The sequence below is a fragment of the Amblyomma maculatum genome, chromosome 5, assembly GCF_055883805.1.
Source record: "Amblyomma maculatum isolate TAMU_Amacu chromosome 5, ASM5588380v1, whole genome shotgun sequence".
NCBI lineage: Eukaryota > Metazoa > Arthropoda > Arachnida > Ixodida > Ixodidae > Amblyomma > Amblyomma maculatum.
The window spans coordinates 97,215,014-97,357,569 of record NC_139348.1 but is presented as its reverse complement, the minus strand read 5'-3'; the positions used below and the strand labels follow the sequence as shown (position 1 = coordinate 97,357,569).

The 142,556-nt window shown below is 45.7% G+C and overlaps 3 protein-coding genes, 20 non-coding genes and 1 pseudogene across 25 annotated transcripts in view; 23 read left to right on the top strand and 1 right to left on the bottom strand.

Annotated features, from left to right (window-relative positions):
- LOC146188961 (uncharacterized) overlaps window positions 1-8,726 on the bottom strand; it is a 9,210-nt gene extending 484 nt beyond the window's left edge. Inside the window, exons 1-2 of the mRNA XM_084603189.1 lie at window positions 8,245-8,726; window positions 4,002-4,175 (exon numbers count right to left, since the gene is read on the bottom strand). Coding sequence (XP_084459315.1) covers window positions 4,002-4,175; window positions 8,245-8,652 — 582 coding nt within the window. The 5' untranslated portion in view covers window positions 8,653-8,726. The remainder of the gene's footprint in view (window positions 1-4,001; window positions 4,176-8,244) is intronic.
- Window positions 8,727-21,408: 12,682 nt separating this feature from the next.
- LOC146188960 (uncharacterized) lies at window positions 21,409-27,229 on the top strand. 2 transcript variants are annotated; one of them, XM_084603187.1, is made up of 4 exons: window positions 21,409-21,603; window positions 22,513-22,887; window positions 24,610-24,783; window positions 25,894-27,229. In XM_084603187.1, exons 2-4 carry the CDS (start codon window positions 22,618-22,620, stop codon window positions 25,987-25,989), a joined length of 540 nt encoding a protein of 179 aa, XP_084459313.1. In that variant the 5' UTR covers window positions 21,409-21,603; window positions 22,513-22,617; the 3' UTR covers window positions 25,990-27,229. The 2 variants fall into 2 exon arrangements, with proteins under 2 accessions (XP_084459313.1, XP_084459314.1); XM_084603188.1 differs by lacking the exon at window positions 21,409-21,603 and adding an exon at window positions 22,308-22,396.
- A 31,465-nt stretch (window positions 27,230-58,694) lies between these two features.
- LOC146188959 (neprilysin-1-like) lies at window positions 58,695-85,271 on the top strand. 2 transcript variants are annotated; one of them, XM_084603934.1, is made up of 7 exons: window positions 58,695-58,912; window positions 59,386-59,427; window positions 59,908-59,976; window positions 61,999-62,136; window positions 66,392-66,499; window positions 79,092-79,489; window positions 82,899-85,271. In XM_084603934.1, the coding sequence occupies exons 1-7, from the start codon at window positions 58,817-58,819 to the stop codon at window positions 84,595-84,597; spliced, it is 2,550 nt and encodes an 849-aa protein (XP_084460060.1). In that variant the 5' UTR covers window positions 58,695-58,816; the 3' UTR covers window positions 84,598-85,271. The 2 variants fall into 2 exon arrangements, with proteins under 2 accessions (XP_084460060.1, XP_084460058.1); XM_084603932.1 differs by having other exon boundaries at window positions 66,389-66,499.
- Window positions 85,272-98,366: 13,095 nt separating this feature from the next.
- On the top strand, window positions 98,367-98,440 carry TRNAI-AAU (transfer RNA isoleucine (anticodon AAU)). Its single transcript has one exon. It is a non-coding gene; the product is annotated as a tRNA-Ile (tRNA).
- A 627-nt stretch (window positions 98,441-99,067) lies between these two features.
- Window positions 99,068-99,141, top strand: TRNAI-AAU (transfer RNA isoleucine (anticodon AAU)). Its single transcript has one exon. It is a non-coding gene; the product is annotated as a tRNA-Ile (tRNA).
- Window positions 99,142-100,294: 1,153 nt separating this feature from the next.
- TRNAI-AAU (transfer RNA isoleucine (anticodon AAU)) lies at window positions 100,295-100,368 on the top strand. The gene has a single exon. It is a non-coding gene; the product is annotated as a tRNA-Ile (tRNA).
- A 152-nt stretch (window positions 100,369-100,520) lies between these two features.
- Window positions 100,521-100,594, top strand: TRNAI-AAU (transfer RNA isoleucine (anticodon AAU)). Its single transcript has one exon. It is a non-coding gene; the product is annotated as a tRNA-Ile (tRNA).
- Window positions 100,595-100,741: 147 nt separating this feature from the next.
- Window positions 100,742-100,815, top strand: TRNAI-AAU (transfer RNA isoleucine (anticodon AAU)). Its single transcript has one exon. It is a non-coding gene; the product is annotated as a tRNA-Ile (tRNA).
- Window positions 100,816-105,928: 5,113 nt separating this feature from the next.
- On the top strand, window positions 105,929-106,002 carry TRNAI-AAU (transfer RNA isoleucine (anticodon AAU)). Its single transcript has one exon. It is a non-coding gene; the product is annotated as a tRNA-Ile (tRNA).
- An 804-nt stretch (window positions 106,003-106,806) lies between these two features.
- Window positions 106,807-106,881, top strand: TRNAI-AAU (transfer RNA isoleucine (anticodon AAU)). Its single transcript has one exon. It is a non-coding gene; the product is annotated as a tRNA-Ile (tRNA).
- Window positions 106,882-107,608: 727 nt separating this feature from the next.
- Window positions 107,609-107,682, top strand: TRNAI-AAU (transfer RNA isoleucine (anticodon AAU)). Its single transcript has one exon. It is a non-coding gene; the product is annotated as a tRNA-Ile (tRNA).
- A 196-nt stretch (window positions 107,683-107,878) lies between these two features.
- LOC146188950 (uncharacterized) lies at window positions 107,879-109,061 on the top strand (annotated as a pseudogene).
- Window positions 109,062-112,806: 3,745 nt separating this feature from the next.
- TRNAI-AAU (transfer RNA isoleucine (anticodon AAU)) lies at window positions 112,807-112,880 on the top strand. The gene has a single exon. It is a non-coding gene; the product is annotated as a tRNA-Ile (tRNA).
- A 2,850-nt stretch (window positions 112,881-115,730) lies between these two features.
- On the top strand, window positions 115,731-115,804 carry TRNAI-AAU (transfer RNA isoleucine (anticodon AAU)). Its single transcript has one exon. It is a non-coding gene; the product is annotated as a tRNA-Ile (tRNA).
- An 8,482-nt stretch (window positions 115,805-124,286) lies between these two features.
- On the top strand, window positions 124,287-124,364 carry TRNAI-AAU (transfer RNA isoleucine (anticodon AAU)). Its single transcript has one exon. It is a non-coding gene; the product is annotated as a tRNA-Ile (tRNA).
- A 151-nt stretch (window positions 124,365-124,515) lies between these two features.
- TRNAI-AAU (transfer RNA isoleucine (anticodon AAU)) lies at window positions 124,516-124,589 on the top strand. The gene has a single exon. It is a non-coding gene; the product is annotated as a tRNA-Ile (tRNA).
- A 145-nt stretch (window positions 124,590-124,734) lies between these two features.
- TRNAI-AAU (transfer RNA isoleucine (anticodon AAU)) lies at window positions 124,735-124,808 on the top strand. The gene has a single exon. It is a non-coding gene; the product is annotated as a tRNA-Ile (tRNA).
- Window positions 124,809-124,950: 142 nt separating this feature from the next.
- On the top strand, window positions 124,951-125,024 carry TRNAI-AAU (transfer RNA isoleucine (anticodon AAU)). Its single transcript has one exon. It is a non-coding gene; the product is annotated as a tRNA-Ile (tRNA).
- Window positions 125,025-125,166: 142 nt separating this feature from the next.
- Window positions 125,167-125,240, top strand: TRNAI-AAU (transfer RNA isoleucine (anticodon AAU)). The gene has a single exon. It is a non-coding gene; the product is annotated as a tRNA-Ile (tRNA).
- Window positions 125,241-125,382: 142 nt separating this feature from the next.
- On the top strand, window positions 125,383-125,456 carry TRNAN-AUU (transfer RNA asparagine (anticodon AUU)). Its single transcript has one exon. It is a non-coding gene; the product is annotated as a tRNA-Asn (tRNA).
- Window positions 125,457-125,598: 142 nt separating this feature from the next.
- Window positions 125,599-125,672, top strand: TRNAI-AAU (transfer RNA isoleucine (anticodon AAU)). The gene has a single exon. It is a non-coding gene; the product is annotated as a tRNA-Ile (tRNA).
- A 145-nt stretch (window positions 125,673-125,817) lies between these two features.
- TRNAI-AAU (transfer RNA isoleucine (anticodon AAU)) lies at window positions 125,818-125,891 on the top strand. The gene has a single exon. It is a non-coding gene; the product is annotated as a tRNA-Ile (tRNA).
- A 145-nt stretch (window positions 125,892-126,036) lies between these two features.
- Window positions 126,037-126,110, top strand: TRNAI-AAU (transfer RNA isoleucine (anticodon AAU)). Its single transcript has one exon. It is a non-coding gene; the product is annotated as a tRNA-Ile (tRNA).
- A 147-nt stretch (window positions 126,111-126,257) lies between these two features.
- On the top strand, window positions 126,258-126,331 carry TRNAI-AAU (transfer RNA isoleucine (anticodon AAU)). Its single transcript has one exon. It is a non-coding gene; the product is annotated as a tRNA-Ile (tRNA).
- The last annotated feature ends 16,225 nt before the right edge of the window (window positions 126,332-142,556 follow it).

Below are 142,556 nucleotides of genomic sequence, written 5' to 3'. Positions count from 1 at the left end.
AAGATAGAAGCATTTTTAATATCACGTAGCGTGCAACCCTCCACAACTTGAGGCACCTAGCGGAACACAGCGAGAATACGGGCCACAAAGTCTTCTTTCCCTCCCGCACCTACGTGACTATGCCAAGAACACTGAGAAGCCGTAATCTCTCTCTAGAGAATACAAAACTCACATCGAATCCCTTAACTGGTAACATATTTTTCAGCTGAATGTATCTGTATTTATTGACCTCATTTGTTTTGTTTTATTTAAAGTTTTGAAAACTTGCGGAGGTAAATTTTTCTTTGTTGACTTTAGAGTTCTGTTTAAATGAAAAACTTTTAAAGCTACTTTTGAGCAGAATCGATATCAAAGCATGTAAAGTGTACAAAATGATGTTTAGCGCGGGAATAATTTGAGGGGCGGGAAAAGCAATTCAGACGTCTTTCTATTTTTTCCAGCTTCTGTCACTTTGTGACTCCTCCCCAGCATTTATTGCATGTTACAATGTTCCGCTGTTGTGGTAGATATACTTGCAGGTTGAAGGAGATCTTTCTGCATCACGATTTGACTGTAATGCTGCTCATTCTCACTTTTATGAATAGTCGTAAAGGTATTGAGGGAAATGCATGAAAAGCCAAGCCAGTGTGAATGTTTGGCAGAATTCTACATTTTTACGGCACATTGTATACAACTTTGTTTAGTAAACAGTCTATCAAATATACCGACACACAGTTTACAAAAAAAAAACGCTTCCACATTTTTAGAGACCACAATACACATTATTTGTTTACTGCAACTAAACATGACGCTTTAGGAATAAGTTTCACTGTTTGTGGAAATGCATAATATAATAATAATCACAATCTTTACCAATTCTTATTTGCTGTCATTGTTGCCAAATATTGCAAGTGTGAGCATGAATAGCCTATATGAGAAAGGATTAGCAGTTTGTACAACCTTTTGCCAGTGATAGTAGCACACTTGAATATTAGTCACCCTCACTGTATTCTTGACGTACTGGTGCAGCACAGTTTATGCATGGATTCTGTTGGTACACCTTCCCACGTGTATGCGTCCTAAAGAAAGAGGTGGCTGGAAATCTTACACACGAAGCACAGGTTTCTCTAGCATCATTAGCGTCGTCACACAAAACCATTTCTCAGGGAAGCAGAGCTAGATTATTTAAGATCTCTTTGTCAGCAGGCAACCCGACAACGCATGACCTATCGTTGTTAAGGCTGTAAGAAGGAGGAAAAGGAAATGCACGGTCCTGCTACTGGCTCTTTATCTGAGCCACCTCCGCTGCCTCGTGCGGGCAAAAGAACGAAAGTAGAGAAAAAAGAAAAAGAAGACGGAGAGAAAGACGCGCATCGCAACTTCCGTCGTCCACCACCAAAGCGGTGGCGGGTGCAATGCCGGCATACAACAGATACAAATTCGGTGGCAGGCCAGTCCCCGCTGCAAGCGGCGTTGACCTATCAGTTCCAGCCCCGTAGGGTCGGGAACAGTCACCATTCACCATCCTTGTGGTAGAGCCGTGCCCCTGTGGTTTGGTCGTTCGTCTCGGCTGCGGGAGGTGTGAGGCTCCGAGGTTCAATCCCCACCGCCAGCCACCCAGCCGGTAAAAATGGGTACATGCTTCCCCGACCTGGCGAGCGGTTTTATCAGGGGGAGCGCCTGGGAAGAAGCTCCTCATATACTCTGGCATACGGGCCACAGACCCGGTTTAAAAAGGGCCACATATTGGGCTTTAGCCGCGCCAGGCGGACGTATTGTTGTCCGATAGCGGTATGGATCACCGCCACATCGGCGCAACTATTTGGGCTTCGGTGGTAGAGCATCCGCCTCATATTCTGGAGGTACAGAGGGGGGGGGGGTCAAAAGTTCCCAGGCCACAGGAGGAGAAGGAGTAAAATACTTTATTAAAAAAAATGTAAACACTCCCAGGAGGACCTCTTAGTCCAGGAGCCCTCTGGCTGTTCCTTCTAGCTTAGCCCGCTCGACCAGCCGCAACTAATCTGCAGGTTGCGTGGCTAGAAGGGCAGCCTCCCAGGAGGAGGGGGTGGGGTGTTTGACGGGAGGAACGCGGATGGGATGTGGGCATTCCGATAAGTAATGGTAGAGGGTGGGTAGGGTGGCGTTGCATGTGGTGCAGTATGGTGGGAAGTCCGTGGGGTGAAATATGTGGGCAAATTGATGAGATGGAAACGAATGTGTTTGGAGTTGTCGCGAGTACGTGCTGTCGATGTGAGAAAGCGTGTGATGTGGTTGCCACAGGGGTTGCTTCTGAGTAGTATAGTCAGGAAGCTACGATGGCCCCAAATCTCAAAATACATGTTGAGGGTAAAATAAGCATTACTCTATCCTCTAAGATCATTTAGGGCTTTAATAAGATCTCACGTGTCACAATATGCTTATCTTAAGCAAAACCTGCGGCCTGGGAAGTTTTGACCCACCCGTAACCTGGTTCGATCCCTGGTGCCGGTGGGTACCCACCGGGTTTTCAATGGGTACGAGCTTTCCCCTGGCCCGGTGCTCGGCTATTTGGTGTGAAATGTTTGGGAAAGGGGTCATAGGTCCCAAATAGTTGCTCCGATGTAGCAGTGATCCGTTCCGCTATCGGGAAACGATTAGTCCTCCTCCCTTCCAGAGGAGGTCCGCTTGAGGAATCCGGCGTCTCGCGTAGCGGACAATCATCTACCCGCGATAACGCGTCGGGTTAGCGCGCGGCCGGCACTCGATACGCCCAGCAGTGAGGGCACATGCCGGACGCGCGGAGAGTCGAACCCATGGCCTCCCAATGCCGAGGCGGACGCTTAATCGTTCGGCCACGGCAACGGTAAAAAGGCCACATAAGGGCTTCTGCCGCGCGAGGCGGACTTATGGTTGTCCGACGGGGGAACGAATCATTGTCCCATTGGTGCAACAATTTGAGCCATGACCCCTTTAGCAAGCATTTCGCCCTATAAGAGCCGTGCGCCAGGCCGGGGAATAACTTGTGCCCATTGAAAAACTGGTGGATACCCGGCGGCACCAGGGATCCAACCTGGCACAAGGCCACGCTTCCGTTCACCACCCTTCACCTTCACCATGCCTAGACATCTCTAACATGCGTGGTCTACGCTGTTCTTGAGAGACGTGTGTTCTGGATCAGGTGAATTATCGCTAGTGCTGTCCTGGTCGCAACATAAAGAGGTAGGTCAATTAGCCGTTCGGGTCGATGCAGCACATTTGTAACCCCCGTCAGAACTGTTAATATAGAGACAGGCATCTCACCTTCAAAAATTCTTCCACGATATTGACCTGTAGTTCATAGGTAACAGTGGCTAGAAGACTATGCTTATCGCTTTGGTTCACAGTTGTGGGGTTGTGGGGGTTTTCAGATATGTGATATCATCAGATATCACATATCTGATCAATGGTGCATCATCGTATTCAGATATCTAAATACGATGATGCACCAACTAGCCTCTCAAGCCGTTATTGTGGGGGTTTGTTTACTGATAAAATTCTGCTTGAAAATCTTTGAATCCTAGTGCTGCAGTTCAGGAGCGTTGGGGTCTTGACTGATAGTTTCAGGGCGCATTACATTCTCGGTGGCGGTGGACGGTTTTTGGTGCAGCAGAAAAGTACGGTGCCAATGTAGTATACGGTTTCAGTCAATTTAATGAAGTTCAGTCGATCCAAATTTTTGAAAGTCTCTATTACGACGTTCCTCATAGGCTGAGTTTCTTTACGAATGTAAGCTTTATAAACCAACCACGAAACAAAACTTTGCGATTTAATTTTCATTCGAAAGGGGCAATGTCTTACGTGTTGTGACGCAACAATCGCAAGGCTAACTTATGCTATGGCTTGTAACTGCCTGACTTTGGTTCCTTTCAAAATTTCAGTACCGGACGCCATCTGCTGCATCTTCAGGAGAACATAACGATCCACGTACTCGCGTATAGTCACGTTGCGTGAGTGACTTATAGGGCGCATGATATGAAAACCCCTTTTCAGGCAGAAATACTTACCTGCTGTGCAAACGTTCGTAGCTCCTTTGGAATCGTGATCCCTACCTTCTCCAGTAAATTTACGACCCATGTCTGACAGTTATTGAGCACCGGGTGGTAGTCTGGGTCTGTATCCATGCTTAGGAAGGCTTCGTATATCGCTGAGTGTGGAATGTCAAACTCTCCAAGAGAGATCTGGAAAAAAACCGATTGTAGTCAGCAGGTCTCTGAGTCATACTGCTTGTGTGAAGAAAACTTCTTGGTTGTTTGTTCTTGTAACCTTTGTTCTAAGTCCGAAAATTAAGGTGAGCAGCCGGGTGCAGACTCTATGCAGCTTTATGACATTTGCGTTGAAAGTGGAATTTGGCCGAAAATTGTAGTCAGGAGAAGAGAGACAACGGAAACTGCGGCGACCAACTGCGCACCATGATACAACGCTAGATTTTATATGCAGTATTTTTACCTTACTGAAAGGTATTCTTTTGAGGACAAATTATGAGTATGCAGGAGTATTTTTATGCAGAAAAACAAATCAAGCTGTAGTTCGGCATTGCAGGTAAAGGTTAATCTGAGATACAAAAATAGAGTTTTAACGCAAAGAAATCAAGTAGAATGTGAGCAAACTTTTGCGTAGAGATGGAAGTTGATGAACGAGATGACGTGCAATGCACAGCGCGAGAGTATTTAACAGCTACGGGGCGATCGGCAGTGGCAATAGGCAATAGTATTCGCTTCCCATGAGTTCTTGAATTGGAATTCGTTTCGCTATACAGCTTCTAAGGCGAAAGCTTTTCTAGGTTTATGGTCAGAATCTCACCTTCGCGAGATGTGTTCGGTAAATTCCGTGAGACGTGTCGCCGAGATATACTCATGAGACGTCAAATAGGTTCTGACGTCGACAATTTCCCAGTTCGGTTAAACAGGCCTAGTCTAAATAAACAGCCCCGTATTGCCATGTGTAAATGAGTTCAGTCGCGCATGTCAATTGATTATGCGTAAGCGTTTGACTGCGTAGATCACAGCAGAATGTGGCAAGCTCTCCAAGGGATGGGAGTTCCAATTCACCTCATCTGTCTCCTCAGGAACTTGTACGAAGGACAAGAGGCCACAGTCAGAACTGGGCAAGGTCTTACTGATTGGTTTCCGATTCAGAAAGGAGTGAGGCAAGGCTGCATACTGTCGCCCTGCCTATTTAACCTATATGCAGAGTGCATCATGAGGAAGCCGGTCTGGACGAGTCTTCAGCTGGAGTGAAGATTGCTGGAAAACGTATCAACAACCTTAGATATGCGGATGATACCACTTTAATGGCAGAAAGTGAAGTGGAACTCAAGAGACTTCTGATGCGCGTACAAGAAGAGAGTGAGAAGTTTGGGCTTAAACTGAACATTAAAAAGACAAAGATCATGGCGTCTTGCCCTATCAAGTCCTGGAGCATCAAGCTACAAGAAGTGGAAGCTGTGACAGATTTTCTCTTCTTGGGCTCCAAGATTACCTCGGAAGGAGACTGCGGCCATGAAATTAGGAGACGCCTGCTTCTGGGAAAGCGAGCAATGGTTAGCCTTGACCGCCTAGTAAAGAGTAGAGACATTAGTCTGCCAACCAAGATCCGTATAACTCGTGCTATGGTCTTTCCAGTTGTGATGTATGGATGCGAGAGTTGGACTGTGAAGAAGGCTGACCGCCGAAGAATTGACGCGTTTGAATTGTGGTGCTGGCGAAGACTCTTGAGAGTTCCTTGGACTGTCAGAAGATCAAATCAGTCGATGTTGTCGACCATAAACCCTGACTGCTCATTGGAGGGTCAAATTCTAAAGTTAAAGCTCAGCTACTTTGGTCATCTGATGAGAAGAGAGGAGTCGCTGGAGAAAGATTTGATGTTGAGAAAGGTTGAGGGTCGCCGGAGAAGGGGTAGGCAGCGAACGCGATGGTTAGATGGCATCCTCGAGGCACTGCAGATGAAGTTATGTGATGTTGGGAAGATAGTGAGAGACCGGAAAGCGTGGCGTGACATGGTCCATAGGGTCACGAAGAGTCGAACACGACTGAACGACTGAACTGAACTGACATGCCGATAAAAAACGAGAACAAGAAAATGAATGTATAACAAGTACACAAACTCGCAAGATAGAGGTTGAAGACAGGAAAAAGGTAAGGCATTCGCCTCTTGGAAAATTAAAAATACCGCAGCACACGCCGCACAGAGGCCAACACAGGGCGGTCTCAATGTCTTAAGCGAACCTAAGAAATCCTGTAATTTGTTTCTTCTCGGCTCGGAATTTCCAAGCCACACTATTCGTGTTTGGGTCTGACTATGCGAAGACCTTTTGCACTGAAATCAGCCGTTTGTGTAACGCTGTGCGATCGATTATATCGCGGAAACGCAATGTTTGAATTTAATTACCAGTGCTGAATATGTTCACTTTAACGTCACGATTTGGCGAGGCAGTTAGGAGTCCGACACAACGTCAGCCGACGAGATTCTTGCTTGGCTGTGGACTCCGCTTGGGTGTGTCGCACTTATACGTAGATTTATCGGTAGTGCCTTTACCAAGAAGCTTGAATCAGCCTAGCTGTGCACTGCAGTTTAAGGTATACAGGTAACATATGTCTTCCTCATAGCGATGATGCCATTTAATTTTGGCCTGACTTTAATTTAGAGACCGAGCGTGTTCAAAGCACAAAAGTAAAAATGAATTGGCGGTCATTGGAAAGATAACTATAGTATCAGTGAAATCTTGCAAAGCAGTATGTCTAAAATGTGGCCATGTGTACTCAGGAAGGAAGTCCCTTCACCTGCAGTTTAAATGGACAGCTTGCTGGCATCTTCCGCCTCAGTTGTCATCTTTAAGATATATATCTTCCGTCGTACATGGTTGTCACCATATCTGTTAGTATTTAGGCCTACGTCTTTTTTTTACGGAATTGCATTAAAACTATTTGTTAAGGTCAGACTAAAAATCACAACTCACAACACTCAGGCTATAAACACAACTTTCGTTCACGCATGGAAATAATAATCTAAACCGAACCATAAATATCCTGTCAGTGCAAAACAGGGTATACCATAGAATCTACAAAAAAAAAAGAAAACAGCGTTATTTTCTTTGCTTGTGTGAAAATGTGTCTTGGTTCAAATTGTTGATCCCTTAAACCCAGTGATTGACAGGCATCAGGAACTACCTTGAAAAAGGTCGCCTTTATTCTTATTGTTTTAGAAGTTCTTATGCTAGCGTGGTAGCCTTGAGTTTTTAATTTTGCATGCTACGTTAGTGGTTACTGTGAACACTTTGAGCGCGATAAAAATAGAGGACACACAGTCTCTACCTTAACGACATGATCCGATAGCGGTCTGTGACCGCCTGGTGTGCTTCCAAAGTCACAAGTGCAACAAAGACGCACAGTTCGTACGGCAATTCCATGTTTAGACAGGAGAACGCTGGAGCAACATACTTTAACAGATCTCGCAAGCAGTCTCATCTGCGCGAAATGAATCGAGCAACGTGCAATTTATACTGCTCAGTATCCATCTGACAAGTTTGCTGCGTACATATTATCTTGCGGGCTAGGGTGGCCACCGCATGGTGGGGACACTATGCAGCGTCAAGCAATGAAGACATGAAACGGCAACACGCATCTTTCTACTAGGCTAATGGCTACTGTCATAATTGTAACTTTATAATTTCAGACACGGTAGAATATAGCCGTATGGTACCACTTTTCGCAAAATACCACACGATACAAATATTAACAACCCCTCTTCCTCTTGCAGTACATACCTATCTATCGTGGCTAGTCGGTCGCGTGTGTGGCTCGCAACATAAAGTTCGTGAATTTGAAATTCGCCTGCAATTCTCGGAATTCTCTCAGAGAAATAATGTATTTAACTTATATCAGGTGAAAAGTTTGTCTACATTTTGTGTTACAAACCATGTTTTAAACACCCGTTTCACGCAAAAAATTAGGTTTAACATGAATGTTTGGAGTACATGAAAATTCCGCGGTAAGTCTGCCCAAGCAGGGTTTTTCACTCACTACCTAATAGGCCAACTCCGCACTTACAGCGAAAGATTGGACTAGCAAATTCTTATTGTGATGGTAGTTCTGTTCAGATTGTATGTCCTTGTAAACAACTCTCCTATATTTTGGAAAGTACTGCATAATGAAAACACATTATTTTGCGTCGTTTCCTTAAAGGATATAGATAGTAAGGTGCAATAAATGATATGTGTTCATTATGAGGGTAAAAAACAACTAATCTTACCATTGTCACCTTATCTTCATCGGATGACGTTCCTTTGGACAACTCGCAACGACCTGTAAGCACGTTATTCTTTTGAACTGCTTCGTAAACGCACGACTGACCGCTGGAGAACATAATCAGTACTTTCCAGTGCATGAACGAACGTTGCATCGTCTCCGAACTCGAGGCTGCTGAGCAAGTCGCTGCTCGAGGCACTCCAATGACCTGACTGAATACCAGAAACACTTCGCAGAGGGGATTCACCACCGCTTCTTCGCAGGTTTCGCCACGCCCGCCCAGGCTTTTGGTCACCTCAGCCACAATCTGCTTAGCAGATTGCCAAAACGATGACCACTTTCTCTCCTCACTTGTGGATGTTTTGGTGCTACTTTCAGCGAATGCATTCTTCTCGTTTCCGCTACTATCCATCCTGGGTGTACTGAGGTGAGCTGCTTCGAAATGTGTATGTCACACACCATCGCCTCCTTCACCCTTTTGTCGAAGTTTAAGCCTGCAAACGTGAGATAGAGAAGTGTTAAAGTGGCAAACAATTGCATGCCCATTGTGTCTAAAATATTGTTAGGAATCGGTTCTACAAACGGTGAAAAAAATATGTGCCGCATTTGAAGATTTGTGTGCACAGTTTTATCGGTTACGAGTCCACTGAAATGTTTTGCAGTTTGAAAAACAAGATCAGATTTGATGTTTTCAGAACCGCAGTAGTTCCAGATCTATTCGGATTCTGTCCTATCTGGTCAATAATTCAACTTGCACAAGAAAATGAACAATGGCTAGTCGGGTCCACTTTTGCTTACAATTTCCAGGTTAGAGAATCCTTTGTTCTTTTAACTGTTTCAGCCGTTCAGCAGTGCGTTAAGTCTTGAATTGATTTCGCTGTTGCGTGCTGCACCGCCATGCATTCCAACCTATCGCCGATTTCTTACCCCATTTTTAAATCCCAAGCTATTTATCTCCATCGAGGCTGTAATACTACTGAATAGAGTACTGCACAAGTTCTTATCGAGACTTGAATTTTGAGCCTTCAAATATGCATTTTGTTTTTGCTATCAGGCTTTTTCTTAAAACACGATTCCGGGGCTGCAGAGAAATTAATCCATGACTGCGCATCAGGGGAACAATTTATTGTTAACCATGTCTGAGTTGGCAGCGCCTGCCAAATGTAATGTCGTGGCAGTGCTCGGCCATGCCAACTGCCAGCTGCCGACATCCACCGCCATGCTCGTCATTTTTCACCCACTACTCTAACGCCGCATTTTAACAGGCCTTTGACGCTATCATGTTAATAGTAAAATAACGGTTTTCTTGCTACAGTTGATTAAATATTGCATTTCTCGGTGCTGCAATATAAAGCAGTACTATGCCGTTCTAACTAGTGAAATATGCAAGGCGATTGCGTCGAAGTCAGCGGCCGATGCATCTGTACTCTGGCATGGTCTGCGGCCCACGCGATATTGAGATATTAAGAGTAAAACTTCCCGACATATACTTAAGGCCCTCTTTCATCGAGCTGTTCGCTCGTGCCTGAGAGGCGCGAGCGAACAGCTAAAATGAGAATCCCGTGTTAGAAGTTCCTGCGCCGCGAGCGAACAACTCAAAGGAGAAGCCCATGTTAGAAATTCCTGTTGATGTAGCGCCTTCCTCTGGCTGCCTCAGGAGCGATACCAACGCGTGGTTGCTGGAAGAAGAAAATAGACAGCGGCTGGCGGTGGCACGTGAAGCCGTGGCTGGCCGTTCTGTTCTGACCTGGATCCGTGCCAGCTGTCTCGTCCAAAGCTCCCCGAGGTCCTCAGCCTACAATGTCATATGTTCTCGTGACTACGCACAACCAGCCGACCAATCAGCTCCTGGCCACGGGGCCTGCCATATCCGTGCCCCCGATGTTTCTATCACAACATTGACAGTGTCGGCGCCTGCAAACATTACGTTGACAGCGTAGACAGGATGTTTTTAGAGAACGGGGTCTATTTAAAGGGGCACCGAAGTCATGGTAAAAACAGGCAACAAAATCTCTTGGAGGCACTTAGATACTTCTTAAGTGCGCTAAAGCAAAAACCCTTATGCGACTCTTTGTATTCATTTGGCGCGTTTGATTTCGTTAGTTTTCTTCTGCACTCATTTGCTTCCTTTCTGCTTATGTTGTTTTCATTTGTGCACGTTTTATGCACCAAACGTTTCCCCAATTAGAGGCCCTTCGATGATGTTAAGTATTAAATGCGCTTAATTAGACGTTTTTTGTTTAACTGTGCATATTTCCAGTACTTTTTAGTCATTTTGCGAGATATCACACTTCCTCGACGTCTTTCCGCCGGATGTGACGTCGGCATTGAGGTTTATTCGCTTTGTTTTAAGGCGAAAGCCTTTATGGCTCATGCTGCCGTGGACAAAATGTGTCCCGTTTTTGCGCCGTTGTGATTGGTCGAGGTGGAGGACGTCATAGATGTCTCGAACAATCACAGAGCACCATCACTGTATGCGCGAATGCATGTGCAAATCAATAATCAATTGCTATATAATTAATCAATTACCAATTATAGACTAATTATGCTAATCATTAAATTACTAATTATTGATTACTCATGACTGCTTAATTGCTAATTCCTTATTATGTCAGTTGCGTACCAGAATATGGTACAAAGGTTTTCGACTTTCACTACTTACGTCTAGCGCTGAAGTCCCTCGTCATTTTTGTCCAAATTGTAGGTTCTTCGGTGACCTTAACCATTAGTTACTCATATTAAATTTTTTAAAATCTGATTCGGCTCAAATCCGGCGTTTCTAACCCACTTTTAACATTTGTTTTACTGTTAAGACATCCGAGCTGTTTTCACGTCCCTTGAGTACATCGACGCTCGCCGCTATTTTGGTATTTGGCATCTGTAGCTTTAATTAATTACATAAATGTACTACAGTCTTCCAAGCTTTGCTTCTGCTTTCATTTTCTAAAAAACGCTACACATACCGAAAGACTGATCGCACACAATTCACTTTTACTGGAAGGATGTCCACCGAAGGAAAAGAAAACCGACAGCACTTACAGAATCTTCTACTACCCTGTCACAAAATATTTAATCTAGCATATGTAGCACCAGAGATACCGTTGATTAAAAACGGGTTTCATATGTTTACTCTACTCAAGCATAGAGTCAAGATAGAAACAAAGAAAAAGAACAGACCGCGATCGCATTCCGCCACGGCTGAACAGCTGAGGAATGAGGGGAAAGGGAGCCAGATGTGGGGCTCTCCACTTCCCGTCGAGCCACCCCGCCTTCTTGGCAACGATCTTTGGCAAGCCAATATCATTTCCTTCTCACTGACGCTACAGCTCCTTTGAAATGCCTAAAGGGAGAACTCACCTAAATGACCGCCGCACGTTGTTGTCGCGAGACTCGCGAATGATATTTTTAAATGTTAGGAGATAACTGGCTCACTTCGGAAGACTTACTTGGCATGCGCCCTTTTTGGTCAACAGTTAACACTTTTTTACGTAACCATTTTTCTTCAAGCTGCGTCGATCTTAATTGATCTCGAATTGGGTTAAACCGGTCAGGTATGTAGGCGCTTCTTTTGAATCTTCCGGAGCCCATCACTACAGGGTCTTTCATGACCTGAGTCGCTTTGGGATGTTAAACCCCATAAAACGAACCAAACCAAACTTAATCTGACATGCATTGGGAAATACACATCACTCATATTAGTTCGAACCTGGAATCCACGCACTTTATATTTTAAAGGCTCGCGAATGTTTCGAACATTCTATCCTATGGATTCTTTATTTTTGCATTATTCAAAGTCAACTTAAGTGCCGTATTGAGTCACGAAGAAGCACCTTTACGACTTACCTGCAACGTGCAGTCCGTCTACAAGTACGCGCAGTAACAATTATTCCCCATTCTTGCAGCTCTCAATGCAGCATATATGTCTATAATTCTCTTCTTGTTGTGCCCTTAAATTCTTGTACGGATTCAAATATGCGAGAACCTGCACGGAAAAAAGGGAAGTATAATTGAACGGCTCTCCTATTTCGGATTCATCATCATCATCATCATCAGCCTGACTATACCCACTGCAGGGCGAAGGCCTCTCCCATATTTCTCCAGTTAACCCGGTTCTGTGCTAGCTGCATCCACTTGACCGCAGCGAACTTAACCTCATCTGACCACCTAACTTTCTGCCGTCCCCTGCTACGCTTTCCTTCCGTTGAAATCCAGTTTGTTACCCTAAGCGACAATCGGTTATCCTCTCTTCGCACTACGTGTCCTGCCCATGCCCATTTCTTCTTCTTGATTTCCACTAGGATGTCAGTTACTTTAGGTTATTTCTCTGACCCACTCTGCACGCTTCCTATCTCTTAATATTACCCCTACCATTTTTCGTTCCATAGCCCTCTGCGTTGTCCTCAACTTAAGTAGAACCCTCTTGGTTAGCCTCCACGTTTCAGCCCATAGGCTGGAATTATTTGCTACTAAATATAAAGCAAGTGCCTACCTGCTTTATAGACGTTCCTTTTTTCGGGAATATTGTGACTGATAAGATAGTCAGTCACTATGTTCACCTTTTCTATAAACTATGCAAGCCATCCATCAGTATTGTTATGGATGATATTTGCTGTTGCATTTGTTCGCGTGCTGCTTTTTTTCTGTATCCTACGTTGACAATAGACCTTTGACTACCCAATGGTTATGGGTTCAACGTTTTTTTTTATTTCGCAGGATATGCAATAAATAAAAATTAATTAACGAGAAAGCTCTGCGGGTGGAAGCTGCCCCTGAGTTTTATTTTACGTTTTTTTTTTTAAATTTTTATTACAGGACAAATAGAAGGGTGAAAAAAGGGCATGAGCTTTCAGCGGCAGCTGCTCAACTGAGTGCAACCATTAAATATATATTTCTTAGCGTTCTCTATGTGTCTCCTTAACGTTATCGCGTTAATATGCGTCAGCATGCTCCCACGCTACACTGTGTGATGAATTATATGCGGGTCATAAACCGGGCGGTTTACTTCATGGGAACAATAGAAGTGGAAAGCACATCGCCACAAATGCAAGTTTCACGTTTAAAGAAAAGAGCCCAGGCACAGTGTACGCACGCGTTTAAGAAATGAGGCCAATGTTTCCTGCTCCCAGACCTAGTTATTTGGAAGAAACTGCCCATTTCATTTCATTCAGGGCGTTTATATCGCGTAAATGAAGCAGTACCAATGGTCCTCACATTCTGGTGCTAATATACCTAGACTCAAAAAAAAAAAATCACAATGGGCTTTATCTTAGCTCTGGGACTGCACTTGTCGCATGTATCGCGAGCGATGATAAGACGAATATCTTAGTGCAAGTGGCTGTGCCGAAGAAAAGAAAAATTGTCACTAATCGTCCTTTTGCGGTCAAATAAAGATCCCACAGCTTGCTATTCAGTTTCATGGTCTCGGAGAGTAGCAAAAAAAAAAAAAAAAAAAAAAACATTGGGGGTTTTCGCAATGTATAGAGAAAAGAAAGGGTAAACAAATGTTGAACTGAGCTGCGTCCGCTAGTTAATTGTACCATGACTTACTGACGCGCCCACTGAGTTACTTCAACAACGATAAAACATTCTCAAGAGAATGCCACCCGCAGGCTAGTGACACTAGCATTGGCTTTGCTTTGGAGATGATAGTAGTGTTCTGTTACGAAGTAATACGCAACGGCCGCGGCAGTCTGATACATATAACAGAATGAAGTGCAGAAAAGCTATTACGAGGCCTATGATTTCTCTTAAGTAAAAAACAAAACCGCGTCTAGATAAAATATTTTTGCGCTTACCACACACACGCACGCAAGCGCAACTCACACGCGGGCATATACACTTCAAGGCGGAAAAAAATACCAAAAAGAGCAATAATGTTCAAAAAATGAATCCTTACAGGTAGTTGGATAAGGGCCACCTTGAGACGCACTCAAACGCTCCGACAAGGTGCGTCCCGCCTATAGGCTTGTCAATAATCGAAGCATCCTTGGTGTCAAGAAGCACTCAAGCATCTCTCTCAGGACACTACCAGTAGACATTGAAGGAACAATTGTTGTGAGATCGATGTCAACCCGAGGAGTTTGTCGATGCAGAAAAAATAACAGTACAAGCAATGTGTATGGCCGAATGCACTGTTGCTAAGCAGTCACGGGTTTCGAAGCTTTTTTCTTAGTGTAGGCAGCATTGTTATTGTTTTAAAAAGAACTGTCTCGCCTCTTTCCTCGCTCTACGTACACAGCAACGGCCGCGTCCGCTGATAACTTGCTGATATGATGCTATTGAAGTGCTGCGACAAGTAGCATGACCTCAAACGTTGCTTTGTGTCCTTATCTATAAGCATCGGCGAATCCGCGTGCAAATGCTCTCAAAATGCCTCACGAATACCCAGTTATCTTATTGGCGACTCATTACCTCAGTCTTGCGCCCAACAGTTACCTCTATATTTCACGGCACCCTTTGTTTTGGAAAGAGGCGCAATATGCAGCTTGAATTGTTTAGGTTGAACGCAAATGTCTGGTTCAGTATGAGAATTTTTTTCCGCCATTCTTACAGCTGCAGCACTTAGAATACGTTCCCTGGTCTCTCTGGTCCACGTTCTACTGCAAACGATTTTAGGAGTTGCCCCACTTCGAGCAATCTATCATAAGGCACATGGATCAGGCAAGTGTGCTACATTCTGGTTATCACTTAATTTAATGTTGCGTACTGATGTGCGGCGCATTTTAGAATGTAGCCAGTGAGATAGGTTCTTTCCGCTGCAAGCTGAGTTTATATCAGTAAAGAACCGATGTTACTCACCGCTTTAGCACGTCGCGCCACCAAAGATAATTTCCCCTTGGCTGAATTAAAAGGCTGCGACATTTTGAAAGTGATTCAAAGGGTTTCATATTCTCATGGTACAGTTACAAGCCCGCATGGATATCTGATGTTAGGCGGGACAAGAACAATAACGGTGGACCTCAGTCAGTAATACGACCGGATTGTGTATGTCATAAATCGGCCTTTGTTTGTTTATGAAAACAATGCCCTCAGGATGTTATTAGCGCGTGGAAATAAAAGCCGCGTATGGCTTGTGAACTACATTTGACCACGCTTTTGCCCGTTAGACATTAAGAGTCACACAGTCCTGTCTTATCTAATTAAAATATTTGCTAATGTGTAACTATTCAATAACTGACTCACAATATAAAACATTCATTCATTCGGAAGGCGGTTAGTGGCGATTTTTCCAAGAAGATACGGTATGCATAGCTTTATATATTGGCCTTGAAAGAGAATTGCCTCGTGACCAGCTGCTTGCTCAGATATCCCTCCAAGTGTCCACAGAAGACGAGATCTAAGGCAGCACTGCATAGAAAAGCTGATTTTGTTCTATGAGACACGTGTGGGGCCACCGAAATGGCACCGCTGTCGCATCAGAAGCATTCGTGTCCCTGAATTTACATCATGAGATTAGACTATTGATTATAGGAAACTGACGTCACCAGAGTGGAAGTAAAAGCTATTCGTTTTGAAGAACTGTTCACACATTTGAGAAAAAAATCAAACCACCAGCTGCATCACTGGAAGAGACGCCAGTTGCGAAAAGACGAACGTGTGGGCGTCCGCAAACAATAGGAAGAAAGAATATCCCAAAACTGCTTGTAAAGGCATGAACACCTTCGAGTGTCAAACTTCCAGCATTTATTGTAGTGTAATGTTTTTGTAAACTTTCGTCTCGCATTGCTCGTTTGAGGTGTTTAAATCATGGAGAAGTCGTTATAGCGTCGATTCCGCGGCTTTATACGCCAGTATGGTAGGTAATGCAAATAGTGACTTTGAGTAGGTGGCCGATGTTTTGTTTTGCAAACGTCTCCACACAGCTGCTATTCTTGTACTCAATCGAGTTAAATGATTATTTGGTGCAAACTTTGCAGCAGATTTGGCTGTTCCCAAATGCAAAATACAGTGTTCCTACAAACACTTCAAATTCCTGAAAACAGTAAGTTCAAAATAATAAAACACTACATACAGGAACACTCCCTCAGCAGCGGCTTGCTAAATATGCTTCAGAAACCTCGTTTTTCAGCCAATTAACAAAAACCTAATAACTACAGTAAACAATTATGGCAGGTGGGTAGTTAGTCGCAATGCGGAGTTTGAAGCTGGGAACAAGACGATGCCATACCAGTTATCGAAGACAATAAGAACTCTTTTCGAAAATCACTGCATTATAAGAAATGTGACGCAATTTCCGCATGAAATCGAAACAGCAAGACGCGCAGGGTGATTTAGGGTCCGATAATGATGTGTATCCTAGCTGCGGCGCCCAGTTCGAACTGCAAGTGGTGTTGCACCACATCATATGCCCTCTGTTGCCTCGCAGATCGGTGCAAGGGAAAGGTCCGTCATTAGACACCTTTAGCAGACCGTGTTGCGTGTTGCTGTCTACGCTTTTGGAGAAGCTGGATCCCTCGCATCGATATTGTCCCCGCATTGTTAGGTCCGGATGCGATGGTCATGGGCTATATGGATGCATGGATTATCACAGTGTTTCTTATGAAACGGGGTAGTGATGGCCATCACCAAGCTGAACCTTTGTTGTTTATGCTTTTTAACTTAGAAAATACTTCAACTTTACTGACTTCTCGACACGAGTTATTTTTAATTACCTTGTTTAATTTCGAGTTATCTTCCATGCGTCTCAACTTATTTATTGACCAAATTTCCAAACGCCTCTTGCTAACCTCTACTGCCGATTTATTCACGCTTACTCTGTTAATTCTAAACCACAGGGCCTCGGCTAGAGAGACTATGTCCGCATCGACATCAGGATGGATACTGCCACACTGCAGTATAAGATGTCTGAACATCTACCGCACATAGCACAAGTTTTATCTTCTTGACCAAACGTCCTTTTGTAGCTTCGGCTTCTAAGACATCCTGATCTAGCTTCAAAGAGAAGCGATACCTCTAGAGTTGTCAAGGAAGGTTTCCTTCTTTATTAGAGTTTTCTATATATATATATATATATATATATATATATATATATATATATATATATATATATATATATATATATATATATATACAGAAATGGAAAACTCTGATAAAGAAGGAAACCTTCCATCTTTCCCTCCGCCGCCGCATCACCAGTCTCTGTCTTTACCACATGTTTTACTATTCTGCACTACATCAGGAACCCTACATCTGCGCACCTTTTTACACTTTTATTATCATACCGGCCATCCTCTTCAAATTTCACGCCCACGCGCCCGTACTACAACCTTTTAAAAGTCATTTTTTCCGACAACAGCAGCCGTAGGACAACCTTCCCGATCATATCGTTGGCATCACGTGTCCCTTGATGTTCCGACAAAGTGTTGCCGCGCTTCATGTATAAAGAAGTTTGTTGTATCTTTGTACCACCCCTTATGTAATACATCTAACGGGGTCTTTCAGGTAATGAATTGAAATGAAATACCTGTTGTCGGCTTCTTTTTCATTTGTTTATTACAGCTTTTAGCCTCTTACCTCTCGTCTAATATTCTTTATTTCTCTGCCACTCTGCCACTTTGAGTCAGTGCTTTTTCGGCATAAGTATTTAGATAATTTAGCAGCCCACCTTTTGTCGTCAATTGCCCTGAGGCGTTCGTCGTACAATGTTCTGCTCTGAGCGTCTCGTGCCTCAAAGGACGCCTAGCCTATGTCTCCCTGAAATCATTCCTTTGTAGTTTTGCCGTGTTCTCCAAGTGCTGGCCTTCCCACAGATCTTTGATTCCTAACCCCGACTGGATATCTGCCCTTAACAACAAAACCGCGTTCCCGAATGTAATGCCTGGTAACATTATTTCTTCCCAAATACATTTAAATACTTCATATCTGTTGTACTCCCATAAGGTCCTCTGCTTCATTGTCCGGCATCCCTTCGTCCCGTTGCCCTGCTGGTCTGTACATGCCTTTTCATGTATATTGCAATTTATTTATCTGCACACCCAGATATTTATATTCTGCAAGTCTTGATATTTCACGCCTTTATATTGTGAGCTTTTTATGAGTTAAATCACTGAGTACCATCAGACCCGACCTAATTGCGTTGAGGTAAAGTCGACTGCATCTCCCTCGTGTCCAGATATATTAATCAATGCTTGTAAACCTTTCTAGCTATTCGCTAACAGGACTACGTGGTCCAGCTGTATTAATCCTGGAAGTCTTTACTCTACGTTCGTTCCGCCTAACCTATACGAGATTAAAACCAAGGATGCTTTCTTGCAGACTCTTCTCACATTCTTCATATAAATAATGGACAACAGCGGTGGTAGCGGACACCCTCGCCTCAGTCCCTTTCCTACCGCGACAGTAGACTTACCACTAACCTCTTCCATGTAATCTCAACTGTATTATCTCAGTATATTTATTTTAGTAGTTCAATAACTTATTTACCGATGCCTTCAGATTCAAGTATGATCCATAGAAGTTCCCTGTTTACGCTGTCATATGTGCTGCTTATGTCCAGAAAGGCAAAATTTAGCAGTCCGTTTTCCGCACTGGCTATTTATACGCTTAGGATTATTACGAATAAGGTATCATCTAGGCGCCTATCCCTTCTGAGCCCGTTCTGTAGTTCGGCCAGCACATTATTACATGCTATCTATGCCTGCATTTTGGATTTCACTGCCTGCATTCCCAAACTGTAACTGACGTGCGACTAGCGCCATCTAGCGCCCTCAAAGCCAGCTGCCACGCGTCGGCACCAATCAAGCGCGTCCGGGTATTCTGTTAACGCAGAGACTTTCAACACGGTCTGGTGTCAATTGCCAGCTGCGTTCGGTTTTTAATGCGAAGGCATTAAAGTGACTATGTTCGCAATTTCGTGTCATCAAAAGCCAGCACGATTGTGTCATTCAAAAAAGAGTTAGGAGAACAAGAATGGTTGTATGAAGTGGAGGATGCGAAAGTCTTTCCAGATACAAATTTGCTCGATGTGGAGTGGTTAGCAATTAATAAAATTCAAAAGGTTAAATAGACGTCGAATTGGCGCGCACTTCTTTATAGCATGGGGACTCCAAATTTGTAGCGACGTCACACCAATGCGAAAGTCGTCGAAAATGTAGCACGAACAGGACAAATATAAGGTTGAGAACTATTCAGACAGTGATTAATTATTATTAATGAGGCAAAAAAAAAAACAATTTGCCGAGAAAATGTGAAAAAAGATCCGGTGCTGATGACGTCACAACGAGTGGGTTGCCATTGGGACCGCCGCCTGGGACGTCATGACGCATCCTAGCAACTTGTGATGTCATGGGAGTGGCCGGCGGCTCGATGGGAAAGAGTGGCGGCGCGTTAAAGGGCAACTCCGGTGGTTTTTTCACCAATTTGTGTTTTTAATTGAATTACATTCCTCGGCACGTCCTGACTCCAACACAAAAAACCGTTTTCCAAAATTCCGATTAGAAGTATTTTTAAAAAAGAAAAACAGCAAATCGAAACCGAAACTGCTTTCACGGCCAGAAACGACGTCCCATTTGACGAAATGGTGACGTCACACTCAGTATTAGAAAAACACTCGTACGTGCGTTGGATGGTGAAAATAAAGTATGGAAATCATGACGCACTGCATAAAATGTCTGAGGTAGTTCAATATAAGCCTCACAATTTCATAATCACGAGGGAAGTGGACATTAACGCCTGTATACTGTTTGTGACGTCAGAAACTCAGTGTTGCCCGCAGAAATACTCTCAACTTAAGCCATGAAAACGGCATATTTTAAAGCCGTATTGCGCGTGAAGGGATTATCGTACGGAGTCCAAATTTTGTAGAATGCGTCAGGACGGAGAGACGAACCTGTGGTAAAAGTTTCACTACAGTATTCGAATGTAGAAAAACCCCCGGAGTTGCCCTTTAAGAGAGCTTGACGCGCTGAAAAAAAAAAGCATCTCCGCCGTCGGCGCAATGGCCCACCTATAGTACAAAGTTGCGCTATGAGAGAGATGGCGGCGAGCGTGTTGCCTCCGCTTCCACTTGGATTACGTTAGTCGTCTTGCTAACGACGCGTATTGTGATGTGCGGTGTATTTCAGCGTACGTGATACATCAGTATAGATCTGCCGTCTGAGCCAAATTCCTCCGGGAAGTCCGGCAAGTCATCTGGCGAATGGCGAAAACATACTGTCGAAGCATAACGTTTCCAACGTTGGAGGAATTCTCAGTAAAGCGAAAGGAGGCGACGAGTGTAAAGGCGCGTCAATGATTTCGCATTAGTCCAATGCGGGACACCACAGTGATCTGCAGCGCTTTTTGACGCAAAGCAATAAAGTGCGTGACACGTCGTACTACCAGGCAGTTGGGATGTAGCGGCGTATTTAACACACACGCCCTCGGCGCCAGTAGCGTGTGCACAGGGCTTTGTGCAAGTCTCTTGCGTTCGGCTTCGAGTTCGTGCGAAAAAAACTGTCGTATTTCCTCTCATCGCAGACTTTTAGGAAATGAGTTTTTATTAGTTTAAAAAACGCGTATGGCATCGTTTTGAACGCGGCTTCAGACACCCCATTAGGACTAACCACCCAGCTGCAATAAACAAAGCTAAATAGCAGGTGTTTCGTAATTGGGATAGATAATTAGAATTACGAAGCAGATTACGTTCACCATGACGGAGAATTGGTTCACTCAAATACATTTTTCTATTTTGAACTAACGGTTTTCACGGATTTCGCTGGAACAACCGGTACAGCTGCAACGGAAAAAGAATGGCACAAGTGAATCATGACTGGAGCGAAAAAATTGCGACACGCGGCGCTATTGTTGCCGAACGCGCTGATAGCGAGATTGCCAGGCATATTCCATTTCCAAAGCTGGGGTGGCCGGCAGAAAGCAGCCCATGTGCCCCATCGGATATTCAACATCTTAAAAACACGCTTGTGCATTTCTTATCGGCCGAACCATGCGCCGATGTAGCTGCGATAAGCAGCGCATAAGCTATCATTTAAAATGCAGGCTTTCGGATGGGCAGCTTTTTGACGACCACCCCCGCTTTGGAAATGGAATATGCCTGGCAATCTCGCTATCAGCGCGTTTGGCAACAATAGCGCCGCGTGTCGCAATTTTTTCGCTCCGGTCTTGATTCACTTGTGCCATTCTTTTTCCGTTGCAGCTGTACATGCGCGAGCACATCGCGTTTTATTCCGCTTCGGTTCGAGGCTAGAATGTAAAGGGTCGACTTCAGGGGATGATTGGCGTAATCGGTGTTTGAGAATCTTAGCGAAAGCGCAACGTAAATTTTTAGGACAGCTTGAGGCTCCTAATGCGGTCAATGCGATAGCTGTGTCTTCTGGACCCAGCGCGCTCGGATCGAAGATGATGAAGCCGACATGCTGTGCATAGTGTGAGTGTATCGCAGTTAACTCCGTTCATAGCATATTGCTGTAATGCATTATGCTGTAATGTAAGGTAAGGCCTACAGTGCCTTTGTGGGTCCAAAACCCAGTCTTGTAGAGTTTAGTTATGTTTATTTTAATTCTTCGGACTAGCTGGACTTCAGAAAAATTCACGAATGGTGGTCTATCGTCGGAACTTCCGTAGCCGTAGTGTGAACGCACGAATTGTGCTTGTTACCACAGCGGATAGAGGGGCTTTGTGGGAGGAGTGCAGATGCCAGGCTTGAATGTCAGTAGCGGACTCATTTGCTTCTTCAACGGGCAGAGCTGTAGACAAGCTTTCTTTATTGATAATATTAAGCGCAAGATCATGTGGGCATTATTCAATATTTACGAATTTGAATGAAATTATTCCACCTTTCAATGCTATCCACTGATAGTGAGTATGTACACGTTATACAACCTTGATCGGCAAATTGTGATTTTTAACTTTCGCTTTACTGTTTTCAATCCGTGACGCCAGTGGCATTGCTCATCTTGGCCTATTATAGAGGAATAAGCACAATGTGCGGCGGTGCTTAATTCATTGCCAAGAAATGACACACAGCATAGGTTTAATTTTACCTTTTTTTATATACCAGCCACATTTTGAAAAGGAAACAGTGGCCGCATTGGGTTTTATATGACATCAACAAATTTCTGTCATTTAATTTCAGAGTGATTTGTGAAGAAATAAGATAGTGACGTCTTCAAAAGCAGCCTCCTTTGCTGCTAGAAATATTTCTGATTTTCCTTGTCATGGTATGTGAGCTTGAGCATTCGTTGCTCGCTATTCCTGCAACTATTACATAAGCTGAGCCAGAGGCTTCGCGACTTAAACGGGATGCTAAGTGGTTTGTTCATGTGCCTATTTACAGGTGCCTCTTTCGCAAAGAGAAGTGGTGAATTTTATGCGAGCGCTACATTAATGTGACAAAGCCGATATGTTCTCCCTGTGAACCTGAAGAAGGAACGAAACTGCAATGCCGAGGCTGAATGAAGAGCGGTGCTGGGTCTACCTTCTGGTGACCAATGAGGGCGATACTGAGACGGTCAGCCTGAAGGGCAGCTTGAGTTCATTCTCCGTGATGCCCAGACGTAAGAAAGCCGGTGTCCATTGGGCCGCATTGTTCGACTTCAAGAGCGGCACCATGCTGAGGTGCGAAGCCTTCGTAAAGCAGGGAGTCGTCCGCGGATGCCTCTCTTCCGTATCGAGGCGTCAATGGAGTGCATGGAGCACTCAAGCAGCTGCGGTACGCCTGCCTTGACTTCCATTTTCTAACATAAATTGAAGTTTGTTATCGGTGTGATAGTGAAATGCACAAAATCAGCTGTGCTCAAGACTTGTGCGAGATACAGTAATAGACGACAGATCGTAGCATTGGTTCTAACATTGTAACCAAAATAAGACGATAGGCAAATACTGGCGAGGGCTCTTATCCCTTAGTCTACTTCTCTTGCGCGGTTATGTATATTACATACACTGTTACCAAATTACCAGCAATTAATGTGTTACTTATTATTGAGAAGGCAATACTGCTAGCACTTCGAGCCTTTGGCATGTCATGGCGCCTCCATACATGACCTTTCACGTGAACGTGTGACGTCACGCCAAACCGAGAGACGGGGCCCCATCTCGCGTCATCGAATGGTGGCAGCGAGTCCATACACGGCGCAGTGTCGCAGCCGAGAGAGGGCGCTCGCTGTTTTTTTACGTCACGCTGGGTGGATAAATGAGGCTGTGGCTCGTCTCCTCGCAGTAGTCAGGGCGCAGCCGCCGAACAAGGCGCAGCCGAGGGTATTGCTTTCGCAATCTTCCAGGCTTAACCAAGCTAAGCTTTCAGTCAACGTTTTTTAAGTTCATACACCTTTTTGTGCAAGATAAAAACAAGGTCGCAAAGCATTTACACTATTAATAAAATTTGGAAGGCCCTTAAGCTTCACTCAAAGAGTAGGCGTGACGAATAGGCACATAAAGCAGCAAAACGCAAAACAACACCAAAACAAAGTAACTAAAGTCAGGCGCATCTATATCTGTGAAATTATTTCCGTGAGCGATATCTGTCAATAAGGAACTTCCCATGCTCCTTTAAATAATAGGGTTCATTTTCGGGAGATATCAGGTCCTGGCATGCCAGGACGTGCCGAACTCTGCTTTATGATCATATTCTCAATACAATGTTTAGAACAGTATATACCGTCCATCTCACAAGTCACCAAGAAACATTGCTGGCCTTTCGCTCACATATCTGAGCCCAATGGCGTTCGTAACAGACGATAGGTCTTGAATGAAATAATAAGTGTTCTTATCTTGCAGTTATAAATGAGCTTGGAGGGCTCCAATATGTGACCAATAACGACATCGTGTCCCTGGCCGCTTTTGGCAACGGTTGTAGTCATGTTGCATCTCCCAATTAACCCTGATTTTTTAGTTAGGGCTTATGTGTTCGTTTTTTGCTTCGTCTTCTGTCCGCTTCTGTTTTCTACTCGCAGTGTCATTATCTCGACTACCAGTAACACGCAGGAAACTTTGAATGCGGTTGCGTACATTATAAGGCTGAAAATGCCGATGTTTCAGTTAGATGTCTGTGTGAAATTTAACTGCGCCTTCCACATGCTTCTTTGTTCCATGCAACGCGATGTATTGAGAGTCTTCGACAGCAAGGTAATTTGCGAACCCCACGGTTCTTTTGAAATGCGAAATGTGATCTGTTCAGTGCCGCTTCTATTGACTGAGTACAATGAAAAGGACCCAGTGTTTCGCAGTACTGCAGTACTTTGTTCGGAAAAGTATGTATTTTCCTTTTGCAGGCGCATTTAACGCCGTGCCATTTCGTTGAAAACGGCAAACTAGACTGAGTCTTTGCAATGTGTGCAAAAGAAGGGCTTTGAAGGATTACAAAAGGAGGATTATTTAATCGAAGTAATTACTCGAGGCAGAAAAAAATTTAACTTCCCTGATGGCGTAATTGCAGGTCATCCTTTACGACGGCACCCTTAGTTCCGGCGCCATTTACGAAGCTTTCATAGAAACTACAGCGGATAGCACTCTCCGTGGTTCTGGTGCCGAGTGCAACTCATGGCTGTTAAAATTCTTGGTGAAAATGGGCATTCCAGTGCTTGATGAATCTTGGAAACTGGCTAAGCAGGTGAGCTCATGTATTTTTTTCTCGCACTTATATGCGCATAATGGCTTTCCGACCGCAAGCCTGGCGTACGTTGTGTTCAAAATAACCTCGTGCGTTGAAAGTCTTGATTGTATGTCTAGAGGAAGTACCCAAAGTGCAGTACTACAGTTTATATGCTCGCCTGAAGGTTGGAGCAACATCATTCCCACTTTGAGAACTGGATCAATTGTCTCGCGCCCAGTCATCTGCAAGCCTTCCAGGTTACAATTCATACACTGACAACTCCGATGCAGCGCCTAAATGTTTCTTCATCTGTGAAGTTTCTGTCACGGTTGTATAACATTCCTCGGTTGCTGAATGCCTGCACTCGGGCAGTCATAAGGCACGAAACACTTAGTGTACACGACTGAGAAAAGTGCAATGTGCACCGCTTTTTAGACGCACCATTACCAACTAGCCCAGCTTTCTACTTCATCTTACTTAATGTAACGAAATGTCTTGAAATCTATGGACGGCTGCTCTCGTTACCACACGAGTTCCCGCTTATGGAATGCTATAAGTTTGTCCATCACGGCTGACAATGCAAGCATGCCGCCCCATTACTCTCGGCTATGAGTATGCATTCCCAAGGCTTCGTTACAGCGCTGGACTGATGCGCTGTAGAAGAAGATATGGCGCGGACCTGCTTCTTTAAGGGCAAAGTTCTCGCTGCTGGCTGGCTAATCACACAATGACACGTGTGGGACAAGGCAGCACAACATGCTACCGTACTATCTAAAGTTGAGCGAAACGAACTAAACAGAACTGCGATTTACAGCATGGAAAGGACAACCAGTAGTTGAAAATACGGATAAGGGTAAGTATATAGACAAGGTGTTTAAGTATTACGGCGATGAAGAAAAAGTAAGAATGCGGTGATTTCTTAACCTCCATTCCGGACTCCTTGTGTGCACAATGTCTTTTGAGAATCCGGTCAATTTTTGTTTTGTCGTGTAAGTAGAATAACGGGTTTCATTTTTTGCTTTAGTGCCGTAAATGTAGCCGTAAATATTTTCCAGCACCAATAAAATTCATCTTTTAATGGTGCTGAATATATCGTTTATTTTCGATGTTTTCTTCTATCCTTAACAGACAAAAGACGGAGCCGACGTCTGTGTCGTGGACAAGCTTGCGCATGATGTCATCCGTGCTCTGCGTATCTGCTACATGGAAAAATGGCACTCTTAAAAAAAAAAACTGCTTCGAGAGCGAATATAAATTGTGGGTCATATTCGGCTCTTATTTCTCGCAGGCAAGCTCACATTTTAATTGCACGTGTTCGGCCTAAATAAAAGTGTCACATTTTTTCAGGATACAGCGTTTGTAAAACCAGATGCTGCACATGTTTAAGGTCGCTTACTTCTCACGTTACTCTATCGTCCTTATAACTGGATTCAAACGTTTCATGCAGTTTCCAGACGAAAAGGGGAGGCACCTCAGCGAGAAAGACAGACCATTTATGATAGCAAGTAAGAAATGTACGGTTTGGCCGAGTAAGGCCCACTATATAAGCTTGTTATGAAAGGCTCCATAAGGAGCATAACGTATATACACCTTTACCGAACGTCTGTTGTAGTTTGTAGGTCTCGATAGTCTCGTGAATTCAATGACTGCAGAGCACTATAAAAAGCCTCTTGAATTCCTATGCGCCTTTTCTGTAATTCGAGGTTACTTCGCTTCCACACGTCCACCACTTCACTGGCAGCGTAAGTGCTAGGCAGCTGAGTCGTTTTCTCCTTCGCCTTTCCTTAATTCGGCTTACCGTTGATAACCTGAGCTTCCCGTCCGCAGTCTACGTAAAGGTTCTTGACAGGAGAAGGCCAAAGTAGAAACATTTTTTCGCCAAGTATATTTATGCCCCTGGGCTCATTTTCCAGGCAGCTTGTATAATGCTTGAATTGGAGCCCACTGGCAAAAAGCGATCATTAATTGCACCTCGCCCGCCAGTCCATATGCCCGCTCGTTGCCTGGGTAACCGGCGGCCTGTTGTCTGACATACACTTGATAGTTATTTGAATTCCTGTTTCATGCAGTGCTTTCCTCCATGCCTCTTTTATGTAGTGCGTGGTGGTGTCCTGCCTCGGCAGTGCCTTTAAGTGGGGGAGCAATGATGTGTTTTCTGTACATGCATTCATGTATTTGAAATGTACTTGCGCCTGACCATCATCTACGGTGTTATATAATTCCGGCTAGTGCACTAAGACCAGCCCGATGCTCTAGTTTTGTCGTCGCTGATTTTTGTCCTATGGGTGACATATGCGTTCGGAACGTCTGATTGTTCTCATTCTAATAATAGAATTGAGAAACAACTTCACCGGTTCTCTTTTGTTTCACTGTTGACAATGTGCCGGCGCAAGCTTTCACTGTACATTGTGCAGTAACGTACCTAGCTCGTATAATGCACGCTCGTTTATTATTGAGACATCTATGCCACTGAGAAACTTCTTTGCTTGGAAATAGAGTTCTTAAGTATCAAAAATATAATGCGGCCTAACTGACTGCGGCCAGGAGGCGTTTTCTGCAGCCACACTGCAAAGCGTCGTCGTAAATCTTTTTACCCCACTCGGCGAGAATAACCGAAAATATTGCAGGGCTTGGACAATAAGCAAACCATTGACAGCATGGTTAGAATGCAGGATAATACAAAAACTCCAGAGAGCAGCAGATATATTTGCGTCACTTCCGGTCGCACAGGAGACATGTAGCCTCGAGCGCCAGTGTTCTGGAACAGCAGCAGACCTGCGGACAGAGAGCGTGCTATGTTAGACCCGTTCCGTCCAACGCTTCGGCGTGGCCGTTGAAGAGTCTTATCGACTAGTCCAAGGTGGTAGCGCCACTTCATGAGGCTCGCAGGTAACTAGCTGCTTTTCAGCAAGAAGGTGCTCGAATTGCAATATTTCGCACTCCAGGCGCTGCGCTTCATTCAGAATGGTTGTCTGCGCTTACTTAATTACCATGGAGGAAAATAATATGGAGGGCGCATAATCAGTAACTTCGAAGCTTTGTCATAAGAAGTTAGGAGGAGCAATCTGCCCCACATGATCACACGTACGTCGTGATAGCACGTGGTGATACCCGTCATGGCGACATGGGTGCAGATGCGGGAAAGCACTACGAAACAAAAGACGGCTTTGCTCGCCACTGGAGACTCCCGCTCCTTGGAAATGCATCTAACATGTAGCGACACCAAAACGTTAGCAACAGACAAAGTGAAAACAAAATCGGAGGAGGGAGAGACCGACCTCGTGTGCACTTGGTTTGCAAGTGGCAGCCGCTTTACGTTACGCTCTTTCCGGAGTTAAGTTGCGAACGCTACCCTAGGCTAGTAGAAGCGCATTTCACAGAGACGGGCAGAGACTATTACTGCGCATGCGCCGTTACTATGGAAACGAGCTGCGGAGCTTTGCAGGTATTCCGCCACTGCGCTCGCTACAGACATAAGGAGGGTATCGGCGTCTCAACAGAAGCGCGCTGCCGCGCGGAAAGGAGGATAAGGGTAGTTTCTGCACCACGCATATGCGTGGCGCCGCGGAGTGCTGACAGAGTGGCGCAGTAAAGCGTCTGCCGGTATCATATATGCAGGATATGAAAGTGGTTTCTGCCTAAAACACCTATGAACTATGATGCGTACAATGAAACGCCGTTTGTGCTCGATGCAACGCTCTGTCGTCTGCAGCCAAAGCTTTCGCTCCACATTCGGTTCAGCAGCATTGAACCTCTATATTGTTTTCCTCCATGGCGCTTGCAATTCTTAACATGATCGAGCCTACTTGTTGCAAAAAGCCTGACTTATGTATTGATCGCAAGAATCACCAAGTTTCGTCGCTCGACGCGAAGCGGCATCAATACTCACACCTCTCACCGGTCCACTCGAGCTGCCTGAAGCTCGGCTGTAGAGGTGGTGCTGTTGTTGTTGTGGCTGTAGGAAGAAGGAAAAGAAAATGCACGAGCCTGCTACTGGCTCTGTAGCTGAGCCACCTCCGCTGCCTCGTGCAGACAGAAGAGAAAATAGAGAAGAAAGAAAAGGAAGAGGGAGAGAAAGACGCGCCGCAACAACCGCCGTCGTCCACCATCGAAACGTTGGCAGACGCAATGACGGCCAACAACAGATAACAATTCTGTGGCAGGCTAGCCCCCGCCGTAAGCTGCGGTGACCTACCTGTCCCAGCCCCAACACGGGAGTGATGCGGCGGCAGCGCACCGGGCATGCTCTTAGTGTTACTTCTACGCACGTAGCTATCGCCGGAAAGATCAGAACATGTACTGGAAGAGGGAGCAGGCTGGCCTTTAATGCGACAGCGTTGAATGCCTCGCTCTGCTGTGAACAATGCATCGGCTTTACGGGCACAACTTTACTAGCACGGCTCTTCAAACTATGCAGCTGACTCGAGCAAGCCTCTTGGCGAAACCAAAGAGGGCGCTCTGTGTGTGCCTCTGGTGTCCACCGCAGGTTGTTGCGTTTGAAGCGAAAAATCGTTACAAGTGACCAAAGACCAAATATGGCGCTGGTCGTAACATGTCTCTGCTAGCAAGAGGGAACGTACATGTCTTCACCAAACCAGAAGTGCATATCACGTTTTCATCTGCCTCCACTGCATCCGTGTCGTGGTGACGCAATTCAATAAACAACTTCCAGCTAGGTTACCTGCAGTGAGGTTATGATATTAGAATGAGGCATCTAGAGCTCCGCATGCTCAACCTTAATTTAATTCTCAAAAGCTCATGTAAAGCCACAGCGATCTTTTAATGCTATCAAGTAGCTGGCGCAGTATAATTCGGAGTCCCTGGAATGTTTTTGCATTTTATATGCACGATCCACAAAACACTGGGTGGTCATTCATGTGAATTTGCATCGGACTCTGATTATTGCCGGTCGATGTAACCGTAGCAGAGGCGGAGCAGACCTATATATACTAAGCGACCTACGATCAATATGCTGAATTCGACGTGGCGAACACTGGCGCTTTTCTCCGGAGTGAGGAAATGAAATTTGTTGTCTCCGCAAAATGCATTACCTTTCGACGGCTTGTGATATATATACTTTAGATGAAGCTTCTTTCGAAGCTTACGCATGTTGTGATCATTGTAGAGCTACGGTTTCCCGCTGTTTTATCAGCGGTCGTCGAAGGATATCCATGTTGACAGAACAAAATGCAAGGTAAGGTATGATTAAGCCACGCTTGTTTTCAAATAAACACATTCGGCTTAGGACACGGCCAGCTACAAAAAATGGCATCGAAGAAAAGAAATTCCCATGTGTCATTGTATTTATTGTCACATAGTAAAGGTACAAGCCCCTGGCATTGAATTTTGCGCGTTATTAGTATCACCCTTCCCAAAACGAAAGTTCGTTAAATTTAACATAGTGCTCATATACGCAACATAAAAAAAGCAAATACAGCTAGGCTGCAAATCTGCATACACCACACATAACTAGCTAACGGCCCACTTGTGTAGAGGTCATTCCCCCGCATTTGAAGCCGATACTATGAGTAATTGCCAGTTGAGAGTGGTTAAGCCAAGCGTTAATTACGCACGCTAACACTTTGGTTTTCACTTCGTTTTTAGATTCGGGTAGCACGTATTCATTAGATGTTTCATTGACTGAGTAATTGGAATCCACTTTACGCGACTTGCATAGTTGAAGGCGTGTTCCAGCAGAGCCAGATTTCCGCTGGGCGAGTACAGTGCCGAGGCAAACACCACTAGCATCCGTGTGCACTCTGATTTGGGTTATAAGTTTAACGTCCCAAAGTGACTCATGCAATGAGGGACGCCGTAGTGGAGGGCTCCGGAAATGTCTACCAACTGGAAACGTGCCCTGACATCGTACAGCACACGGGCGCTTAGCTTTTCGTTTTCATCGAAATGCGGCCACCATGGTCGGGAGTGACGTATAGGGCGGGCGGTTAAGGATGCGGCGCAATGCATTTAAGGCGTCCTCGCATGTGAGAGACCAGAGCGAAACCTCGGTACAATCCGATAAACCTTATGTCAACCGGGCCGCAATCGAAGTAAAATTTCAGTTAAAGCGCGGAGAACGCAACTAGCACCCTTATTATTTCTTGCCTTACCAAAACGAAGGCAGATCAGGAACGAACTGTCACTTTTTGGCTTTGTCCCGGCCACTGACGGCCACAGGCTTCATCGCTTGGTATCACGGGCCTGGCCATGATAATGTTTTAATGCGGGCGTTAGGTCTACAAATCCATTTTCGGAATTCTGAATTACAGAAGCAATCCGGACAAGGTTCACGTAATGTTGAGGGGCAAGCTTTCAATTGAAACGTCCACTGGTCAGTGGTGGCACGTTGGCTAACAGGCTCGACGAGTAAGCCGAGAGAGCGGGTTCAATTCCAGCTGCACCAGCTCTTTTTTTCGAAGGCGGAACTCAAGGCAGCCCGATCTGACGCGTGGCATGCCGATTATCCGGCTTCGGCTACTTCCAATGAACAATGCGCGATAGAACAACGTCAAGTTTTACTTTTTTGGTGTCGCAGCGTTGAAGAATCAGCGGCTCAACCTCATTGCTCGTGAACTGAACAGACCCCGTCAAAAAGCGAAACGAGAAAGATGTCGCTGCAAAGCGAAACTATGCTATAAGTATAAATCTTAACTTTAAATAATTGCGGCAATTAATATCCTTGCGAAGACTTGCACGTCTATTTTCTACCTACCTTTCTCTGCGGGTATGTGGTATTGTTTCGTGTTTTCATACGCGAATAGAATTCTCGATTACACTGTCAAACTGGGCACAATCTGCTATTTTCTATACAATTATTGTTATCCATACATCGTCATTACCGCTGCCGACACCGGCAAGAAAAGTGATCTTCACTGAACACTGAGCTTTTATCACGGCGCTTAATTCACCATATTAAGATCGTCGCTTCGCAAGTAAGCAACCTTGCGAACGTCTACAAAATTATTCACTGCTTTTTTAGATGCCATGATTCATTCAAAACATGCAATGGACCTGAATACAGGCCAAACAGTTGGGGCTAAAAATATGACCGAGCCGATAAAAAGAACGGGCTTCTGTTGTCTTTAAAGCATGCTAGTTGGACTCCAGAATTTTAAATAAACGCCGCGTGGACATTAGTCACATAGACATGTGAAACACAGGCGAATCCACATACAGTATGTGGGTCGCAATACAAGATTAATGATAAAATAGGAATCTCTGGCCAGCCTCAGAGTCGCTATCATTGCGCCGCGTTGACGTCAGTCCAGCCTATGCAACTTATCCAAATCGTCCTCCGCGCTTCATATTCTTGGCAATTGTATAATGTAACAAGCATTAGTAAGAAAGAAACACATCAACGAATTAGTGGTGATGGGGAGGACAGTAGAGTTCAGAATCTCGCTACAGAATAGATATTGAGCTCTAACCGAGGATGGCGACAAAACCCTAGAAACAATGAATAATAATTTCAGAGATATCATTACTGAGTGCGCTGTATAAGTAGGCGGTAGGATAGTTAGAGATGAACCGGTAAGCTGTCTAAGGATGGTTGGTTTGGGGGGTTTAACGTCCCAAAGCGACTAAGGCTATGAGAGACGCTAAGCTGTCTAAGGAGACGAAAGATTTGATTAAGAAACGCCAGAGTATGAAAGCTTCCAATCCAACAGACCAGATAGAATTGGCTGAAATATCAAAGCTAATCAATAAGCGCAAGGTGGCCGATATAAGGAAGTATAACATGGAGAAAATTGAGCATGCTGTAAAAAACGGGAGGAGCCTTAAAGCGGTAAAGGAGATATTGTCCATAGGTAAAACCCAGATGTATGCGCTAAAGGACAAAGGCGGGCAACGTCATCACGAATATGGACAAGATAATCAAAGTAGCCGAGGAGTTCTATGCAGATCTCTGCAGTAGCCAATAAAGTCAGGACCGTAATGAGATTGGCGGTAGGGAAAAGCAGTCAGACGTTCCACCAGTGACGAAGGACGAGGTCAAGAAAGCATTAGAAACTATGAACAGGGGGAAATCAGCTGGAGAGGATCAGATAACTACAGATTTGTTGAAGGAAGGGGGGGATATCGTGCTAGAAAAACTGGCCACCCTGTATACGCAGTGCCTGGTGTCATCGACGGTGCCGGAACCATGGAAGAATGCAAAAATTATCCTCATTCATAAGAAAGGGGACGCTAAGGACCTTACAAATTACAGACCAATCAGCTTACTGTCTGTTACGTATAGGGTATTCACTAAGGTAATCGCTAATAGAATCAGGACAACCTTAGACTGCAATCAAGCAAACGATGCATACCATCAACCAGATGATAGAAAAATGATCGGAATATAACCAGCCCCTTTACATATCAATCATTGATTACGAAAAGGCATTTGACTCAGTAGAAACCTCGGCGGTGATGCAGGCATTGCGAAATCCGGGGGTAGACGAGCCGTACGTGAAAGTGTTGGAAGATATATATATAGTGGCTGCACAGCAACCATAGTTCTGCATAAAGAAATAACAAACTTCCCGTAAAGGAATGTGTTAGGCAAGGAGACACGATCTCCTTACTACTATTCACAGCTGGCTCAGAGGAAGTATTCAGAGACTTGGAATGGGAGCAGTTAGGGATAAGGGTAGATGGAGAATATCTCAGTAATCTGCAAATCTACAACTTGCTGATGACATTGCCTTGCTAAGTAACTCGGGGGATGAAATGCAAACAATTATTGATGACCTAGACAGGAAAAGTAGAAATATATATATATATATATATATATATATATATATATATATATATATATATATATATATATATATATATATATATATATATATATATATATATATATATATATATATATATATATATATATATATATATATATAGCCTATATATATATATATATATATATATATATATATATAGGCTTGAAAATCAGTATGCAGAAGACTAAGGTAATGTTCAACAGTCTCGGGAAGTAACAGCAGTTTAGTTCGGGAACCACTGGAAGTAGTAGGCGAATATGTCTACTTAGGGCAAGTAGTAACCGCAGATCCGGACCATAAAAAGGAAATAACAAGAAGAATAAGATTGGGATGGAGCGCATTTGGCAAACACTCGCAGATTATGACTAGCAGCTTACCGGCATCGCTAAAGAGGAAAGTATGCAACAGTTGTACCTTAACTGTACTCACCTATGAGGCTGAAACGTGCAGGCTAACCAAGAGTGTTCTACTTAAGTTGAGGACAACCCAGAGGGCTATGGAACAAAAAATGGTAGGGGTGACATTAAGAGATAGAAAGCGGGCAGAGTAGGTAAGAGAAATAACCCAGGTTACTAACAGTCTAGTAGAAATCAAGAAGAAATGGGCACGGGCAGGAGATGTAGTGCGAAGAGAGGATAACCGATGGTCGCTTAGAGTAACAAACTGGATTCCAAAGGAAAGAAAGCGTAGCAGAGGCCGGCAGAAAGTTAGGTTGGCGGATGAGGTCAAGGAGTTCGCAAGGGGCAAGTGGATGCAGCTAGCACAGAACCGGGTTAATTGGAGAAATATAGGAGAGGTCTTCGCCCTGCATTGGGTATAGTCAGGCTGATGATAATGATTATGATAGTGTAACAACTACTCCCCCCTTATGAAATGCAATAAACGAAGGACATTTAAAGGTAAAAAAATAATGATAACGTTCATTGCGATGGATAATATCTTAATTGTGGAGTGGTGCTTTTAATATGGGGTGCAATGAAAATCCCAGCAGCATGGCGTTGCTAACGAGCGGCTGTGGTAGACACAGCGTGAAAGAGGCATGGAAAGTAGCTAAACACCCTGTTTGCGCCGCGAGTGCAGTTTGGCATCTGGGGAGAGAGCGTAGCAACCAAACAAGCAATCAAAAGCGCACGGAATGACGTGACGGCTTTCGGCCAAGGGAAAGGCGTGCGTGGGAAGATGCGGGATGGTTGTAAGGTGGCAAACTTTAAAAGATCGCATTACATTTATTACCAAGGGGCCTTAAGAAAGAAATGCCCTAAACCTGCCCTTTCAGTTTTCAGCGCGTGTGCTGTTCACTTATTGATTCCTTGGAGTTAATGCTGCTTTATTCACACACGTTGACGCCTTCTGCGTCTAATATTTTATGCTAGGTTCATAAACATATTGCACGAAAGAACTTTCGGGTCAACATATAACTATTAGACATAACGACATTATCAACAAAAGTTCCTACATTGGAATTGCTGATGAGATATTTTCAATGAACTCAGCCCATGATCGATCCAGTGTGTGGGATAATGCTGCAGCAAATAACGCGCGCCATCTTTGCTGTCCAGTCTCCATACCTACCTCACACATTAGAGCACGGGCGTCATCATAGCCGCGAAGGGTCACACGTCACGGTAAATAAAGCAGAAGTATAATCTAGCCTTTTTTTCCGCACTCAGCTGTGTACCTTCCAAATCGGTGGTAAGAAATCAGTGCTAACCTGTTGTATAGTACTACAATATTGTAAGAAGTATGAAGCAAACGTTTCTAGCTAATAATGTTTGATTAAGCAGCGAGGCTCACTACTTGTGTTTTGCTTCCAATCTTGCTGCCTCTACATACGTCACAAGCATGCTGCCAATCAAGAAGCTCTTTTCGAGCTCGATGGAAAGATCTACATCAAAGTGCAGCCGCCATGGAATATTGCTACATTAGAATTGCTGATTCGTTCGCTTTCATCAAGAGAGCACATGATCGATCCATTTGAGTTGAGAAAATTCACTGAATAGAGCAGTAAATGTTTACGCCTTCATCGCCGCTTCTGTCTCAAGCACTTCCCAGAATGCATGTTTCGTAAACGGGAAGGGCCGCACATTATTGCCCATCAAGCGGGACACGACAGCCCTTGTCTCTAATCGACGCTCGTCGATGCCCCGTTTCAGAATTGTGCCAGGAAAGAAACGTCACAGCGTGTTTCGTCGATTATGAGCATTTGGTCGCGCATCGGGCAAAGTATCGAAAGTTCTGTTTTGCGGATGGCCCTTTTTCACCAAGAAACCATGCTTTCTAACAGCGTTCGCATTCCATTCATGTTCACCCTCCTAGCAGCAAGCGCCAGCAGCCTGTCAAGGATATCTGCTTCGGTTCGGCGGGCAGAATCTCTGCATGCTTCTAACAGTATTGGGTACTGGGTGTCACCTCGCGATGCCGTAATATTTCTCGCATGCTCTAACAACCATAAAAACTTGCACCATCCACTATTGAACGTTCTTCCAACCACAAGAACGTTGTGGACCTCTCCAAGCCCCAGACTGTACCAGGAGCTGAAGGAAAACACATATAATAACGTGAGGACTGTAGTTTTTCTGTTGAGCTCCTCCCATGAGCAGGCGCTCTGCGCAAAGCGCGTCCAGAAGAACCGCTTTTGGGTATACCTTACAGATTGGATAGTCTTGACTGTTGATGGCGCCAAATCGACACCCACTGTACGAAGCCAATTTGCAAACCATAGAAATCCTGCTCAGTCATCAAAACAAGGGTATGTATTGCTATCGCTGGTTGGAGTGACCGTCTTGTCAATGAAGTACGGCTTCCCGGACAACGGTCGGCACAATTCATTCTCGTCGCTGTCAGGGCAGCAGATCTTTGTTGCGTGCACTCCCCAAAAATTGCAAAGAGGTTCGGTGTATTCAACCTGCGAGTACGGCATTTCGAAAGGAATACAAGAGGCACTTGTCGCCCTGAACATGACGTTAGAATTTAGGATGTTGAGAGACAGGACAGAAGCGGTTGTTGCTCTCATTGATGGTACCGCGGATGTCTACCTGGCACCTACAAAAACGGACGATGTTACTTCTACCTTCATGCTCCTTTCTCGCCCGGTGGTGTACACATACCAGACATTCTACGTTGTGAAAAAGTGCGGTAATGCGGAAATAACATTTTTCGGAGTGCTTAAACAGTCCGAGGGGGCCGTTCTGATGCTCATCTGTGCCATGATCATGGTTTGGCTAGCATGGAATTTAGGCTACTACTTCGAACCTCGTGCTTTTCGATTGGACTGGTCGATAGATACAGCACTCTTTCTGATCGCTTCTTTCCTGGCGACGTCGGCACCAATACATACGGCGCATGCATACCATAGGCAGAACTCAGGTAGGTTGCCACGTACCATCCTGTTGAGCGTGTGGATGCTGGGCATCATGCCGGTGTCCTTTTACTACCGCAGTGAGCTGACATCTCTACTGGCCGTGGCCATTCCGCCAAATCCTATCGACACTCTGGATGAGTTAGAGGAGGCGCTCGACAAAAGAGAGATTACGCTGTGCATACGGCAAGAAGGCTGCGTGCAGACTGAGGTAGATGACAGCCTTACTCAAGATGACAGCAAAAATACTCTGATTGCAAAGCTGAGCAAGGTTTTCAAGCTGCAACAGGAGCAGACATCTCTTTCATTTCAATACCGCGACGACTGTCTCAGGTGCGCAAACAGAAGTGGTTTTGTTTGTTTTATGTGTGCAATTGAGAGCTGCATGAATGAGGCAGCGGACGAGTTCGTGGAGTCACGAGAACCGTTAAATCTAGCTTTTGCCTCTATCCCGTTGAGAAAGGGCTATCGTTTCGCCAAAGCGTACGACCAACTCATCCTGAGATTATTCGAGACGGAACTGCGTCCATTCGATTCCCGCCAGAAAACATGTGGTCACAAGACATCTGAAAGTAGGTACTGCAGCGGCAGCGAAAACGAAGACAATCGTATACCTCAAATACATGAATTATTAGCGTTTCTCTCGACGTTCATGTGCTTGATGTGCTTTGCGGGGTTTGTATTTTGTTTCGAGTTAATTCTTGGTTGTTGGAGTCCATTGAAAGCTTGCGTTTAAAATTACTATCACAACATATTCCGGAAACTTGAGGAGGACGTATTCGGCTACAGCAAAGTTCTGTATTTTCATTTACAATGGATAGGAGAGGAACCCATATTATATTAGCGGATATCAAATACGTTGCCAGATGAGAAGAGAATCCTTGGATATGTGCACGTACTGCTGCGGTAGCTATTCCCTGTCGGAAAAAACTACCGAACAATTTCTGTTGTTATGACAAAATTTCTGTATGGTTTTTAATGGCAAAATTGTTGTGACAACAGAACGTTCTGTAGTAAAAACAGAAATGTCTGTAGTTACAACAGGTAAGGGCTACATAACTACAGACAACAGAAATATACTACAGAAAATTTACAGAAGTACAGAAAAATGTGACGTTTACGACAGAACTACAGAATTTTTTGTCGTATTTTTGACAAAAATCTGCAGTTTTTTTCGACTGGGTGGTAACGCTAGCAAACTGCGCCCCAATTTCTTGATAGGCACTGCCGTCCGACAAAATGTCTCAGCACAGTATACAAACGTCGTGTAAAATAAGATTTTATTCTGAAGTTGCTTGGAAGCGAAATATGAAAGTCAAGGACAGCGTATTCTCAAAAGAAGAAATGTTCATATCTCAGCTTGATATTGACAGCCTTGTGTTCATCAGACAGGGCTGTCTGTGAGGACCGTGAGATAGATGAAATTATGAAATTAGCTTAAGACATCGCATATACGGCTACCCGCTCACGGGTGGTGGCATATTATTCTTTATTACTTTTGGGCAGCCTCACCATGTGTGAGTACATAGCTCATTCTCTCGAGAGGATGCTGTGTTTCATCATCATCAGCCTGACTATACCAACTGCAGAGCAAAGGCCTCTCCCATATTTCTCCAGTTAACCCGGTTCTGTGCTAGCTGCATCCACTTGACCCCTGCGAACTTCTTAATCTCATCCGCCCACCTAACTTTCTGCCGCCCCCTGCTACGCTTTCCTTCCCTTGGAATGCTGTGTTTGCTGGTAGCTATATCGGCAATTTCTCCTTGACTGAAAGATAGCGTGAAAAGAATTCCGCGTCAAACATCCGATGTCTCTAGCTCAGTTTTTTTGCCTCGTGCTCTCGAATCGCTATTTCTGCTCGGAATCACCAACCGGCCTCACTACTAGAGCTGCATTGCGACGCCAACTCCGCCGATCATCCCTGGCCAATAGCTTCTGCTGAGGCACACACCGCGAAATTTGCTAGCACTGTTGGTGTTTGGATTGACGGAAATAAAATTCTTGCGTTTGGAATAAATAACTACCTAAATATGCTGTCGTTTTTCTACAATAAAAAGCTGAAGAAAGTCGCAAGGTATTACGTCAGCTAAGCGGAGTTGAGGATTCGAGTAGCACCGTATCACTGGAGTAATGTAGAAAATAATTTCGGCTCTGGCACCTGGAACAGCTCAATATGATATATGCAGATTTTACTTTCTGAGTGCTTCTTCCTATTCTGTTCGCATTGTTAGCGAACCTCGATATGTGGCTTCTGTATAGACGTGTCGTATTTTGCTCTACATGCTGGATCTGTTCAGATCATAGGGTCTCGCTCTTATCACTGTATAATTCGAAAACCACGTTTAGTGCAGGGAGGTTGTGGCGTGAAATGTTGCTTTAGAGTGTTACCTCCATTTTGATCTATAATCTTGAAATAACAGTTGGGGAGGCCTCACAAAATATTCTAGTCCGGTGAGTGCAATAATACTCGTATATGGAGAAGACAATTTGGTTTACCAAACGTGATGAGCCGCCGACTGCCCGAGTGTCGCTTATATTGAACCGTGGCCCCTCAGAGCAGAAGCTCCAAAGAACGAAGCAAACAAAGTACTGCTGTAGAATGTTCGTTCCAAGAATCAAATTCTGGCCAATCTCCGCCCCTTTGGGCATGTGCCTCATCCTTTGAGGGAAGACGAATTATGACACCTGTGAATGCGGGGTCGCAGCGCAAGGAGACAGCTAAAGAGTTCCAACTGTGCCAGTCTCATGGGACGAACTCGCAGCCCCAGGCACGTGCCGGGCCAAGCATCCTGCGCGGAGCTGTTCGAGCACGAGGCCGTGGCTGCAGGTGCCAGCTAGCGGGTTCTGAACTAGGTCCTAGGTTTGCACTTGCAGGGCGACTATATTGATGCCGCCGGAGTCTCACGGAGGAAAGTGTTCACTGAAAAAATCTACCTAACGCGGACTATCAACTCGACTGATCAGCGTGTGCTTGGACCCCCTGTTACTGAGAGGTGGGCTAGAGAAATGAAGAACGTGGCTTTTTGAATGCCAATTTGCATGCTTTTACGTTACATTGTGAGGCGAGAGCCTTTCTTGGATACACTTGAAGTTTATGACTAGTGCTTAAGACGAGAACAACGAAAAAAGGAACACACAGGACGAGCGCTAAACATCAACTGAAATTTTTAATTTGGCACAACACACTGGCTGAAGAAAGTTGAACAGAAGTGCGGCGTGGATGTTTTGTTTATTGCCCCCGATCTGATCCTCATATGAAAAGCTGTGGATGAAGGAGTGAAGCTAGCCTGCCCAGTCAACTATGAACGCAAGTTTGTGTCTTGCAAAACTGGTGTTATCTACCGCACACCACTATCTTGCGGAAAGTGCTGTGTTCGGCAATGGGGATGGTGCCTAAACGACCGACTAAGAGAGCACCATGCGTTGGTTAATTCCTTAGCGGGGGGCGGTTTTCTTGCAAAACATTGCAAGCGTTGAGGGTGCAAGCCAGCATTTGAAGCTACGTGTGTGCTTGACAGGGGCGGCACTAGATTAAAGCGTGATATTTGCGAGGCCTTCCACATTCACAGGGAAGGTGATAATTGTTTTAGCTCGCCTTCTCTCGCCCTGTCGAAAAAACAAACTTTATATCTTGAAAAGAGTTTGCCACGTGTGAGAAAAGGATGAGCTAGTTTTCTTGGTTTTCTTGGTTTTTATTTCAGTGTTGTGTGCGCGCCTCTCATCGAACTTGTATTTGTGTGTTCTGTCGAAGTAAAAAGTTCAGTTGATGTTTAGCGCTCGTCCTGAGTGTCCCTTTTTTTTGTGTCCTCGTCTTAAGCACTAGTCTTAAAATTCAAATGGATTCCAACAAACTAGCCCAGCTTTCTGCTTTGACTTCTTTCTTGGGTCTTGAGCAGAGTGGACAGATCATGCCAGCAGAGTGTGGGCAGAGCCTGTCACAGAGCGTTTTCGCACGAACTGTCAATAATTCGTTGCAATAATAATTTTAATAGTACCGAATTCGATATCCTAATTGGTGTATGGCCAATTTAGTGGCGCCACCGAAATCAGTTGGGATGAGCCTTATTTCATGTTTCAACCCCCAAAATTTTGACCTCGGACCTCGGATGAGCGCATAGACCAAATATCAAAAAATGTCAATTATTATTCATCGGAACGCTGCAGTATCACTACTATTAGTAACGTCACCAAAAAAGGTAGTCCAGAGGATTATGGCACGTGGGAGGAGAGACAAGCTAAATGCTTTAATACGACCGAAAATGCGTGAAGCTATTGTGATTATCAATGCGATGAGATGTACGGCATCGCTGCGACAACGGAAACGTATTTCCGTGACTCGGAGTGTACACCATTTTATGAAATAAACAGACAAGTGCGATTGTTCGATAACATTCTAAAGATGGAATAGATAGCTATAACTTTATTTTAGTCGCAATCGAATGATGATTGTAACAGCATATGTTATGGATGTAGTTGCTCCAATAAAATTATTTCCCAATTATTTATGCAAATTTTGTATCGCACACATCAGAGTTTGTTTACGCGATAAATTATTAGCATCCTACTTGAGCTTGTAACTGCCGACTACAATGTTTTCTTTTTCGTTAGATAAATCCAGATAGCTTGCGTTCTCTATTCGTTGAGTGACTCGCTGAACACCTACAAATCTAAAGCAAGTTGAGTTTGTTCCATTCATAAAAAAATGAACATAAGCATAATTCATTTTCTACTGGAGATGATTCAAGCTTTTGAATTTTTCCGTCCAGATGGATGCATGAGACTCAATTCCAGAAATGTTTTGCGTCAGTATGGATCGATGCCTGGCAAGTGTGGCAGTGTTCGATCAGTCGCTGTGACAGAAACATCGCGTGCGCGTTCCTCGTTGGCACGTTTCAGAATCGACCACACCTGGTGGAACACCATCCGCAACGGCACTTTGGCCGCACGCCATTTGCATCTGATATTTGTTTTCTTTCAACAGTGACGAGACCTACTAACACATTACCATCCATACCGAAGTGTTTGCCTTTCCTTGCCTTTCATATGGTGACGTAAATACGGCACGGTGTCCTTCACATGCGTAAGAGTCCTGCGGTCACGCATTTGTCGGCAAGAACTGTTCGAAAACAGTTCTTTTTGTAGACGGGCTCGGAGCTTCGCGCTGCCTGAGGCATGGCTCTAAACCCGCAACCAGACGAAGAAAACCCCGCGGTGCGCGATTTTCAGCCCATTTTTGCCGATATGGCGGCTCTTGGTCTGTGTGTTGGGGGCGGGAGCAGACGCCTTGTCTTCTGGAAGGTTCTCGTTTGGGCCCTTCTCGTCGCCTACGTAGCTATGTGGGGCTTACAGTTGTCCAGTATGGAACCTTTTCTCGTCGACGTCCGCTTCGTCAATAACCTCATTGGAATCTTGTCAGCTTTGAGCGTTCAATACCAGATGCAGAGACACTCAGCAGGCCTGGCGGCAGTTGTGCGAGCTCTGGGTCCGCGCAGACTTACGGCACAAATGCGCTCACTGGTGTTTGTTCTTGCGTTCGTTCCTTGGATCGCACAGGCATCTATGACCGCAGCAGACCTTTGCCGTCCCGCCAACGTTACCCTAGCCACCCCCGTGACTTGCCTTCGCTGCATCATTGTAAGGAACCACATCTGGATCGGAGCTGTTCTCACATCAAGCCTCTGCCTCGTTTTGGCCTCAAAGCTGAAGAGCCTCAATGCTGCCCTCTTTCTGGACGGTCCACTCAGTGTGCGCGCCGTGGATGGGGCCCGCCAGGCCTACGGATTACTTTGCAGCATGATAAGCGTTATTGACAACGCTCTTGGACCGATCGCTTTCATGTGGAACGCAGTGTTCATCACGGATACCATATCTCTGTGCCTGGAAGCCAGCGCATCGGCTTTGGTGCCTATGAGTTTGATCCTAGTCAACCTTGTGCTCATCGTAGCACTGTGGCTTCTGTTTTCGGAGGCTGGCTCCAGACTGCAGCTGGAGGCCCTGGAGACCATAGACACGCTAGCGTACAAATTGTGCGACCAGCCAGAGCTCAGCCTTCCGGGCGCCCTCGCGTGTGCTGCAGCACGCCAGCAAAGCTTGAGCATCAGCTGTTGGGGCATAGCACCTGTGGGCAGGTCACTGGCTGTTTTGGTGTTTGCCACGGTCACTGTGGCTTCGGGACTCGCGCTCTACTACAAAGACCAACTGGACGTTGCTAAGCACTATGAATTTACTGCGTAGGTCTTCATCCATCCTAGAGCTTCATCAATTCCATGTGTACCGCAGTGCTATCTTTGTTCTCAGGCTGTGCTTTCTTAACGTTCCTGAATACATATTTCAGGCTGCGTTATGGGAGAATGCTGCTTCTACGTTTTTTTATGTCATCGCGGCTGCAAAAGCTTGGCTATGCTAATCGTATTAAGGGTCGTTTGTTTGTTCGATTTTGCTGGTTAAATGCGTTTAGTGTGCTACAGTGCTGCGCCCTGTTGTGAGGACAGCAGAAGTGTTTGTTCTGAGCCGTTTGTGATTATTGCAAGTGTTTTTAATACCTGCGAGGATAAAATGTTGTTTACGGTGGTTTGAGTGCGCACAAATCGACTCCACAGCGCATATAAAAGTGCCCGTGCATGTGTTGCGAAAGTGTTTACGATTTGAGCGCCTGCCAAGACATTTCGAGTGTCATGTGGCAGTGCCATCTATTTCCATCGTTACCTGTCATATTCTTGCGACGATTGCGAACATGTACCTCCATGCTACCCATTCTTGTATGAATTCGTAGGAGATATCCCAATTGTAACGGGTGGGGTTGGCAGAGACAAATAACTTCATTATATATATAAAGTTTATGGTCACCAGCGAAAGCTACGGCTATTCTGCTCAGACAATGCTGTTGATATTAAATGTACCACCACTTAAAACTGAGTTCATACTCCCGCGTCTTGGAATATAGTGCGCTGAGGTGACTGACATTAACGTAAGTGGCCAGAAAGTATTTGAAAAGTGGGCTCTAGATTAATATTTATCACCTTTCGCAAAACGCATATCTGCATCACATTTTTGGCTTTTGGTACTGCGCGAATTAGTTTCACGACACGCGGAAGAACTAAATTTTTCAAACCTAAACTTGTATTTCGCGATGTTGACCGAACCTTTTCGCATTAGGCTGGAGATTATTGCATGCATATATTCACAATAAAATAATAAATAAATGCACGCAGTGGGAGAGTGACGCACTTTACCGTGAGAATGCTGATCATAGAGTTTTGTATGCAAACTTTCTGACCTGCTTCTGCTTTAGCAACACCGAAGGAAACACAACGAAGTTTTAGTTGGAATCCTGAGTCATCCACTCGATTCGAAGCGTGTCCCACAGGGACGCCACTGAAACAAGAGTGAGGTTGTGTAAAAGCCCACAAGAATGTTGGAGCAACTTAGTTCTGTTACCACTTTGCTCCATATTAAGGAACTTTCTATACGTGTAGCATCTATATAACTTTATTTTCCCATCCTTGCTTAGCGTAACACATCGCGTTCAAATTACTGGAGAACTGAAAATAACAGGGACCGAAAAAGAACTACGATCAGGAAAGCGCACAAGCCCAAGAAGAAAACTTGAGGCACTTTTTTATGAGGAAGTTGTTTGGCTCAGGGCACAAAAGGAGTTATTGCAGAGCAGTTAAGGGAGACGCCCAGGCTTGGCCGAAAACTAGGTACCATGAGAACTCCTTTACTACTGCGTTTTAATTGCGAGAGTTTTGATACAATCTATAAGTGGGTTTGGGGGGCAAAGAAGAGGCAATATCTGTCTCACTTCTAGGTTGAACATAAACTTGCAATTAACGGCGTGCAGTTTGAGGGACAGTACGTTCTTCGTAGATTATATTCTTTATTGTCAAATATAGACTCCAATATGAATATTAGATGGATGCCGAACGGGAAGTGAAATGGTTTTTCACCATCGTGAATGCTGCACAAAAGACGATTGAGTAAAAATTTTGATATAAAATTTTGAGCCTATTTTTTATGAAAAGCTTTCACACGTGTTTTTATGGATCATTTCGATTCTGTGGTACGCTTGGATGTGGTTCTTAAGGAAATTAGGACTACAGCACGTGGAGACTATCGATTTGACCATCAAAGTGTTCGGGACAGCTACGTAATCACCCCTAAGCAACTTCAATTCGGTGCGCCTACATATTCAAAGCCAATGTGACGCCATCAAATCCGAAATCGAGGCCGTCGAAGTTTCGTATGTCTGCGACGCCCTGGCTGAATTTGCTAATGCGCACGTGTTCTTTGAGCACACAGTTGAGCACAGCATGGAGCATACAGTCGCGCAACCACAGAGCAGGTGCTGCACAGGCAAGAGACCTATTTTCTCTGTACTTTGCGAATGAGGGGCTGATCCATGCAAGTGAATGGAAAGCACCCTGTGTGATTTATAATTGAAGACAGCCAGCAGTCACAAACCCAACTCAAACCATAAAGAATTGCTGTTTAATTTGGGGTGTTATTCAATGGATATATATTTGCTCAATCATTTTGACTGCCAAATAATTACCAGGAAAGTAGGACCAAAAGAAAGGGCACCCACATGACGCATGTGTGATCTGAACCAGTTTGCAGCATGCGCTATCTTTTCCGCAACTTAGAAACGAATATAACCCTAAGATAATTCTACCATTTGTTTATTACAGCTCAGCGCATGTGGTTAAAATTTCAACAATAATTTCCTTGCCATCGATAACACCTCACTTCCATTAAGTGTATGTCATGACAAGTCACTTAATTCCCTACCCGTGTTTGCTCTGGGCGATTCATGTGATTCTTGACACCCCGAGAGGAAGATGGGATGCCCTCTATTGATTACTGCAGTCGTGCAGCCAGCAGTGCTTCTGAAAGTCCCTGTGCTCGTTTAGTGTGCGCACCCTTATTTCAATACACCGCTTGCTTCCGCTGCCGCTTGAATCAGAGAACAAGGCCTTCCGGGTCCTCGTCCTCTGTGGCTAGTGTCGGCTCCCACTGGGCTGCACTGCACTCAGTTCAGTTGCATGGTGACAGACGTTTTGTCACATTTCCATGTAATGTGTTATAGAATGCATGTTTTTCTCCACGCCATGGTCATCCGTTTCTGTTGCATTTTACTTGTATTTCGGCACTGATATCTATCAGTTTCGAGTCTTCCCCGAGCTACCAATACGTCCTTGCCGTGTTTTGAAGGTGCAGGATACTTTTTTTTTTGGTCCCTTTCTAATAATCTAGAATATCAGCGTATGTTATTGGCAATGGTTTCAGGTTGTTCTTCGGTTTTATGTTAGAGATGTCGAAGCTTGCAGCTTGCTACGTGCCCTCACACAACCTCAACAACGCTTTTGTTGCCTCTGGCTCCGGCACGTCTTGGCATCCACACCAACACGTGCCTGATGGCAAAAAATGGTAGGATTTACATTTTCATTGTCTGGCAGATTGTATACTTTTGACACTGGGCAGAGTACTACCATTGAGGTAGTTTGTGCATGCCTGCGTGGAATTCGTTAGTACCATCAGGGGTGTCATCCTTGTCCCCCCAACATGGTCATTGCTAAGGTAACTTCCTTTGCTTCGGTGATGCCAGCTCCCTTCATAGTGTCACTTGCCACATCTTGCATTTATTGGTCATTTACTGCTGCATCTCTAAGTCCCTTTCGGGTATATTACTACATCGGTATATGGACATTTACTTCTTCCGTACATCCTGTGCAATGCCTCTGCATTTGATCTTCTTGGTCTTCATTGGGCTCGGGTTTATATTCTTAGGCAGTGGCATCACCCGGACCAGACTTCAGTGTTCCCCTCTAAGATTGATCATGGCATTCCACCTTCTCCCGTCCCTTCCAAGTTTGGTTAAGATAGCGCTTTCTGCTGTTTGTATCAGTCGTTGCCTCTGCACTGCATATAAAGCCTTCGCCCTTTAAAGGTGTTGGCCACTCTTAGTAACATTAATTAATCCAATATGTTTTGTCGTAGCTTGAGTGTGTTTTTGATAATCTTGCGTACACGGTCTCTAACTGATTTGTCTTGGAACAGCAGGCTTTGATGTGCTGTCCTATCCACTGGACTGTCCACAAGCCTTAGCACGTCTTTATCCTTCATAGCACTCCTTCTGTAGCTGATTCTGTTAATCATTCACATCACTTGCCTGTTGTTGCATTGGGTGCTGCGATGCTTCGACTTTGTTGCGTCTCTTATACATAGCAAGGGTTTTAACGTCAAATTACGCTGCTGCATTGACCGGCATCTGGTCGCACAAGCCACAGTTCAGGATAACCTCTGCTTCTCTTTACAATAACGCCACGCATAAGCATTGCTACTAGGCCGGTGGCTCCATATACCGGGACCAGTACCACACAAACATTTACACCATGAAGCGTTGCGTACATGCAAATTCCGGCAGTCAACAAAACATCCACTTCTTGTTTTCGTTTATGCCTTCTACAATGAATAATGTGTTGTCAGATTGTCAATCAAGCTTAGAAAAGGGTAGGTAATGTTATGTTGCGTACACAGAATACAAGGTTGTGAATTGCACTTTGCTTTATTTCCTCCCTTTCTGTTTACCTGTCAAGCATTATATTTAGCTACAAGACATTTCTGTATCTTTGCTGTTATTGTGCGCCATGAAATTCATATTCTATGAAGAAATTCAAGCCACATAGCATGTTTGGGATATGCTTCCTATCTGCGGGCCATGTGCCTACACAGAGAAGCTTGGTCTCCACCCTGGCAAGAGCCCATGTTCGCCCCACCACAGCGCATTAAATTCGAAAGGGTACTCCTCGGAATTGCATTTATTCAGCGTCTTCAAAAGTGTATTTCTTCAGGAATTCCAGCAGATCAAGTTGTACAGTCTGCTTGAGATGGCATGGGCATGCTCGTAGCTTGTAAGCTACCAGCTGCCCGTACACGGAAACCTCAACCCTATACTCTGTGATTAGACAATCCACCCTGTCGACGTCTTCCTCCCATCGCGACCTCCGAACCTCCTTCCGTCTTCTCTTTGGAGAAGCCTGCAGAGGGGGGGGGGAGATGGAAGAGGGCAGAATTACATTGCAAAGGCTTGGCAATGGGCTGCTATTCACTTGATGCGGAGCCTTGGTTTGCTCATCTAGCTCTACCAGTGTGTCTGCAGCAAAAATACGGTAGAACTTAGACACTGTGATGCTTTTTTACATTATGGCGCACATGAAGTTCACGAGAGCAATATGACTTCAAAAACGTGCAGCGTAATGTTTGTTAATAATGCAAGCATGTATTTCAGAATTGAGTCTACATTGCTTTGGCTGACGCAGATTTCAGCAGTCAGTGTCGCAGTACTATGTCGTTTTGTAATGTTCCTGCATGGTGCATATAAAAAGCAATATATTTTGCTTATGTGTGACGCTGCACTGTTGGCTTGTTTTGTATGAATGTAGACTTGTTTGCATCTGAACAGCATGTTAACTGGAATGTGCATTCCTACCTTTTGTGCCACTATAGTTTTATAGCAGCACTGCTTCAGCTGTCTCTTCAGCCTGCCTGTGGCTGTTTGAGATTTTGCTGAAACGAAAAAAAGATTATTGTCACCTTGAACAGTATGCAGTGCTTTTCTTTTCACATATCAGCTTTACAAACACTTCTCTTGCATATCTGGAAGCACACCAAGGACTCTTTCAGAAGAGGAAGTTTCATAAGAAGTGCTCTACCAGTTTTTATTTGGCCTTGTCATCTGAACGCTTCTGCATACACGTTTGTTGAGTAACAAAGTTTCATGCCTTTTGTCACTACGCCTTAATCAGGAGCACAACCAAGTAGCTTCAGTCTGCATTCTAAACTGATATTTTTCGGCTTGCTGATATTGTAACTACTGTAAAATTCCATTTTTACCTTCTGTTACGTTACCTGTCCTCGCTTAACATGTACTTTGACCCCCTGTCCAATTATGGCGAACCTTCAAATAAATGATTTTGAAAGACTAGTATTCAGCAATGAGAACTTGCATGTCAACTTACTTCCACCTGATCCTTCAGAAACATCATGTGGAAATAAGGTAACCGCACTCCTATTGCATTCTTTGTACCCGATCCGCTCCGTGCGCTATCATTCCAGGCACGTTGTTTTTCGTGAATATATCTCGTAAGCTCTTCCAGTGTTCCAGGACATTGTAGCCTGCAAGTACAGTTTCACAGCAATGGACTCTGTACACCATCACGTATCCCATCACGCACTACGGCCAGCACATTTCTAGAGTGCAAGAGCACTGCCCTGTCGCACAAAGGCAGTGAAATATTCAGACAACTACTAGGCTCTACCGATGATGCTCGCGCTTCCAGAAACTACATTTGCCTTGATAATTGCATACTTCCTGTTATAAAAAACCCAAGCCGAGATTTGACTTCCTGTAAGTCACTGCCCACTGCTTCACTGGACGAGGCGATTGTGCGAAGAACTATACAAAAATTAGCATAAACATTTTCATATCATTTTCAGCACTAGTTGCCTCATTAGCACGACTCTAATTCACTGTTCAGTCACATGCTATTGTCAGGTAGTGATGACAATGCCGCCGACAACAATTGAGGAGACAATTTTCACAGCAATCAACTCATTATTGGACTTACACTTGACCCCACAAAAGAACTGAACAACTCGGCGGCGGCGATAGCAATAATCGTGCTCAGCGGTCATCGGTGTACTACTTCCGTCATACCGACAAATGCTCAATTATAGGCGACGATGTAACGTCTAGATAAAGCTGCAAATGGTGCTAGCACAGCCTAGAACATTGCAGAAACGTATGCGAGCGGCCATAATCTTTGAGACACTTTCCGGCACATCTTGCGCGACAAAGAAACTAATAAAGCTGCATTTCGTGACAACAAGCACGATCAAACAAAGAACACAGAATTAATAGGCGCGCCAGAATCAGAGTGATAAAGACGCATATCGAGCGTCGTCGTGGACTCCCGAAGGTATATGTACTATGGGAGCGAAAGCTCCATAGACGCCCATACGTACAAAACATGGCGGCTCATGGGCTCCAGCGACCAATGAAAATTGGGGACCATGACGTCGAAAGTCGTTACGCATACGTTCACTTTGACGCAAATAATAAACAAAATTTGTTTTAAAAACCGCAGCGTTGCATTGACGAGCCTTACTCTTTTGAAGGTTGTTACCTTTCTGCACGCGCCAACATTTGCCATCTAAAAGAACTCGAGTTTCCGTTGTTTACGCCATTGTTTACAAGAAGTTTCTCCAGCACAATGAAAGTGGTTGGCAAAGGTGGCGGCATAGAAAGGCAGCAACACTTCCAGACATAGATCAAGCATGCAAATTCATAATGCAAATACTGCTGCAAGCCATGCAACTACTTTGGCCATGTACTTCGTCCCTCAGCACAGTAATTTGTGGCCCAGAAACACTGGTGCAGCCGAGCAGTCATGCCCAGTTCGCAACAGAGTGTACCAAGTGAACAAATTGCCTCAGGGCATAAAAGGAATATTATGTTGCATGAGGAGTGTGGTCAAATAAATGGAAAAAGGTTGTCTGATGCAATGAAATCGAGGAGTGAACGTCGATGCGGTCCCAGCGTCCAAACGGGATATGACTGCGGATTATGGGGGGAAAGGCCAGCTGCCATCAGGAGCCGGATCCGCGTCAGCTTTAACGCTGGACATTGCCACAGCAGGTGATGGATGCCAGCTTCTATATTTCTAGACTTTCCTACGGGGCACCCAGGGTGTGGATATAAATATCGAATTATGGTTTTCATATTCATGGTTTATTGCATCAATCAAGCAAGTACAGCAATAAAGCACAACAATTAAAAATGCATGTCGCAGACAGCACAAACAGTAGCGCTGTTTGAGTGGGCTAATCATCTCAGTGATTACAGCCGAGGCATGGAAAAGGCTTGAAGTGCCTGCCACAAAACATCACCAGATAAGAAACATGCATGTACAGAAAACAAAGCTATGACAGCTGCAAATAAAAATGTCATAAACGTAGGTGCGTCAAGACACACGTGGATCATGATTTGAGTACTGCCTCGGTGCATGTAGGGCTAGTCTGACCTTCTTTCTGGGCCCTCTGGGCAAGTGTCTGCTCGGACTTTCTCTTCTTCGCAGTTAAATCGCCGAAACATTATTTTATGGCTTTTACAAAACCCTCCCAAATGGTCAGGGATTCTTCGTGGCTCTCGTACCACATTAAGGCTGTCTGCGATCTTAGCTGCTGAAGCGGCTAACACGTTCAAAATGCGTGAGCCACTCGTCGTCATCTTCCCCTGCTTGACCGGCAAAAGAACAAGGCTCTCGAAACGGTTGCGTCGCATTCGAGGCCGTGGGCGGTACATCACCAGACGGGGACAGAGGGTCTCGCATTGATGTTCGGGACTGCTCAGTAGTCTGCTGCATTTTCATGGGAACGGGAGGGAGAGCAGCGAGGCGAAGTCTACGGGGAGGCTCCAGAGGCTGAGGATGTGTCGTGAGGGTAGGCGTATCCAGCACGTGCCACCAATTTGTTACGACGGGGGTTTGACGGAGCGCTTAACAGGTCAAGAATGTAAGGAACTCTGCTGGTCAACGGCTGCGCGTCCGACACGAGAATCTTCCCAGTCTTTCATAATCATCATCAGCCTGACTATGCCCACTGCAGGGCGAAGGTCTCTCCCATATTTCTCCAATTAACCCGGTTCTGTGCTAGTTGCATCCACTTGACCCCTGCGAACTTCTTAATCTCATCCTCCCACCTAACTTTCTGCCGCCCCCTGCTACGCTTTCCTTCCCTTGGAATCCAGTTTGTTACTCTAAGCGACCATCGGTTATCCTCTCTTCGCATATGTTACCCAATCACAAAGAAGCTTGGCGTATATATCTGTCTTGTAGCCTCACGACACATGATGCGAATAAAGTCACCAGCCAACAAAACTGACTTCCGACAACTAGTACAAGATCTAGAGGTCTAGTATCTTGTACACCGCAAGGGAAATAAACGTTCTATAATTAAAACGGACAGCGCCCTGGAATCTCAGGCCAGAGCTACTGACTCACAATATAGAGAAGATAGCTAGAAAGAAATCTTAGCCCTGTGATAGAGTTTCGAAGAAATGAATATAATTAAGCCGCCCTCTTTTGTCTGGCGATCTTGTAGAAATGAGTTGTATTTTGTAAATACAAACGCTTATCAGCTGCTATCCAAGTTTCTTGCAAAATAGTTATGCTTGGATTATGGTTTGAAGAAATGTAAACTAAATTTCTTGAAGCTGATACAATTGATCAACAGTTCCACTTGGCACCTTTTAACACCTCTATGAATGCGAAATCTGCAGCCGCAACTGCCTGCCCCAGATTATTCTCCTTTGGCTTAGGGACAGGCTGATGCTTATTTCATTTTGACAGTGACCACAAGCAAGAAGCGTTGGGCATGAGATAGCCACTCCGTTTTAGAATTCTTGCATCTGTCTCCGCCATCTCTGCGCCATTAATAATTCCACCCTCATCTGGAGGAGTAGGCCTGTGGGAACAAGCAACAGTAGTTCTATCTTGAGGCTATTATATTTCAGAACGCATGTTTAACATGACAGGAACCGTTTGCAAGGCTTGTGTAAGCTGAAATACCAGAAGGTTAGTAAAACACTCTTAGACAATATTGACTATTGCGTCCACCATTTTAGTTATAAGGGTTTCCACAGCAGTCATTATTGCCTTTTTAGATTTAGGCATCTAGTGGCACACCCGATCGGGCTGACACATCTACATTGCCGTGTAATCTCTCTAACTTCTGTTATAGTTTCACGTCGCGAACATCGTTCTCGTTCTATCCCATTTAGAATTTTGTGATTCCTGAGTTAGAGTTAACAATCTAAGGAATCTACTGCATATGCTCCCCCGCAAAGCAGCATTTCTAATTTTGTTCCGGACATGATGACGATAGATGACCATCGCTGCATGTGCAATACCGCAAGGCGGACTTGCAACCACGGCAACTATGACCATATTGCCAGCAACTGGTGCACTGCACTGGCTAAGATGGAAGAGGATCAACAGGAAAGATCAAACGCCATGCCTTTACCTCTGACGGTCATGACGTTCCCGCCAATGTGGGGATTACTGACTCTATTGGCACACACAGTTATTCACCTACCAGCTGCAGTGATACACCGCAACACCACCAGTCGCACAGAGAAGGTCGGGATTCTCAGCTGGAGTTAAATAAGAGTCTACTCCTCAGACCATTCCTTTTGAGCAAGCGAGATGAGAAGGGATAAAACTGCTCACCTGAAGAGACTCAAATGATGTGCATTTAGGAGATCCTTAATGCAATCACTGCTGCTGGAGAAGCTGACGTTGAGAGATTTTATGCGGACCTACAATGCCTTTTAGACCGCACCCCATCATCAGACGTCGTTTGTCTCATAGGAGACTGGAATGCTAAGGTCGGGAGTGAAGAAATATCCGGAATTACAGGCAAGTTCGGTCTTGGTGAGCCAAATGAAGCTGGGCAGAGGCTAGTAGAGTTCTGTCAAGAAAACAACCTGACCATAGCGAATACTCATTTTCAACAGCACAAGAGGCGCCTGTACACATGGATTTCACCGGACGGTCTGTACAGGAATCAGATCGATTATATTATTTGCCGGCAGAGATGGAGAAGCGCTATACAAGCAGTAAAAACAAGGCCTGGGGCCGATTGTGGCACCGATTATCAGCTTCTTGTTGCCAAAATTAAGCTTCGATTGAGGAAAACGCAGAAAACTAGAAGGCCTTTCAGGTATGATCTGGATCAGATTCCATTAGAATATGCCGTGGAAGTGAGGAATCGATTTCAAGAATTAGATCTAGAAGACAAAGAGCCCGAAGAGATGTGGACTGATGTTCGTGATATAATACAAGAAGTTGCTACTAAGGTAGTTCCAAAGCAAAAAAAAAGAAATGCAAAAAAGCAAACTGGTTATCTGAAGAGGCTTTGCAAATAGCTGAGGAAAGGAGGATGGCAAAAGGTATGGGGGAAAGAGAAAGATACAAGGTTCTCAATGCGGATTTTCAGAAAATAGCAAGGAGAGATAAGAATGCCTTCCTGAACATACAGTGTCAAGCAGTTGAGGACAACAGCCAATTAAGAAACACAAGAGCTCTGTATAAGACAATCAAAGATATCAAAGGAAGCTTCTGTGCTAAGCTGGGCGTGATAAAGGACAAACGAGGCAAGGACCTGACTGAAGCCTCAGAGATAAAGAAGAGGTGGCAGGAATACACAGAAGAATTGTACAAGAAGGACCCGGATGTGCAATCCCAACATAGGACGGTTGTGATTACTGATCTCGAGCCGGGCATCCTGAAGAGTGAAGTTGAATGGGCCTTAGCCAGCCTTGCTAAGAACAAAGCAAGCGGAATTGATGGTATTCCAGCTGAGTTGCTTCAAAACCTCAACCACGACGCTGTTAACACACTGCATACATTATGTCAAAAGATTTGGACAACCCTGCAGTGGCCACAGGATTGGAGGAGGTCAGTTTACATCCCCATTCCAAAGAAAGGCAGTGCCAAAGATTGTTCCAACTACCGCACGATCGCGCTTATTTCGCATGCTAGCAAGGTGATGTTAAAAATCCTGCAAGGTAGGCTGCAGCAGTATGTGGATCGGGAGCTTCCGGACGTGCAAGCTGGGTTTCGCAAGGGTAGAGGAACTAGAGGCCAAATTGCCAACCTTCGCTGGATCATGGAAAAAGCAAGAGAGTTCCAGAAACCCATTTACTTCTGCTTTATTGATTATGCGAAAGCGTTTGACTGCGTAGATCACAGCAGATTGTGGCAAGCTCTCTGAGAGATGGGAGTTCCAATTCACCTCATCTGTCTCCTCAGGAACCTGTATGAAGGGCAAGAGGCCACAGTCAGAACTGGGCATGGTCTTACTGATTGGTTTCCGATTGAGAAAGGGGTGAGGCAAGGCTGCATACTGTCGCCCTGCCTATTTAACCTATATGCAGAGTGCATCATGAGGAAGGCCGGTCTGGACGAGTCTTCAGCTGGAGTGAAGATTGCTGGAAAACGTATCAACAACCTTAGATATGCGGATGATACCACTTTAATGGCAGAAAGTGAAGTGGAACTCAAGAGACTTCTGATGCGCGTACAAGAAGAGAGTGAGAAGTTTGGGCTTAAACTGAACATTAAAAAGACGAAGATCATGGCGTCTTGCCCTATCAAGTCCTGGAGCATCAATGGACAAGAAGTGGAAGCTGTGACAGATTTTCTGTTCTTGGGCGCCAAGATTACCTCGGAAGGAGACTGCAGCCATGAAATTAGGAGACGCCTGCTTCTGGGAAAGAGAGCAATGGTTAGCCTTGACCGCCTAGTAAAGAGCAGAGACATTAGTCTGCCAACCAAGATCCGTATAACCCGTGCTATGGCCTTTCCAGTTGTGATGTATGGATGCGAGAGTTGGACTGTGAAAAAGGCTGACCGCCGAAGAATTGACGCGTTTGAATTGTGGTGCTGGCGAAGACTCTTAAGAGTTCCTTGGACTGCCAGAAGATCAAATCAGTCGATATTGTCGACCATAAACCCTGACTGCTCATTGGAGGGTCAAATTCTAAAGTTAAAGCTCAGCTACTTTGGTCATCTGATGAGAAGAGAGGAGTCGCTGGAGAAAGATTTGATGTTGGGAAAGGTTGAGGGTCGCCGGAGAAGGGGTAGGCAGCGAACGCGATGGTTAGATGGCATTCTCGAGGCATTGCAGATGAAGCTATGTGATGTTAAGAAGATAGTGAGAGACCGGAAAGCGTGGCGTGACATGGTCCATAGGGTCACGAAGAGTCGGACACGACTGAACGCCTGAACTGAACTGAACTAATGCAATCAAGATCTGGTGATGGCACAGTATCCCGCCACGTCCAAACTACCTCACTTGTGTGAGGCAGTTTGGACGTGGATTGTGAAGAGAAGAGGCTACCTGGAGAGTAGTTCGAGCAGTCCCAGGGTTGATGATTTTGAAGACGCCTCCATCTTTTAGCACCAGCTCTATAGGAATGCCGGAGCGTTGGAAAGCTTCCAGTGACAGATCCTGAGGGAGACTTAAAGCCGAGCAGTGGGAGCTCTCCTGCCTGGAAGACGGCGTAGACATAAAATCAGGATTACAATCTCATCGCCAGCGTTGCTACACGATAAACGGCGCAGAGGAAACAGAAAAACAGGACCAGCCGTCGAATATTTAGCCGACCCAATACTACGTCAGAAGCCACGTCAGCGCACCACGAGAGCATACAGAGCTGCTGCTATCGTCAAGAACAGCTCGACTCTACCAAGTACCAACCGGACAGCCTTTTATTGCGATAGCAATACTGCACCAGGTTTCGGGCCGTCGCGTCGTCCCGGGAAGGGCCACGTTTGACCTTGAACAGCCGCGAAGAAGAAGAAGAAGAAAAGAGAAACGGAAAAGAAAAGTAATAAAATAAAAAGAAAAAGAGAAAAGAAGAAAAAGAAGAAGAGGAAGATGAAAATGAACGCTCGGTCACGGGCAGCTAATGCTTCCGCTCCACATTCGGTTCAGCAGCATTGAACCCTTCTCATTTATATTATGGTAGCTTACGCTCTCGCGTCATACTCTTAAAGGATGAGCTTAAGTGTCCCCAATAATGTAGCACCTTACACTGATAGGGCGTGATAGGGGAATAACGTAGCAGGCAAAAGAAGCTTCCGCCGTTGCTATCGCAATTCAACTAGGGTTAAGCAGAGTTAAACAACAACTAATTTTTGTTCATTTCTTTCCTGGTAACGAGTGTTCCTTCATCGTTAGCATCGCTGTGTTTCATTACGTTCCCCTCGAGACAGAGAAGAATGGACTCGCAACTTCTAACTCTCCGTCGCCGGACTGTTGCTTCTTGGATCACAAAGGTAAAACAACAAAACGAAGACAGAAAAAACATCAAAGGGAAAGGCAAAATGACGCAAAGTTGATAACAGGAAATTGGTAAGCTTCTCTTTGAAAGGTTTTCCTGCTGTTTTTGTTGTTCTTTCTGTTGTTATCTTGGCGTCGTATATTTACGATCCAATAAAGAAACAATCCAGTGCCGGACAGTAAGAAGGTGTGATCGAGTCCATTTTTCTCTGTATCGAGGGGAACTTGACAGAAGACAGCAACGCTGCGTCCTGCCATTCACCGAAGACTGCAGCAAGGGAAGTTCCAGCTGCATCACTAAAAAATAAAACACAACAAAACTCGTCAATAAAGCCATATGTTTTGCTGAGTACACAATGCGAGCGTAAAAACTACAATGCATAGGCAATAAAAAAATTTGCTGGAATAAAATTACTTGCAGTATTCCGCTGATCATGCCAGTTGCATCCGTCGTGCCATCCTTAGCGCTTTTAATAAGTTAACTAAGGGCACATTTAAATCCAACAATTCCCGTCGCTTCTACAGCCTTACCTGCCCTCTCTAAACAATAGCGTATTAAAGCGGGTGCAACGGATGTATACACAATCAGCAGCAATGACTTTCTTTCTTAAACTTCGCGCGTCAACCTTACCAGTCAAAACGTGGCTTCGTGCAAAAGGGACTTTTGTGCGATCGTCAGTGGACGATCGCCATTGTCAGCAGCCAGAAGCTAAAGCCCACTGCTTTGTGTATTGTGGTGCAGTGTTTTCTGGGAACATTCTTCAACAGACTCTCAAAAAGGACATTGATATTATGTCCTATACTATAAGGTTTTTGCCTACAATGGCAGCTTCTGAGGTGCCATATGATCATTTTGTGTTCATGGGACTGCTTATAATGTCGAAGAGCCGCACGAGAGATCGTCGCGCATAGCCACCACGTTCATCGAAGTCTCTGTTCAGAGAACAATGTGCTATGGTTCGGGGTGCATATGCTGCGCAGGATCGACCTCCTGCCTGGTTGCATTTACTTGATGCATGTATATGTCTCACGGAAGTGTGATGTGTGGGCAAAATGAGAGCTCGATGCTCGTACGACTGTGTATCACGGGTTGTGGGATGCGACCTGGTTAAATCCGGCTTGAAGTACTTCATTGCAATAAAGGAAAAAAGCTTGAGTGGCTCAGTTAATTGAAACACTTATCTCAGCACTGAAACATCTGTTCAAATCCCGTGAGTGCAACTCTTTAATTTTTTTATATTTACAACATTCAAATAACTAACATCTTTCCTAGGGTGTGTTCCCTTTTTAGCTGCCTAATGGGATTAATAGCCGCAAAACCAGCCAGGAGGTGACGGTATGATAACGGTCACACTATGTAATTACCTTCACAGTTATCAATTTCTGCCTTCAGCGAGTGTATATAATACCTTTAGGGTAGGTTAGGTTCAGAGATACCTCTCAGCAATAATCGCAGTTTTACACGCTAAGAGCCAGTGAGGAGAAAAGTTGCGGAGCCCTGCCGTTGGGAAAACGGAATTGCGCCGTTCATTTATTCATAAATTTTTATTCATAAGGATGACCCCATGTCTAGAGGGGAAGTGGATGGATTAGGTGAGGATGAAGGCACTGGACTCCGACAGGAAGTCTAGCAGGGCACTAAGCTTGCGCGCCGCGCCGATATTCAGGTTACCTTTTTTAGCGTAGCAAAGATGGCGCGACGGACGCAACCGATGTGTTAAGTTCTCTACTGTAATTTTCATCAAAAACTATTTTATTAATAGTACATTTCAGTTTGCGTACTGCGCTGCATGCTCGAACAAAGCTTAAGTATTAATTGACTTGCTTTTTGTTGTGATTTATTTTTTTTTTAAACGTAGCCACCACTTCCGTTGCTGCAGTTTTCGTGGAGCAGGAATACGCAGCGACGCCAACGGCGAACGAGCGCTTGTCATCTGTAGAGAAAGAAAGAAGAAGAAGAAGGCTGACCGCTTGTTACTTCCCGCAAGGCTCCGTGGCATCAAGGCCGGGACGTACTGTCATGATGGAACATGACACCCAAAGTAAAGGGAAATCTTCGAAGCGGGTGGGCCGGGCTCACGACGTAGGAAGTGCGTTGTCCCCTGACGATAGCATGGTGAGATCGAAAGGCATGTTCCGTCCATGACGTTTCGCTTGACCCGCGTGTGATGGTTCCGTTGCAACTGACGATTTGAAAAAGATATCAACAGTTCTATGGGTTTAGTGCCGGGTTAGGATGCCGATACTGGCTTACTTAATAGTAAAACCAAAATGCATGAGTACTGAACAGCGTTGAAAACTATCTAGATTTATCGGGGACTTTCGTTTAGGTCTGGGATGAAATAGACGCAGCCATCTGGCATTTATCGTGAGCAGTATTCAGAGCTGCAAATTTATAAACTATTACTCGTCCTGCTCGTTTATACACGTCAGTAATTAGGTCTGTGGGTTGCCGAGCTCTTAGTGCCTCTAAAGCATTTTATGAATATAGTTATCTTTGAAGGAAAGTATGTTGATTTTCATCATTTCCAAACTTATCGAACTGATTGCCCAGTGGACAGTGAAAATACTTCTTTTGCTACTTTTCAGCGCGCGCAGCATTCCAGGAGCTCCTCACGGACACACAAGAAGGTAATCCACATCAATTGCTATACACTTCGTATATGTAATTTTTCTACGTCAAGGTAGCGTTTTCCTTAAAAATTGACCGCATTACTAAACTTATCTAATCGGTACTATGTACAAGTAGCGCGTCTTAATAAGTACTGATAACAACAGTGCTGCGGTGCATAACCCCAATCGTAGTGCCTCCATTTTGTGAGCCATTCGGAAAAATATAAACGGCGGGTTTAGTTATGTTTATACGGTTTAACGTCCCAAATCGACTCAGGCTACGAGGGACTCCGCAGTGGACAGCTACGAACCTCCAAGGGGCAAAAGGTCCAAGAAATATTTTGCTAAATTCGGGAGCCTTTCACTACAGCATCCGTCATAGCCTGATCAGTTTTGCGACGTTAGATCCCCTAAGCCAAACGAAACGTTTTCTGCAAAACGGTGTAATTTATGGTGAGCGCAACCTGAAAAACACTTATTTATTCTCTACCTGCGCAGCCTGAGGCGCCTAAAAGAGAAGAAAAGCAACTCAACGCAGATCCTGAGCTAAAGACGTCGAAGGATGAAGTGAGTGAATATTTTACCGTCTGCTCTTACTTTTCTTCTTTATTGTTCTGCTGGCCATGCGCATTTTACGTATATTTGCTTTGGTCAATGTATTTGACATGATATTGATCAAATGATTGAGTTAGGGTCGTCACCAATTAAACGCTGTAAGTACTAAGTAAGTTGCTTGAACCAACATATTTACATATACCTGTAATTATATCACACAAACGATAAATGATTCCTACTCAGCTAGTTTGGCACATAAAGAGGAAACTGGAGTCGCTTACATATTGACTAGTAAATTTGCATTCAGAAACCTTTCCCTTTGTATAAAATGTTTCAATCTTTCCAGTTAAGCCAAAAGAAAGCGGGAACTTCATAATATTTTAGCGTGACATATGCGTTAACAGAAAAATTCAGAGGAAGTTTCATGTTTGAAGGCATTTTGCTCAATGGACGCGGAAACATGGCAAAAAGCAAAAGGAAAGGATGGAGCGAACGACCAAAGTGGAAAACCTTTTTTATATCTTCCATGAAGCGTTGTAGGTATTTGCTAGTACTTTTTTTTTTTTGAAAGCTATCGTTCAGCGTCACCTTTGATAAACTTTCTAAAACGATTCTAGGACAAGGTCGGTGATGTAATCATAGCCAGTGCCCAGCCCAACCTCATGTCGTCGTGAGCGTTTATCTGATCCATCGCTACTTGATAGAGCATCGAGCTTTTCTGTTGCATGCAAGTACGCGAAACGTTATTATAACGTAAATTGGCTTTCTATGGCTGGATATATCGTGCTTTTTTTTATAGTATATAAAAAATTTCGCGAAAGTTTCTAACACATAATTGATTTGCAGGAAAGGAATTGTTGGTTATCAAAATGGACCCAGCGCAGCCGTACAGATTTTATTTAAATCTGCTCAGGGCTTAAAAAATTGTCTTCGTTTATTTGAAGTTGGAACTGCTACTGTTTTTAAACCCCGGACCTGTCCAGAACATTAGCCCTCGCTACTATGCTGACGAGGATCGGGAATGAATAATTTATATTGTACTTCAGATATTCCGTCCATCGTGCGATTCACCTAAACGTGTTCAACTAATAACATTCGTGTGATGCTACTGAATAATTCGGCCTGCTCTTTTACTTCCCGGGAAAAGAGGCTAGATTACCTTACTCGGCGACTATCACATTTATATGGGGGTCCTGGTATTGATCCGCGGACTAGGGGCGGATGCGTAAGCTTCACAGTTTCTTCCAAACATGAGCAGCTTTTTTTTTCTTTGAAGTCGCACGCTGCCTTACCGGGAAACCTACGCAGTAATTATTCAATTATTTTTCTATATATTGCGCACTTACAATTGTTTTTCAGCTTGCCCGAAACACAGCGCTATATTTGGCGCCACTTTTCTCCATAGGCATTTCTCAGCGGTATCACATACGCTTTGTCACTCACATTATTCGTATGTTGGCCCCTCTGAGCTTGTGTTGGAATTCCTGTACAATAATTCTTCTGCAAAACAATTTGTTCTTCCGAGCTATAGATCACGTTCCTCGTCAAAATAAACTTAACAATGACTAAATATGGCCGTTGCATTGAGCTTAAGCTAGTTTTGGTACTGAAGTTTAGGTGCGCAAGTCTAGGTTATTGCTGATTTACATTCAAAATTCCTCTTTTTAATTATAGTATGCAATAAATCGACAGTAGATTCGTAACACACCTTTTTTTATCACACCGCCTTAACTAATGAGGGCGGCCAGCCGTCCTCACATATCACCATGAAATAGTTATTGGAGTGAGCGAAAGAAACTACAATTACGTTCATGAACAGCTACTCCTGAAAATATAGTATCATGGCCTTCACTACTTCCTTTAAACACCGAACACGCGGAAAGAAGGCGTGAAATTTCTAAATTACAAATAAATAGTGTCCAAAACATGATATCAAAAACCTGTCAATCATTGTTCCAAAAGCTTATACCATTACGTGCATTACCAGCGCTGTCTAGAAGGCAAACTAAACACCTTTTTATTTCCATTACTCAGCAAAGTCCAGGACAAGAAGCACACCAATTGTCACGGGCTACTCAGCGGCGAGAACTCTCTCCACACACGTCACGAGTGACTTTACAGCGGGAAGATGACCCCGCCAGTCCTGTTCAAGATGTGAGCAAGATAAACCGAGTGAGTCAAGGCTTTCTCTTTCCTGCCCATATAATCGCCAAGCGTAAGTGCTGCCTCTCGTCTTGTGGCGGCGAGTGGAAGGCGTAGCTTCTGTCAACCTCGCCATGTGCATACTTTCTGTAATTATAACCTGGCCAGAATTGGCCTAAAAAGAACAGGTAGGACAAAAAGAACCAGCAGTTTGTTGGTACGAACAGGGAGATGACACTTGCAGCGATGTGACCGCGGTGCATTGCAGGAGGGGTTTCAATATCGCGACCTCAGGCTACTTGATGGGTCCCAAAATTCAAACAAAAAGCCCCTAAGCGCACTCTCCAAAAATATAAGCTTAGCAAAGCTACCACGATTATCGGCTCTGGTTACTACTTTTTTGGTAAGCCTTTCGTGCATTGCTATCACTCAAACGTTTTACACCTTTGAAGGTGTAACCCTGTCCCAGGAATAGCACCCTGCCTGTTAGGCGCAGCACAGCTTCGCTGTAGAACATCTTACGCTGTGCGAATGTCGTACGGTTCATGTCGCAAAGTGGGTGCAGTTTACCGTTGAGGCCGACGATCGCGACAGCGGGTTGTGCTCAGGACATTGCTGCAGTTGTCTGTGACTTGTGCTTCTCTCTTTCACGTTTTAATGCAATAGAGGTCAACGTCCTGTCAGAAAATCGGGCGTCATCGTCGTAAGAGAAAACATCACGGTCATGGTGCTGGCAGGTGGTGGTTCACTTGGCCAGACATTAACTATTCGATGATTTTGACGACTTAACGGCACCACATACAACAAAGATGGGAAGAATGGCCAAATCGGGTTGCTGATTTGAAGTGCGAAGGTGGAATGAGAATAAACTTTCCAACACTAGTGGTTACCGAATTGGGCACACTACACCAAGACCATGCAGACAAGTTCATACAGCTTGGTTCAAGCCGGGTTTTGTATGTCGGGTGTTCGCCTACGCTACTGCGTCATACTCATCTTTCACAAACCGATTGCGGACGCAACGCGTTCGGATACATTCGGCAATTTTTGACAGATCGCCAATCCTACATTAAAATCCAGGACACCGAACATGGCCCGTTCCAACTTGGAACCAGAGGAACACCACAGGGTGCAGTGCTGTCTCCTCTCTTATTCAATCTGGCTATGATGCACCTGCCGACCCAGTTGGGTGCTGTCGCTGGTGTGCAGCATACGCTGTATGCCGATGACATCACCCTGTGGGCCACGCAAGGTTCTCTTGGAGATATTGAGGCCAACCTGCAGCAAGCGGCAACCATAGTTGACCGTTATGCTCGCCGCTGCGGCCTTCAATGCTCCCCTCAAAAATCTGAATTTGTACACATACGCCCCTCACCAAAGTGTACGGCCAAAATTGAGCTCTTTTGAGACAGGATCAATTTCTGAACGCACAGAAGTCCGGGTACTGGGGCTCTTTATTCATCAACATAGACGGTCGGACACTACCTTGGCGAAACTCCGTAAGGTGGGGGACCAGGTGGCCCGCATGGTCCGCCGGGTTTCTAACAAACGTAGGGGGTTGCGGTGCAAAGACGCCTTGCGTCTAGCGCATGCATTTGTGACCAGTCGAATCTTGTATTCGACTCCTTACCTCCACCTTCGGAAACAAGACGAGGTTTTTCACTCGAAGTCGTCCTGCGCAAAATTTTTAAGAGAGCCCTCGATCTCCCCGTGAACACCTCCAACCAGCGTCTACAGGGCCTGGGCATGGTGAATGCGTTCCGGGAGATCAGAGAGGCTCACTTAACCAACCAATACACACGTCTTTCTAAAACACTGTCGGGTCGCCGCCTCCTTGCCCGGCTACACATCCAACATACCACACTTATGGAAGATCGTGTACGCCTCCCTTTCGAGTGGAGATGCGCCCTCCACGTACGCCCTCTTCCTAAAAACATGACACGTGAAGACCACAACGGCCGGCGCCTGGCGCGGGCGGAAGCCCTGGGCCGCCATTATGGGTCGAAACTCGGCATTTACTACGTGGACGCCTCCGGCCCCCACCATGGGAGATGGTACACGGCCGCAGTGGTCCACCAGTCCAAAACTGTTAACGGGCTTACATTTCGCGCCCGTGACATAACCCACGCGGAGGAGGTCGCCATTGCGCTGGCAGCTATTCACACTGATTCTAAAACAACTATCTCCGACTCGCGAGGGGCCTGTCGGAACGTCGAGCAAGGCTGAGCACCATACTTAGCCTACCGACTACTTTCAAAATTGCACCTATACCGGGGACCGGAAAATTGTATGGGCTCCTGCTCATATGGGTCTCGAAGGGAATGAGGCAGCCGACGCCGCCACTCGCTCTCTTTCCGGGCTTCCCATCTCGACCCCCTAGATCAGGATCTCGAATTCGAACCCACGTATTCTTCTAAATACATTGTTCTTTACTATCAATCTTGTCATCGCCTTTACCCTCGCCCAAGTAAAGGTCTATCTAAGATGGAGGAGCGGCTTCTACTCCGTCTGTATACCAACACTCTGCTGTGCCCGGCAGCACTAAAACATTTTAATCCCTCCTTCACGGGCAGTTGTCCGCACTGTGCGGAGAAATCTTCGGACATCTACCACATAGTGTGGGCTTGGCCATCCAACCCAGCTATTCCTCCTCACCCCAACCCCACTCGGGAGGACTGGGAGGCGACCCTGCTCGGCTGCTCGGCGGGACCCCAGCGGCCGACGCCACTGGGGTGCCGTACTAGGGACCCCACCCAGTATCTGTAAGGGCTGATAGTCAAAGATCCGGCCCATGCATACATCCACCCCTTTGAAATGAATAAACATTTGTCACCACCACCACCATCATCCCCTAAATGCAAGCTTAAGTGTCACACATAGTTTTTCTCGTACGCTCATCTTCAATGTTACACAATGCACGATAGGCAACTGGACAAAACACTTGGTTAATCCCACCATCGGCACGTTGTTTTTCTTCTACTTTGTGTCTAATTATCTTTCCCCTAAACAGATTACATTACTAATTTCTGTGATTATCCAAGTAAACATTTAAAAAAAAAAAGAAAGACAAAGTACCATCCCCAACGCTTTCCTTGGCCTCGCCGACTGTTGGCTTCTTTCCTTCATGTATTATAACGAGCACCCTCATTTCCCCTTGATTGATCTGCTTGTAGCTTAGGGGGGTCTCGGTTCTGGCAGTCTTGAAGCCATAGGTAGCGTAAGAGGGTTCTAGCACAGCTTTCGCCCTCGCTCTTGATCACGTTCTACGTGACGCTGGCGGTAACAAAAAAAAAAGGACGTCCCACGTCCGCCGCTATGGCTGAGGGTGGCGCTGGTGAACACTCTCAAGGTTCGTATATAGACAACATAAATACACAAGAAAGTAGCAGGGGGGACAGCGGCCGATGTAGCTCAGTTGGAAGAGCACCGGACGCGTTATTCGGAGGTCGTGGGTTCGGATCCCACCATCGGCACGTTGTTTTTTCTTCTACTTTGTGTCTAATTATCTTTCCCCTAAACAGATTACATTACTAATTTCTGTGATTATCCAAGTAAACATTTAAAAAAAAAAAGAAAGACAAAGTACCATCCCCAACGCTTTCCTTGGCCTCGCCGACTGTTGGCTTCTTTCCTTCATGTATTATAACAAGCACCCTCATTTCCCCTTGATTGATCTGCTTGTAGCTGACGGGGGTCTCGGTTCTGGCAGTCTTGAAGCCATAGGTAGCGTAAGAGGGTTCTAGCACAGCTTTCGCCCTCGCTCTTGATCACGTTCTACGTGACGCTGGCGGTAACAAAAAAAAAGGACGTCCCACGTCCGCCGCTATGGCTGAGGGTGGCGCTGGGGAACACTCTCAAGGTTCGTATATAGACAACATAAATACCCAAGAAAGTAGCAGGAGGGACAGCGGCCGATGTAGCTCAGTTGGAAGAGCACCGGACGCGTTATTCGGAGGTCGTGGGTTCGGATCCCACCATCGGCACGTTGTTTTTTCTTCTACTACTTTGTGTCTAATTATCTTTACCCTAAACAGATTACATTACTAATTTCTGTGATTATCCAAGTAAACATTTAAAAAAAAAAGAAAGACAAAGTACCATCCCCAACGATTTCCTTGGCCTCGCCGACTGTTGGCTTCTTTCCTTCACGCCTTTCCACTGTTAGACACTTTTTCGCATCGTGTTTTACACCTGGGACAGCCTAAGACAATTTTTGCAGCTAAAGAGGAAAACTTGAATTGCTGAAAAGCAGCTCCAGAACTTGTTTATTTCCTCCTTACAGCAGGCCTTGCCGTCAGGTGAAACGAGTCCTTACGAATCTGCGTCGAGCCAGCCATCACCAGAATCGAAGAAAAAGGCCAAGAAGTTGTCCTGGATAAAGCGAGGATCTTTGGTGAGCTGAACTCATAGCTCTTTGGAAATGTGCCGGCAGCTTTGCATCTTTGTAAATTGTCTAGGAATGCCTCTGCTAAAGAAAATAAATTAAAGAGCACTGCAGAATCTGCATTGGAGTAATGCGAAAGCACGCATGTTGCTGTTGGTTGCTTCTATTTGCTTCGGGTTGCTTCTGTTGCTAGTTCACTTCGTTTACATATTTTATGCTTCGCTACTTTTAAATTGCGCGTCAACCCTTTCTTATGCCCTTTTTCGGTTCTACTTCCGGTTCTGTGACGTCACATCCTTGACTTCTCCAATACGGCAGCCCTTTCTCTCTTTCCGCTTTCACTCCAACCTTCCTTCCTTCCGTTGCGGCGCGGTGCAGGTATCGACAAAACATGTGTGACAGATCGCCTTTCCTTTTACGCGAACAAGTTATTCTAATTATCTAATTAGCTTATGGGACTAATTGTTTTTCAGACACAACATCACATCACCCTCTATCGATTGACATTATTCATTACCCGCTACTACTTCTCATTTACTCATAACTGCTGCGAACATGACTTTGCGGACACGTTCTGCGGACACGTTCTGCGGACACGATCTGCGGATGCTGTGTGCGGACAGAAATTTGTGAACATAGCGAAGTAATGTTTTCGCATTAATTATTTTGGTATGTCGTTTAAGCGCGAAATGAACTCATTCCCTATCCGCAGCGAATCGCAAGTGCAACGACGGGAAAAGGGCATTTGAAAATGTGGAAACGTTTCGTACGTACGGCATCCTCGACACGATGAATACATTTATTCCCACTGTAGTCCAGGGTACGTTTGGAGGGGTTATTGCGCATGTGCAGCAAGTATAGAAACTGTTTCGTATTCTCACATACGACTGCTCTACGTTGCTTCCGAAAACTCTGAATGTCTGCAGATGTTCGCAATGAGTGAAAAAAAAAAACTGATTTATTTATAGGAAGGGAAAGGCGCGGTAACTGTCTCAAAAAAAAACTGATTTATTTATAGGAAGGGAAAGGCGCGGTAACTGTCTCACTTATTTTCTGTGGACACTTCAACCTTCCCTTGCGGAGCGGTGCAGGTATCGACAAAGCATGTGTGACAGGAGGGAGAAACAGGATCATAGTGGAGGGCTACAGAGTAATTTCGACCACCTGGGGATCTTTAACGTGCGCTAACATCGCACAGCACTCGGATGCCTCTTCGTTTCGCCTAGAGTAATCATGAGTAATCATGCTAGAGTAATCATGAGCTTTTTTTCGGCATTGGTGCCATGAATGCAAAACAAAGTTGGGGGGTTTAGGCATGGCTTGAATCTAGTGATAGAGTGAAAGTAGTGATTGTTGCAGCGATAGCCTTTGTAACACCGCCTTTTCAATTAGCGGTATTTTCATAATTTTTCTTGTAATTGCTTGACAGGAAAGTAAAAGTGCTTTATCTGTCAACCTTGTTCTCCATCGAAACGCAGCCGCCGACGAATACCTGATCCGCGCAGTAAGGGATGGGAGAAAGATGGGAGTGTGAGTGGAAAGAGAGAGAGTCCGTAGTGGAGGGCTGCGTTGCATTTTTATTACCTGGGGTATAGTGCTCTAGAATATTGGGCAGTGTGACGACCGCGCGCGAAATGCATGGGAGCGGGGGGCCGCTTTTGCGATGACGGAGGCGCCGCAGCGCAGAGGGCGCCACCAGCAACTGGTGTGTCAGCCGTCCGAGCGCCCGCGTATGCGCGCTGCGCGGCGGGGCGGATCAGTACGTTCTTTTTCGCTTGTGCCTCGTCTCGATCTGCTAGTGTCAACATTTTACAAATATGCCGACTAACGGGGCTCAGTACTGTTAGCGCTCATCTAATATATTTTCCATTTTGGCCGTCGGCAACACCTCGGGGAAGCAACATGACAGTAGTTGGGCTATAGTGCTCTTGGGCTCCGAAGAAAACAGTTTGGAGAGGGGCGCGCGCACGAATTCAGACTCGCACAGGACGGTTCATTCGCCGTACAGCTTGAGTTAGCATTCCTAAAGCATCTAATTTGCGTTTGGAATGTAGTCGTTTTGAGAAGAGGGCGGTGTGGAGCCAGGATGTATGAAGAAGTCAAAACGTGCAACACATGCGTTCGAGCGCTGAATAAATACAGCTGGTCATCGATAGTAACCAATTATTAAGTCCGAAATGGTATATTCCGTTGATTTACATGCAAACCATGCCGACTACATTGCGTCACCTGAAAACACTAGAAAAGTCGGCATTGCAGATCGATTGAATTAAATATAGAGTATCCCGCTGAAGGTAGATGATAGCAATTAAGGAGATGAAAAACGAACGACAAGCAGGTAAACAGGCTATTGAATAACAGAACACAGTGGGTCTGGAAACGTGGAAGAAGTAGGAGGTAAAGACTGCAAAAAAAAAAAAAAAGTGTCGCCTAACAGTGAGAGAGAAAGGGTTGTTTGGGAGGCATGCGGCATATCGTGAATAGAGCTACCGTGAAGGTGAAGAAAGGGTTGAAATTTTTGTGCGGCACGGCAAACGTACGACTCAGAAAGCGGACAATTAAAAAAATAGAGACATATGAAAGGCAATAAAGAAAAACGGAAACAGCCGAGCTTAAAAACCAATTGAAGCCATGGGAAGACGAAAGCAGTGCACAAACAATTAAGCTACAATTCGGGCGTGCAATCGAACGCGTGTAGAGGTATGACTCGATATTTAGGAGTCAACAACTTAGTGAAAGTGCACGTTAATCTAAGGACAAACCTTTTTTTTTTTATTTCAATAAACTAGAATTTCTTGTAACGGATGGCTTTAAATACCCGGAGATGCGTGTTTACTTAAGACATTTAATCTCAATGCGTTATAGCTTGACGGTAACTCAATTGTCCCAGAAAATGTTTTCATTCTAAGTAGTTTTTTTTTTTATTCTGCGTGCCCAAGCAACAGGCAATATGCAAGTGATTCTTACCCCCAGAAAATCGCTCTAGGGATGTTTTGGTGCACATACAAAATAAAAAAGAAAAAGAATAGCTTTGAAAAAAAAAAAAAAAAACGACGCATAGAGGACGCAGATGCTATATGATGCGCGTAATTAGCTGCCGCTAGACCATTATTATAACGTCAAAACGTTTAGTTTACTATATGGCGGGATTTTCGATCAGCTTTTAACACGCTGCGAAAGAGAGGTTGTAAGACCGGCACTCGGTTTCTCACCATGAACAAAAGCTGCGCAATAGGCTCGAAGCTAGGTCACAGTTTGCCCAACAATTTGACTCGAGTGGTCGGACTCCTGCGCAATTCATATTTTGCAACATTCCTGTAGAGTGTTGAAGCTGAAACATTTTATCTGCTTGGAACAGAAAGCTTACACTTGAAGTAATAAATTTCATGTGCTTTTGCGGCTTCGCTTTTTGCGAAGTCAAAGAAACGCGACAACAGTTCCCAAAGGAAAATATAATTAAATTTCCTTGGAAGTATTTCACGTGTAATATCAACCTTGTTATAATTTTCTTAGGGAAACAATTATAGCCTGATTAGTTCTGTAAAGAGTAGTCGCCAAGTCGCCCCATTATAGTCCTCTAACTAGTACATTCGATTACTCATATTTCGTACCACACACTTGAAAATAAACATGCATTAGTGTCCGAATTTGAATTTAACCTTATATTAATTACTTGCTTATTAGGTGCTCCTCATTTGTTTCGCATTTTTCCGTTTTCTCTCGGTGCGCGACAAGAACCGCAGTACTTGCCAAGGTGACACGCAATTATAAGTGTTTTTTTTTTTTATTTGCTCTGTACATCTACCATTGATATGCTATTAAACGTCCACACTCAAGTGCCCACTGTAACCGCATTTCTTCGTAAGTGACTGGTTTAATTTTTCGTATTTTATTTGAAGCATTGCCCTAGCTGTACTTGACTTTTTTTTTTCATCTGTACAACTGTTTCACCCTGTGAGCGGCACGTAAACAATTGTCCGTGACATATGTATTTGTTAATCTCTAACAAAAAATAAATCCTTGAGTGGCGTATATGTTCATTTATTTTCGCCGGTACCCAGTGCAATGCTTCAATTTATATGGTTAAGAATAAATACATTTTGCTCGCGCACTGTAATTTGTGTAAACGGTGATTAAGGTGCAGAAAGAACACCAATTAAGGAGATAAATTACAAATTGCTGATGATTTAAGATAAACGTTCAGTCATATATTGATAAGCGCAAGCTGCAAAATAAAGGCAGGTGTTCGTAAAAGATTCGCAAAGGGCCCTCATAAAGCTCAATTGAGCATTGATTCTCACGTATACTGTTTTCCTCCGCGCATAATACCGCTCCTTACGGGAAGAAAGAATACAAAAGTCCACGCTTCGTTGAAACAATGCGTACAAATATCTCATCTGACGATTTTTGGCTGTCCGCAGGAATAAAAAACGTTGAAAGAGATTCAAATAGCGATTCAAACATCGCACGCAGCTCTGAAGGAATACCAAAGCGTGCAAGGCGTCTCCACAGAGATGTAAAGGAATTGCATGGATCAGTTTAAGCCCCTGGAATAAGTAGCCTCTTTATTAAATACTGCACCAATGGCGTAGCGTTGGAAAATAACTCCAAACAGAACCGCACCGCTCATCTGAACCTCCGCTGTCCCCGCAGCGGCGGACGTGGCACCCCTGTTGCACGTCGCGCCCTCTCGCGGAAGTCGGTTCTTGTCATCGCAAAAGCGGCCCGCTCTCCGGCGCCGGTCGTCACACTGCCCAATCTTCTAGAGCACTATACCTGGGGATCTTTAAGAAGTGCGCCAAGCGGAGAGCTACGGAGTAATTTAGACCACCTGGGGATCTTAAACGTGCACTGACATCGCCCAGCGCACGGACGCCTCTTCATTTCACCTCCACTGAAACGCTGCCGCCGCCGGCGGTCGTTGTTGTGGCTGTAGGAAGAAGGAAAAGAAAATGCACGGCCTGCCAGTAGCTGAGCCACCTCCGCTGAAAAAAAAAAAGCGCTGCCTCGTGCAGACAGGGTAAAGTAGAGAAGAAAGAAAAAAAAAAGAGGGAGAGAAAGATGGCGCCGCAACAGCCGTCGTCCACCACCTAAGCGGTGGCGGGTGCAATGACGGCCTACAACATAAAAAAATTCGGTGGCAGGCTAGCCCCGCCGCAATCAGCGTAGGTCCCAGCCCCATAGGGCCAGGAACAGCCACCCTTCACCACCTCCCTCTCCCGCCGGCCGTCGGGACAAAGCCCGAGTACTTAATAATTGGTTGACATGAAGTTAAAGCCGCAGTATCTGTCACACTTGTTTTGTGGACACCTGAACCGCGCCGTAAGGGAAGGGGAGAAAATGGTAGCGAAAGCGGAAAGAAAGGAGTGCCCTAGTGGAGGGCTATGGAGTGATTACGATCACCTAGGGATATTTAACGTGCACTGACATCGCACAGCACATAGCCGCCTTTTGTAATATTAATTGGTTCACAGGAAACGAAAGGCGCAGTATTGGCCGCACTAGCTCTGTGAGTAACTGAGCCGCGACGTGAGGGAAGGGAGGAAAGTGGGAGTAATAGTAGAAAGATAGAAGAGGAGCCGTAGTAGAGGGCTGCTGAGTAATTTTGACCACTGGGAATCTTAAACGTTGTTGTTGTTGTTGTGGCTGTAGGAAGAAGGAAAACAAATGGCATGGGTCTGCTACTGGCTTTGTAGCTGAGCCACCTCCGCTGCCTCATGCGGACAGAAGAGAAAATAGAGAAGAAAAAGCAGAGGGAGAGAAAGACGCGCACCGCAGCAACAGCTGTCGTCCACCACCTAAGCGATGGCGGGTGCAATGACAAATAAACATCGGTGGCTGGCTAGCCCTTGCCGCAAGTGGCGTTGTCCTACCGTCCGAGCCCCGTAGAGCCCGGAACTGCCACCCTTCACCCCACATTCGTTTCAAAATATGGTACAGTTTAGGCAGATCTATTTCTGTTCACTATGCGCCCGAAGTGCATGTACACCGAGAGTACGACGAAGTGTAGTTTAGGCCAACCAGGTATGTTGGTATAATATATACGAATATCATAAATGTCAGGTGAACAGTGTTTCAAATAAATTATGCGAGACACGTCGTATTTAAGACCTTGCATTTAAGGCTGCGACGATGTAGCATAGGCTACCACCCGACAGATAAAGCTCCGTTTTAACCAAGCCGCATGAACGCGGTGGCTTAACCTTCAAGTAACGTGCTTCATTGGGCAACTAAGAGCCGCGTAAAGTTCATCCTCTTCAAATTCATCCGCTTCATTTCGTGCGCTGTATTGAAAGTCTTGTAAAACACCAACTTGACGCAACCTCCAGATGCCCAACAAAATTACCACGCTCTAGGGGTCCACTAAAGGCGCCACGTACGCACTATTTTGCAAACGTTTCAGTTAATGGCCAAATGTTCATATCAGCCTTTATAAACAATAGTCAGGTTTTTTATTGAAATGAGCCCCACGACAACTACAAAAGAGCTAAGAACAATTAGTCTGTCGCATTTATTAGATAGAAAGTGGATTCCGCATGTCGTAATTGGTAGCTGCTTTTCAAATATAAGCTGTATTATTCATGGTCCCCTTAAGTACAACACTTGCAGAAGAAAGACCTATGCGCTAGCTACTGAACTTAAATTTTACTAGGCAATGAGTACCATTTTTTCCCCTTATGTTTTCGAATTTCACTTTCGCGCATATCTTTCTGCTCTCCTGCTACACTCGCCTTCCCTAATATATAGTATGTGGTACTTAATGAGTCACCATACCATCACAATACAAGCAATAGACAAGGCCATTTCTCCTTTGTGACCTCGATGTTCGTGGCAGTCGCTCACAATTGTTCTCTGACACGCAGTGCTTGCTTCCTATCTTTTAAAGTTCGATATGAAATTTTCCTTTGCCTGGATCGCTGTGTTCTCAGTTCTTGTTGAACATTTCATGTTAGCCTCCATGTTTCTGCCTGATCCCCGACGAGTGGTAAGATACAGCAGTTATAGAGTTTTCTGTTCACCGATTCGGGCAAACCTTCGTCTATGACGTAAGATTAACAACAAGATATACTCCTTTCCCATTCTCAATTTACTTATTTACTTCTCAATTTCGGCATTGCGGGTGCAACCTTACTTATGTTGATCGGGAGCAAAAGGTCTAGGAAGGTTCGACTCCCATATCTCGCACTCTGATCTCAAAATCTCAAGCCTGAGCAGACAACGCGTGCCAAATCTGTCATATTAACATATGAAGTGTTGTCTTGACGTCAACCCACCCGGCCACCAATCAGTATTCAGATGTGTGACCTGCCAACAAGCACCTACCATTGCCGAGATCGCGATTTTTCGCTGCGCACTGGTTGGCAGCTGAATATTTCCTTGGTCACCCATTCGTTTAACAAAGCGCATTTGAAGCGCTGATTTTTTCGTTCTCTTTTTCGTACCCATTCAATATACGGTAAGAATATGCGCACTAACACATGGTTTGCTTCCTCACTACTTTCCAGCCCTTCGCAGGTCTTCAGAGTAGTTCAAACCCCGGGATCTGCATCAGTAAAGCTGACCGTGACAACAATTCAGGAAAAGAAGGAACGGAAGTTTTCAATTTTTCAAGCCGTGAGAATTAGACCAATTGTTCTTCCTTTCGTTTTGCGATATAATATCACGTACAACCATTGTCAAAAGTGTAGAGTCCGGGTGTCTGCTTCTGAGCCATGTAGTGGCGCTGATTTAGCACTAGTGGAGGTCCTTCCCGTTGTAGAGGGTAGGACAAAAAATCTTCTTACCACCAAACAATTTGGAGCATTGGAAATGCATTACAAGCCTCACGAAGTGACTCAGAAGCAGACCCCATGGGCTCTACATTTTTGACAAAGACTGTACCTTAAAAATAAAATCAGTAAGTCGGAGATATTTCTTGCTCCTTTGGCTGTAATGAATTTGATAACGCTTTGCAACTTTGTATTTGGGTTAAACAAGCCAGACTAAATAACATTTCGTTAACATAACTTTTTGTGTATCAAGTAATCTTTTTACAAAGTTCATTTCGTGCTTCAAACGAGAAAGCACAGTTTTAGGGAGCGTATTCAAACGTTTCCTTCCATCCACTTATCTCCTTCGGAATATTTCGCACATCATTATCTGCCTCGGATAACGTGCTCTGGCCTTCGGCGATTGGATGTGTGATCACGGCTCATGCTTTTTCATATTCTTGGCGCGTTCGCCTAATGTGTACGCAGCGCCGAATAAATATAAGATAATTCCTACCGACAGAGCATAAAATAAATATGTTATGTTTTCAGGAGTGTGAACGAAACTTTCGCACGCAAAGCCACAAGAAATGCACCTTCAAAGCATAGGCGCTTCCAGGCGATATATCTTATTCAACGCGGTGGGGCTGCTCACTGCCGCTGATGAAATTAATGTGGGAAATATTCATTTACGTGATATAAGAAAATAATATCGGAAAAAGTATTCCGCACTGCCTACAGAAATTATTTCCTACCACACGAGAATTTTTTCTTATTTGTGCGAAAGCACTGATACACGATCATCAGAGGCTAGCAACTATCTCGCTTGTGCCTGACTTTTCAGTAGCCTGCCAGAATTGGACGTCAGAGTCCACGTGTTCAGGCGCGGGAAATTAAAGTGATTTCGCACAGTATCACCGGTTAATCTGGCTGCGCCTAGGACGTAGCCTTGAAAAATCACCTAACGCTTTTAATGTTTGCGTACTAAGGACAAAATCAGTGACGGATTCAACACTGCCATTTTCTACTGGGTGGCGAGTACATAAAGTTATACTTAGCACCTCTTTTTTCTTTATTTCTTGTTCGAAAAAAAAATAACTGCGAAATGAAAATACCAATTAAAATACAATAACTCTGAATGAGCCAACGAAAATTTAGGCTGCGCTGTGTTTCAAAAACAGCGAATTCCATTGGTTCGCGTTCAAACTGCAACACAATGACGCGCAGTGGAGTGTATACGTCATCGCCTCCATCAACTCTGAGCTGTGCCAAATAGGTTTTGAGCGTACCACTCGGTTTAAATGCACTAAACCCATACCATACTCCAATGGCACTCGGACAACAGACCTTATGCGAAAGTGGTGCCATGTAGCGACCACCGCGCGGTTATCCTACCATGTTGAAAGATAGCTGAATTCAGTAGCGGTAGGAAGCACGGTAGAGGGTTGTGTGGCCGGCCAGGTTAATGCTCGTTATCGCCGATTATGCCGACATACTGCTGCGTCCCTCTCTGTACGCAACACTAAAATAATGATGAAGAAGAAAACATGCAGCAAGTTATATTCATTGAGCTTTTTTTTTTGCCTTGTGTTAGTCTGTTTTCACGTGGTTATCGCTCTCTAAGCGTACTTTAGATCAGCGCTATACCTAAATTGTAAAATGGCTTCTTATTTAGCTTTCTTTGCAAGATTACAATTTCGTGATTGGCACAAAGGCAGACGAAATATATCAGCCACGGGGTCTTACATTTGTCGGTAGACGGATATCGCAATGCCTTTTTGCGTAAAGGATATTCTAGAGTGTTAGTTTCAATTTCCTTATTCGGCCAACTCATTCCATGCAGGTTGTACCTCATGTGTGCAGGTTGTAGCTTCATGTGTAAAAGGTGTCGAGAGATTTTCTACGTACGTAAATGACCCGGTATTATTCATTTGATTCATCCATAAATTTTATTATATTCTACAATGCCCGCGCTGTTGTTACTCAGTTGCCGGTGTATAAGGGGCAACACTGCTTCTACCAGTTACCTGTCCTCGTCTAGAGCGAATTCGCATGATTGTTATTTCTGCACTGATAGTGATCACCACTCTGTTTACTCTTTTAATTAACGCGAGTTTTTCTCTCTTGGGGTTATAGGAGATAACACTCCCACATACCCGTGCATCCCAGCCGTGAGACACTCCCGAAACAGAGCCACCACGCATCACTCCAGCGCAACTAGGTCTAAGCCACAGGCAGAAGCCATATGAGATGCATCGATAATGAGTTTCGGATTAATTTTGACCACACCGGGGTTGTTTTTTTTTACGCACATATCACTTGATAATGATATCTTTTTTTGTTTAACCTTCACGGCACGCCACCAAAAGTGTCATCAGGTAGGGACTGGAACTGTGAATTGTATGCCACTATCCACGAAGCAATATCATTCATAGCGAGGCTTATCGCGCTTTGGAGTAGATTGAGTTTTGCTACTGCCGCTGCCTAGCAGGAGAAACAAGAGTAGGCGTTCACATTTCTCTCTCAACTTTGTTTTGCCTAAACACATTCAGTCCTATAAATGCATCAATTACATGCTCATGATGCTGCGTGAACCCGACAACTTCAATAAATTCCTGCTAGAAAGAATGTTTGATGCTTTGCAATATGTGCCCAAAATGTCATGAGTGACAACTAAAAAATCACAACAATTGTGTTGTTTGAATTGCCAATTTGGTGCATTCCAGATTATTCCAGACTTTATGTCCGGCGTCCATAAAAAGAGAACCGTTATTAAACATTAGTGAGCCCGTATGTGTTCGCTACATTTCAGAAAAAGACTTCAGGAAAAACTGTTGGTGTCGAATAATGTACGACAATGCAGTGTCATCAATTTTCGAATTCCAAGTTTTCAGAAGCAAGGAAACCCAGCAAATCCTCGTTCATCGCTGGACCGCCCCCCCCCCCCCCCCCCCCTCTGATCTTTTGAAAAGCAAAAAACAACTTTTCTCAATGCTAGACAACGCTAGAGACTCTCGTAAGCTCCGCTGAATAATGCATGTTTTACTACTGATCCCATCCATGATATGGACAACAAACAAGTGATTGATATACTTCAACTCTGTCAAGAACTAGGGGAAGGAAAATAAAAAAAAGCAGCATTGGAGAAGGGAATGGCTATGGCTGCGAAAAGGGCGGATTCCACAATATATTGCTCGAATACGCGTCCACGAAGGACCTTGACATTGCATCTGTATGTAGGGCAGACCTCTGTGGTGTGGCTACGCAGGCCGCATTGTCTGCTAATATGTATCAGTTTCAGGAAATCAAACCATGATGTGACGGCGACAGGAGCTGCGCATACATCCGTGGAGGATGAGCGCTCGTGGAATCAAGCCGTTTACCTGTTGCGATTCGCCGCCAAATTGCCGTTGTTATAAGTTTGTGTCACTAATATATACAACAGGTTATCTGCTGCGTGGTTGTACAGATGCATGCTAACTTGATACACTAGCGAATGTGAATGCATTGTGGGTGCCTTAGGTCCATAGCAGCGCAGGGTTTATTGAGCGCCCATTCTCTAATAAAAATAAACAATATCAAACACTTTTGAGTACGCATGGAAATAGCATGGAACGCCAAATATCAAGGCCAAGCATCGGGCACAGCAACAAGTTGAGCCCGGCCCGTGCTGGACTTGAAAGCTTCGTGCGGCGACTGACGCAGTGTAATCACATGGCAGACGTATACTTTACGCTCGGAACGAATATCAAACTATTTCATGCACACTTATTTGAGCAGCGTGGTAAGGTATGCGCCGGAGTAGCGAGGGAAATTAAATAGTGGTAACGAAGGTTCAGCTCTTCGTAGTCACACTGATGTTGTCGCTCGCGACAAGTTTGCATAGCGTCTATGGGACATTTTGTTCCAGCAAATACACACATTGCGCTTGCTAGGTTTACTGTATGTTGACGTCGCGATCAAAGGAAACCGTTTTAATGCGTAAGCTTACACAGCTCATGCGCGCACAGAAAAGCGTGTACAGCACCTGTACGTACAACGTGTCTGTAGAAAATGTGTATTCGCACACCAAAATTTGGCTCTCCGTAATCAAGAAGTTTGCCCTCGGCCGAATTTTAAGAACACCGGTTTCTACCTTAGTCTATTACGGTCAGTTAAGAGAGGAATTCCAAATTTAAGTGAGCCAACTGAAAATTTCGAGTGCTTACACATTCTTCTTGCGTGGTAGGTTACGTACACCGGCTTCGAAGCTTCTTTCGATGGCCGCAAACTGATCTTCTTTATGACCAAAAACACCATCTTAGCGGTTTCCAACGAATTCATGCCGACTAAACTCTGTCTGGTGAACCACCACAAATTGGAAATATGATAAAAAAAAATTTAAACGAAAAGGAGCTAAGTACGACTTTATCGGAAACAAAAACACTTTGTGATAAACACATCACGGAAAAATCCATCACTGCGCGCCATTCCAAAGCGCAGCTGTTACGCAACGCCCGTAAGCATAAGGCTGGTATAATTTGTCATTGTTCAAGGTCTCAATGTGAGCTTGAAGTAAAGCTTATGTCAAAAGTGGTTTGTTAAAGTTACTGCCCACTGTCTTATGCACTGTCTTCGGCTAATAATACGCACTGTCTCGGTCAGTCTGAAGCTCAGACCTGCAAGTACACTGGATGCATGGCTTGATTCTGGAAATCGCTCTGCCTCACTGTTATTAAGAATATTTCAAAAAGCTTTACAACGCTTCTTTTTCACAACGACGGTGACCGCCACTATTCTTGTCTTGAAGAAATTTATTAGCGAAATGTACGAATGGAGTGAATTTTTCTCATGGTCACGCATGTTTCCTCCAGCCTTTCAAGACCCAGAAGAGACTCAGCTCCCAGGGCCTCCACAATCTCCTGAGAAGTCTCAACTCATCATCGCCCGCCCCATCTATTTCCCCTCCCTATGCGACAGCCAGTGCCCCGGCGTCAGAGGAACAGAGACGTGCCAGGCAGCGCTTCATCGTGTCGCTTTGTGGGAGCTGCGCCGCTGTTGTGCTCATCGTTGTGCTCGTGGGCTGGATAAACAGTGGGCCACCCCCCTGGCGTCGCCTACTCTGCGACTCTGTCCAGTGCCGTTACTACGACCGCTTCCTCGATGACTTCGTTAACACCTCCATCGACCCATGCCACGATTTCCATGCACACGTTTGCTCCCATTGGGTCTCCCGTAACGTGCTGTCTGTCAAAGAAGTTGCCCTCGATAAGTAAGTGTGCATGTTTTTAATATGGTGCCTGTTCGTGCCTCGTTTTGTGGGAAGTTGAATGGTGTTGGCTTTAGAGGATTAATAGGCTTGCAGTCTGAGTAATCGACTCTTCAAGAAGCACCCAGACAATGACAACCATTTTCCAACTATTCCAGTTATCACTGACCTAACTGACTGGTGCACAGATCAAAAGCGTTGGTGCGGCTTTTTCAGTCGCTACGTCGCTTCGTAATATTGCACCGAAAGCAAAGCGGTGACGTTAGCGGCACCAAGTATGACTGCTTAAATTGCCTAAATATCTACTGGGTGCACGTGTGAGAACACTTGGCAATGCCCTTAGCGTGAGATGCAGTAGGATGCTTTAAAATGCTCAGCCAACGCCTCTTGTGAGATGGTCTGCGGAATGATAGGCTTAGCAAATATTCGTTATTATCATCGCCGTCAACTGCCAGACTATTCACACTGCTTTACAAAGGACTCTACTTTCAATCGAATTAACCTGTCCTGTGCCAGCTGCATCTACCTTACTATTAGAATGCATCTTGAAACCGCACAAAAAGACAAGGGACGAGGAAGAAACTAACAAGACATCGTCTCTTGTCTTTTTGCGCAGTTTGAAGATGCATTCTAATACTAGTCATTAACTAGCCCGCCTCTCAATATTATATCTACTTTACCACGGCAAACATTAAGACTCATCCGCCACATACTTTTCTGCCGCCCTCTGCTACGCTTGCCTTTCATAGAAATCCACGTGTCCCCGTAAAGCGGCATTCACACGAGCGCTCAAATCCCTCTCTAAGCGAGGGCTACTGTGCTGACGTCACGCCTTCGAGAGGCTGCTGGGTGTCGCAGCTTCCGGCTTTCCGCCGCCGGCCGCCGTCTCCGGGTTGGGCGACATCTCAGCCGGCCGGTACAAACGCTCCCCCGAGTCCCCGAGTCCCCCCGAGAGGAAAAAAGAAGCGCGCCGCGCGGTGCGAGCAGAGTTTGTTTATTTTATTTTGCTTGCTTTTTTCGCTGAACTTGTTTGCCTGACTGGTAAACAGACATGGCGGTAATTGAATTAAAGTAATATAGTTACTGTAATTTAATTACCTTTTCCGGTAATTTGTAATGTAATAAATTACTTTGTCTATTTGGTAATTTAGTAATGTAATGAATTAGTTTTTGGCAGTAAATTCACAGCAATAGAAATTAATTCATTTCGAAATTACTTTTACTAAAAGTACGCCACTATTCATTACTTTTACTAAAAGTACGCCACTATTCCTTCAATAGACAACAAAGTAGAGTGCTGCAAAAGCAGGAACGACGTGCAGCAAGCCGAAGCCAGCGTTACGGATCGGCAAAAGGAGACAGAATTGAGCACAACAGTACGTCTGAGACCTCGTATGTAGCAGGGTCACTTAGTGCGGCTATCCCATGGCAACCATTTTCCAAGCAGCAGGATGTAAGGCGTCAAGGGAATGCCGAAAGGAGAGATTGTGCAAGAAGGATGGTTGAAAACTAGTTGGGAGCGCGGCGCAGTGGCACTCCCTGTTGCGTTGGCTAGGGCACAGTGGCGCCTGGTTACACTCGTCACCACGGCACGGGGCGAGGGAGGATTGGGGTTTGGAGAGATAGGCTGAAGGGTCCATGGCGTGAACCACCGTGGCTTGAGCATTACTGAGCAGTGAGCACAAGGTGCCGACGTCGATTCTTGGGACTGCGGAAACAATAAATAACATAGCTTCTTCGGGACCTTGAAATGGCGAAGACAGCTCCGGGCCAGCAAGACGCCGGGTTCGCCGGTCATTTCACGATCGTTCGACCATGCTTCTGCTTTTGTTGTAATTTTTTTTTTGCTGCTGTCTTGTTTTTGTGATGGCAGGTGCTGTAGGAAAGTGGGAAGGAATAGCTCTCTAGGACGGAATTTGGCGGAAGACGAAACATTGCGCACGCTTCGCATCTGGAGAACAAGCTGTTGTTTTGATTACTAGATTTACTTAGTTTCCGCATGGATGGAAACTAGAAAGTAATTTACAAGTAATTTAATTACTCCGTAGAAGTAATTGTAATGTAATTTCATTACTTTTGGGAGCAGTAATGAGTAATGTAATTTAATTACTTTTTTGCAATTTTCAACAAAGTAATTAGTAATGTAATTTAATTCTTTTTCAAAAGTAATTTTGCCATGTATGCTGGTAAAGAAACGTTACTAGGTCAGAAACGGCTGTCTTTTGCACTTCTCCGTGCAAAAGACTGCTGCGTGCTGCTTGAAACAGTCGACGTCTCTTTTTGACGACTCTTCATTGCCCGTGTGAATGTGCGAGTTCGGAAGCGGGGGCGCGTTTGCCCAGCCCGTGACCTCGTACACCTCCTTTCCACATCCATCCTCGTCGGAATCCCCCGTGCGAACCCCGCTTTAGGGGCGATTGACTGTCTTCCTTTCATATCACATGTCCTTCCTATTTCTTTTTCTATTGTGTCCTTCCATTTCTTTTCTTTATTCTTGCTAGTAATCAGGAAAAAATTTTGGATTTCAGTTATAAATCAAGAAAGAGAAAGCGGGCAGAGTGTTCTTTTATTCACTATGCCCGCTGCCTATCTCTCAACATTACAGCTGCCATTTTGTGTTCCATGGCAAATATTTTGCGAGGGCAGATGCCTTTTCCGAACACTTTCAGTTATTCATGTATGCAGTAGCCTCAGTTACGTTACTCGCGCGACGCTGTTATGCGGTACATTCTCTATAACCTACCCCGCTTTCGCCTTCCTCTAGAGTTACCTCTGCTAGTGCCCACACTGAAGCTGTACCTTACGAGGAAAGGTTTAAGCAGGGAATTTTTTAGTAGGCTTTTGTATAGAGAATATTTGTTATACGCGAAACGTGTAGAATAATGATGAATATGTGTGTAAATCCGTCCTTCATAATAGTCAGTTGTGCTCTTTCCGGCAAAATAATCTTCGTAGGTTTAGAGGCGGTCGTAACTGCCTAGATTATGCGCGGCCTAAATATAAACAAAATGTGCAATACATTACAACATTGATACATTCCCATAAATATATTTTTAACAATATATATATATATATATATATATATATATATATATATATATATATATATTATATATATATATTAGAATGGCAGTCAAATAATGGCGTCAGCGCAATGGAGACAGCAATAATATGAAAAGAAAACCAACAATGAAAGAGTTCCAATGTCGATGTGCAGATCAGCATGCACTGATCAATGCATGAGGGATTCCTATGGAATAAACTGTTTAATTCTGTTAATCCTGTTAATCCTATCGAGCCCACGCCTCACGTGAAACTCCTCACCGCAGGGGTCCTTGATGTAATGAAAATAAACAAAAAGCTAACGGGTACCATTGCGCACTTACACAAATTCTTTTTTTTTGCGTTTCAGCTTTTTGCACAGAGTGTCTTCACTTGCTTTCAAGATAACAGTGCCCACCAAAGGACAGAGCGCCGTGCAAAAGGCGGCGAAATTCTTCCAGTCGTGCGCCGCGGTATCGGACGGAAATGTCAGCGAGCTGAGTGCTGTGAAAGCAATTTTCCACAAATGCGGAGTCCGTTGGCCTGAGCTCACCAACACATCGCGCCTGCTTTATAGCATTCTATCTCTGACGGCGTTGTGGAACTGGAGTCCCATAGTCAAGATCATCATGGACCGACCTGGCTTCCTAACTGTAAAGCCCGAAGCATCCTACCTTCAAACGTTGCTTCGGAGAAGCCAGATGCTTCATGAGCAAAGCGGTTCGCGCAGTCAGTACGAGGACTACTTCGGCCGATTGGTGCAGGCTTTCAAAAACGGAAATAAGAACCTCGAGTACAAAGATCTGTTGCAACTGGAAGGACAAGTCGTGCCAGCTCTCTACCACGCATTCATACTCCAGAATGTGACGGTCCTTCGCAACCAAAGCATGAAGGTGGTGACTGACGCAGCCAATGGGGCAATCCCACTTCGTGAATGGCACCACGGGCTTCAGGAACACTTGAATGCGTCGGCCGACTCGGTCCGCGTTGTAGAATTTCAAAACGTCGAGTTCTTCAGTGCTTTCTTTGACCTCGTAGCCGCATTGGGAGAGGCCCAGATGGCCTACTACCATGGCTGGGCACTCGTGCAGGTGACATCCTTACTTACACGCAAGGAGCTGGCCACGTTGTATTTCGTGGGCGAATCCATCCCGTGGCGAGAATCGGAGCTCTTTTGCGCCTGGATGTCCCACCACTACGTGGGGCTGCCTTTTTACGCCGCTTACATGAGGGACACGATCAACCGAGACATGACTGCTGAGCTCTCTGCGTTGGTTGCGTCTATTCAAGAGAGCGCACAGGGAAAGCTTCTTCGCAGGCGTCAAGATGCACATAGCACCGCACATTCATCGAGTGCTGCAGACAACAGTGCCTTACACAGGCTTTTGGACAAAACCGATCCTCTAACTCTCGATTCTTTGTACCAGCTCTTTCCCGACATGACCGGCTATCTCACCTCCAACTTGAACTTGGCGACCCAAGGCAGACGCCGCACTATAATGAACACGAGGATGGCAAACTTTTTGGAAAATCGTACCGTGCGATATCTCTACGTTGATGACAGCGGTAGCCTGGTGCTCCTGCCCATTATCTTCGAGATGCCGTTCTTCCCAGATGGACCAACCTTCCAAGCGGTTAAATACGGAGCCATCGGTGGCCAAGTCGCAGACACTCTGTCATCCCTTTTTATCGGCACGATACTTGACGGTGCTAATTCGACGATTGCCTTAAAGACACTGTGTGTTGGAAAAATATACAACGTTAGCAACCCTTATGCAATAAAGCATGGCAATGGTCCCTATCTGCAGAAAACCATTTCCATCCGCTGGCTCTACGAAGCGTTCATTCGCCAGAACCCGAACGCTATGCCTCTTGGTCTCGCCAACCACGGACACTTGACTGGAATTCAACTGTTTTTCATAGCCTGGTGTATCATCCAGTGCGGCACAGAGGAGGCAACTACTGCGTGTAACGAAGTACTCCGACCATTTGACAGCTTCGCCACAGCGTTCAAGTGTACAAAAGCAAGCTCTCCAGCACCAGGAGAACATTGTGACATACACAGCTAAGCTTTTTCCCCAGCATGAACACACTTCAGCAAAGGTTTCGCACTTATGCTGGAGAGTTCTAAGTAATCATCGCTTCGAATTTCAATTTGTTTATTCTTTATATACCAAATCAAAGCAGGCATTGGCCGTTTATATTCCCACAAAGGCCGACCGTGGACTCTAAGCCTTCTCGCTTTTGATTTTGTTCGCTGATTGTAGGCTTCCCGCATGTTTCGTATAGTTCAGTTGAATAGTATGAGGGTTTGCCAATTTTACACATTTTAAACCTACCACGAAAGTGTGACCGGACGCCTAATACCATTTTATGCAGAGCTGCATGCGCAAAAATATATATCTGGACAGTATTATCTTTGCCCACAATGGCGGCAACTCAGGTGGACGTTTGCTGCAGAACCTGGTCGTAGACAATTGGGACTGCAAAATGTTTTTCGCTCTAGAAGATGTACACAGAAGGACTGCAATCTAAGTAAAAAAAAATCATGATGCAAAAATAAAAACTTCTCTTGAAGCTATGGCTTTTCGCTTCTTTCCGGGAGTAACTCTTCAAAATATTTTAACACAATGTCTAATGCAAATATAGGCCTGTCTATTTCGTGCACTGGCCATATTGCTCTCTGTAAGAGGTCATACTCAAGTCTGTCTTCAGGGAAACGGTTTGATACAATTTGTTTTACTTATTTGAAAGCTTCAAAAACGTCCTTTCGATGCCCATTGTCAATTATACGTTTTAAGCACTGTCAAGTTCCCCTCCAGCTGCTGCCAAGTTTATTAGAAATTCTTATTTCTTCTCTGTAGCTTTCCATAAGTAAGCATGATATGCTTCAGAATTTTAATGGAACCTTAGCTTTAATTCTTAATAACTTTCTTAAAAGCTAGACTGGAAGCTAACACGCATAAGGGAGGGATGCAGGAGCTCTGGGTATGTGCAGATTCAAGCGTATTCGTTATTAATACTGTGCCTGTGCTCGGGTTTGTGGCGGAGTAAGAGAAAGAGGAAACATTTATGAAACTCATCATTAAGCGTCAAGAATGTCCTGGGTCAGGGTAACCGAGGCCAACTGGTCGTTGATATGGTCCGAGGCTTGTAGAGGAAAATTTTTGTGCAGAGAAGGGACTTATGTCTCCACTGAAGTGCGCACTGCTTCATTTGTTAACAGCCAGAGAGGATAAACAACGTATTTGTTTCAGGGTTGGGAAGGGGATTTTTTCTAGGACGTATACTTCAAAGAGCGATAAATAATTGCCTCATGGCCTTCATGTAACACGGTGTCTACAGTTACAAAATGAGGAGAGGGATCTGTATGATTTAATCATGTTAATTAGCCTCCAAAGTATATAGAGGTCCCGCATGGTAGGATATCACTGTGATCCTGATGCGCGTCCTGCACGAATTCTTTTCCGTGAGGCTTTGCACCGGTTCTTCGAGGTTGCAAAGTTAGCTGGTGATAGACCCGAGTGGCTGCCAAGGGTAAAGCCTTTGATGATTCTAAACGACTTTTAGTGAAACGATGTCAGCCTCTGGCAGGCTGATTTTAAAAAACCTTGTGCGAGCTTGTTTGTAGATCGATTTTTTGTTAATTGTGTTGTATTGTAAAAGTCGGGCAATAAATAAAAAATGGCCTACTAGCTAAGTTGGTCACAGTGTCTGCTAATAATGCGGAGGTAGTAGGGTTCGATCATTGCGCAGGCCAATTTTTGTTTTCTCCCTCCTGCTTTTAGCGAAGCATAGCGTTTGGTAAACACGCAGTCAGACTCACTTCAGGCACTAAAGCGCAGGTTACTACGTTCATCGTTTGAATTACCAATGTTGGGGATTATCGCGACTCAGCGGGAAGTTAGGGATTCCATTCCCGGACGTGTTCCGACGAAGCGGTGTCGGCGGCCGTAGCCGGTCGCTGGACGATAGCTTGACTACATAGGTAAAGCTGAGGTCGCAGTGTGCTTCCGATGGCCTTCAAAAAGTTTCAAGGTCAACCACTTTGGGTAGATATGTGGGCATCAAAAGTCAATGTCAAGGTGGAAGGTCAACTGACGTGGGAAGTATCTTAATGCGTGAACAGCTGCGCGGCGAGACACATGATCGCTGACGTCAGTCTCGAGTATATATGCACTCTAAACATTCTAATCTATAATTTAACTATGAGACGTCAGTAACCTATCTAGCAAAGGTTACAATTAGTCACCACTTTTTTTGTCATTTGTTCTTTACTAAAAGCGCAGACAGAAGGTTACGACCAATATTAAAACGTTTCAAGGTTACCATCATACTGACAAGCAACCTTTGCACAGTAACCTAGCTGCATGGTAACCTATGTGTTGACAAGCCAGGAGATGTGCCCATAGAGACACGCATGCGCACACGTGGGGCGCTTGACCTACCTTTCTAAAAATCGGCGCTTTTGCCTAACGGTTGGCTGTGTTGCACACGGAGGTCTCGACACCGGGGAATCCCGGACGTTACAGTGCTGCGGCGGCTGCGCCGTTAGCGCAGTCAGATATCAAAATTCTTAAAAACCACGCCGCTTGCTGACGGTGTTTCTTGTCTGCATTGTTTGGGGTGATATAGAAGTCATTGGGCCTGTGTGCGTTCTGCATGCATAATCACCAGTGCCGCTAAGTAAGATGGGACGTGTGAGGTGTTCATCGCGGCAGCTGCAACGAACCTTTATGTGACTTTCGGCGGTACGTCATTGCTCGTCGGAAGGCTTCGCAGCTATCACCATTTGATTTCGACTGATGCAGCAACTATTTAGGCGTTCACGGCAGAATAATGGATTTGGGTGAGTGACCTTTTTTGCATCTAAAATACATTTACGTCTGCCATAGTATTCATTGATTAGTTGCTTATGAAAGCGCGTATATCCTCTGCTGATTTGTTAAGTTCGTTGTGTAACTGCACTTCGAACCTCAATCAGGTTCGATAGCTTTCTACCAGTATGTCGGCACAGAGCATATGAGCAACCGTGCCGTTTATCCAGTCCAGTCAAATATTTCTGGAGTAGAATGAGCCAAACACAAGCTGCTCTCGCCTTTCCAGTGCCAGCCCTCGCTAAGAACAGACCGTACCTAGTGTTCACGCTTCTCTATCATTTGGAAACCTAGCAGAGAAGGAACAGCCGCTATATGCCCGCACGTACGCGCTGCAATGCAAGGAAGACTGTCAGTTCGGAATGAGTTACACCGAGCGCTATTTGTGAAATGCGACTCCTGGTGTCGTTTTTACACAGCTCGTACAACCCTCAGCGATGCATGAACCAACAAGTTTTGTCTTGATCGTGTTACATGCCGCGGAACTGAAGAACCTCAATTTCTTCGTGCGCTCAGCGGGCGCGCCCTATGGCCACTGGCATGCTTTCCGGCCCCCCTCAAGATGGCGTCGCTGAGGCTTCATTCAACGGGTGTGGCTTTCACTCCAGCAATTTTTATTGCGATAACAATACTGCGCCAGGATTCGAGCCGTCGCGTGGTCCCGGTGGAAGCCACGCTTGACCTTGAACAGCCGAGAAGATCTCGGTTACAAGTACGTGCTGTAAAATGCCGGAGCACGTTATAGCATCATATAATCGGCAACACTTAGAGGGCAACAAGGTATTATCTGAATTCCAACATGGTTTTCGAAAAGGGCTATCAACTGTCACGCAACTGCTATTGACTGTGCATGAACTTGGATGTAGGTTGGACGGGAACGGTCAACTCGATGTATTGTTCCTGGACTTCTCAAGAGCTTTTGACCTAGTTTCACATGTAAAACTGTTGTTTAAACTTGAACGTATTGGCAGTATTCCTCAAAGTATTGTCCACTGGATCAAAGCCTGCCTTAGTGATAGGAAACAAGACGTCACCATCAGGAACTGTTTTTCTCGGATGTTAGACGTTACTTCTGGCGTGCTCAGGCAAGTGTCTTGAGCCCGCTCCTTTTTTAATTTTCATCAATGACCTGTTAGATGTTATTCCTGCGCAGGTTTCTCCCCTATTATTTTCCGACGACTGTGTTGTGTTTGAAGAAATTACGTGCACAAAAGATCAAGAAATATTACAGGATACTTTAGAAGCTATATTTCCAACTGGTGTACAAATTGGGGTATGCAGGTAAACACTGATAAAGCAGTACTTTTCAGAGTAACAAGGAAAATATACCCGTGTCCCTTTACATATCAGCTTAACAACAATAATATTTTAGAGGTGGAGTCATATAAATACTTAGAGGTCACGCTTACAAAGAAATTACCTTGGTAGAAACACGTATCAGAAACTTGCACTTCGCAAACTGTGGTTTCTTAAGCGACAACTTAGGAATGCTCCTGCTAGTACTAAGCGTCTTGCCTATAACAACTGCGTAAGAGCTAAACTTGAGTATGCGGCGGTTGTATGGGCCCCCCGTAATAAAAAAGATATCATACAACTCGAGCATGTGCAAAGAAAAGCTGTGCGATTTATAGCAAATATAAAAAGCATGATTCACCATGTATGCTTATGGAACAACACAACATACACACCCTAGAATCCCGAAGGAAGGTTAGTCGCCACATCTTGCTTCATCACTGCCTACAAGGAAAAATAAAAATGAAGTTGCCTAAATGCATAAAAGCATTGTACGAGGAGAATCAGTCACACGCAGGAACACTAAGTGGCACCAATTTTCACCCGCACAAACCCGTTTAAAAATAGCTACTTCCCCAGAACTGTATCCGAATGTAATGCTTTACCTTCTCATAGTTTTCTGTCCAGCAATTTTGCAACGCAGTTGGAACGTCATCTCCTTATTTCATGAGTTTTGGTTTTGGGCTTGTTTTGTGCTGCGATGCCTGTCTATATCTTCAATTCTGATTGATTGTTTGACTTTTTTTTTTCTCTATGCATACGCTTGTCATTTCTTGTACTGTAAAATGTTTGAATGTGCCCCTCCTGCTAGGACCATGCATGGTCCGCAGTATTTCAATAATCAATCTCAAGAGAAGAAAACGTAGACTTTATTGAAGTGCAATACAGAAGAAGAAGAAACTGGTAACTTTGCTCTCGCATCATACTCTCAAAGAATGAGCTGAAGTTGCCCAAATAATATAGCACCTTACACTGATAGGGCGGGATAGGGGAATAATGTAGCAGGCAAACGAAGCTTCCACCGTTGCTATCGCAATTCAACTAGGCTTAACCAGAGTTAAATCATAGCTAATGTTTTTTATAACCTCCTTGTACAACACCGACAAAGATGTCCAAGAGGCTTTAGAGACATTTAGCAGAGCGGGTTTACCTTTTGGTCCGCTCCCAGTCCCCAGCGGAGCGCCAGCAGAACGTCGCGCAAGAGTTTTAGCGGCGCGTATCTCCCTTCCGCACAAGCGAGCTAGCGAGGCGCCTCGCTGTGCTACCAAGTATTCATAATGGGACCTAATAGACAAAAATAATGCATAAGTCTCACTGTCTACATTTGCGTATATGAATAATATATGTAATATTTAGTATGTACTGTTTGATAATAACCGTGTAATTATGTTGTCAATTATGATTTTCTGTGCGTAAATAAAAGTGCCAGTGCAAGTCAAGTCAAGTCTTAATCTGATCTCGCTCACAAGTTATGTTCTAGAATTGAGAGGTGTGCCGTCGTCAGCGCGCGACAATGGGGGAGAGGTGGTCGCAGGAGTGATGAGAAGCGTAGGTGGCGCTGTCAGTCGCAGGAGCGCTAGGGAGCCTACATGTTGCACCGGGCGCAGCAGGGCAACATGTATGGCTACCTACAGGAGCGCGCCGCAGAGGAAACATTCGGTGCGCCTGCTTCTGCGGAATGTGTCCTGCGTTGATTCCGTTGCAGCCCGTTGCTTCTCTGACGTACTATGGTGCGTTGTTGATGGTTGGTCAAGGAGGAAGACACACGTCTGCAAAAAGCGCAACCACAGTTCCAGTCCGTCTCGTTGGGCTTTCGCCCCCCCCCCGCCCCCCCCCCCCCCGCCCTCATCCTTCCTGAACGATCTCGTTTTTGTTCTTTCGTTTTCTTATTTTTTTTTTGCTAATTGTGCGCTCTTTCTGCTGTCTCCCCAATCGAGTCCTTCCCTTCCCGAGATACACTCACTCCGTTCGGGGGAGGGGGGAGGCGCATCACGTTAGCCGTGCAAGCGAGGAATCCACCTGCTCCTTTGAAGTCCGATTGATGAGCTTGACCGCTCGGTTGACTAGGGAAGGCTAGATGACGTCGAAGCTACTTTGAATACCCCCCCATCCAGATGATCATAAGTACGTCACTAGGCACAGTTCTAAAAGTCGCCGAGCTTATTTTGCTGCATATTCTGCCTGAAAGTTAATGCACAAATCAAAATGCAGTGCTCTGCGTATCTCTTTTTGAGTAAATCTGCGCGGCACAAAAACGAAGAAAATGAATTCATCTCAAACTTGGACCGCGGGGATCCTCTTTATCCATCTGCGGAGCTTAGCTCGTAAATACACCGGAACATCCTTTCAGATGATTTTTTTTAGCTTAGGGAAAATTAATGCAAACAGGATATGCGTGAATTTGCGATATTTTTGCAAAGTGCCGAGATTTCCAAGCTTGGGTGTCCTACATGTGACTGAGAAATTACGCTTCGCATAAATTATACCTCCTTGTGCTATTCCGTTTTTATGTTAGGTCACTAAACCAAGAACAGAGCTCTAAAGCAGAGCAAATAAAGCACACTTAAGCTGAGGAGATAGACATAAATGTGTTTCAGGGCTGTTATGTCCGAGCAATCGGCCATAAATCCGCGCATTCGGAGAGCGCAGCTGGAAAGCCGGATGCGGTTTTCCGAGAACGCGTCAGCGGGCCGAGGCGTGTTGACGGGGGACATCAGGACAAAGGAGCGCGGATCCTTATCTTCTCGACATGGAAAGGCGCGTCTTCTACAAGTAAATTGAAGAAAAACGCTTTTGTCGGCAACAAGAACGGGCGTCCTTTGATCTTCGGCGCCCCTCCTCTGAGCAATGAACCACGGCAACGGGGCGAACCAGGAGCCGCGGCACGCCGTCCTGTTGTGACCCAGCAGCGGGGGATGGCTTCCTTAGCCATTCGTAAGGAGGCCAGTGTTGACTGAAAAATGCTGATTGTGTCAACACGTGATCATTAAGACTGACTGGCTTGGAACAGGGTGTAGTTCTTTCAGGCTCCTGTTTGGCGGCAGGTAGATGGGTGCCCTATCGCCTGGCCGGCGCCGTTGCAGAAAGACTACGTTTTTTGACTGGAAACTTCTGGACAATGGGCCGGGTCAGCGGGGCGAAGTGGAGCAGCTGCAATCATCGTATTGTGATTTCACTGCAGAAGCTTGCTTCCTTAATTGCTCTCAGGGAGGAGCTGCTGCACGCGCCGTTCGAAGGCCATTAAGACATATTGGTTTGAACAGGGTTTTGTGCTGCTGAGTAAGTGTGCACCATCGACTGGCCGGCGGCATTGAAGATGCTTGGAACGAGACACGACATCGCCGCATCATAGGGAGCAACGGGGACAGCCTGGCTGTTCTGCAGCTGTTTACAGCATCCCCTGTACAAGTGCGAGGAGGTGTGTGTATATGTGTGCGCGTTTGTGCGTGAGGTGCTGGGGGAACAGATGGGCGGAGCCAAAAGAAGCGGCTCAGCGCCCATTGGACATTTGGGAAGCTGCGGGTTCCACAGTTGGACTGGAAAGTGATTTAGGCAGCCTCCGAGGGCTGCTTCGGTGTAGCTCTGATTCAAATTGACCTGGCAAAGGCGTTTGATAAATTTCGAGACGATTTCTTGTTCGTGGTCTTGGAGCATGCAAACATTGGTGACGTTTTGCTCAAAGGCATAAGGCTGTGTTATATGAACTCGTATACAAGACTCATTGTTAATCAGGAGCTAACGAAACTAATACCACTGGAATGATCTGTTCGTCAAGGATGTCTACTGTCTCCACTGTTGTTTGCCTTATATCTGGAAACCCATAGATGTCTCAGTGTAATTAACAGTGCAGCCATCCGTGGTTTCTCTCTGGCTCAATGTGAAGTTAAGATTTTAGCCTATGCGGACAATATCGCACTCTTTTGTCCTGACAAAAAGAGTGTACTTGAGGCTTTGCACTTGACTGAACAGTTCTATGATGTATCAGGCGCCGCTCTTAATTTAGACAAATCCAAAGGCTTTTGGTTCGGCCATTGGGGCACTAGAACAAGACTGTTTGAAGGCATAAATCCAATCCAGTGGCGGGCGCGGCACGCAGAACATGCCTCCGAATTCGTTCGTCTTTGCTTGTCTGCAGGTTCCGCTGATCGCCTGTGCTGGAGTCTGCATTACAGCGGATCATGCCGAAGCCCACGTGCCTCAACAGACACCGACAGATACCGTTATCTTCACCTGACGACAGTGGGGGCTCTCTGCGGTGGCGATGACGATCTTTGCCTCACAGGTTCCCGCCAAACGCCAATCATCTTCGACCACGACGCTACCGGTGCCCTTCATAAGCAAGCTCTTCGACCGACACGGATTCAGTTGCGGGCGCAGCACGCATCATAACATGCCTCCGAATTTGTTCGTTTTTTCTTGTCTGCAGGTGAGAAAGGATTACTCTTCTTTCCGAAGCAATCAGTTGTCAATTGTTGTCGTGCCGTGCCCCCGCACAATGTTATTGCTGTTGAGTGATTGTTAGTCTGTTCTTTTTAAATTTGCTACTAGGGTGATGTTGAGACAAAGCCAGGCCCCTCCACTCTTGATGAGAAACTTGAACAGATTCTACAAATACCTAAAGAGCACTCAGCGATATTAAACGCGACCAAAGGGCTACTCAGAAAGAAGTTAAAGAGAATTATGCAAACGCTATTTCGGTAATTTGATGAGCGCCTTACTAAACACGAATCATGCTTATCCAATTTTTCGGAAATAAAAACCGAGGTAGCTAACCTGACAATAAAAAATATCTCTATAATCTCCGCAAAGGTGGGTGGTTTGGAAAACCGGCAAAGGCGTAACAATCTAATCAGCTACGGATTGCCTGAAAAGGAAGAAGAGACATACGACGACCTTTCGGAAACGGTACAGCAGAAGCTGTTCTCTGTTAGTGGGGTAACCCCTAATAGCATAGAGCACATGCACCATCTTGGAAGAAAAAGGCCTGAAAATAATCGTCCAGTAATCTTTCGATTGTATGATTTTAAGGAGAAAACTGATATCTTACGAAACTGCTCAAAGTTGAAAGGTAAAAAGAGTTTTCAGCGAGGACTTTTCGAAACGTGTGTCGCAATTTAGAAAGAGCCTTTGGGAAAGCGAGAGAACCGAGAAGCTGAACGGAGCAAAAGTGCGTCTCGTACACGACAAGCTTATTGTCGATGGAATTATGTACTACTGGGACGATACGACTGCATCCCGAAATTTATGTCAAGAACCTATACAACGTGTGCAAGGCTCATCCGAGGTCGACACACAATCGAGTGAGGGATACGAGGATGAGCAGTCTTCCTGATGTCTTGACAATTATGAACATGAACGCCCGCAGTATCATGAATAAGACAGCACGCTTTGAAAGCATTCTACTCGAATACGAACCGGGCATAGCTATCATAACTGAAACCTGGCTAAATGATTGCATTGATGACACCGATTTCCTTCCTCCCAATTATGCAGTTTGCAGGAAAGAGACCGTGGTTCTAGGTGAGGTGCTGGGGCCATTCTATATAAAAATAATGTCGCTTGTGTTGAAGTGCCCTCCCCGCCGAATATTGAATGTGTAGTGTGTTATATGAATGTTGGCAGTTCATTCATGACGATTAATGCCGTTTATCGGCCCCCAGCTACAACAGAAGAGTATACGGAGTGTCTCAGTGATTTCTTGAGGTTCACATTACCTTCCATTAATCGAAAGGTTATAATGGGCGGAGACTTTATTCTGCCGCACATAGACCGGAATAATTATACTCCAGTTGTACCCGATGCTGGAATACCTTCTGTGCAATTTAGCCTTCTCGTTGAACATGACACAAGTTTTTGGTGCGCCTACGCGAATAACTGGTCTACGGGAATCGCTTCTTGATTTAATCTTTTTAAGCCAATCTTTAACCCAAATCACTTATTCCTGTGAAGTTTTGAAAGGAACTTCGGACCACATGATGGTACTGATTAGGTTGTTTACAAAGCTTCAGAAGCCACGCCCCGCCAAAGCGATATCAATTTCTGATTTTGCTAGAGCAAATGACGTAGGGGTAATAGATTATTTAGAAGAAAATTGCGAACATATCAGCAATCTTGTGTTCTATGACTCACTATCTGTGAATGAAGCCTGGGAGAAGTTCAAAGGAATAGTGCTCAACTCTATTAAATGCTTCATTACCACACGCAAGAAAAGAGTATACGTAAAACGAACCCATGAATTTCCCGCAAGGTTCTTCACATGAAGCGTCAGTTGAAACGCTTGCACGCTAAACGTAGCAAATCGTCTTTACACATTACACAGGGAACTATTAGCAATCTTTCTCAGACTTTTCAAAGTGAAGTTCTAAAAGCAAAAGAAAAATATATGGAGGAGTTCTTATCACTATTCATAAAAAAATTGCCAAGAAAGTTCTGGAGCCATATATAAAAGCAAAAAGCTTCCTTTCAGTGCTTAACGACTGGAGATCGCACTATTACTGACAACTTTGAAATGGCTTGCGTTCCTAGCAAATACTTTGAGTCAGCATTTGCTTGGGATGATGTTGCAGTGCCAGAAGAAGAATACAATAAATCACGCTCTTAACCTTCTATAGCGATTAAACAACAAGACGAAATATTTAATTTGCTTCTTAACCTAGATGAAAAAAAGTCTGTGCTGGTCCGGACGAAAGCTTTTTTGAAAAGATACGGAGAATGGTGTTCATATTATCTCCAGGATATCTTAAACAAGTCTCTACAATCTGGAGAGGTCCCGAAAGATTGGAAGTGTGCGAAAATCATACCTATACACAACAGAGGCGCCAGAAATAAAACAGAGGATTACAGGCCAATATCCCTCGCCAGCACATGCTGTAAAACTCTTGAACACGTATTATCAAAGCATCTGATGGAACTTATTGAGGATAGTCGAATTCTAGGTTACCGCCAACGTGGTTTACGACGCGGTTACTCAACTGGCACAATCCTAACAGAAGTCATACATGATATTAATCAGACAATTGATGAATTTGGACAGGCAGACATTGTTCTTGTTGATTTTAGGAAAGCTTCTGACCGGATTTCACATCCTAGCTGTTACTCAAGCTTACGATGACATTGCAGAATGATAATATTGTTAAATGGATTAAAGCTTACCGGTACAAAAGGCAACAGTTTGTTTTCCTGAATGGTTCGTCTAGTACTCTGAGCAGGTTGGGTCTGGTGCTCCACAAGGGCCGGTCATAAGACCTTTGCTTTTTTCTATCTATATTAGTGATGTGAATGTTGGCATTCACTCGGATGAAACGATGCAGCATTATGCAGACGACACAATTACCTATGCTAGAATAACATATTCTGAAGACCAGGTTAGACTTAATGAACATTTGGATCATGTTTACCGTCGGTGCAAAAAGTGGCAAATGGGTGTAAATAAGGAAAAAAAAAAAACAGTTTTTATGCGGGCGACACTAAAAAAGACTCCACTTGTGTTCCATTACAAATTTGGCACTATTCATTTAAAGAAAACAAAAATATGAACTGGTCTCGTACACGTCGACATTGTTTGCAATAAGGCGAACTTTAAGCTCTTTACATCGAGGAAGAAATTATGTGGTGCTGCGCCATAAGTAAAGCTTCTTGCATAAAAAATTACTGTGATGCCGTTTTTCACATATGCAAGCCATATCTGACTACCTTATGCCAAACACAATATACAGAAATGTGAGCGAGGTCAAAACCGCGCGCTTAGATTTAGTTATAGCGCTTACATTAGAACACAGTCTGTTACAGAACTCAGAAATAAAGCGGGACTTGTTACTTTATGTCAGAGAATAAGATATAATAGGCTGGTTTTCTTTTTTCAAATCTTAATTGGGCACTATCACGTGCATGTTATGAAACACATCACACCAGATGTTAATTTTCACTCACGAACAAAGCACGCGAAATGCATTATACGCTTTTATTCTATAGAACGGATTGCTTCAAATATTCTTTTTTAGTTCAGTCAATAGACGAGTGGAACAAGCTGCTAATTTATATTGTCATTCTTACAGAACTTAGAGCGTTTGAAAATGTTTTGACAAACTATTTGTTAACGCTATGATGATTTCCTGGTGTGCTGTGGAATTTATTCGGGTAACCAAGAGTTGTTATTCCATGTACTTATTGAACTATGATTTGCTTCTTGTTGTATGATAATTAAGGCTGTACGGGTTTCTTGTAAAGTGGTTTATTTTGTGCCTGCAAGTACCAATGAACGGCATAGTTTTATCGTTTCTTTTTTCTTCATGTATGAAATATTGTTATTGTACATATCCTGCAACTCCTTTCTTGGTTCATGCTGACAGTATGAATAAAAAAAAATAAATAATATGCTGGGACGGTAGTCCTCTTAAGTACCTAGGGGTTCCGCTGCACCAAGTTCGCAACAGCGCAGCCTAGTGGGATTCACAAATCGTCCCTATTCGGCAACAAACACGGGCTTGGATGGCTAGCGATGTTTGCTAGGGCACAGGTCTGTAACATAATTTTGTTTGCAAAGCTTGTGTATGTCCTTCAAGTCTTACATTGTGCGAGGAGGAAGGTACAAATTGTACACACAATATTTGTAACATTTGTATGGCGCTCTCAATGGGAGCCCATGCGGTGTCACAACTTGTTCCTTCTTTCAGAGAAAAAAAAAGTGGAGTGGGCCTAGTTCACTTGTTTGTGCATCAACTTGTTTCCCGTTTTTTTCTTTTTCAAATCGGCAAACCATCCGTTCCTTCTAGCTGTGTTCATTAGGCGTCTTAGTCCCTCATTTTCCTTACTTATTCGCGCCGACTGGGCAGGCTTGTGAGGGGCCTTTATGGGGATTCCTTAAGGAGTTTGGTGACACTCAATGTTTTCACTACGTTTTGTGTAGATTACCTGTATAGCCTCTCGAGAAAGCAGATGACCCAGGCTCTCACTGAGTCTTTGTTCCCGACACCGTTGTATCGGTAGCCTTATCTGGAGTTTTTGGACACCACTGTTCTAAGCGTGTTAGGCAAATGTGCATTCAGGCAGCTGCAAAAAACGTTCTTTTTCAAATTACACATAGCGACGTTGCCGGTCAATACATTTCTTCGTAATAAGGAGATGTTTGTGCCCTGGTCGGTGAATCGTCGTCTTTTTAACGTGCCTGAGACAACTGATAATTTCTTTATTCTGTGCTGTGATGCTATGTTCTTTTGAGACATACTACTAAGAACTCTTAAAAAGGAAATTGAAATTACACTATCTACAATTAGGTCTTTGCTTCCTGAGAAACGTTCTGTCGTGCCTTACGATCTATTTGTGTTGATGGGACTGTTCAGTCTTTCGAAAAACCGCATGATGGACAGGCATGCAGAACCACCAAGATCGTCCAAATCCGTGTTTCGGATTTGGACGAAGGATGAAGGAAGAAGGATGCTTTGGCGAGGAGTGTGTATGCTGCACGGGAAAAACCTCCAAACTAGATGCCGTATCAGATGCATGTGTTTTCGTCCCAGAATTCTGATGTTTTGATGATGGTGCATTGTCGGACTAGGGATATAGCGGGCTCGTATTAAGCAGCCCGGTTTCAGACACGGACAAGTTTAAGTGAGTGGAGTTTATCCTTTTCTTTAGGAAAGTTTTTCCATGCAATAAAGAAAAAGACGTCTGGCCTGCTAGCTCAGTCGGTTAGAGCGTCGTGCTAATAACGCGAAGGTCGTAGGTTCGATCCCTGCGCAGGCCACTCTTTTTATTTCATTTGTTCCACTCCAGTCGACAGGGTACTCGCGTTGCTGGCAGAAGTGTTTACACAGTCAAAACACTCACCCAACAGCAGCGTGCCGACTGGTCCAGAGTTCGGTTGGTGTCAAGCACAGCGACGCTCCGAGCAGTTCTGCAGGAAACCCGAGACTATTGAATACATCTTCTTGGAGTGCCATGACTCAGTTTTCCTCTGGGACATCTTGAAGCGAACCTTAAAAAAGGAATTGCCATTAACACCATTCGGAATTCGATACCTGCCATGCGCTGACCCTGAAGGAGTGCCGAGTGACTTGCTGATGCTAATATGTATGCATAGCGTATGGAAAACGCGTATGGATGTCAGGCATAAGCGTACCGTTGTACACCCCGCTCGACACTACTTCGTCGAGAGCGTGGTATACCTGAGAGAAATTCTGCGTGCACAAGATAATTCTCCGGAGTGGCCACCTGTACTGGACCAGCTGGCTTCAGTAAAGCCCTTTTAAATCTAGCACTTTAAGCAGAACGTGCCTAGTGCTTTTAGCATTCCTTTTGTTTTGCTTTATTGTGTATTCAGAGTGTATGCTGTGTGCTTAAAAAAAGTTGGTAATAAAGGAAGAAAAAAAAAGGCCTGCTAGCTCAGTCGGTTAGAGCGTCGTGCTAATAACGCGAAGGTCGTAGGTTCGATCCCTGCGCAGGCCACTTTTTTAATGGGTTTTCTTTTCTTTCTTTTTTACTCCAGTTAACGGGGCACTTGCGTTACCGGCGGAAGTGTTTAGGCCGTCAAAGCACTCACCCAACAGCAGCGTTCCGACTGGTCGAGAGTTCAGGTTGGCGTCAAACACAGCGACGCTTTGAGCAGTTCTGGCCTGTCTTTTGTCTGGTTTGTCAACTTTCGAACCGAAGAGGCAAAGAAAAAGTTACTTGGCTTAGGGCACATCCTTGTTAAAGGAAAAACGCGCGTGCTTTTTGACCCCGAAAGGCAAGAAGTGCACTGGTGCGCGTTCAACGTCAGCAACGATACGTTGAAACGCGCCTTTGCCGTATACGGCGAAGTGAAAGAAGTATCTGGCGACAAATGGAAGACCGGCGGTTTTCAAAACGCAAAAGTTGTCTTGTCTTTCAGAATGTTGCATGCGCGTTTTTCAATGGAATACTTGAGCAAAGTGTGCAAGAAGAAGCTGTACAAAGATCTTCGGGATGTGACGATACCGTTGCCGATTTACCGTGCACCACACCGTGGAGGCACCGGGCAGGATGTCTTAAAGCGTGTGAAAAAGATGCCAGTTAGGCCTTCAGTTAAAACGTTCTTCTTTAAGCTACGTTCCAACACATTACCTGTTAAAACCTGGTTACATGAAAGAGGCTTATTCGTTCCCTGGACAACAGACTGTCTCCTTTGCAAAAAACCAGAGACAATCAGCACGTCTTTCTGGATTGCTGGGACCCAGTCTTTCACTGGGATGTTCTCCAGAGAACACTAAAGAAAGACCTTCCGTTATAGATCCGTATGGCATACGGTTCCTTTCAGTCGAGAGTGAGGGTATTCCTTTGGATTTAGTCATGGTCTTGGGCCTCCACAGCCTGTGGAAAACAAGGATGCAAGTGCAACATGCAGATGTCAACACGCGTTCTGTACGCGAGAACTTTATCGAGAGTGTGCTGCTCCTTAGAGAAACGTACCGGGTGCTTTCTGATCCACCTGACTGGATCAGTGTGCTCGATAAACTGGCTGTCCTCAAGAAATTTTAAACCTTTCGTGACAGCCAAAGTCTGGTTGTTGCGAGTTTTACCATTATTGTGGATCTTTTTTGAATTGATGTGAACTCAAAACAGGCAATAAAGAAAAAAGAAAGGCCTGCTAGCTCAGTCGGTTAGAGCGTCGTGCTAATAACGCGAAGGTCGTAGGTTCGATCTCTGCGCAGGCCACTCTTTTTATTTCATTTGTTTCACTCCAGTCGACAGGGTACTTACGTTGCTGGCAGAAGTGTTTACACCGTCAAAGCACTCACCCAACAGCAGCGTGCCAACTGGTCCAGAATTCGGTTGGCATCAAGCAAAGCAACTCTCTGAGAAGTTCTGGCCTGCTAGCTCAGTCGGTTAAAGCGTCGTGCTAATAACGCGAAGGTCGTAGGTTCGATCCCTGCGCAGGCCAGTTTTTATTTTTTTTTCACTCCGTTCAACAGGGCACTTGCGTTGCCGGCAGAAGTGTTTACACCGTCAAAGCACTCACCCAACAGCAGCGTGCCAACTGGTCCAGAATTCGGTTGGCATCAAGCAAAGCAACTCTCTGAGCAGTTCTGGCCTGCTAGCTCAGTCGGTTAGAGCGTCGTGCTAATAACGCGAAGGTCGTAGGTTCGATCCCTGCGCAGGCCAGTTTTATTTTTTTCACTCCATTCAACAGGGCACTTGCGTTGCCGGCAGAAGTGTTTACACCGTCAAAGCACTCACCAAACAGCAGCGTGCCAACTGGTCCAGAATTCGGTTGGCATCAAGCAGAGCAACACGCTGAGCAGTTCTGGCCTGAAAATGTTGCTTGCTGGAAACAGCGCATCGGCCGTTGGCCGAGGTCTTTCGACTCCTCAGGACACTACCGAAACGTACAAAGTTGTCGTTCCACGCCTGCCCACCGGTAATGTTGTCCTTAATACCGTTTTCCTGCGTGCCGACCTTAAGGGTCGCCCGTACCGAGCACCTGACTTTCGAGACGCACTTGTACAGATTTTGGACCTCCGGGAAATGTTGTGCATTGGTCAGTACCAAATGAGCCACGTGTGGATGGTTACCTGCGAGAGTAGTTCTTCAAAGCAGAAGCTAATTAACAAAGCAGAGTTCCCTGTGAAAGGACTTCGGTGCATGGTGTTCGACCCGGATACAAAGAATGTCAAGGTTAAGCTCCTTTGGCTTCCACGCTATATGGAGCACCGGAGGATTGTGGAAGCTTTCGAGCCTTATGGAACGATTCAATCTGTGGAGCGTGAAAAGTGGCGGTGCCCAGGGATGGAGCACATGGAAACGGCGAACCGTGAAATCTCCCTCACGCTCAAGGACGGAGTGTCAGCAAGTACAATTCCTCACACTCTTAATGTTTATGGGGTGCAGGCATTAGTGCTTATCCCAGGGAGACCTCCACTGTGTCTTCTATGCAGCCGGGTAGGTCATGTACGGCGTCAGTGCCGAACGCCTCGATGCACCCAGTGCCGGCTCTTTGGCCATACTGTGGAGAACTGTGTATTAAGTTATGCCGATAGACTGCGTCAAGGCCAGTGGTCACGAGAAGATGACGTGGCGTCCGAACATATCATGGATGTGTCAGAGGTTGTTGATGTAACTGGTGAGTTAGGTCGTGAACCTCAAATTGATGGGGACCAGAAGCCTTCTGCACTTTACACCAACTCAGAAGAATCTGCAGTGACTGGCCATCAAGAACCAGCCTCTCCAGAGCCAAAACCGCCGGACCCGGGCCCGCCTGTGAGTGCCACTCAGAGTGCTGCGCTTGCTGCCCAAGAACCACCTGTCATTGAAGGACGTCTGGATATGCCTCCTGTGGAATCAATGGGGAAGATACTGCCAGTGGATGCTCGCCTATCCTCCTTCGTCATTGATTCTCCTTCGTCGCTGGAGGGTAACAGTGAGCCGTCTGTGGCGCCGATCTCTGGTGCGTCCGGTTCTCTGTCGGCTGTCAGTGTGGCAGCGAGCGATGTGCTCCAATCAGGTTCGTGGGCCGAAGCCTTGAGTGTCTCAGAGGAGGACATGGACAACAGAGTGCCTTTGAAGCGTCCCGCAGATGATGAGGTGTGTATCGATGGTGCTGGCCAGAAGGCACACTGTGTAGAGGCCACAGGAAGGGTGACTTTAAACAGGAGGGCGATGTCTGCCCGAAAGGCCGCCAATTTGCAGGCGGGCCACCCCATTCCAGGGGATGATGTTTAAAAGGACTAGTACCAAAAATGGCTACAGTCGCAGCATATCAAGACGCTACCCTTAACGTCAGGGGTATGCGTAATCGTCGGAGACAGCAGCAGTTAAGACATCTGTTAAAGAAATGGAGTGTGTCTGTAGCAGCAATTCAGGAAACAAAGTTGTCCTCCGATGAAGAAACGGAAGCTGCTCTTGAGCCGTTTTTGCCGGAATATAACATCATTGTTAGCCACGCTAGAGGCTTGTCCGGAGGGTGTATGCTATTCCTGGCCAAAACACTAGAGATGACAGCCATGTCTTATTGCATAGATGGCGAGGGACGACTTATATGCTGTGACCTCACAATGTCAGGTGTGCAGTGACGAATTATTTGTGTTTACGCCCCTGTAAAACAGCGAGACAGAAGGCATTTTTTTCTTTCATTAGTTAATCATTTGTGCACAGATCGCAAAATTATGTTGTTGGGAGATTTTAATTGTGTTTGTAGATATGAGGACCGATCAGCATTATGTAAGAAATATGACCTTAGTGCTGCATTACTTAACGATTTGGCTTGTGAATATAACCTTGTGGATGTGGGGCAGGGAAAAGGCGACAGTATTCATTTCACTCATTTTCAGTTCTCCTCTAATGCCCGCCTTGACAGAATTTATGTTTCTGCAGACATGTTAGCAAATTTGTTTGGTTACTGGGTGCGGCCCATCTTCTTCAGTCACCATTGTATGGTGTCTCTTCAGGTAGGGAGGTTCAGTCGGCAGATACTTCACCCTCGGTGGGAACTGTGGAAAATGAATAACTGTCTGCTCTCAGATGAAATCTTTAAGCGTGCTGTACCTACTTGTTTGAAAGACATATGGTCACGCCATGATCTGTCAGTTTTTCAAAAATGGGACTTGTTCAAACAGGAAACCAAAAACTTAGCAATTGAAGCCTCTGCAAGAATCGCGTTCCTAAAGAGAGACCACCTTCGTGAGCTTGGGCACGCTCTAACTGAGCTACATGAGCTAGAGAGGGTTAGCCCGGGTGCCTATGTTGAAGAAGTTAATAACGTAAAGGCAGAGCTTCAACAAATTGCGACGGAAAGATACAAGGGGGCCCTAATAAGACCTAGGACTCGAAGGTTTCTTGACGAGCAACCTTCACGTCGGGCCCTCAGTGATGAAAGAGAGAATGCTCTTACGAAGGAAATATTGGAAATTCAGTATGGTGGTTGCACATATAGTGATGCTCCTAGTATTCTTGCTGCTTTCTATGATTATTATCGAAAGCTGTTCGGCAGTTGTAAAGATCCAAATCAGGGTTTCGATTATAATTCCTTACTTGAGAACTTTCCTCGACTAGACGATGAGAAATGTGCTGTAGTAGAGGGACCCATCACTTTGGAAGAAATTAAATCAGCCATTTCAGACCTTCAGGACCAGAAATCTCCTGGCCCAGATGGTATTACTAGCGAATTTTATAAAACATTTTCGCCTTGCCTAACGCCTGTTTTTATGGAAGTATTCCAAGCATCTTATGATGTGGGTTTCCTGCCTCCCACTTTCTATTCAGGCCACACAATATTAATACCCAAAAGCAAAGATATTAATCAGTTGAAAACTGTTGAAGGATATCGTCCAATTTCCCTCTGTAATGTTGATTACAAAATTTTTGCCAAGGTCCTTTGTTCTCGTTTGCAGCTGGTTATCATGGACTTGATAGGTTCGCATCAGGTATGTGGTATCAGAAGGCGCAGTATTCAAACACACATCCATATTGCACGTTCAGTAATCGAGACAGTATCAGATGTGACAGGCCAAGTAGCTCTGATTCAAATTGACCTGGCGAAGGCGTTTGATAAAGTTCGGCACAATTTCTTGTTCGCGGTCTTGGAGAATGCTAACATTGGTGACGTTTTGCTCAAAGGCATAAGGCTGTGCTATATGAACTCGTATACAAGACTAATTGTTAATCAGGAGCTAACGAAACCAATACCACTGGAATCATCTGTTCGTCAAGGATGTCCACTGTCTCCACTGTTGTTTGGCTTATATCTGGAACCCCACTGTCTCAGTATAATTAACAGTGCAGCCATCCGTGGTTTCTCTCTGGCTCAATGTGAAGTTAAGATTTTAGCTTACGCGGACGATATCGCCCTCTTTTGTTCTGACAAAAAGAGTGTACTTGAGGCTTTACACTTGACTGAACAGTTCTGCGATGTATCAGGCGCGGCCCTTAATTTAGATAAATCCAAAGGTTTTTGGTTGGGACACTGGGGCACTAGACCAAGCCAGTTTGGAGGCATATGCTGGGACTGTAGTCCTCTTCAGTACCTAGGGGTTCCGCTGCACCAAGTTCGTAACAGCGCAGCCTACTGGGTTTCACAAATCGTACCTATGCGGCGACATACGCAGGCTTGGATAGGTAGAGAACTCTCAGTGTTTGCTAGGGCACAGGTCTGTAACATATTTTTGTTTGCAAAGCTTGCGTATGTCCTTCAAGTCCTGCATTGTGCGAGGAGCAAAGTACAAGTTATACACAGAATATTTGCAACATTTGTGTGGCGCTCTCAATGGGAGCCCATGCGGCGTGACAACTTGTTTCTTCCCTTAGAGTCTTGTGGAGTGGGCCTTGTTCACTTGTTTCTGCATCAACTTGTCTCCCGTTTTTTCTTTTTCAAATCGGCAAACCATCCGTTTCTTGTAACTGTGCTCATTAGGCGCCTTAGTCCACATTTGCCTATACTTATTCGCACCAACTGGGCAGGCTCGTGAGGGGCGTTTATGGGGATTCCTTAAGGAGGTTGCTGACACTTTCAATTTTCTCACTGTGCGTTTCTTTGTAGATTACCTGTATAGCCTCTCGAGAAAGCAGATGACCCAGGCTCTCACTGAGTCTTTGTTCCCTACACCGTTGTATCGGCAACCTTATCTGGGGTTTTTGGACACCACTGTTCTAAACCGTGTTAGGCAAATGTGCATTCAGGCAGCTGCAAAAACGTTCTTTTTCAAATTACATACAGCGACGTTGCCTGTCAAGACATTTCTTCACAATAAGGAGATGTTTGTGCCCTGGTCGGTAAATTGTCGTCTCTGTAACGTGCCTGAGACAATTGATCATTGCTTTATTCTGTGCCGTGATGCTATGTTCTTTTGGGACATACTACAAAGAACTCTTAAAAAAGACATTGAAATTACGCCTTATACAATTAGATGTTTGCCTCCTGACAAAAACTCTGTCGTGCCTTACGATCTATTTGTGTTGATGGGACTGTTCAGCCTTTGGAAAAGCCGCATGATCGACAGGCATGCAGAGCCACCAAGATCGTCGAAATCCGTGTTTCGGGAGCAGTGTGCTTTGGTGAGAAGTGTATATGCTGCACGTGAAGAACCTCCAAACTGGATGCCGTATCTAGACGCATGTGTATGTCTCCCAGACTTTTGATGTTCTGATGATTGTGCATTGTTGGGCTGAGGATATGACGGGCTCGTATTAAGCAGCCCGGTAACTTTAGACATAGACATGTTTAAGTTAGTGGAGTTGTTCCTTTTTACGGAAGTTTTTCCATGCAATAAAGAAAAAAAAAACTGGCCTGCTAGCTCAGTCGGTTAGAGCGTCGTGCTAATAACGCGAAGGTCGTAGGTTCGATCCCTGCGCAGGCCACATTTTTATTTTTTTTTCACTCCATTCAACAGGGCACTTCCGTTGCCGGCAGAACTGTTTACACCGTTAAAGCACTCACCCAACAGCTTAAAGGCTCGATTTTCCCTTGAGTACTTAAGTTCAGTGCAAAGGAAAAAACTGTACAGAGACCTACTTGATACAATGTTGCCAACACCCAGGTACCGAACAATATACTGTGGAGGCCCAGGAAATGATGTTTTAAAGAGAGTTAAAAAGATGAATATTAAGCCCAGCATTAAAACCTTCTTCTTTAAACTTCATACAAGCACGCTCCCAGTTAAGACTTGGTTAGAGGAAAAGGGAATATTCGTGCCATGGACAACTAACTGTATATTATGCAAGAAACCAGAAACAATAGATCATGTATTTATTGACTGCTGGGATCCAGTCTTCTACTGGGACATCTTGCAAAGGACTCTAAAGAAAGACCTACCAATAACACCGTACGGAATCCGTTTTCTACCAATTAAAAACGATGGAGACGTTCCTTATGACCTGATCATGGTTCTGGGGCTCCATAGCATATGGCGAACAAGGATGGCTGTTAGGCACGCCGATTTAAGCGTCCGTCCAGTCAGGGAGAATTTCACTGAAAGCATTATGTACTTACGAGATGTTTACCGCACATTGCCAGAACCTGCAGACTGGATTGGCGTCCTAGATGAACTTGTTCATTTTAAGAAGTTTTAAGCATTCACGCTGACCACGGCATGGTCACCGTGTTTTATCTGTATATATTTGCAGTTTATTTGTCAAAGCAGGCAATAAAGAGAGAAAAAAAACGTACCTGCTGGCTCAGTTGGTTAGAGCGTCGTGCTAATAACGCGAAGGTCGTAGGTTCGATCCCTGAGCAAGCCACTCTTTTTATTTGTTTCACTCCAGTCAACTGTGCACTTGCGTTGCCGGCAGAAGTGTTTACACCGTCAAAGCACTCACCCAACAGCAGCGTGCCGACTGGTCCAGAGTTCGGTTGGCGTCAAGCAAAGCGACGCTCTCAGCAGTTCTAGCCCGGACAAGACGTCCTTAAAAGAGTTAAAAGAATACCGGTAATATCTTTAGTCAAAACGTTTTTCTTTAAATTGCACATTAACACGCTACCCGTTAAGACATGGCTTCATAGCAAAGGCATTTTCATACCCTGAACTACCAATTGTTTTTTATGCAAAAAACCTGAAACAATAGAGCATGTTTTTCTTGACTGCTGGGATCCAATATTTCACTGGGATGTTTCACAGCGCACGCTTAAGAAACAGTTACCATTCGATCCATATGGAATAAGGTTCTTGCCGATAGAAACATCACAGGATATACCATATGATTTGATTATGCTTCTGGGCCTGCACAAAATGGAAAACGAGGATGCAATTTGAACATGCTGATCTTGTCGTGCGTCCTGAGAGTGTCGTTTCACTAAGAGAGTGTTACCGAGCACTCCCTGATCCACCAGAATGGATTACCTTGCTTGATGTTTTGGTGTCGCTGAGAGAATTTGAATCCGTGTTTGCCGAAGCCTGGCTTCCGCGTTTTATGCACTGTATTTCTGATTTCACTTTCAAATGTCAAAGTCGGCAATAAAGAAAAAAAAGGTCTGCTAGCTCAGTCGGTTAGAGCGTCGTGCTAATAACGCGAAGGTCGTAGGTTCGATCCCTGCGCAGGCCACTTTTATTTTTTTATTCCATTCAACAGGGCACTTGCGTTGCCGGCAGAAGTGTTTACACCGTCAAAGCACTCACCCAACTGCAGCGTGCCGACTGGTCGAGAGTTCGGTTGGCGTCAAGCAAAGCGACGCTCTGAGCAGTTCTGGCCTGCTATCTCAGGGATTCTGCTCCCGGCCACGCTAGTGAACGGACGCAGGATGCAGGGCTCCTCAGGAGCGGCTTCAGCGGTCCAGCAGGGCCGCGGTAACAGGAATACTGCCTCGGATAACAAGTATCATGTTGTTTTGCCTAGTTTGCCAACAAGGCGTTTAGTTTTGAATACAGTTTCTCTACACTGTGATGTTAGGGCCCGCCCGTACAGGGCGGAAGAATTCCGCGACGCGCTGGCCGAGTTATCGCTCCTGTCGGATGTGATTGCCCTCGGAGCCTACCGCATGAGCCATGTGTGGGCTGTGACTTTCAAGGACGAAGAAGCGGTGAAAAAGATAGTCGACAAGGGTGAGTTTCTAGTGAAAAAGTGCCGATGTATCGTGATTGACCTTAACAACCAGAACATTCGCATGAAAATACATTGGCCGCTGCGCAGCATTTGCGACGACGATGTACGGCTTGCCTTCGCGCCTTTCGGGAAGGTCACAGACGTCGGCCGAGAGCGTTTACGTGTGCATGGCCTGGCTGATAAGGGTTCAACTACAAGACTGGTCACCTTGAAGTTGAAGCCGGGCGTAAACCTCGACGACCTGCCACGCCAGGTGAGCGTCGCCGGTGAGTTGGCCCTCGTGGTCGTGCCAGGCAGGGCTCCACTCTGCCTTCGGTGCCATGGCATGGGCCACATTCGTCGTGACTGTCGCATTCCCAAGTGCAGTGCGTGCCGACGATTTTGTCATGAGAGCAGCCAGTGCGAGCGGACATATGCCAACGTAACAGGAACAACCACCGAAGACGCCTCAAACCTGCTCATGGACGAGGTGGACATGGAGGAGGCATCATCGGCGGCAAGTGTAACAGCGGAGGTCGCCGGAGAGGTGGCTGTCACTGCCGCAGCAGGAGCCGCCCGGGGCTGAAGCTGTCGCGGCAGAGCACCAACGACCTCCTTCACAGGACTCTTCGACCGTTCCGAGTGTCGAGTTGAAAACTTCAGTTGATTCTTAGCCGTCTCCCGGCACTTCAGAACCTGAGGTTATGGAAACCATTACCAGTTCAGCCTGCCCGCCGGTGGGGAAACGACCACACGACAAGACCCTCAGCGTGGAGACGCAGGAGGATGGTGGGGGTGGAGACGAGCCACCGACCAAAGCCACAGGTATGCGGAGGCGTACCTTGAAGCCGCGACCGAACATACCGGTCGAGGCTAAGCAGGCGGGTAAACCGCCTCCGTAAACGTGTTCTGGATAGCTTAGGTGGTCGGGGGGCTTCCGTAAACGCCATGGCTGTCACCCTAAGCGGTTCGTTGTTTGTATTTGTACTAGCAAAGAGGCGTCAAGGTTACTTTGATTGTCGTTTTTGTACGGTCGAGTTTATTTTAATTTTATTTTTTTGCTGGCCGTCGACGTGCTTATCACTACTGTATCATGAGCACACGCCCTCGGGCTGTTGTAACGGGCACCATTCTAACGTGTAGCCATGGCGGTTAGTATCGAAAGAGCGCTACGGGTAGCGACGTTAAACATACGGGGCCTCGTAGCAAGAAGACGGCAATGTCAGCTGAGTCGCCTTCTGTTAGATAATGACTTGCATATAGTGGGAGTTCAAGAGACACAAAATTGAGAGCCAGGAGCTCACAGACCGAATGGTGTCCAATTTTCAAGCTTAGTTTGATGTGTGTATTTCTTACGCGATTGGTGGATCAGGTGGTTGCGCCATATTTATGCGGAAAAGCTTTGACATCACCGTGCAGTCAGTGTTTTCATGTGACAGTGGGCGCCTCTTAGTGTATGATGTAGTCTTTAGCGAATTGGAGTGCCGCTCTATCTGTGTATTTGCGCTGAATATTGACATGGAGCGGCGATCCCTCTTTGAACGCTTTGAGGCGTATATGAACTGTCAGAAAGTGGTTATACTTCTGGGCGACTTTAAATGTGTGTGCAATGGCAATTTGACGACCGCGCAAAATGTTCGCGTGTTCGTGACAAGAGTGCAGAATTGTTGAACACGTTGGTGCATGAATATGACCTTGAAGACATTGGTAGCGTTTTTGCCTGCGGTACTGGTCCGCAGTTTACCCACTTCCAGCGAGACAGCCACGCAAGGCTAGACAGATTGTATGTCTCTGCGGAATTGGTGGCCTGGTGTAGTGAACACGACGTGAAACCCGTCGCATATGGCGATCACTGCTTGGTAACTGCCACCTTTGGTGAGACGCAGAGCAAACGGACCTTTAGCTGGGACTTGTGGAAAATGAATGCGCAGCTGTTGGTTTGATGAAGCTTTTGTCGACACAGTACCGACAGAACTGAAAAACGTGACTACAGGCGAAACAGTAAGCTACGCCATTCATTGGGAAGAGTTTAGGCAGAAAGTAAAAACAAGGGTTATTGAAAGAAGTGTCATCCGACGCGAGTAGAAAGAAGCAGAAACAAAGCTTAGCCATCAACTCAAGTTTTTTGTTACCATGGAGAATGTCGAACCTGGTCTGTATGTTAACGAAATAAAGGAAGTGAAAACTGAGCTTGAAAGGATAGATACGGAGAAATACAAGGCGGCAGTAGTGAGATCAAGGTCAGAGAAGCTTTGGGCGGATGAAATGCCAACGAAACGCGCTCTTTCAGACGAAAAGAGACACGCATGTCAAAAGGAAATCCGCCAGCTAGCTATAGGCGACAACATTACGTCGGACAGAAATGAAATTAAGGAAGGGATTGCCGAGCACTTTAAAGAAATTCTAAGTCATCCACGGGACTTTAAAGATGGGTTCCAAAAAGAATTCTTCCCACTGATACCAAAGCTTGACGAAGATGTGAAGACGCAACTAGAACAATCAGTTACACCAAGTGAGATAGAATGTGCAATAAATGACCTAGCTGCCGGGAAAGCACCTGGGCCTGATGGATTAGGGGCTATTTTCTATAAAACATTCTGCTCTGAGCTAGCCCAATTTCTTTCTCATGTCATTACAGAAGCGTATCACCGGAAAAGACTGCCTTTGTCCTCCAGAACTTCACATATTGTGCTAATCCCAAAGAGCGATGATGCTCAGAAACGTTAGTTGCCAGGGTGATATCGCCCAATAACTCTTGCTTATGTCGATTATAAAATATTCACCAAAGTTATTTCAAGGCGACTGCAAGGCGTTATTAAAAAGTTGGTTGGGCCATACCAGACTTGTGGCATTAAAGGCCGCAGTATCACGACAAATGTTCACGTGGCTCGAAGCGTGCTCGAGTGTTGTGACGCGCTTGGCAGTCACGTCGCGATGATACAGCTTGACCTTGCAAAAGCCTTCGATCGTGTCTCGCACAAAGCATTGCTCTGCATACTTGAACACACGAACGTGGGCAGTGTCATTACGGAAGGTGTCAAGATGGCTTACAAAAAAATGCACAACGCGAATTATTGTTAACGGCGAGCTCACTGATAGCTTGTGCGTGCTGTCGTCGGTGAGACAAGGATGCCCGCTATCACCATTACTGTTTGCCGCTTATCTGGAGCCACTCTGTTTGGCCATTGAATATAATTCGCGCATTACAGGATATAAGCTGCAGGAAGCAGAAGTTAAAATACTGGCTTATGCGGATGACATCGCGGTGTTTTGCGCAGACAAAGCGAGTATTACAGAGACACCTAATGTTGTCGAAAAGTTTTGTGATACGACTGGAGCCCAGATAAACTGGGATAAGAGTCTCGGCCTCTGGCACGGTGATTGGGTAGGCACACCAGAAACGTTTTGCCGGCTGACCTAGTCAACCTTACCAACACAGTACCCAGGGGTGCCTCTCGGAAATTACCACGAGCCTGAACCATACTGGGCAGATCAGGCATTGAGAGCAAAGGAAAAGGCCGACGGGTGGCAAGGCAAGCAACTTTCCATGTTTTCAAGAGCCACTGTCTGCAACCTTTTTCTGGTATCAAAAATGTGGTACGTCATGAATGTGTTGTGTGCTGCAAGGGTGAGCATTCAAAAGATACACCGGGTTTTTGCTATTTTTGTCTGGGCCTCGACTTGGGAGCGGTCCAGTCGAACTAATTTGTTTTTGCCTGTCAAGAAAGATGGCCTTGGCTTAGCTCACTTGTTTTTGCGATAAATCGCGTCACGCTTTGTTTTTTTTACGCGATCAAAATGATACCTTTCTCCGCACAGTTATACAAGTAAGGCTGAGTAGATTTCTGCCTGGATACATCGTTTCGACTGTTGAGAATATGTGCGGAGGTATGACTGGGTACCTGCGTGAAGTAGTTCTGTCGTACAGGCTTTTGAATGTGCGTTTTTCCCAGCAAAACCTGTCCACTGTTACAAGCAAAACCTCTATAGGGACCCTGTAGACGCCATGTTGCCTGTACCTTTGTACCGTTCCACACATCGCGGAGGCCCTGGACAGGACGTCCTAAATAGAGTGAAGAAAATGCCTATACTACCATCAGCCAAATCGTTCTTTTTCAAGCTCCATACCAACACCCTCCCAGTTAAAAAGTGGTTTCAAGATAAAGGATTCTTCATTCCCTGGAACACCGACTGCATTTTATGCAAGAAACCGGAAACAATAGAACACGTATTCCTAGACTGCTGGGACCCGATCTTTTTTTTTTTTGGGGGGATGTCCTTCAAAGAGCTTAAAAAAAAACAGTTACCCCTGGATCCATACGGCATCCGTTTCTTGCCCGTGAATAACTCAGAGGAAATACCGTACGACGTGATTATGCTCTTGGGCCTCCACGCTGTGTGGAAAACATGAACGCAGTTTGAACACGCGGATTTGGTTGTTCGCTCGTTTCGCGAACACTTCATTGAGGGTGTTGTGCGCTTGAGAAATGTGTACAACTGACTGTCTGATCCACCCCAATTGGTTTCTGCACTTGAAGAACTGATGTCACTCAAAACATTTTGAAGTCGTGTTGGCCAAAGTGTGGCCAGCATGTTTTATTTCTTGTAACCTATTGTTTTGAACGTCTGAATCGGCAATAAAAAAGAAGCCTACTAGCTCAGTCGGTTAGAGCGTCGTGCTAATAACGCGAAGGTCGTAGGTTCGATTCCTGCGCAGGCCACTCTATTTGTTTCAATCCATTCAACAGGGCACTTGCGTTGCCGGCAGAAGTGTTTACACCGTCAGAGCACTCACTCAACAGCAGTGTGCCGACTGGTCCAGAGTTTGGTTGGCGTCAAGCAAAGCATGGAAACTGAACGCCAAACTTCTTCCTCCGATGAAGAGTTCCTTACGGTATTTAAGACCGAGTTTGAAAATCGTCTGGCTATGCGACCAGTAAGTTTTGCAGCGGAATGGGCCAGCTTCAAAGAGTGGGTCAAATTGAAAGCCATAGAAAAGAGCTGTGAGGTGCGGCATAAAGAGAAAGAAAAAGAACTGAATGAACAACTTCAGTTTTTTTTTAGCATGGAAAGTACTGTGCCGGGGCATTTCGCCAGTAAAATACGAAGATTAAAAGTGAGCTGGAAACAATCGACAGCGAAAGATACACAGCGGCTGTCATACGTGCAAGGGCTGAAAAACTTTGGGCTAGAGAAGTGCCGACAAAACGAGCGCTAGCAGACGAGAAAAGATACGCCTGCCAGAAAGAAATAAGGAGTATAAGATATGCCGGCCATATCACTGAAGATTCTATAGATATTCAGCGTGCGGTAGCAGAGAACTTCGAAGAACTGCTTAGCGCTAGGCTTGAAACTGTAGGCGGCTTTCAAACACGTTTTCTAAGACTGATGCCTGCACTGGATGACGAAAGTAAAGCGCGCCTAGCAACACCGATAACGTTGCAGGAGATAGTATCTGCAATAGATGACCTGACAACTGGGAAGGCCCCTGGGCCGGATGGTCTAAGCGCTGCCTTCTTTAAAACTTTTCAGCAGTATGCGGCTCAGTTTATGCTCGATGTAATCACTGAAGCTTATGAACGTAATACTGTTCCATTGTCTTTCTCTACATCGCACATTGTTCTAATACCCAAGAAAGATGATGCGGAGAAACGACTGTTGGTGGGATCATATCGACCGATTAGCCTCACCAATGTTGAATACAAGGTGTACATGAAGGTTTTAGCAAAAAGACTGCAAAACGTAATAAAAAAATTGGTTAGGTCTCATCAAACGTGCGGCATCAAGGGTCGATCCATTGCCACGAATATACATGTCGCAAGAACAGTATCAGAATGAGTTGATGCACTCGGTGGTCAGATAGCCATGATGCAGTTAGATTTGGCGAAAGCCTTTGACCGTGTTTCTCATGAAATTCTTTTTTTCATTTTGGAGCATTCTAACCTTGGTGAAGTAATAGTGGAAGGTGTTAAAATGGCTTATGCGAACTGCACGACCCGTGTTATAGTGAATGGTGAACTGACTGACAGCATCGCAGTACGTTCATCGGTAAGGCAGGTCTGCCCGCTCTCTACCCTGCTTTTTGCACTGTATTTAGAGCCACTTTGCTTGGCTATCATTGATAGCGATCGCATTTTAGGGTTCAAGATACAATCAGCACACGTGAAAATGCTAGCATATGCTGATGACACAGCAGTGTTTTGTGCAACCAAAAAGAGCATCAGTGAAGTCACGGGTGTCGTCCAAACATTTTGTGATCAAACCGGATGTAAGATCAATTGGGAGAAAAGCTCTGGGTTTTGGCACGGTGATTGGGACGTGGCACCTGATTTCTTCTGTAAGCTGCGATGGTCTGCTCTCCCAACGCGATATCTAGGCGTGCCTTTAGATTGTTATCGAGATTCCAACGTGCACTGGATAAAAGAAACATCCAGAGCGAAAGAAAAAGCGGATGCGTGGCAAGGAAGGCAACTCTCAATGTTTTCGCGCGCTTCTATTTGCAATGTTTTTCTTATTTCGAGCCTGTGGTGCCTCATAAATTTGATGTGTGTCTCACGAACCTCAATTCAGAAAATGCACCGCGTTTTTGCTGTTTTTATTTGGGCATCCACATGGGAAAAAACCGCCCGGACGAATTTGTTTATTTCTATTAAAAAGGGCGGACTTGGCCTTGCACATCCGTTCTTGCGTCAGGTGGTTTCGCGATTTATATTCCTCCGTGATCAAAAAGACACCTTTCTAAGAACTGTGATGCAAGTGCGATTGCAGAGGCTGCTACCTGAATGGATTGTGTCATGTGAAAACATGCCTGGTACTGTGACTGGCTACCTGCGCGAGGTTGTTTTTTCGTGCAAGTTGCTGGAAGTGCCGTTTTCTTTTGATTACCTTTACAATGTTCCCAGAAAAAAAAAAAACTGTATAAAGATCTCATTGATGTGATGCTGCCGGTGCCTTTTTACCGGGCATTACACTGTGGAGGCCCAGGGCAGGACGTTTTGAAAAGAGTAAAGAAGATGCCCATGAGGCCATCTGCTAAAACGTTCCTTTTCAAACTGCACTCTAATACGCTCAATGCTAAAACCTGGCTGAACGATAAAGGTATCTTCGTCTCATGGACAACAAATTGCCTGTTGTGCGAAAAACCGCAAACCAATAGAGCACGTTTTCTTAGTGTTGGGATGCTGTCTTTCTATGGGACGTCCTCCAAAGGACAATTAAAAAGGAGCTTCCCTTAACTCCTTACGGTGTCAGATTCCTACCAGTGCAGAACGATGATGCACCTTATGATGATTTAATATGCTTGTTGGCCTCCATAGTTTGTGGAAAACACGAATGCAGGTGCGTCACGCAGACATAAATACACGATCTCCGTGTGAAAACTTCATTGAAAGTGCGGTGTATATACGCGAAACATTCAGGATGCAGTAGTATGCGACAATGGCATTGCCTGTTTGATGAGCTTGAGCACTTGAAAAGGTTCTAGCCGCGTACGCGTTAGCTCAAGTGTAGTTGACGTGTTTTATCATGTTTTTCTTTGTGTGTTTCACGGCAATAAAGAAAAAATAAGTTCGGGCTTGCTAGCTCAGTTGGTTAGAGCGTCGTGCTAATAACGCGAAGGTCGTAGGTTCGATCCCTGCGCAGGGCACTCTTCTTTTTTTGACTCCAGTCAACAGGGCACTTGCGTTGCCGGCAGAAGTGTTTACACCGTCAAAGCATGCACCCAACAGCAGCGTGCCGATTGGTCCAGATTTCGGTTGGCGTTCAGCACAGCGACGCTCTGAGCAGTTATGGCCTGCTAGCTGAATTGGTTAGAGCGTCGTGCTAATAACGCGGAGGTCGTAGGTTAGATCCCTGCGCAACCCACTTTTTTTTTTTACTCCAGTCAACAGGGAACTTGCGTTGCCGGCAGAAGTGTTTACACCGTCAAAGCACGCATCCAACAGCAGCGTGCCGACTGGTCGAGAGTTCGGTTGGCACAGCGGCGCTCTGAGCAGTTCTGTCCCGCTAGCTGGAGAACGACGAAGACGCCATACCGTGTGGAGCGTTTCACGATGCTCTCCGCTACAAAGGTTCAGTCGGCCTCTGGCCGAGGTATTGCTCAGGTTAATGCCAGCAGTAATGATTACCGGGTTGTCCTTGCCCGTTTCCCAACTGGTAAGCTTGTCGTCGACTCTGTTTTTCTGCATCCTGACCTCGCCGGTCGCCCCTACCGCGCCCAAGACTTCAGAGACGCCCTTCGGAACGTGGTGGATTTAGAAGAAATAAGCGCTATCGGACAATTTCAAATGTCGCATGTCTGATTGGTTACATGTAAATCGGCGCACTCTAAAGCAAAACTAGCCTCATGTGGAGATTTATTGGTTAAGAACCGTCGCTGTGTTGTTGTGGATCCGGAACCGAAGACGAAACTTCTCTGGCTGCCTGAAAGCTTGGATGACTGCTTTATTCGTGAAGTTCTACAAGCTTATGGCAAAGCGACCTCGATTTTGAGGGAAACCCGGAAAGTTGCCGATATGTAACAGATGAAGACGCTCAGCCGAGATGTGACTTTGACTCTTGCCGAAGGGGTTAGCGTTGGTGACGCTCCACATCAGCTAACACTGTGTAGAGTGCAGAGCCTCGTTTTGATACCTTTCCGACCACCTCTCTGCCTCCGCTGCTACCGTGTAGGACACATTCGTCGGCACTGCCGTACGCCGCGTTGCGAAGATTGCCGGTGTTTCGGGCACACACCGGAGGAGTGTGTGGTTACATACGCGGACAAGCTTCGGAACCGAGTGCGGCCTCCTGACGATGCATTATGGGAGCACATCATGGACGTGTCTGAGATGATTGATGCGTCTGGCGACCTTCCTGCCGGCATTGTGGCCGAGTCTTCAAGTGCTACTCCACAGGCTACTGAGGGAGAAAATACTGCTCATGCGTCCGAGGGTGATGGGAACAACTCAGCGTATCAGGCCTTGAACGAGATGTCATGGCAAGCTTCCGACAAGGAGCCAACCGCAGACGAGGCACCGCTCGTTCCCGAACACCCAGCGAGTGCCACCGCGGATATTGTGACCCCTGTGGCCGTTGCTGTGCAACAACGTCCAGACCAGGGCCCAGTTTCTGTGTCTGATGGGCTCGCTGCTGCCGATGAGCCAATCTTGAAACGTCGTGCATCATGTGCCTCCGAGTCCAGTGAGGACGACGATCAAACTGGCATCAAGGAGGGAGGAGGAGGAAACAACTTTATTTAACGCATTTCATTAGGCGTTAAAAATGTCCTGGGCCAGGGTCACCAAGGCCAACTGATCTTGCAGCTGGTCAGAGGCTAACCAAGCCCGCCACGTTGGGGGGAGGAGGGTGTGGAAAGTGAGGAGATTGGAGGGCGACAGGGCATGTAAAGATGCAATGCTCCAAGTTTGCATAGTGTTCTGGGCAATTTGGGCATGCAGGGGAACGTATAATTCTGTATAGAAAAGATCGGGCAGGAGTAAGCAGTGTATTTAGTTGTATGCGTCTAAGAATGCGGATTTGCGTGGTAGTGAGATATTTATCAGGAAGAGGAAGTGTACGGAGTGTTTCTCTAATGTTGTCGTAGTGAACGTTGATTTCTTTTTTGTAGTGAAGAGTAGTGTCCCACGTTGGTGGATAAGGCCAGGGAATCCCAGGCGCCCGGTGTTGAAGTTCGCGGGCGAGGCGATGCACTACCTCATTGCCTGGGATTCCAGCGTGACCAGGAATTCACCTCAGTGTTACAGTGTGGGGACGTAGTTTGGTAAGAGCTCTGTGTAGATCATCGTGTAGTTCTTCAGGAATGCGACCCGTGTGAATGGCGCGTATAGCTTGTATTGAATCAGTGTATATGGCATATCCTGAAGGGTTAGGGGGTGCTTGTGCGAGGTCTTGAATACTGGTAACTATTGGTAGGGTCTCGAGAGTCGCTGTAGGAGGAGGATCTATGTAAGGACCGAGGGTATGCGTCACTATATCGCTACAGCTCTGAATTGAGTAAGCGGCCGCTCCGACGTTAGTTCGTGATGCATCTGTGTAGATGATCGTGGAATCTGTCGGGTGAACATGGTTGGAAACGCGAGCGGAACGTCTGCCTGTGTTAGTGTCGGGTGCAACGTTTTTTGGAATGGGGATTATTCTGAGGTTATCCGGGAGCGAAGAAGGAAGGGTAATTATAGGGAGGTCTATAGGTTTGAGTGCAACCTGCTGTAGTATCCAATGTCCTTGTTTGGTGCTAGAAAGACGTGCCATTTGCCGGTCGCGATGTTGTTGTATGAGGTCTCCCAGGGGCAAGAACAGCCCCGTAGAGTATAAGCGCTCCGTGGACGTATGCACAGGGACGTTAAGGGCGGCCTTGTACAATATGTGAAGCGCAACCTCAATCTGATGTCTTTGGCGACAAGTTAGTGTAAGGTAAGGAATCGTATATAAAATTTTGCTAAGTGCTAATGCGTGGAGAAGCTGCCTGACTTGACCCTCTCGCAGCCCGGCGTGCTTATTGACTATACGGCGAACTAGATGCGTAAGCTGATTGCAAACTTTAACGGTAGTAGATACATTGGCCTGATTGGTTGACTCATGGATATGAAATCCGAGGATCCGGCAGGATGATACACGAGGGATGGGGTGACCTGCCATTGTGAGATTGATCAGCTGGTTATGTTGGCGTTGATAGCGAGTTTTTGCAATCAGCAGCAATTCGGATTTTTCAGGTGCGGGAGATAGCCCTACTTTATCAAGGTAACTAACGACTGCATCGATACCTTGCTGTAGGGTCTCCTCTACTGCTCCAGGAGACCCAGAAGTGCACCAAAGAGTAAGGTCGTCTGCATAGAATGTGTGTTTTAGGTTTGGGATAGACGCTAAAGTACGAGATAGGGGAGCCATTGCAAGGTTAAAAAGGGTGGGTGACAGAATAGCGCTCTGAGGAGTACCACGTGTGAGGGGGAAAGGATCAGATATTGAATCGGGGAGACGGAACTTGGCCGTACGGTCGCGGAGAAATGCTGTGAGGTAGCCATACATCTTTGGACCACAGCCAGTAGAGGCAAGGATGTTTAATAGAGGATCGTGGGCAAGGTTATCAAAAGCTTTCCGCACATCAAGGGCCACTATGGCTTGGATCTGGGAAGTGGGCGGAGGGTCAAATTCGTGCATGAGGAGAAAACATAGGTCCTGAGTAGACACACCTTTTCGGAAGCCAATTTGTTGAGGGGGAAAGAAATCTATGGATTCAAGATGAGTCTCGAGCCGATTGAGCACCATCCGCTCCATGGTTTTTCCCAGGCATGATGTTAAAGAAACTGGGCGGAGGTTTTGAAGCGCAGGTTTTTTGCCTGGCTTTGAAAGTAGGGTTATAAGTGATTGTTTCCAAGATGCTGGGAGTGTGCTTTCTTCCCAATGTAAGTTTATAATGCTCAGAAAATGTTCTGTGTCCTTGTCAGAGAAATTTCGAATGAGTGAGTATGTAATCTGGTCTTCACCTGGGACTGACTTCCGCTTTAGGTGTTCTAGCGCCCAGTCGAGATCCCAAAGGGTAAACGGCTGATCGAGTTCTACCTTGGAAGCACCAGTGTACGGAGTATAAAGGCTGGGTAGGGGAGGAGGAATGTAGAGATCGCGGAGTTGGGCTGTTAAGGCATCCGCGCCTAGTTGAGAATAGTGCTTCTCGAGAGTGGGAACAGGCGTCGGTTGAGGCCCGAGTAATTCTCTGAGTAAATGCCAGGTTCTTTTTTGATTTAGTGTGCCGTTAATGGTGTTACAAATTTTGTTCCATTGATTGGTGTCAAGTGTAACGCAGTGTTCTTTAACCTGTCGCGTCAATTCGGTGACTCGGTCGGAGAGGCGAGCATTGTTGGGCTGAGTGCGAAGAGCGCGCAAGAGTCGTTTCCGCCTCTTCCAGATTCGTACAAGGTAAGGGTCCGGATTATCTGACGGGGCTGAAGTGGACCTCTCCTGCGTAGCTTGTTTCTGAGCATGTTTGAGTGCTTTTGTCCAGCTCTGAAGACTGCCAGTAGTATGAGAGGTGTCGCGTATAGTGCGAAAGGTATGCCAGTTTGTGTGGGAAATTTTAGGTTTCCGCGGACGGGTACGGCTAGGAACAGTGATGTTAATAATGTAATGGTCGCTGAGCAATTTTTCATCTGTAACGTGCCAGGTGACCTCTCGCAGTCCGCGGCCCACTGTGAGGTCTGGCATGGTGGATTGTTGGCTCCTGTAACCTTCCCGGGTAATGGAGTTTGGGGTGTTATAAACAGTTAATTGAGCTCTGTTTAATGCGTCGTTGAGTATACGGCCAGGTCGGAAGGTGTGTGGGTAACCCCAGATAACGTGCGGGGCATTAAAATCCCCACCTATCAAGAAGTCGGTGTCTCGAAACAATCTTGAAGTAAAGTGCATTAGCGGTTTGAAAAGCGTGTACTCTGTAGGAGGGTTATAAAAATTTAGAATGGATAAAGGGCGAGATAAGCATCGTCGTCGCGGTCGAGCGTTGAAGCACAAAGGGAAGTGCCGGCGTTCACGGTCGAGGAGGCCTGGCGGTGGTTCGGAGGCGGCTTCGCCGCCTTCCGAAAGGCAAATGGAATTGTAGGCAAAACTATGTGCAGTCACCATGGCGGTCTCTGAAGAGATAGTGCTTGCAACTATCAATGTACGGGGTCTTAGGTCTCGCCAGAGACAGATGCAACTTCGCCGACTTTTGCACAACAGGCGTCCAGATATTGTGGCAGTCCAAGAGACGGAGATAGAGAGCGAGGAGGAAACCGAGAGGGCGCGACAACCCTTTTTGGCAGATTTGAATGTCATTGTTGCGCATGCTGTGGGCTTGACGGCAGGTTGTTTTCTGTTTCTACGAAAGACGCTGCCTTGTTCTGGCCTAACTTATAATATCGACGCCGAGGGCCGGTTGATATGTTGCGATCTTCTACTCTTTAGGAAGCCATGGCGGATAATTAATGTTTAGGCTTTCAATACCGCGACTCAGCGAATAAGTTTTTTTTTTGAACACATAGCCAGCTTACTTGACTGTGACCGACATATTGTGCTAATGGGCGACTTCAACTGTGTTTGCAACCCCATAAATCGTTCTAGTCCAGACGCACGCAGTGACGGGAGTGGACACCTTTTGTTCCGTGTTACAGAAGATGCGGGACTGGTTGATACAGGGGCGTCCTGCCGTGCTTTTAGATCATTCACCCACATTCAGGGGCATTCTCACGATCGTCTAGACTGGATCTATGCATCTTGTACATTAGTTTCCCGCTGGCTTGTTTGCGAAACTATACCTGTTTCCTTTTCTGATCATTGCATGGTAGTGGCCCGGCTCGGTGATAATGACCATTCAAAGTTTAGGCCGCAGTGGGAACTTTGGAAGTTAAACGCATCGCTGGTAAATGACCAAGAATTTATCGTTCGTGTGCGCTCACAGCTCCAATCATGTTTTTCCAGAAATTTACCATTGTTCGCCGCTTGGGAAAAGTTCAAACAGGAAGTACGTGCGATAGCAATTGAACTTGGCTCAATTAAATCTTTCTACAGGAAACACCAGGAGGAGGCACTTAACAAAAACTTGTGTAACCTGTGTGAACTAGAATGTGAATCCTCTGGATCATATACGAACGAAATTAATAGTGTCAAAAGTGAGTTACAAAGGCATGATGCGGACAGATACAGTGGTGCCTTAATTCGATCTCGTGTCAGGCGCGCTTTGTACTGCGAACGGCCGACGTGGCAAGTTTTGCTTGATGAACGTCATCATGCGACTGCAAAGCTGATTCCGGGATTAATGCGTAATGGCACATTGGTTACGAGTACGAATGAAGTTACGTCCGCATTCGTGGATTGTTACTCGACGTTGTTTAGTGCCACTCCTCCTGTCAGAAATTCTTATATTATCTCGCGTTTCACATCCCTGGTGACCCCTTTATCAGAAGATGATTGTTCCGTAATTAGCAGCTCTTTCACGCAGCAAGAGGTAGAAATGGCAATTGATCAATTACCTCTCTCAAAGACGCCTGGTCCTGATGGCATTTCCTCTTAATTTTACAAGGCTCTTAAAACTGTTCTTGCTCCTATCCTGCAAGATGTCTTCGTGATGAGTTTTGATCTAGAAGCCCTTCCCGAGACTTTTACAAAATGCCACACAGTCCTAATTCCAAAGAGTACTGATGAATAAAAATTACGCTCAGTGGAAGGCTATAGACCAATCACACTGGCAAATGTAGATTACAAGATTTTCGCCAAAATTTTATCAAATCGCCTACAGTTCGCAATGTCGGTTTTATTGACCCTCACCAGACATGCGGCTTGAGGGGCCGTGCCATACAAAGTAACGTACATATTGCGCGCACAATCCTCGAATCGTGCTCCTGCTCTCATGATCAGGTTGCTTTACTTCAGGTCGACGTCGCAAAGCATTTGATCGAGTTCGTCATTCTTTCCTGTTTTCCCTTCTGGAGCGAGCGAATGTTGGTTCTGTAGTACTGAAGGGGGTGCAACTTTGCTATAGAAATTGTTCGACTCGACTAATTTTAGATGGCCAGCGATAGCGATCAAGCCCCGTACAAATCAACTCTTCTGTGAAGCAAGGCTGTCCGATGTCTCCGCTGCGTTTTGCTCTTTACTTGGAGCCACTTTGTCTGAATGTTTTACATAACAGTAGCATCCATGGCTTCCCTCTCCTTGGAAATGAAGTTAAAGTGCTTGCATATGCGGATGATCTTGCGTTTTTCTGCAGTGACAAACCAAGCATAGAAAAAGTTATATCCCGCATCGAAGAATTTGGCGTTGTTTCTGGTGCTCAGATGAATCACTCCAAGAGTTCTGGCTTTTGGTTTGGTTCGTTGGGCTCAACACCACCCCTATATGCAGGAATTGAATGGTCATGTGTGCCCCCTAAATATCTAGGCGTTTCACTGCACGTATTTAAGTCAAGTGCAAATTACTGGAAAGAGCGCGTTCCAGTCGTCCAGCGTTATGCTAATACATTTGTCCCCTATCGGCTTTCAATATTCGGTGCAACATGTTTTTGTCCACAAAACTTTACTACTATGTGCTTCAGGTCCTCCATCCACTGTGCTAGGCATTACATCCGGCGTTTTCACCGAATATTTGCGACGTTTATTTGGTCATCTAATTTTGAACCGATTCGGCGTGATAACCTATTCAGACCTGTTTGTGCAGGGGGCTCGGCTTAGTGCATCTGTATGTAAGGCAGTTAGTTGCCCGTTTCTTCTTTTTTCGTGATTGTTCACATCCGATTATTAGAGCATTCCTACAAGTTAATTTCATGAATCTGCTTCCCGACCTAGTGGTTTCTTCGGATTTTACGGATCGCCCGCAGTTACTAGGATTTATGCAGGAAGTTTATGCTTCGGTGAGTTTTTTGACAGTACGATTCTCGAATGAGTACTTATATTCAGCTTCGCGCAAGATACTGTATTAGAAATTAATAGCAATGCTTTTTCCGCCACCACTGTATCGCTCTTGATGTTTGGTCCTAAAGGCATGATGTGTTAAAGAGGGTGCACAAAATACAGTTTTCTCCTCGCACGAAAACATTATTCTTTAAATTTCACACCGAAGCTCTACCTGTCAACACACGGCTCCGTCGAAAAAATATTTTTGTATCTTATGTAAACTGCTGTCTGTGTGATGTGCCTGAAACAATTGAGCACTAGGGTCAGTCCAAGGTAGCTGTTTCGTTAATTGCAAAGACGCAATTCTTTTTTGGGATGTGCTGCAAAGAACTCTAAAGAAAGACTTTGTTCTAAGTTCGTACAGTGTGCGGCATCTTGCTCTTACGCAATCTGATTACGAACCATATGACATGTTTTTCCTTATTGGACTTCATAGCTTGTGGAAGACACGCATGTTGGATCGTAACGCTGAACCTATTGTTCCACCTAGACTCTATTTTAGCATAATGATGCTGCAACTGAAGGACACCTATGATGAAAATGACTTTCAACCTGATCGGTTTCCGCTAGTGACACGGTACTTATCTTTGCCTGCCTTTTAGTTGTTTTCTGTTTTAACCTCACCAAAGGCTGAGTGCATTGTAAATATTATGTGTACATAACCCTTTCTGTACATAACCAGGTGTAATAAATACCATGTCAGAAAAAAAAACTGGCCTGCTAGCTCAGATGGTTAGAGCGTCGTGCTAATAACGCGAAGGTCGTATATAGGTTCCATCCCTGCGCAGGCCACCTTTTTTTCTTTTTTTTTTCACTCCAGTCAACAGGGCACTTGCGTTGCCGGCAGAATGGTTTACACCGTCAAAGAACTCACCCAACAGCAGCGTGCCGACTGGTCGAGAGTTGGGTTGGCATTAAGCAAAGCGACGCTCTGAGTCGTTCTAGCCTGCTAGCTCAGTCGGTTAGAGCGCTGTGCTAATGACGCGAAGGTCGTAGGTTCGATCCTTGCGCAGGCCTCTTTTTATTTTTGTCACTCCAGTTAACAGGGTACTTGCGCTGCCGGCAGAAGTGTTTACACCGTCAAAGCCCTCACCAAACAGCAACGTGCCGACTAGTCGAGCGTTCGGTTGGCGTCAAGCAAAGCGACGCTCCCCGCAGTTCTGGCCTGCTAGCTCAGTCGGTTAGAGCGTCGGGCTAATAACGCGAAGGTCGTAGGTTCGATCCCTGCGCAGGCCACTCTTTATTTGTTTCACTCCATTCAACAGGGCACTTGCGTTGCCAGAAGTGTTTACAGCGTCAAAGCACTCACCCAACAGCAGCGTGCCGACTAGTCGAGCGTTCGGTTGGCGTCAAGCAAAGCAACGCTGCCAGCAGTTCTGGCCTGCTAGCTCAGTCGGTTAGAGCGTCGTGCTAATAACGCGAAGGTCGCAGGTTCGATCCCTGCGCAGGCCACTCTTTATTTGTTTCACTCCATTCAACAGGGCACTTGCGTTGCCAGAAGTGTTTACACCGTCAAAGCCCTCACCAAACAGCAACGTGCCGACTGGTCGAGCGTTCGGTTGGCGTCAAGCAAAGCGACGCTCCCAGCAGTTCTGGCCTGCTAGCTCAGTCGGTTAGAGCGTCGTGCTAATAACGCGAAGGTCGTAGGTTCGATCCCTGCGCAGGCCACTCTTTATTTGTTTCACTCCATTCAACAGGGCACTTGCGTTGCCAGAAGTGTTTACACCGTCAAAGCCCTCACCAAACAGCAACGTGCCGACTGGTCGAGCGTTCGGTTGGCGTCAAGCAAAGCGACGCTCCCAGCAATTCTGGCCTGCTAGCTCAGTCGGTTAGAGCGTCGGGCTATTAACGCGAAGGTCGTAGGTTCGATCCCTGCGCAGGCCACTCTTTATTTGTTTCACTCCATTCAACAGGGCACTTGCGTTGCCAGAAGTGTTTACACAGTCAAAGCACTCACCCAACAGCAGCGTGCCGACTAGTCGAGCGTTCGGTTGGCGTCAAGCAAAGCGACGCTCCCAGCAGTTCTGGCCTGCTAGCTCAGTCGGTTAGAGCGTCGGGCTAATAACGCGAAGGTCGCAGGTTCGATCCCTGCGCAGGCCACTCTTTATTTGTTTCACTCCAGTCAACAGGGCACTTGCGTTGCCGGCAGAAGTGTTTACACCGTCAAAGCCCTCACCCAACAGCAGCGTGCCGACTAGTCGAGCGTTCGGTTGGCGTCAAACAAAGCGACGCTCCCAGCAGTTCTGGCCTGCTAGCTCAGTCGGTTAGAGCGTCGTGCTAATAACGCGAAGGTCGCAGGTTCGATCCCTGCGCAGGCCACTCTTTATTTGTTTCACTCCAGTCAACAGGGCACTTGCGTTGCCGGCAGAAGTGTTTACACCGTCAAAGCACTCACCCAACAGCAGCGTGATGACTGATCCAGAGTTCGGTTGGCGTCAAGCAAAGCGACGCTCTGAGCAGTTCTGGCCTGCTAGCTCAGTCGGTTAGAGCGTCGTGCTAATAACGCGAAGGTCGTAGGCTCGATCCCTGCGCAGGCCACTTTTAATTTTTTTTTCACTGCATTCAACAGGACACTTGCGTTGCCGGCAGAAGTGTTTATACCGTCAAAGCCCTCACCCAACAGCAGCGTGCCGGCTGGTCGAGACTTCGTTTGGCGTCAAGCAAAGCGACGCTCTGAGCAGTTCTGGCCTGCTAGCTCAGTCGGTTAGAGCGTCGTGCTAATAACGCGAAGGTCGTAGGTTCGATCCCTGCGCAGGCCACTTTTTTATTTTTTTTTTTCACTCCATTCAACAGGGCACTTGCGTTGCCGGCAGAAGTGTTTACACCGTCAAAGCACTCACCCAACAGCGCTGGCCAATCTATATTTTTTCGCTCCAAGCAGCAGGGCAGTTGCGTTGGCTACACAAGCCTTCACATCATCAAAGCATCCCCACACACACACACACACACACACACACACACACACACACACACACACACACACACACACACACACACACACACACACACACACACACACACACACACACACACACACACACACACACACACACACACACACACACACACACACACACACACACACACACACACACACCACACCACACCACACCACACCACTCCACTCCACTCCACTCCACTCCACTCCACTCCACTCCACTCCACTCCACTCCACTCCACTCCACTCCACTCCACTCCACTCCACTCCACTCCACTCCACTCCACTCCACTCCACTCCACTCCACTCCACTCCACTCCACTCCACTCCACTCCACTCCACTCCACTCCACTCCACTCCACTCCACTCCACTCCACTCCACTCCACTCCACTCCACTCCACACACCACACCACACCACACCACACCACACCACACCACACCACACCACACCACACCACACCACACCACACCACACCACACCACACCACACCACACCACACCACACCACACCACACCACACCACACCACACCACACCACACCACACCACACCACACCACACCACACCACTCCACACCACTCCACTCCACTCCACTCCACTCCACTCCACTCCACTCCACTCCACTCCACTCCACTCCACTCCACTCCACTCCACTCCACTCCACTCCACTCCACTCCACTCCACTCCACTCCACTCCACTCCACTCCACTCCACTCCACTCCACTCCACTCCACTCCACACCACACCACTCCAATCCACACACCACACCACACCACACCACACCACACCACACCACACCACACCACTCCACTCCACTCCACTCCACTCCACTCCACTCCACTCCACTCCACTCCACTCCACTCCACTCCACACCACACACCACACACCACACACCACACACCACACACCACACACCACACACAAACACAAACACAAACACACAAACACACAAAAATCTGCATGCCGGCTAAATGAGAGCGTGAAACACTGTCGCTCATTGAAGAATCCTTGCCTGTTATATTTTTTCGTTGCTTTGAAAGAAAAAGATGATTTTTTTTTTATGTACGCGAAAGAACACTTCTTGCACTATACTGTTCAAAAATTCTTCGAATCGAGCGTAACCTCTCGGAACCGAATCAACTGTAAATTCAACTATTTTAATCAACTTTAACGAAAGATGGCAAAAGCATCAGTGCCCCCGACTGAATTTCATGGTGGAAATATTTTTGTGCCTTGTGCAAAACATACTGGTCTCGTTTAACTCATTTAGTTGTGACATATGGTAAAGATACGTAAATCTAAGAAGTCGGCGACCCGTTCCTTCTATGACTTCGAATAATGGTTTGGTTTGGTTTGTGGGGTTTAACGTCCCAAAGCAACTCAGGCTATGAGAGACGCCGTAGTGGAGGACTCCGGAAATTTCGACCACCTGGGGTTCTTTAACGTGCACTGACATCGCACAGCACACGGACGCCTTGCTTTTCGCCTCCACCGAAAAGCTGCCGCCGAGGCCGGCCCTGTCGCCCTGTTTCCCAGAAGCCAGAAAATAAGGCTTTAAGAACGGCCTAAAGCACACTCTTTTGCCAGCACTCGGTGCGGCATAATAGATAGTGGCCAAAAACCTGAGTGCATTCGTAATTAGGCTAAATTAAATATGTATACCGTGTGTGTTTTTTTAACCGATTACAGTCTGGCACATTAAACTTTGGGAAAATACATCGTTCGATGGACTGTATACAGGAAGGCGGACATCATGTGCGTGATAGATCTCAGTGGTGAAAGATTAATATACTAAAATAATGAATCATCTTTTCTGCGTTTGATTTCAGGGGCCAACCTTTTATCGAGGCATTGAAGGCCGTCAACTTAGAAGCTTAGTCTAGTGTTTCAGGTTCCTTTTAGCGGTAAAGCAGGACTAAATATACGCAACGTTAAAAATACGAAGTTCTTAAACTGTAGCTGGAGTTTGCTTCCCACAATGCGCAATTTCAAAATGTCACCGCTCGAAGTTCTATTAATTAGACCAACTGCCGAAGTCGTTTGTCTAACTTATGCCGTAGAAGCATTTCCGCGACAATACTATGCCCAGGAATGCCACTGTTTAAATGTGCATTTCGCAAAGCCAACTTTGCGAGATTAGATATCCGAATTTCTGGCGTTACATATTTTGAAATGCATGGCCCATAAAGAAAACTTAAAAATCTGACTGAGCTTCTACGTTGGCAGTTTTCAATTTCTTATAATGTTGGACTTTGCAAACACAAGAAAGGAAGTTGATTAGTTATTTTAAGTTATTCCTTTCATCGCTGAGATCTATCACGTCCGCTTTGTGCGCAATCCATTTGCGCAAACCGTCCCGTCGCATTTCTCGCAGAATTAAAAATAACGATATCCAAACAGCTACAAACAAAAACACCCATTATGTATAACCTTAGCAAATGAAACATATTACGTATTTCGGCACATGTTTCTGCACTAATACTATGTTCTTTTTAAGAAGCAATAGTATAACGCTCTTGTTCGGCATTCGGAGACGTCCCAGCTATATGCTTCCAGGTAAAATATGTTATAAAAGGGGCTATTGGGTTTCAACGTATTGAGACATGAATTTATAGTAGTCTGGGCTACGTACCTTTTTTTTTGCTCTGCCCATGATTGCAAAGGGGGCAGGCAAGTTCCAATTTGTGTACATTACTACATTACATGAACTTGTAGGGCGCTGTGCGATCCCCGGAGAAAGGACGCGACAACGGAGAAATGCGTACACGTTTACCGTTGTAGCGTTCTTCCTTCGGGGATCACAGCGGCCTACAAACCATAGAGTTTCTTACTCTTACCTAGAGGGAAAGCTGTGCTGCCGTCTATGGAAGTTTACATGGAGTTTCCAGACGGCCAGTTCAGCCACCATGGGCGCTCAAAGCATCATGGGCAGGAGAGCTACCGATTGCAGAACCACAACTTTTGGCCAAAACTAATGTAAAGATAAACGTTGTTCTACCGTAAATAATGTCCTAAGATTGAATATTGTGACTATAAATTACAAAAAGAGAGAGAAACAGAATGCCAGTGTGAGATTTATCCAATATAAGCGATGGCTCTTTCTCCTATTGGCTTAGTATTGAGCAGCACAAATACCAATATTTCGCACTTAATAGGCAAACTTTGAAATAAAAAAATGTTATGAAAATATTTATGGTTGTGCAATCACTTAAGGAAGTTTTTAGTGGCATTTCGGGAAACAGAAACCGTTTATTCGCGACGTCTGCTTTTGCGCATACGCTACTATGGCTTTCGCGGTCTATGTACGCACCTTCAAATGATGATGATGACGAAAAAGAAACAGCGCAGTAACGCTACTCCAGGTACCCGAGAAAAACTGACTGTCCCGCAACAAGTAGCACACCAGCCCATGATTCTTAGCGCGCCCATGGTGGCTGAAGTGCAGCGCCCTCAGCTTTCCCTCTAGGTAGTGTAAGGAACTCTATGCTACAAACTCATTGGATGCGTTGCCGTGAGCAGAAGAAAAAAAACCTCCACGAGAAGTGACGCTCGTGATACTCGCATCTAATTACAAGATTTGAAAGTTTATTTCTGCCGATCTCTTTCTTCGACAAGTATCGCCTGAAGACTCCAAGACGAGGTAGGTCTCTCAGGACGCTGAACTAAATTCAAAACCATATTTTCGGCAGTTTATTCTGTGGCGCACTATAAATATTATGCATTACTGTATATATTTTCAGTTATATTTGTTATAACTGATAGCCGATATATTTTACCTGTTATATTGAGCTTTAAAAGCCCTAAAAAATCATGTAGTGGCTTTCTTGCCCACATGTTCACACTATCAGATTCTATGTGTTGTTGTTTCCCCCACAAGTTTTCCTTTTCCCTTCTTCCCTTCAATAGGCCGAGACTGCAAAGTTCTATTCGTCATGTACTCAAAGACTACAGAGGTAATATTTGCCTGTGGTCGGTTTCTTGCCTTAAAATATGTCTGTGGGTCCATAGTAATCATGACTGGAGCAAAATTAAAATAATACATTACAGCAGACACCTTTGGTCTGCGTAGGCGCCGGTTCTGGAGTACTCAATAGCTTCATGCTCGACGAAGTAACCCCATCCTCCTAACGTAATAGGAGAACGCTATGAACTGATAAGCTGGTCTGATATCGTGCCTTTAGCGCATGCGTCAGCATTCTAGCCAGCTCTGTGTGGTCATTGCATCGATAGCATCGTTCCCATCTTCAGAGTCTGCCGATAAATACTACCGCTTGCTCTGTCAGCGGGGTCAAGTAATCATGACAAGTTTTTTTTTGTTTTCTATGCTGAGTTGGGCAAATGATGCTGTCGAGAGCCGCAGTAGCCGCAGATTGGTAAGGCCATTTCCACAACCAGTTTATTGGACAAAACCATCAACCACTGAATTCATTCTGTCGTTTCATGTTATGGCGTCCAAATAGGCTGCAGCCAACAAACCACTGCAAATCCAGTTTTGATTTTTTTTTTCGCACCGACCACTAACCGTCGGCATCCACTAGTCGCGAACGCGTTGCGGGGATGCTCCAGTTCCAGTGGCTTTTAATATGGCCCAGCTGCTCTCTTTTTCCTTATGGAGCTTCCTAGGCACATAGCTCGTAAATTTACCATGCTAGTGGTTAAAGAAACAACTTCGTGGTTAAGCATTCATAACGCTATAGTGTAACGAGTACAAGGCAGCAAACACTGATCGGAACAGTTCCACGCGCTACACTCAGTTTTCGTCCTCTTTGTCCTCTGTTCTTCTTTGTCCTCTTTTCAGAGAGGCACGCGGCATTACCCCCCCTCTTCTAAAGCGGCGACTCGACGCTGGGAATATCCTCAGATTATGCACACAGGAGAAGCAGGGAACACAAAGCTGCACACGCGCAAAAGATCACTGCCTCTCATAATACGGTTTCATCCGCACTACATGAACAGTTTCAGCACTTGAGCGCCGCCGTGTTGAAGGTCGCTGGCTCCGAGCAACAACTTCGTAAGTCACGTTACTAAGACGCCGAATGACCTCGTATGGCCCAAAGTAACGGCGAAGTAGTTTCTCGGAGAGTCCTCGACGGCGCACTGGTGTCCACACCCATACAAGATCGCCAGGTTGGTAGTGAACGTCTCGGTGTCGGAGGTTGTACCGACTGGCATCGCGATGTTGTTGTTGTTGAATACGGCATCGTGCGAGCTGGCGCGCTTCTTCGGCCCGCTGTAGAAATATGTCGACGTCTGCATAGGCGTTGGTGACATCGTCGCCATGACTTATGGGTAGCATAGCGTCCAACATTGTGGCGACGGGACGACCGTAGACTAGCTGGAATGGTGCAAGACGCGTCGTCTTCTGTTCAGCCGTATTGTATGCAAAAGTTGCATACGGAAGGACTTCATCCCACGTGCGATGCTCAACGTCGACGTACATGGAAATCATGTCTGCAAGCGTTCTATTGAGGCGTTCAGTCAGTCCGTTTGTTTGCGGATGGTAAGCAGTAGTCCTACGATGACTTGTGCGGGTAAGACTGAAGAGAGCCTGCATTAGTTCAGCCGTAAAGGCTGTACCGCGGTCAGTGATAATAATCGATGGGGCACCGTGGCGCAGTACGATGGTATTAAGAAAAAATTGGGCTACTTCTGCAGCAGTTGCACGGGAAAGTGCCTGTGTCTCGGCGTATCGCGTTAAGTAGTCCGTCGCAACTACTATCCATCTGTGCCCTGATGCGGACGTTGGGAAAGGGCCCAGAAGATCCATACCCACTTGCTGGAAAGGGGCTGTTGGCGGAGTTATCGGCTGAAGGAGCCCTGCAGGCTTCAGCGGAGGTGTCTTTCGCGGCTGGCAATCTCGGCATGTTCTCACGTAGTGCTGGACTGAAGGCAGCAACTTAGGCCAATAGTATATTTGTCGAATGCGTGCTGATGTTCGCGTGACTCCTAAATGTCCAGCCGAAGGCTCATCGTGGCATGCGTGCAAGATTTCTGGCCTGAGGTCGGACGGCACAACGAGAAGAAAGGTTTCCTTGTTGTGCTGAAAGTTTCTCTTATATAGGACGCCATTGCGAATGCTGTAGGAGGATAAACCCCGTGCAAAAGCTCGTGGGACAGCTACATCAAGGCCTTCGAGATGCTCAATAAGCGGGCGTAAACCGGGGTCAGCCCGTTGACGCTGGGCCATGTCGGCGGTCGTGACGACAGCAAGAGACGGGAAGTCATCGTCTTCTCTGTCGGGAGGGGCAGCATCAACTGGTGCACGAGACAAGCAATCGGCGTCGCTGTGCTTACGGCCGCTCTTGTATACAACCGTAATGTCGTATTCTTGGAGACGGAGACTCCACCTTGCAAGCCGTCCAGAGGGGTCTTTGAGGTTGGCTAGCCAGCATAACGAATGGTGGTCGCTCACAGCCCTAAAAGGTCAGCCGTAAATATAGGGTCGGAACTTAGTTATGGCCCAAACTACCGCGAGACATTCCTTTTCCGTGGTTGAGTAGTTTGTCTCTGCTTTTGAAAGAGAGCGACTTGCGTAAGCGATAACTTTTTCAGTGCCATTTTGCCGCTGAATCAGAACGGCACCGAGTCCAAAATTACTGGCATCGGTATGGATATCCGTAGCGGCGTTTTCGTCAAAATGGGCAAGTATCGGGGCGGCCTGCAGTCGCCGGCGCAACTCGTTGAAAGCATCCTCTTGATCATCTTGCCACGCAAAAGGAACATTGTCTCGGGTAAGACGCGTAAGAGGCTCGGCAATCACTGAAAAATTCTCTACGAAACGCCTGTAATAGGCACAAAGCCCCAAAAACCTTCTAACGGACTTTTTGTCGGTTGGGCGCGGAAACTTTTTCACAGCAGCAGTCTTGTCGGGATCTGGTTTCACGCCCTCAGAACTAATAACATGGCCAAGAAAGCGGAGCTCCTGGAATCCGAAATGGCATTTCTGTGGTTTTATCGTCAGTTGGGCTGAACGCAGTGCCTGTAGTACCATTCGCAGTCGGTCAAGGTACTCCTCAAAACTAGCCGCGAAAATGACGACATCGTCAAGATACACTAAGCACGTTTGCCACATCAGTCCAGAGAGAACGGTGTCCATCATTCGCTGGAAGGTTGCTGGTGCAGAACAGAGACCGAAAGGAAGCACTTTAAATTCATAAAGGCCGTCGGGGGTGACGAACGCTGTTTTCTCTCTGTCCCTTTCGTCCACTTCTATCTGCCAGTAGCCATTCTTGAGGTCAAGCGACGAGAAATATTTGGCATTGCGTAACCGGTCCAATGCGTCGCCGATACGTGGGAGCGGGTATACGTCCCGTTTCGTTACCTGATTTAACTTACGATAATCGACGCAAAAACGCAAGGTGTTGTCTTTTTTCTTCAACACTACAGGCGAAGCCCAGGGGCTGGTAGACGGCTGTACCACGTCATCGATAAGCATTTCCTGCACCTGTCTTCGAATAGCCTCTCGTTCCGTTGACGACACTCGGTATGGGTGTTGGGAAATCGGCTTGGTTTCCGCGTCAACCATAATGCGGTGTTTGGCTACTGGGGTACGCCCAACTTTCGAAGACGTTGCAAAGCATCCAGCAAATTCCTGAAGGAGGTCCAGGAGTCGCCGCCGCTCAACCACCGACAGATTGGCATTAATGTCCACAGTTGATAGAATGTCGGGTGCATTACATCTGGCTGGCGACGGCGGCGCCAGAGTACAGATGTTCCCTGGCTCAATAAAGTCGGCAACATACGCGATGGCCATTCCTTTCGCAATGTGCTGAAACTCGGTCCCGAAATTCGTAATCCAGAGCTTCGCACAACCATCCCGTAAGCGAACAAGTCCTCTTGCAGCGCAGATCCCTTTCTCAAGAAGCAAGCCCACGTTAGTCTCTGCCAGTACGTCTCGGTCGCATGGTGAGTCACTTTCTACCAAGACCATAATGCTGCACCGTGGCGGGACCGTAACGTCAGCAGCTGTAATACGTAAGGCGGACGTTGATGAACCGTCGACGCTAGATCTCGCAATGGCTTGGCTCGGCGAAAATGTCACTCGTGATTCTTGTAAATTAATTATCGCACCATTAGCCTGTAAGAAGTCCAAGCCGAGTATGACGTCTCGCGAACAGTGGGTAAGTACAACGAAGTCGCAAACATAAACAAATCCGTCAATTGCAACTCTCGCAACGCATCTTCCAGCCGGGGTAATAAGGTGTCCCCCTGCAGTGCGGATCTGAGGCCCAGTCCACTCGGTTAAAACTTTCTTCAATTTCCTGGCTAACCCACTGCTCATAACTGAATAGTCCGCCCCCGTATCAACTAAAGCTGTAATGAGACAATCGTCGATAGAAACTGGTATGTCCGAAACTGCGCACTCAGGTTCATCGTTACATGTCGCCGTCTGATAGCCGTTATCTTGTACTAAACTTGATGGAGGATGTTCAGCACTTCACTCGTCAGCGGCCTCACCTCCGCAGGTCGCTGTTCCTAGTTTTCCCGAAGCCTCGGGGAGCGGGGGCTCGTCGAGCGGCTAGTGCGGGATGCAGAGGGCCGTGGACTTGGAGAACGATAACGGGAAGAGGTAATGACGCGGGACCCGTATTGTGGGACGTCCGGAGAATTCGTATGCGTCAACAGGTACTCCTCGATTTCGGGTGGTCGTTCACCACTCCGAGGACATCGTGCACGCGGATGGAAGCCACGAAGTCCGGCGCGGCGGTACGGACAGAACCTTAACATGTGACCGGCCTCACCACAGTGGTAACAAAGAGGCTGATTGTCAGGGGTACGCCAGACGTCAGTCCTTCGTAATCGTGCTTCGGCTAGAAGAGGAGGATGGCGTGGGCTAGGATCAAGAGTAGGGGGGTTCACTCTGGCTCTGGGAGAGCCGTACCCACTGTGGTGCTGGTTTGGATGCGGCACAGTGGGGTTTCCTCTTGGAGGATCACAGAGGTTATGCTGCTGAAGCACGGCCGCGTACGTTGGCACACTCGGCGGCGGTGGCTGCACACCAGGCACAGACGGTTCCGGGACGACGGCTTGCCTCACTTCTTCGCGAACGACCTCCGCGAGTGATGGAAGCCTCGACGACGATGTTAGACCCTGTAGTTGAATATGTCTCAGCTCTTCCCTGACCACAGATCGAATCAGCTCCCTTAAGGCATCATCAGAACCGTTGATGCCAGAACCGTAGACGACCGGTGACATGGCGGACACGTTACGGTTATAGTGCTGAGCCCTGTGTCGAAGTGCTTTTTCTATCGTGGTGGCCTCCGCTAGAAACTCTGATACTGTGCCAGGTGGATTGCGCACAAGCCCAGCAAATAGTTCTTGCTTCACCCCGCGCATTAGGTGGCGCACTTTCGTCTCCTCTGACATATTTGGATCAGAACGCCTAAAAAGGCGGATCATGTCCTCGTAGAACATTCCAATGCTCTCGTTTGGGGCTTGGATACGAGATTTCAGCGCCGACTCCGCACGCTCTCTTCGGTCGTTGGCGGTGTAGGTCGCCAACAGCTGGCGACGAAAGAGGTCCCATGTTGATAGTGTCGTTTCGTGGTTCACGAACCACGTCCGCGCTGAATCTTCAAGAGCAAAGTAGACATTATAGAGCTTCCTTTGCTCATCCCAGCCGTTGTAATTGGCGACCCGTTCGAATTGGTCCAGCCAGTCTTCAGCGTCCTCATAAAGCTCGCCATGGAAGGACGGTGGCGTTCGAGACTGGAGGATGACGAACTGGGGTGAAGACTCTCCGTTAGAAGCAATGTTCGGGTTGGACCTATGCATGTTGGCCACAGGCGTGCAGGAAAGAGGCCCGAACTCTGGCGACTGACCTCGAAGGCGGCGGCTGCAACTGCGATGGACCGGTGTCAAATCCGTGGTGGCTCTCGGTTGCCCTTGAGGGGTTGCACCCAGCAAAAAGGGAAATCGTACCCGGCTGCTCCACCAGAAAATGTAACGAGTACAAGGCAGCAAACACTGATCGGAACAGTTCCACGCGCTACACTCAGTTTTCGTCCTCTGTGTCCTCTGTTCTTCTTTGTCCTCTTTTCAGAGAGGCACGCGGCAATAGGAAAAGGTTGCTCCCAACAATGCGCCGATGACGGCGGCTTCCCTTTTGTTCTATTCTTCTTTTTTCAGCTGTGTATATCAACACCTGATGCTTGTTCGCTTGGCATTAACTACGAGCTGCACTTCATCCGCTGTTCCTGATAATTATTTAAGCTATAGATGTTTTATCCGCAAGCTGGTTTGACGGCTTTTGAGTCTACTTCAACGGCCTAATTTGGTTATCCACAAACACTCTAGCTGTTGCTACCGTCCGCAGTCGTATCCCTTACTACAATAGATATTGAATATCCATTGCGCATGTAACAATGTTTTCATGAGTCATCTACCACTCAAAGGATCTCACGATCAGATGTGCTTCAACATCAGATCCGCAACAGACTTTCATTTGAGATTACACAACTTATGTGCTTGGAAAACAGATTAGTTTTTTTTTTTGTGTGTGTGTGTGTGTGTAGGAGCTAATGTGAAAATACATTGAATGCTTCAAATGAGGAAATGAGGAAAGTTATACATCGCCTAAGTGGATATATATAATTGTTATTTACACACCTTCAGAGCACTGTTTTCGTTTCTGGTTAGCACATATGTCGGGTGCTGTCTAGAAAGAACTTTACTAGCTTTTTATGTATATATGGAGATACGGTATGCATGTAACCAAAACGCACTTGGTAGGCAGGCTCACCTCGTGATTAGCATCAGCACGTCTGATTCACAGCATGTGAGTTCTGCAAAGTAAGCCGCTTTCGATTCCAGGCTTTTGCAGAGGAAGTGACTCTCGATGAATACTTTCTATTGCTTGAAATTATCAAATCACTCTCCTCAACAGCCGACAGTAGGACAAACGAACAGTGTACACTCGTTAGGCCGACTCGCCGCTTAACGGGATCGGTATGAACGAAAGCTTAACGATATTATGATGTCATGCCTCTGACTAGTGTCGAGGCGAGTGGCGAACACATGTAATGCCGCATAGGTCTATCGTTTCGTATACATGACATGTTGACAATATGAAAAAAAGGTAGCTGTCTGAGGTGCCCTAAAGGCGTCAAGTTTTTAGTCCCTGCTACTCTACATGCTTCTTAGCAAGCATGTAGAGCAGGGGGCGGCAGAAAATTAGGTGAGCGAATGAGGTTAAGAAGTTCGCAGGGGTCAAGTAGATGCAGCTAGCAGAGAGCCGTGTTAATTGGAGAATTATGGAAGAGGCCTTCGCCCTGCAGTGGGTATAGTCAGACTGATCACGATGATGATGGTGACTGTACATGCTTAGGTGTAATCACGGTGTAAGATGAGTGTAATTGCCCGACCGTCCGCCGACCGTTTCGTCTGCGTCGCTCGGTGTAAGGCCTTTTAAACTGCAGAAGTAGCCCGCCATCTGGATTGCCAGCCTGGAATGCCAGAGAGGTATTCCTGTAGTGTGGACATTAAGTGCGTAGGCAACGAGGCGACGACTTCTGCCGGCTAGCCTACCGATAGCCGACGGCGCGACGTCGTCGGTAAGCGCCGATTATTGGCATATGGTTTCGAAGATGTCACAATAATTTGGCCAGTGCCCTTAGATGTCGCTGGGCGAGGGTGAAGGCCTACGTGGCTCCTCAGTCATGATTGAATATCATACAAGATAATTTTCGTTCAGAGCCCGATTGAAATTCGCAAGAGCATCTCCAAACGCACAGAAGCAAATCCGATGTTTGTTTTCTTCTTTTTTCGTTTACCACAAGAAACTTCTGCGTTTCGACGCCCCTTGAGGGCTCAAATGATAGCCGCACAGGGCGCAATCAGTCTTTCCTTTTCTGAGAGAATAATACCCATGTGGTTTAGAACCTGCTGTCAGCATGCGTTTCTCTCAATTTTCGCTTCTTAACAGATGCAGTGTTCATTGTTCTAGGCGGTACATGTCAGAAATCACTTCGTCGATGTTTCACAAACAGCTGAATAGGAGATTCGCCTAACTATTTCTAAGCGTGATTGGTTTATAAGATTTTGTTCTATTCTCAAACTTACCGTGAGGACTGTAAGAAAAAAGCTTTTACTTGCCTTATGCAAGAAGGGGAAATGTGTGTGTTTTCAATCGAGTACGTCCTGCCGTCGACCTACAGAAACGTAAAAGCCGCCCATATATATATATATATATCGTTCACTGTATTGTTCTAATGTCAGAATTCAGAACCGCCCACCCTCATTAAAATGTCGCCCCATAAGACGTCATCAGAGTAGCTGTTCGGAGCTTTACTGAAAGCCCGAAAGCTCGCACTTGAAAAGCGAATAAGGCGCTTTCAGAGCAGCTGATTCTATTTTGCGTCTGATCATACGTCATCAGAATGCGGGCCTTCCCGTTCCCTTCCATTTCGCGCTTACTAGACGCTCTAATAAAAGCGATGGCATGACCGCAAAGCTGTTTATTGAAACACTCCAGTTCAGGCGTTTGGAGATGCCACTGAATAGTTTCAACTCTTCGACGTCCCCTTCGTGCCAGATTTGAAGCGCACTACTCTCTGATGTCAATATCCTTTCTCTATGAACATCATGTACTAGTGCGGGAGCAAGCTATTTCCTTCTAAAAATTTTTCACGCGTCCCTCAATTGAAACTGAAAGTCATGGTATGTGTGAACCGGAAGTAGAATGCAGTGCCCGTACACTTGGATAAATATTCTTTTCTTACATCCAGTGCAGGAGGTATGATTTTAATTTGAAGAGAAAAACGTTCTACGTTTACTTCTGTCCCGCTCTGTAAAAGCATGAGCAAAAGTGGTATACAACACTCAGCCGTCGACAGTGCTCGTGAGAATTGCATTGAAATGCCATCTAGCGACAGCGACAGGAACAGCGACAGTCACACACGCATGTGGATAAAATGATGTACCGTCACTATTGCCTAAATCTCAGATAGGTGTTGCTAAACGAATTTGGAATGCAGTTTTCCGGACCTCCGCCACCAGCTGAGTGTTGTATACCGCTTTTGCTCACAACTGTACATGCCTGCTATACATTTGAGATTGTGTTTGACGATGAACACATTCCTCTCCATCCGGCATTGCAATTAGGTGTGTTCGTTTTTCAGTTACATTACGGAGATCCGTGTAGAACAAAGGATGAGGTTTATTGTACAACTACACAAAAAGGCACTGGCCGGACAGCGTTGAAAACGAGCAATGAGCTGTTTCGGAATATCTCTATGCCTTTCTTGCTAACCTTAAAGGGAGCGTTCCTTACGCGCGTCAACCCCTCTAACCGAAAAAAAAAAATAAATTTAAAGGCACTGCAGAATTTGCATTGGAGTAATGCGAAAGCTCGGATGCTGCTGTTGGTTGCTTTTGGTTGCTTAATTTATCATCATCATCATCATCATCAGCCTGACTATACCCATATGTTGTTGTTGTTGTTGAAAATTTTTATTGTCCAACAGAGAAGGACCACACCGCCTGGGCCGCTCTGTCTCACCCCCCTGTAAGAGGGAGGGGACTTAGCGGCCCAGCCGCACGGGATGGTCGCATTAGATGCTGGCCGGTTTGGTTTTGCCGGCGGCTTCTGCTGCCAGTTGGACGGCGGTGAGTTGGAGCTCAGGGTCCGAGCTTCGCAATAAGGTTTCCCAGGCTTCCCTACTGCTAACGCTTTGCGCCCTGCCTGGGGAGTAAGCGCACTCCCAAATTATATGGTCGAGGGTTCCTCTCGCTCCACACTTTTTACATTTATCGTCCTCGCAGTCCGATCGGATATGTTTATTTAGTACTGGGTTTGGGTATACTCCAGTCTGCAGGCGTCTCCACGCCATTGCCTGACCTCTATTTAACGCCGTGTTTGGTGGGGGGAAACGCCTCCGGCATTGCCTGTAGTGTTCTGTAATGTCTTGATACGAGATTAATCGCCCTTCTCTATTATGTTCTGCCTGAGCCGAGCCATCCTGTACAGCTCGGAGGTAGAGGTCTCGAGCTGCACTGTGGGCCGCCTCGTTACCGCTGACAGATTCGTGCGCCGGGGTCCAGATGATGTTGATCGTCCTATTAATCATTCCTTGTGTTAAAATTTTGGTGGTGAGGGGGTTTACCCTCCCCCTACTGAAATTTTGGATTGCAGTCTGACTATACCCATAATTTACTTCTTGTTTACCCACTTTAGTCTTTGGTAGTTTCAAATTGCGCGCCAATCCCTTCCTATGCCTTTTTTCGGCTCTACTTCCGGTTGCGTGACGTCAGCTTAATTAACTGCCCTAATTAACTACTTTAGTCTTTGGTACTTTAAAATTGCGCGCCAATCCCTTCCTATGCCCTTTTTTGGCTTGACTTCAGGTTGTGTGACGTCACATTTTTACGTTACCTTAATTGACTGATTTAAATAACTGTTTTAGTATTTGATACATTCAAATGTGGTGCCAAGTCATTGGCTAATGAGACCATTTTCGCCTGTACTTTTACATTGCCTGCCTCTAATTGTTTATCTAATTAACTTATTGGCCTAATTATTTTTTCGGGTATGACATAAACTAAACTGTACCTATTCTCAATTACTCACAACTGATGGGGACACGATTTTGCGTGTTTTGCCTCTAATTAATTACACTAAATATTTTTTCGAACACATTACGTCACCCTCTATCGATTGACGCCGCTCATTAACATCTACCACTTCTCAATTACTCACAACTGCCGCTACGGACAACCGAACGAGCTGTACATATGTGCTTTCGCGTAAAAGCCTCGTTGCCGTCGATTCCCTCGTGTGCCGGTATCTACAGGATTGTGTGCTTCATGTTGCCCGTCTTTTTTTCCTGCTCCATTATTCGGTGTGCCTGTTTGCATACAGGATAGCCCGAGGACATACTTTCTGTGCACCCGCGCCAGCTGCCCCAGAGCCTTCAACTCTTCTCACATACGGGGAACTAATGCAATACTTCAAATTAGAAAGAAAACGATACGCAGAACCACACAAAGACCTTAGCAGACAGGAGGCAGTAGCCTGGAGAAACATACAGGCTAGGACATTCCCAGACCTAGCAAAGTACCACACAATTTGGCTTGAAAAGTTCAAAAATAACACATGCACTGCATGCAATGAAGTCTCGGACATCCTTCACATGATATGGAACTGCAAAAGCAATTAGAGAAATATAAAGCTCGAGCACTCAGCCAAGCGGAGTGGGAGGCAGAGCTGGCCCACACGGGTCTCTGAGCAGCGCAGCCTGCTCACCGGGGCCCGGGAGGCAGCCCAAGCCAATGGTATCTTGGGCTGAGGAAACCACCTACGCTATTCCGTAAACCAATTAAGGTTTACTCTCACTCTCTCTCTCTCGCTCGCATAAAAGCAGCACGTGCAATTTGTTTTCCTGTACAAATTCGTGAACTTGCAGCTGTAACCAGGTTTGAACTGCCGTTACGTGTTATGCTAAAGAACCCTTTCTGTTTTGTGCTGCAGGTTAGTCGATACGTATCTACTAAATGCTATCGAAGCGATAACCGCTTTTTAGTGCTGCTGCCCTGCCCGCTACCTTTGATGAATGTCTTCAGTTATGTCATTTCTATATCGAGAGACCTGTTGGCGTGTGGAGATGTTGAGGCAAATCCGGGCCCTACTGAAAAAGAAATGCTTTTAGAATTACTGGACGGCCAGGGAAAGTTGACCTCAGCTATGGAAGCCTTACGTAGTTCTCAAACCGATATTGAGCGGAACATTTCAGCTCTGACCGAACGCATAGAAGGTTTGGAAAAACAGCTGACAGATTTGAACGCTTTGAACAACCGTGTGAGTCTAATAGAGGATACTGTCGAGAAGGTTGATAAACAGTTATCAGCGCTTCTCTCCAAAGTCGATGACTTGGAAAATAGGAGTCGCAGAAACAATTTAGATATATACTGATTAGCTGAGGAAGACGAAGAAACAGCAGCCGAACATGAAAGTAAACTGATTACTGAGGTGCTTCAAGACAAATTAGGGTTAACTGTCTCTGGCATTGATAGGTTTCATCGACTTGGTCGAAAAAATAGAGATAAGGAAC

Coding starts and splice junctions, on each gene's coding strand:
- LOC146188960 (XM_084603187.1), top strand. CDS start 22,618: ATGCCGAGGCTGAATGAAGAGCGGTGCTGGGTCTACCTTCTGGTGACC. Junction 22,888..24,609: donor GGAGCACTCAAGCAGCTGCG/GTACGCCTGCCT, acceptor GCGTAATTGCAG/GTCATCCTTTACGACGGCAC. Junction 24,784..25,893: donor CTTGGAAACTGGCTAAGCAG/GTGAGCTCATGT, acceptor TATCCTTAACAG/ACAAAAGACGGAGCCGACGT.
- LOC146188959 (XM_084603932.1), top strand. CDS start 58,817: ATGATGGAACATGACACCCAAAGTAAAGGGAAATCTTCGAAGCGGGTG. Junction 59,428..59,907: donor CCTCACGGACACACAAGAAG/GTAATCCACATC, acceptor CTACCTGCGCAG/CCTGAGGCGCCTAAAAGAGA. Junction 62,137..66,388: donor ATGTGAGCAAGATAAACCGA/GTGAGTCAAGGC, acceptor TCCTCCTTACAG/CAGGCCTTGCCGTCAGGTGA.